Consider the following 130,640-nt stretch of genomic DNA (forward strand, 5'->3'; position numbering starts at 1 on the left):
CGTTTCTATCTCACCAAACAACAACAAAGTGGACCTTTTCCACTTATGTTCCTCAAAGAGCAGCCCCTGGGCTTTTGTCTTTTCTTATTTAAATCAGTAGTATTGATAGGGGTATAATTTGTTTGGTATCTTCTAGCACATGGATTTCTCTGAGAGCAGTTAGTTAAGGCCAACTAATTTGAGGTTTGGAGAATACCGTATCTTTGATTACGGGTCTGTCTCTCTCTCTGTACACCGATTGTTTCTTAATGTAATTAATGTCGCACTAGTCTCCGATTTACTACGTTATGCACGTTACGTATTACTATTTCAATAAGATCCGTCATGGCCAGGTGGGTTAAGGCGCTCGACTCATAATCTGAGAGTCGCTGGTTCGAATCCCCGTCCTATCAAACATGCTCGCCCTTTCAGCTGTGGGGACATTATAAAGTGAGGGTTATTCCCACTATTCTTTAGAAAAAAGTAGCCCATGAGTTGGCGGTGGGTGGTGATGACTAATTGCCTTTCCACTAATTTTATACTGTTAAATTAGGGACGGCTAGCGCAGATATCCCTCGCGTGGCTTTGCACGAAAATTTAAAAGAAACAAACAAACAGTAATAGAGAATGTATGATACACGTTGATCAACATATCACGTTATATAAATACGTGTAGAATATATACGTATATATAGCTACTACATTGTAATCCTATATTATGTCATTTTCTACAGCTTTAATATAGCTCTTTAAATGTGATTTTCTGTTTAGTGGGGGTTTTCATAAAAACATTTTTTTAAAGTTCGGTATATGTTGATTTTTCGTTGGTTGGAGTTTGTTATGAAAAAAAAATTCGCGAAGTCTTAACTTTCTAGAGAATTCATGAAAGTCAGAAAGAAGTTCGGGCTCATTAATATAGTTGTTATCCGGTTCATAAGTTGAGACCTTTAGACCTTTACTAAGGAGACCGAGTTCTGCTTCAGAAAAAGTTATGTCTAAAAGATTAACAATGTTAGAGATATGTCAAGAGTGTTAATTGTCATTTGTACATTTTATAAGGTCGCTGTTATTTTCAACAAATTTATTAGTTTGAGAAGGCTTATGCGTATTAGAGTACAAAGTCTTTTCAAACGACTTTTTAGGCTGTTCCTTGTGAGATATGGAGATTTTAATAGTTTCTGGTAGACTGCTTAATATTATGGTGTTCGAAGTGTGTTTGCTTTTTTTGAAGTGTTGTTGGGCCCGGCATGGCCAAGCGTGTTAAGGCCTGCGACTCGTAATCTGCGGGTCGCGGGTTCGCATCCCCGTCGCGCCAAACATGCTCGCCCTTTCAGCCGTGGGGGCGTTATAATAATACAATCAATTCCACTATTCGTTGGTAAAAGAGTAGCCCAAGAGGTGGCGGTGGGTGGTGATGACTAGTTGCCTTCCCTCTAGTCTTACACTACTAAATTAGGGACAGCTAGCCCTCTAGTAGCTTTGTGCAAAAATAAAACAAACAAAAACTTAAATTGGTGTTACTGCTAGAAATCTGATTTTTGCTATTCTTTTTAAAAAAGAATATATTAGTTTCATTTGTAATTTTTTTTGTAAGTTTTATTGTTCTTTTTTTCTTTCAGCGAATTGTTGTGCAAATGATAATAATGGAAAATTTCTTTATATAGAATATCGACAGAAGATTTCAGTGATATTCATGAGTTTTAAACATATATTTTCAAGGATCTGTTGCTATTTTTTGCAGAAGTTTTGATTCTGTGCTCTTATTGTTATCGGTGCTTTTAATGTGAGAGATTGAGGTATGTTTTGTTTTTTATGTTATGCACTAGCGACTTAGCATGTTAATAATGTTTTATGTGTTTCTCAGTGAGTTTTCTAAATTTTTCAAATAGTTGTTTTCTACTATAATTGAGTAATTTGCTGTTTGGCTCATGCTAAATGTTGACAGACACTGCTGTGAGAAGTCATTGCAAACGTGAGAATAGAAGATGGTTAAGTTTAAAGGAAGGAAGAAAGAAGTAATTATCTTCTTCAGAGGGTGGAGTGCATTGCTGGTCATTCTGATAGTATGCTAACAGATAAAAGACTTCTGTGTTCTGATGAAGGTAATTCTACAAAGACTGATCGACTGGTGAATTTTGTAGTAGGTAGCATGTGGCGTTTACAGTAGTAGTAATTTGGTGTGGTTTTGGAGAAAAGGGAGAGGAAGTGTTTGTGGGTAAACAAGAATGAACAACAGAAGCATAAGAAAGCCGAATGATGCTATTTGTGAATGTGATGTTTTGAAGGAAGTGTGATTTGTGTTTAGCCCTCTAGTAGAACTTGAAGGATTATTGTGAGATAATGAATGTATTTTTGATTGGGTAGATTTAGTGATAGAGGTATTATTGTGAGAGACATTGGTCGCTTCTGAGATAGGGAGAAATATACAAATTGGACAGGGAACAGTAGAAGAACTATTAGAAGTAGGAATAGGAGATGATTTAGAAGAAAAAATGAGTGGAAGGCTGTTACAGTAAATAAAGTACTTGAAGTTTAAGACCAGGATAAAAATACCAGAAAAGTTGAGGTGAAGTCCATCTTGTGCAAGAAAATTAGTGAGTTGTATTAAGTCTATGTGGTTAATGAAGACAAGTTGGGGTTAAGTCTACATAGGTGTTTGGTTAATTCATTAAAATGTTGAATTTTGTTTTCCAGTTAATTACTGTGTTGTAATCAGTGAAAGTGTGTCTGTTCACACGTATATACATTACACTAGAAATAACCAGTTTAATGTGTGGTCTAAGACTGAAGATATGTGCTAATGTATTATAACGTTTTGAGAAAGAGTCTTATCAGATTGTTTCAGGTCTTTGGTATGAAAGTGAATTATCAGAAATCTGACAAATTTAGGAAGACAACTGGTCATAGCAATGACATCGTTTATTTTAGCTTCAGTGATGGATTTTGACAAGATGGGGTGTCCATTAATAAAGGTTAAGTGTTTTTGTAGGTACTTAGGCGTTGAATAACCTAAAATACTTATATTAGGAAATAATAATATATGTATATGAATTGGGTTCATGTTCCTCCCAGTTTGTCCCTAAAGGTCCACCTTTGGAAAGCGCTAAGTTTCTAATTCATTTCTATCAAGACTTCTTGAACCTACGTGTTTTTCCAACATCATGAATAACCCTATAGTTACATGGAGGGTCCGAAAACACTGACCTGGTGGGATCAATGCACTAGACTAGAATGATGTTCAGCCAAGTTTTATACGTGTACACACATGCGAAGCATGTTGGCTAATGTTCATATCTAGTGCTGCAGCTGGCCAGACTTCCTTTTACAGTAACATTACCCATCTACAATGTCAAAACGTGTTTATTAACAATTGTCGAATGATTACATTAAAATTGCGATCACACAGTGTTGGGTATAATTCCACATTTATTTTCAGTCATCGTCGTGCTCACTTATCCAGTGCTCGAAATTGAGCTTGGTGTTATCTTTTAAACTATGACTTAAAGATGTCTATGGTAGGAGACAGCCTAAAAGTCTGTGTAACATGGACAATATCGATCACCCTGTGGTAAAAACGGTTATCCTATTAGCAGTGTTTTGTCCAAAAAGGAAAAGACTCTTTTACATAAACAGATGATAAGCAACACCAGAACAGTTATAATAATTAGTTAATAACACAAGCCCTCGATAGTTTTATCTTGAAATTGTTATATGTTCTACAGTAATTTCTGTATGTTGAATCTGTAAATCACATTAATTTTCCTCTATTATGTACATATTTTCACAAAATGTCATAAGTACTTTAGCATAAGTGAATCATTTTCATCGAAATGGGATAGCATTTCGTTATGCTTAAAATATTTACAACTACTGGCTATAGATTTCTCTAGACCAATTGCGACGTGAGTCTTATCGATCGTTCTAGAACCCACGAGAAACATACACAATAATTTACAAAATACTCATTGTGGTAAATAAAATAATTTTATCTAACTAACATTTTTTTTTTCTATATACGCAAAAAACATGTTAGAAAAAATATTATTTTTGAAATTTGCACAACTGAATTATGGAAAACCCGCTGTTAAAACCAATAAAACTTTTATGTACGTTAAATTCACAGTCCATGTTTTCACTGTGGTATACGTATCGTGTCTGCTATATAAATATTATATTAAATTACATTCAGAGCCTACACATATCTATATATATGCATTTATTAAAATATAAGGCTCCATGTAAACCACAGACTACATTAAAATGATTGAGTGTCAACGGCTGTACAGCTGCTGTTATTTGCTAGATAGCCAAATAAATTTATAACTACTTTATACAACGTGCGATGATACATTTAGTAATACTGCCAAGGATTTGTTACAATACTCAAAGCCATTTCTTTGCTGTAGAATAATAGAACGATAATAAATAAAGAACAAATGAGCGAACCTTATCATGGACCACTGTAGTGGTTCATGATATATATATGCATGCCAAGTTCAAATTTTAAAACTAACTTGTTTGAATTAAGTACAAAACTACCTGTGCTCCACCAACCAGAGATACCAACACCCAGTTTCTAGAGATGCTAGTCTACAGACATAGTGCTATGTCAATGGGGGTCTAAAACTGACTTATATCAAGTTTCATTTGCTTACTTGGCCTTTTTTAAATCGATTTTTAGTATGTGTTTCCTTCCATAGTAAGTTACTGACATATATTTTAATTTCAAGTGGATTTCTCGCCATCAAGAATTATTGGGCCCATAGCAAGTTACTGACACACTGTGTTAAAACAGGATATAACTACTAGTATCTGAGAAATGTTTACATGAGTTTGGTCCATAGCAAGTTACTGACATGCTGTGTGAAAACAGAATATAACTACTAGTATATGAGAAATGTTTACATATGAATTTGGACCACAGGTAGTTAAGGCAATTAATTGAATATATTTCCATCCAATTATACTATTTTATATGGGACAGGCCATTTTAATTCTTCAATGATGTCAATTCTGTAAGTGTTCAAGGATGATATGAAATGTACAGTTATCCATGAATGTTTAAAATATATAGAATTTATTCTACAGGTTTACTTACGAACTTTATGAACTGTAACATTCTTTCCTAGAATTTGACACACACAATGACAAATGATCGTATTGTCATCTATAATGATTTGTTTATAACAAATAAGGACCTGGTTCTCTTATAGAAAGTTACAGGTTTCTATGTAATTCATGTAAACTTGGTATAGTAAAGCTGTATGTTACCAAACAAGAAATATATATGATGTTTCTTGTTCTGCACAAAATTGTAGGATAACAAAGATTTCCCTTCAGTTCAAGAGTTTTCCAACACTTTTAGAGTACTACTTTTTACATCATATATAAGTGTAACAATATAGTAATATCACTAGTTACAAGGTAAAAACAGTGTTCCTAATTATTTCATACATTAATCAATGTATCCATAGTGAAAACGCTGTCTATATGCTTTTTCCATATCCAATGAATTTCTTCTAAGTCGTCGACCCACAGGTTCAAGATCATTGTAACATCGATTAAATACACGTTCAACTGCTGACTTTGCTTCTTGTTCGGACACGTTTCTTACAGCCAACACTGAAGCGACTGCTTTGTTCTTTACACAGTTCTATGTCAAAAGTAAATTTAAATAAATACATTCATTAACAGAATGAATAACTACAGAATTATAAAGTTGATAAAATAAAAACAGACCATCTTAAAAACTAAGGTTGATTTTTACTTTCTTGGTGACATTTAGAGCAAAATATTTTAGGTATTTTGAAAGAAACAATACACAAGAATAGAATGAAAAGCATGCCAAATCAAGTAGTTTGTTGTTAACAGATAGGAAAAGGATATTTGGTTGAAACATTACCAAGGAAACAGAAGGGAACCAGAGTTTTTTCATGGTGATTTACATCCAAAAGTTTAACTGCTTTATTCATTAAAAGGAAACAACAAATATTGTATGTTTAAAAACAATTACAGTCATGTTAACTGTTGAAAACTTGTCCAAAACATATTGATGATATAAATTAATTAATCTAAAATCATGAAATTATTACTGTTAGTGGCAATATTTTGACAAAAAGTAGGCAATTGCCAATGTTTTATCCATAACAAAAAAATTCATTAAAAATACAATATTTTTTATTTTTACTTCTTTATAAAGTTGTTATAAAAATAGCAGAGCACTTCAAAATGAATACCAAAATTTAATAGTAAAACCTTATTACCATGAGTAGAAAAGGGTGAAATTTCTAATTTATTTGGGAATTTAAAATATTTATATTTAAAAAGTAGTACCACTTTATGGAAAATAATTAGTTAAAGAACACTGGTTACTTTGATGGTTATGGTTAGTAGATGAAGAAAACAAAAGCAAAGGTCAAGTGTGTGAACTACGAAACATATACTGCTGGCCAAAATCTTAAGGCCAATGAACATAAAGAAAACATTTGTATTTTGCATTGTTAGACTCAACGTTGTGAGACTAATTGGGTAGAGCTTTGAAAGATAAAAATAAAAAAAAAAGAAAATAAAAAAAACATGTTTTTAGCATTTAATAGGGAAAATGTGAACACTATGAAAATAGCCTAAATACAAGCTGATCAAAAGTTTAAGACCATACTTAAACAAAGCATTAATCGGTAAACAGGTAACGAAATTTAGTCATTTGTGTTTCAAGCATTAGCGTCATCAACATCTCCCACTGACATCACCTGTGTTACATTGGGTAAAAACATGGCAAAGGCTAAAAAGTTGACAGAGTTTGAACGTGGCAGAATTGTCGAGCTGCAAAAGCAAGGTGTCTCTCAACGTGCCATTGCTGGTGAGATTGGGCGTAGTAAAACTGCTGTTGCAAATTTCTTAACAGACCCTGAGGGATACGGAACGAGAATTTCAAGTGGTCATACCAAGAAAATTTTGCAAGTGTTGAGCAAAAGGATTCGACTGGTTGTCCAGCAAGACACCAGTCGATCGTTGAACCAGATTAAGGCCCTTATGGATGCTGAATGCAGCTCAAGAACAATAAAACGGCATCTACTAGAGAAAGGCTTTAAAAACTGTAAACGTCTTCAAAGGCCACACCTCCTTCCACTTCATGAAACAGCTTGGTTAAACTTTGCTTACACGACCAAACATGGGACATAGAAAAGTGGAAGAAGGTTTTGTTCTCTGATGAGAAAAAAATCAACCTGGATGGTCCAGATGGCTTCCAACATTACTGACACGATAAGGATATCCCAACAGAGACATTTTCTACACTACACAGTGGAGGAGGTTCCATCATGATCTGGGGTGCTTTCTCGTTCCATGGAACAATAGAGCTTCAGGTTATACAGGGGCGTCAAATAATAGCTGGCTACATTGGCATGTTGGAGAGAGCATCCTTATTGACTGAAGGCCCTTGCTTGTTTAGAAATGACTGGATCTTTCAGCAGGACTTTTTCATGGCGAATAACGTAATTCTTTTGGACCATCCGGTGTGTTTGCTCGAACTGAACCCCATTGAAAATGTTTGGGGGTGGATGGCAAGGGAAGTCTATAGAAATGGACATCAATTCTAAACAGTGCATGATCTTCGTGAAGCCATCTTCACCACTTGGAATAACATTCCAGCCAGCCTTCTGCAAACCCTTATATCAACCATGCCAAAGCAAATGCTTGCAGTTATTTGCAATGACGGCTATGCAACTCACTACTGAGACCTCTTGTTGGGCATTTCCTACCCTGTTTAGGACTTCTTTTTGGTATGGCCTTAAACTTTTTACCAGCTAGTATTTAGGCTAATTTCATAGTGTTCACATTTTCCCTATTAAATGCTAAAAAGTTGTTTATTTTTATTTTCTTATTGTCATCTTTCAAAGCTCTACTCAAATAAGTGGTTGAGTCTAACAATGCAAAATGAATATTTTTTCTTTATGTTCATTGGCCTTAAGATTTTGGCCAGCAGTGTATGTATATGTACTAATACAACTTGACTGGCAGCAATGTCTTTACAGTTGCAAACTGATAAAAAATCTCCAAACTTTAGAAGTAGTAATCACTGAAAAAATAAATATAATTGTTTCATGTGGACTTTATGTTTGAATGGAAGGATAGGAAATGCTATAATCACATTTATAAGAATTTGCAGATTCATGTTAAATATCTGTCTGGTTCAAGGTGACCAAATTTACAATGTAAAACCTGGAACAGCTCAATCCTTGCCCCTAATTTCAAAATGGTCCTTGTGCTTTTTCCTGCCACCATGTCCTATTGAAATCACAGTTTTGGAAATAGTATGTTCAACATTTCATGCATTTCACTTGCCTTTCAAAAATAAATGTCTGCTTTTAGAAAAAAAAAAATCCTATTCAGCATCTTAATTCTATGATACATTAAACATTGTTCATAGTAAAAAATATCTTAGAGAGCAGTCCCTAACATTGAATTGACTAGTAGGTGAAAGTATAGAACATATTTTGGGACAGTGGAACAAATTAACCAAAAAATAAGAACCATCTCAGCAAAATTAGGATGTCTGGTTACTCTATTACAGGTGAAGTCAGAAACATCACAGTATCATTTGAACAGCCACTGTGGCATATAAGCATACAGTTTGTGTTAATATAAAAATATTTCTAAATTTATTATTTCAGTAGGTGTGCACACTTTCCACTTAACATGTTAATCAATAACATCATTAAATATTGTTGCTATGGCAACCTACTATTCTGTACATTCACCTAGAATAGTACCTTTTCTCTTTCCAGGGTAAAGGTAACTACAAGGTCACCTGCAGCATGTAAAATTAGACAGTTGTCTTTTCTACTAACTGTCAACCCATCTCTTGAGATTATGACCTTTCTTATGTTACATTGGGAATGACCAGTCATGTGGTTTGCATTAGTTGCTCTGCATAAATCTCATAGTTACGAGTTCAGCAAAGCAAAATTTATTCAACTTGGAACACAATCACAACAGAATTAATTGATCTATAGCATCATAAAATGATTTCAAACCTAACTCTACAGTAAAGGACTTAAAGTTCATGGTGATATGCAAAACACACATGAACTTTGTTTGTGCTTTAAAAAAGCATTACCAATTATCACTTTTGTTCAGACATTTTCCTTTCAAAATCAGTAGTTAGACAGCTCAGAATTATATCACAATAAAAAAAATTTCAGTATCTAATAATGCAGACCCATCTTGGCACTCTCATAGAAGAATCAGTGTTATATGAAGATTCCACCATGCTAAACTAGAAACAATTTGATAAAAAACAATGAACATAAATTTGTTTTTTTCCAAAACTTTTTCTCCTTTCTGTTAGGTAATACTACTCTAAAATGGTGTTGAATAAAATCATTGATAACTTTTAAAATGTAATTTCTTTTTTTTTTTATTTACAATAACAGAAAATCAAAACTGAAATACAGTTTTACAGAAAAATTCAATAAACTTCCTCTTCTCGAAGAAGAAAAAATCAGTTTAAGAACTAACTTACTGAATGTGCTTTTGCAATATGAAATGGTGAAGCAGTACCCTCAACCATAGCACTCAAGAATGAACAGTGCATTAGGTTGGCAGCTCGTACCTAGATAAAGAAACAGATACAACAGGACTGTAAACCAACATTTATAAAGTCCAGCCTACTTTGTGCAAGCCAAACAATCAACATTTATAGTCTAGCATACCTCTGTACAATTCAAATGATCAATATTTCTAAAGTCCAGTTACCTCTATTTAAACAAAACGACCAACATTTATACTCTGACTTACCTCTGTACAAGCCAAATGATCAATATTTCTAAAGTCCAGCTTTGCTCTGCAATAGTCAAACATGTGAACAAATTCATGAGCCAACACTCCCTGAACCATCCAGTCTGATCGAGCCACGTTTTGACAAACCACCACCTGGTTTAATTCTGGATCATATCCCCCACTAACTTTTTTGTCACAAACTTCACATGATATATGACGGCCAATGTCCACTTCACTGTAAAATCACAACAACTGTTAACATATACACACAAGTACATGTAAAAATTTACATTTTGCATACAATAAAAATCCTCAAAATTAATTACAACTATTCATGTACATAGCTAGATTCTTCCTAAAAGCACAAACAAATAAAGATTTCTTACATTAGGGTTTTAAACCAGTTATCACCAACTCTGTATAGCCACAATGGGGCTCACCTCTACAAACACTCTTTTCTATCTAAATACAACAAATACAGAAACTTCCAGGTTAGAGATAAAACCTAGTCTTTTCACAAGATTTTCAGATTTAAATGTGATAAAACAATCTAGACTGTACATTTTCTATATGTTCCAAACCTTCAGCCTATTCTACAGGAGAATAACTTATTACAAATATTTCCAACCCACCCCCCTCTCATCATGAGTTAAGGTCTTAAATTTTGAATAGACCTGCTTTATTAAGCCAAAAGCTTCTTCCATTTCTCAAATTAGTAAATGCGACAGTTTGCTACATCAAACAAACAAAAAAGAGCAAAATGTTAAAGTCCTTTAGCTGTTACAGTACCAAAAGTCAAAGTAAAAAGTTCTTTGCAAAAAGTAAAATATTAAAGAACTGCTAATCCAAAATTAAGAGGTTTTGTTTTTTTTCAAATGAATCTCAGATATAGAACAAGAGAAGTAAACAATTTTTGTAAGTTTAATTACTTCAGAACTGGTGATGCTGAGCCACATTTTTAAGTTTCCATTAATTAGATAACTATCATATGGGCAACCACATATATAACTCTAACAGGTTTTAAAATAATTTGGTTTCAAAACAAAGTATTAATTCAGTACATTTGAAAACAACATGAGTTGAATGGTAACTTTTGGATTACTTACCACCCTGAACTTTTTAAAGCACCCATCATCAGTTTAATTAAAGGACCTGTAAAAAATAAAAATGTTACAACAATAAAATAAAGTCACTGCATCAAAAGTTACTCCAATCCCAGAACTAATGTATGACCTTCAGAAAAGTATTACAAGTAGTTTAAAAATGTTATAGTTTTCAAATTAGCAAATCTGTGAAAGAGTGAAGTCACAGTTTATAGATACCCTTTACTCATGTATTTACATCAAGAGTGTGACTGGATGTGATAATTTCTTTAAACACTTTCTTTTGAGTTACAAAATTCTACATCAGTTACTTAACAAATTCTCCTTAGCAGGTATAAAGCAAAAACTCCCATCAGGTCAATTTATACAGTGAAAAATCTGTGCACTAAGAATATTTTATTTCATCTAAAGTAATATTTTGTGCAACGTACAAACACACACAAATACAAACCATGTCAAAATTATTAAACATGATGTAAAGATTCACAACAGAAACAAGAAATTCAAATTCCAACTTTCACAGTAAATAATTGACTTAAATGATATATCTTAACAAACATATTTTAATGTACGTATTGTACCTTATCAACAATCAAATGATCAATAATTTCTGATTCATTAGCTTAATCTTTTACTTAAGATAATTTATTTATACCTCAATTTCATATGACCACGTAGTGATGAAATTTAAGCACCCTAACAGTGACTTTGGTTTATTTGTTTTTGAATTTCACGCAAAACTACAATAGGGCTATCTGCACTAGCCATCCTTAATTTAGCAGTGTAAGAGTAGAGAGAAGGCAGCTAGTCATCGCTACCCACCACCAACTCTTGGGCTACTCTTTTACCAACAAATAGTGGGATTGACCATGGCTGAAAGAACAAGCATGTTTGGTGCAACTTTGGTTTGAAGTTTTTGTAATTTCATGATTTAAGACTCCACATAGGAAGAAATTCAAAAATTATAAATAAATGCCCACAGAAACAGCTTTTAAATGGACTGTTTTTCATTTATCTTATTTTACAACTTTTCAACCTCTCATGTTGCCATTATTAAATAAGTCTCTATTTTAATAGACAGTTACATAACATTTGGTTTTGTGTAAATGAAAACATTATTTTTTTTGTCTAGTATACAAAAAATACGAGTGGAGAAATACGTTTCAATGCATGAAATAATTATCTAAAGTCAAAATAATATATGATACTGTGTTAATAGTATAGTTCTAGTAGTAGACATATAAAAATTGTTAAATAAGAGTGTAGGATTATGACCATTAATCTTATAATTTAGTTCTTATGTGTTAGTGTTAGTACAACTAGGGGCACTACCACTCCTATTACTACTAGTGTACATTGTAATTTTTATAAATAAGAAAAATTCAATCAGCTATGCTTATTTTTATTTATCTTAATAGGAAGCTTGCTCTGATCATAAGCTAATAGTAATGAACTAGTGTTAGTACTAGTATTACTACTGTGTTTGTGTGTTTTTCTTATAGCAAAGCCACATCAGACTATTTGCTGAGCCCACCATGGGGAAGTATTACTACTGTTTATTATAATAGGAATTCACCTTACTGTAGCGTTGAATTTCTGTTTTGTTTTTTTAATACATTAAGTTTAACATGCAAGTACATATCTTACTCGGCGATTACTGGTTTTAGCCTTATTTAGTATAAGGCGGGTAATGTTTTCACTACTCCAGTTACCATGATTTGCGTGAATAGCATCTGAAAAGAAACAAAACAGAAACATAAAAAATTTACTACTTTTTTCATTATTTGTAACAACGAATATATATTTATATATATATAAGTATGCTTACTTTTCTCTAAGCATGAGTATACATTCCGTTCACATCTTGCCTTATCGATTTCTCGCCTAGATTCTCCAAGAACAGCAGTTTCGAACCAAGTATGAACATACTTATTCCCTCTTCTCTCGGGGTAAAGTTTAAAGGAATCTTCATTGTATGTGTCATTTTTACTATTTTCAGTACTGATCTTCTCTTTGGTATTTTTTTCTTCTTCACATACGTTATTAATTGATTTACCACTATTATTACACGACATCCCAACTTTGTTTATTTCCATACTTCTTGACCATCCATGCTGCTCATGATAAAGAGCCAAGAGCGACATCTTTTTAATTTATTGTCGAATATTTTTATTTTTTATTTTTTTAGCGTGAGAAGCCTTCAGACTTGTCGCTGAGCCACTGAAGAGGGTGCATTAATTGCAATGTACTTTACATTGTCATTTTTACTGAAAAATTAATTAGAAATAGAACACCCTAACAGCCTGTTTGTCAGCTTATGGTAGAGCATGTCTCCTGTGGCCTTTCTCTCTAGCAGTTGCTTTGATGTAAAATTAATAAAAAAGAGTGTTCGAAAATACACCAATCGTGAATAAGAGGTGATATGAGACTTATTGGTAAAGGTTTGTATTATAAGGAACTGAATTATAAATAATTTTAAAGTGCTAAAAGTTTGATAACATTAAATCACGGTTAGCGAAAAGAAGTAAAATATATATGTAAAAACGGCTCGTTTGGGTTGAGAAAATTTTTTACGCAGAGGAGTGAACAACGTTTCGACCTTCTTCCGTTATCGTTAGGTTCACAAAGGTTCGCTCCTCTACGTAAAAAATTTTCTCAGCCCAAACGAGCCGTTTTTACATATATAATTTTTCTCTACAAGTGGGTTTTCTCGACATCACCGAAAAGAAGTAAGTTAGCAGCAGAGTGTTGTGGATTAATTAATGCTTCGTAGAGTCTCTGAATCGAATCTTCAGATGTTAGTCAGGAACTTGCTGGAGTTCAGATGTTGCTTGCAGGTGGCGAAAGATGAGGAAGTGCTCATCTTGTAGGTCTAGTCGGCGGAGGTGTCAGATAACTAGGGCATTAGGCGACTTTGGCGAGGTGGTGTAAAGATAGATCTGTGCTAAGAGTAAAAAAGGGTTTAAGGTTATTGGTTTCTTGTGATGCTTTAATAATTTCGGGTCATACTGGCGACTGGATATGTGAACTTTTTCTCCTTCTCGTTATAGTCTTGTCTTGTTTTTCTATTTCCGATGTAGTCAGAGTTTCATGGTTGGTTTGTAGTGTAGGTTGTGGATTTCTTGTAAATGACAGGTGTTGGTCGGAAGTGGTGTGGCAGGGGTTTGAGAATATACTGGGTATTCGAGAGAGCAGCCATGAATAAGGGTAAATTCTGCTAATGGTTGAAATGTCATGAGAACTTTAATGAAGTGAGAAGGTAAACATATTTTTTTAATGTTATTCAGTGGATGATTGAGTTGCTGTAAATTTCGAAAGCTTGCTGGATTTCTGAAAGGACAGGTAAAAGTATTTTAAGAAACACTGTGTAAACTGACATTACTTTTAATGGTTTGGTAGGTGATGGGTGGGTTTGAAGACTAAAGAGGGCAAAGGTATTGGAGGTCTTCGGGTGTCCTGGACTGAAGGAGAATAACATTCTTACGAAGTCGACGGAAAGGCTCAGATAAGTTTTTACAGAAAAAAAAAAATCCTAGTAGATTGAAATTGTTAATGTCCTTTAGTAAGAAAGGAAGCAATATTTTGTTAACCATTTACAGCGAATGAGGCATTTTAATAGAAATTGTGCGAGTTGTTTTTCTGTATCCATTTTATATCATAGTTTTGTTACCAAGTAATCCACTTCATTATTTTATAAATGATTAACATAACGCCCCTGTTTTAATTTATTTTATAGTCATAGTTATGGAAACATGCTCAAAATTTTGTAAAAAACAATGTTCTTGGAATTAAAAATAGAAAAATATATTTTTGCCTTAAATGCTTCAGGCTTATTTTAAATGGCATTATTTGTTTGTTTTAAAATTACAGCCATTTTTGGTTTTAACTAAGTAATGAAAGCAAGTATCTTCCTGTATTTTATCTTATACGCGTGCGATTATATTAAATATCGGAATATGACCTTAGTAGTGAAACAGAATATATTTCACTCTGGAGAGACTTGTGTTTAAGGTGTAGAAAATAAAGAAAAGAATCAGCGCTGAAACCTATTACGATGTTGTTATTATTTTTTATCTATAATTGATGGAAATGTTGCAGTGCATTATATTTTATGATGTATATAAACATACTGAAATACGTTTTATTCATAACGAAATATATGAATAAGTTATTGAGAAAAACGCCCAAATTGCTTTCAGAAACGTCAGTGCTAGTAACACACTGAAGAGTTTTATAAAGATAGAAAACCTGGAGCTTGTAAGAGCTGTTATTATAGCAGTAAAGACGGCTGCTGCTTCCGAAAATCTATGATCCGTCGATCCTCTGACCTTCATGTCCTATTACAATACACTCTATTTGACTATACGTAACGCTAATCTGTTCAGACTATTTGTTCTCTTGACACAACAGAGTTCTTATATCAATATTCTTTTCAGAAAGTACGATTATATGTTTTTATTGTCTTGGGTCAGGTTGTAGTGAGTATATAGAACGCTTTTAGTAAGAAATAACATTGGGATACGACGAACTAATATGTGTACCAGAGGTCGCTTATCAACAAAGAATATGACCTCCTAGGAATAAAATATTTTGAACAATTTATTTTCTTGTGTACTATAAACGAAAATACAAGAAGGACAATTCACTCCTTATTTTTTTTTTCAGCACTACAAACAGAGGTAGTTGTGAATTTACAGTAGGCCAGATGGTTAAAGCGCTCGACTCCTAATATGAGGGTCGCGGATTCGAATCCCCGTGGCTCGCCCTTTCAGCCGTGGGGGCGTTAATGTGACGGTTAATCCAATTATTCGTTAGTAAAAAAGCAGCCCAAGAGTTAGCGGTAAGTGGTGATGACTAGTCGCCTTCCTTCTAGTCTTACGCTGCTAAATTAGGGGTGGCCAGTGAAGATAGCCCTTGTGTAGCTTTGCGCGACATAAAATCAAACAAAAATTTACAGTAATCAAAACATTCAGTATTACCTTGTTTCAAAAGTATGAATTCTCTCGGCCCTAGGAGGCCCGACATGGCCAAGCGTGTTAAGGCGTGCGACTCGTAATCTGAGGGGCGCGGGTTCGCATCCCCGTCGCATTAAACATACTCGCCCTTTCAGCCGTGGGGGCGTTATAATGTGACGGTCAATCCCACTATTCGTTGGTAAAAGAGTAGCCCAAGAGTTGGCGGTGGGTGGTGATGACTAGCTGCCTTCCCTCTAGTCTTACACTACTAAATTAGAGACGGCTAGCACAGATAACCCTTGAGTAACTTTGTGCGAAATTCAAAAAAACAATCGTCCCCTAGTAACAATAACACTGGGGAACACTTTTTCAGTAACTTTGAGTTGCATTGGATATTTTAACTGATTCTGAAGGAGTTTTAGGCACTGATTTCAAATCTGAAATTAGTTTTTCTCTACAAGCTCTAGTTTGTATGCAATTTGAGGTTAATGAAATTGTACAAATGTGAACTTGCGTAAACCATGTATAAGCATTTTCACGTCCATATATATAGATAGCTTCTAATATTTTGATCATTCTTCTTTTGTTTCAGACCAAACATGGCTTCCAAAAATAGATATCATTGCAGAAACAAGCCTGATGCCTTCTGCTACATATGTGGATGCTACACACTCAATCGTCAGAGACGTAACATATCCTCGTTCGTCAAGCGTGCCTACAAGGCATATTTTGAAGTTCATCTTGGTGATCAAGACAAGCAATGGGCTCCTCATGTTGTGTGCCACAATTGTGAGGAAATGCTTTGAGACTGGACCAAAGGAAAACGCAATGGTCTGCCTTTTGGTGTTCCAATGATTTGGCGCGAACCCACCAACCATGTAACTGACTGTTATTTCTGCATGGTAAACACAACGGGTGTTGGGAAGAAAAACCAACATAAGATTACGTATCCGAACATTCCCTCAGCTATTCGGCCTGCTCCGCACTCTGAAGAAGTTCCTGTTCCAGTTTTCAAAGGCTTGCCTTCATTGGACGATAAAGACATTGGACATGATACAAGCGAACAGTTGTGACAGTGAATTGTCAGAAAAGTGTACACAATCGGATAACTGTTCTTCAGACACTGAACCTTTCCCCGTCCCCAAGCCTCTTCCCCAGGCTGAACTGAATGATTTAGTGCAGGATTTAGGTCTTTCAAAGAAAGCAGCAGAGCTTTTGGCATCAAGATTACAAGGCAGAAATCTTTTTGATCACTGTTAAAGTATCATATTTCAGAAAGCGTGACCAGCTTTTAGTGACCTTTTTTTCAGAAGACAGACAGTTTGTTTACTGCCATGACATCCAAGGGCTTCTCAAAGAACTGGGTGTACCTTACTATAGTCCTGCTGAATGGAGACTCTTTTTAGACAGTTCAAAACGCAGTCTAAAATGTGTTCTTTTACATAATGGGAATGTTTATGGAGCAGTACCTGTCGGTCACTCAGTGCATTTGCGGGAAGACTATGATGATATGAGAATGGTCATGGACTTATTAAAATATCATGAGCACATTTGGATCATTTGTGTAGACATAAAGATGGTCAACTTTCTTCTTGGACAACAGAAAGGTTTCACCAAGTTTCCATGTTTCCTCTGTATGTGGGACAGCAGAGCACGAGACAGACATTGGGTCCAGAAGGACTGGCCTATTCGTGACACCCTTGAAGCAGGCATGCCAAATATCATACAAGACCCAATTGTAAGCAGAGATAAGATCATCTTTCCTCCTCTTCCCATCAAATTAGGTTTGATGAAGCAATTTGTCAAGGCACTGGAAACCGAAGGTGAATGTTTCCAACACATCATCACAGCTTTACCAGGGTTATCATTTGAGAAGATAAAAGTAGGCGTGTTTGATGGCCCACAGATTCGAACCCTAATTCATGATGATCAGTTTGTTGCTAAGATGACCGCTTTAGAAAAGGCAGCATGGTTATCCTTTGTGGCAGTCGTTCAGAACTTCCTTGGAAACAATAAGGCGGAGAACTACAGTGAACTTGTGAACAGAATGCTCCTTGCTTTTCGTGATCTCGGGTGCAACATGAGCATCAAGCTTCATTTTTTGAACAGCCACCTTGATAAGTTCCCTGACAACCTGGGGGCTGTGAGTAACGAACAAGGAGAACGATTCCACCAAGACCTAAAGGTCATGGAAGAACGCTACCAAGGGCGCTGGGACAAAAGTATGATGGCTGACTACTGCTGGAGCATTAAACGAGATTGTCCAGATGAAGTGTACAAACGCAAAAGTTACAAACGCAAATTCCTACCTGAATAAAATACACAAACAAATTGATAAGCTATTCCTATAAGTTCCTATAACAACGAAAAATTAAAAAATAAATAAAAATGTCAAATTGCATAAAATCTGTAGCTTGCAGACAAAAACCGCCTTCAGATTTGAAATCAACACACTCAAATTGACTATAGAAAGGTCTTTTTTTAAATGCAACAAAATGAGTGTTCCCCAGTGTAATAGAAGTAGTCTAATCGCTTTAATGAATGTTATTTTTCAAAATATTTATTATAATGAGGAGAAACGTCCTTGAATTAAAAATTGATTCTAAAGAGGGCTGGTATGGGTATTAATGGTTTAATTAAAATAAAGTACAGGCTAATCCGAAGATGACCTAAGAAGGACGAAACGTTGTTTTGAACTTAATTTTAATTCAATCTTTAATACCCATACTAGCCATCGTTAGAATACATTTTTAAAATATCTATTAATGAAACATTTTATTGAGAAAATATTATTTTATTTTTGGTTTTAATGCAGCTGTTAGTATTGATGAAAAAGCTATCAGCTTATTAAAAACTGCAAGAAAAAAAACTACAAAAGAAGGGTGTTTGTTTTGAATTTCTCGCAAAACTACTCGAGGACTATCTACGCTAGCCATCCCTAATTTAACAGTGTAAGATTAGAGGGAAGGCAGCTAATCATCATCACTCACCACTAACTTGTGGGCTACTCTTTTATCAACGAATAGTGGGATTGACTATCACATTATAAGACCCCACCGCTAAAAGTGCGAGCATGTTTGGTGTGACCAGGATTCGAACCCGCGCCCCTCGGATTACGAGTCGAACCCCTTAATACGCTTGGCCATGCCGGGCCATAAATGAAGTCCATCTACGTCACATTAAGTATTTCTCTTATATGATATAAAAACGAAAAGATTAATACATATTACACCACTAGATGGCAATATATACAAACGATCAGAATACATCTATACAACATTTAAATCAATGTTTTTCGTATCTAAATCAACCTTTAAGTTTGAAATTTTTCACAATAAAAGAGAAAATGCATTTCTTGCAGAAAACGTCACACTATTTTATTTCTGAAAATTCTGTATTACCATTAATATAATTACATCTCAGTTAACTTGCTTTGTGCATTAAACATTAAACATACCACTTTTTTTTTTTGTTCTAAAATCGCAATAGTAGTGGATCAACAGATATAACTTCTACTAAAACAGATGCTTCGTATGGCCAGGTGATTAGGGCGCTCGACTCGTAATCTGAGGGTCGCGGGTTCGAATCTCCATCACATCAAACATGCTCGCCCTTTTAGCCTTGGAGCGTTATAATGTGCAGTCAATTCCACTATTTGTTAGTAAAAGATTAGCCCAAGAGTTGGCGGTAGGTGGTGATGACTAGCTGCCTTCCCTCTAGTCTTACACTGCTAAATTAGGGACGGCTAGCGCAGTTAACCCTCGTGTAGCTTTGCGCCAAATTAAAAACAAACAAACAATTACAAGGTATTTTGTATAACTGAAATTACTTATCTTTATATTTTAGAAGAAATCTCATTGACAGACCGTGTTGTTTAGTTATACCTTTTCATACGATGCGTTCACTGAAAATTGTTGGAGTCCACCTATCTAACTAAGACTTTTTTCGATTTTTACCTCAAGATATATTTGTATTTGATTTTCAATACTTGGGACATTCGACTCTGTGTGTTATCGGCCATTTATTAACTTAGTATAGTGATGTAGAGGAAACCACATGTAGAAAACAAGACGGCTAGGTCAATACGTGACCGCGAGGCTAGAATTTTTTTGTAAACACCGAACGTTGACCGCGCCTTTAGCAACTACCTGGAAGGCGGTGCTCGCTAGCTTCAAGTTCATTGAGAGGGGGGAGAGTTAAAGGTTACAGATATCCTATAAAGAGCTTAGCGAACAGTAATTTCCGGAATACACAGATTCTCCCATTTACAAAATTACTGGTGAGAAATAAGCTTCTCCTTATTGTCTACACTACCTTTAGACAACTGAGGCCTGGTACGTTAGCATTAAATTAGAAAACTCATAATTGAGAAGTTTTTATGTTATAAGTATATTAGTAGCGCCTGTTATTAATGTTCTAAATATCTAAAAAGTTTTCCTGAAATTCATGATATTTAACTTCATTATTAAATGACAAAAATATGTACAATATTTTATATTGTTTTGTTTGTCATAGCTAGTTATAAAAGCCACGGAGTTCAAATATCAATGAATTTACCGCTAAGGGATATATTTTATCCTAAAAACATTCAAACACGTAGTTTCGTTAGTTAAAGACTTGCTTTATAAACTGAAAAATCGTGTCATGTTTTGTGTAAAACTTATAATTTTCAGAGATTTCACTTCGAAAACGATTATCTTTCATTCATTTTTGCGTGTTTTCTTATAGCAAAGCCACTTCAGACTGTCTTTCTTTCAGATCAACAACGACAACTGGTTTACTTTTGTAAACTTTTCCAAACTTGATGATGAAGTACGGAAGTCTTGTATTTCTTACCGTAACACTGATCCAAGCCCAAGCACAGGAAGGCCCCTCCAGTTTAGGTAACTTCAATATTATGAAGATATCTTAACCATAATATAATGTTCTTATATGTTAAAACTGTATCGCTATTGTCACAGATACTTTTCTAATCTTAAGCCTAAGTGTACTCGAACAGAAAGTAGTTTAGCCCCATATATTACATGAAAATCAGTAAATATGTATGAATCAGGTGTTATGTATTTTTATGATTATATTCTATAAAACAAACTTTCAACTAAAGTTCTTGGTTTATTTTAAACTAAAAATGTATGGACTCTTGAAATGTTTAGCCTTCTACATTTATTATAAATTCAGTCAGAGTATTTCACCTTAATATTAAATATCTTTATTATTGAATAGTTACTGTTAATTTATAACAAAGCTTTAAAATCTTACACAATGTGCCTCTGTAGACATGATTTGTGACTACGACTTTTAAAATTAGTCATGAAATGTGCAACGTTGTACACCAGTAACCTTAAGCGTAGCCATGAAATGGTTTAATATGAAGTATTATAATAGTTATAATATATTTTTAACATTATATAACAAGTCTTTTTTTTTAAATACCTGTAAGGTGTTTTATCTATGCTTTTGTATGGAAGACATTATGCTTCGGTAATAGCAGATAGACAAACGACGATTTGTAAACATAATAAACTTTGTTTATGCATATAAATTGTGGTGTATCAGTTTATTGTTATGATAATTTTTATAACAATTCTGTTTCGAAGCTCATAATAAACCTGTTTAGCTTAGAAAACTAACCCCTTTTCAAAGATATTATTTAAATGGTTTAATTTTGTAAAATGGATGAACTTCAAATTGAGGTAGCGTAAACTTGTTAAATAAAACTGAAGTAATTGGCATTAATATAATGTGTGCTATTTCTGCTTCTAATTATTTATTAAATGTTAATGTCAGTAAATATTATTTTTCGTAAATATTATTTTTCAAGTTATTAGATTTGACGAGCTGAAAGCTTCTCTTGTTTATTCAAAACATTGATGATTAAATAATTTTTGAGAAGTATCTAGAATTGGACATGAATCTTTGAAGAAGGCGTGTGGGTGTATTCTATTACAGCAAAGCTATAGTGGGATATCTGCTGAGTTCACTGAGAAGAATCAAACCCCTGCTTTTAGCATTGTAGATCTGAAGACTTACGGCTGTACCAGCGGGTGACTCAAAGAAGGTACAGCTTGAAACAAATACAAACAAACGCAAAATCAAAGAAGCTCTTCTTATAGAGCAACTTAAACCAAACTTAAACCAATGTAAAGGAACACCTTTATACCTGTACTAATTAATAACCTAACATGCAACTGCAACGTCCCCTATAATCCCGTACCCGTTCATACTCTCGTCCCTAAGACGTGTCCGGCAAATGTCAGTTGCAAACTCTCTTTGTTAACCTAAAAAGAACCTAGAAAGGTCAAAACGTTGTTCTCCGCCTATCAATAAAAGTGTTAATACCCCTACCAGCCGTTCTGAGATACAGGTGGAAACATTTCGCTGGTTTAAAATAAAGTGTGATGTGTTTTAATCTTGAATGTTCTATACATTTAAATAAAGTTTTATGTAATATTTCGGTGGGTAAAGAGTAGTGTAAGAGTAGGTGTTGGATGATGTTCATCGTCCATCTCTTCTAACTTAGGAACAGCTAAATTTGCCAGAAATTCTAGTAACTAATTAAGTAGGCCTGTCTTACGTTATAAAGTCCCCCGCTAATACAGCGGTAACTCTACGGATTTACAACGCTAAAATCAGGGTTCAATTCCTCTTGGTTGACTCAGCAGGTATCAAGATGTGGCTTTGCTCTAAGAAAACACACACAAAACATTTACGTTACAAGACACTTTCAGATAAGCTGTAACTCGTCACTGAAGCGACTACTCAAAAGTTGAGAAATCAATAAACTGTTTTCAGTTGTTATTTTATCTGGAATTTTTCTTTACTGTTTTCTAAATGTGCAACCTTTCTTTAGCCTTCTTATCTACCTGAATTGTAGTTCTGAAACATTCTTTAACTAAAGTTGCTAATCATATGCCAACCTTTCCTATGAACGACTTTGTTTATAAGCATGAAGGTAAGTTTGAACTACCTCATTTACAAACAGCATACATACCTCCAGAAGTAAACCATTTTATCACCTGAATGACGTTCCTGTAAGACATCTAGAAACAAACCATTTTGTCACCTGAAGGACGTTTCTGTCAGACATCTAGAAGTAAACCATTTTATCACCTGAAGGACGTTTCTGTTAGACCTCTAGAAGTACAATATTTTATTACCGGAAGGACGTTTCTGTTAGACTTCCAGAAGTAAAACATTTTATTACCGAAAGGACGTTTTTGTTAGACTTCCAGAAGTAAAACATTTTATCACCGGAAGGACTTTTCTGTCAGACCACCAGGCGAAAACCATTTTGTCACCTGAAGGACGTTTCTGTCAGACATCTAGAAGTAAACCATTTTATCACCTGAAGGACGTTTCTGTTAGACCTCCAGACGCAAACTATTTTATCACCTGAAGGACGTTTCTGTCAGATCTCTAGAAGTACAATATTTTATTACCGGAAGGACGTTTCTGTTAGACTTCCAGAAGTAAAACATTTTATTACCGAAAGGACGTTTTTGTTAGACTTCCAGAAGTAAAACATTTTATCACCGGAAGGACTTTTCTGTCAGACCACCAGGCGAAAACCATTTTATCACCTGAAAGACGTTCCTGTTAGACATCTAGAAGTGAACAATTTCATCACTAGAAGAACGTTTCTGTTAGACCTCCAGACGCAAACCATTTTATCACCTGAAGGACGTTTTTGTCAGACCTGAAAAAGAACGTAGTTGCCCGAATCTGTTTTATATTTCTGCAGTTAACGGTTATTGGTATTTTGTGTTTTTTCCGTCATTCATTCTAGAAATGAAATTTAAGTCTCCAAAGAAACCCTTCAGTTTACAGCTAAACAACTTATTTAAGGAACATTACAACTTGAAGTGTATATATGTGAATAATTTGTATTTATGTTTATGACTTTCAGCGGAATATATAAACATAGTTCGCTATCAGAACACAGAGTGTATAGGAACCAACAATTTGGAGGGCGTGTGCCTCTTTTCAAAAGACTGCAACAGTAAACGAGGCGCGAATATTGGAGGCTGTGCTAATGGATATGGTGTCTGTTGTCTAGGTGAGTGTATTTTCAGTTTAAACCTTCCAAATAAATATTGAAAAACAACTGAAGGAAATATTTTTATCACATCTTTATCACGTTACTTGTCAGTTTTTAGCCGTCCCTAATTTAGCAGTGTAAGACTAGAGGGAAGGCAACTAGTCGTCACCACCCACCGCCAAACCTTGGGCTACTCTTTTACCAACAAACAGTGGGATTGACCGTCACATTATGACACTCCCACGGCTAAAAGGGCGAGCATGTTTGGTGCGACGGGGATTCGACCCCGCGGCCTTCAGATTACTAGTCGAACGCCTTAACCTACCTGGCCATACCGGGCCAAGAGAGTGAAGTGAGAAATATCGTAAAGTATTGCGAAATGGTTCTTTTAAGATCAAGTTGTTATAAAGTTAACAGTAGCGCTTTCTTGCTTTCTCTGGAATCGGCCAGACATGGCCAGGTGGGTTAAGGCGTGCGACTCGTAATCTGAGGGCCACGGGTTCGCATCCCGATCGCACCAAACATGCTCGCCCTTGCAGCTGTGGGGGCGTTATTATGTCGCGGTCAATCTACTATTCGTTGGTAAAAGAGTAGCCCAAGAATTGGCGGTGGGTGGTGATGACTAGCTGCCTTCCCTCATGTATTACACTGCTAAATTAGGAACGGCTAGCGCAGATAGCCCTCGAGTAGTTTTGCGCGAAATTCTAAAGAAACAAACAAATAGTGTTCCATCATTAATTCATGCTAAATGCTATAGGATCAAAGATGAACAACCATATTGGAGATTGTATTAGATTGTTTTATTCTTCCTTCATCAAATAACTTAAAATAAATAAAGTTCAGTTTTCTTTATTGTACGAACCTTTTACCAAAGTTTAAAGCAAGAGCAACAACAGATTTTAACCGAGATTTGAAACACGTGATGTTTTATAGTTAGAAAGAGACAACTGTTTCTTTGTTTTTACATTTTTATATACGTCATGGTTTCAAGTAATTTAAATGTTTCTTTGTTTTCATCTCTGTATCATGGTTTCAACTCATCCAACTGTTTTTTTTTTTGTTGTTGTTGTCATGTAAGTTACGTCATGGTTTCAACTAATCCAACTGTTTGTTTGTTTCTGTGTTTTTTACGTCATGGTTTCAACTTTTATAGAAAAATTTACGTGTGGTGGGTCTACGTCTAAGAACGAGACTATATTTGTGAACCCAAACTACCCGTTTCATGGTGAAAACGGAACCAACACCTGTCAAGTGACCGTTGAAAAAAATAAAGACATTTGTCAACTACGATTAGATTTGATTGATTTCCACCTCGCCCAGCCAGACAAAAATGGTCAGTGTACAACAGACTCGTTCATGGTTAGATCCACAGTTGGAGAAAGAACTATGATATTATGTGGAGATAATAGTGGACAACACAGTAAGTACAGTGGAATCCCAATCCTGTTTTGTTCTTAGACGTTTCCATATATTTGTTGTGGATGATGTCATTTCAAGTGAAAGTTTTCATTCTTAGTACGTGTCAAACTGTATTCCACTAAACCAAATTCACTGCAGGCTAAATCCATTAGCCTCTACAAATTAAACTATTCTAGCCCAATTTTTCTGGTCTATAGATATATTTCTGCTCTATTCTAAGTTTCTTGGCTTTTCACACACAGAACTATTCTCTATCCAATATTCTTCCAGACACATTTATAATATATCCTACACTCATCAGCTTTCGACAGACAAATGTCTACCTTATCCTACATTTCTTAGCCTCTCTCAGATAAACGTTTACTATTTTATTCATCTCACTTGTTATACTGGGACATTCATGTTATATCTTGATAGAGAGTACATCTGTTCATTTCTCAGTACAACTCTAATTATAACATCTGGATTACCAACGTGGGCATGCTGTGTAACTACGGTTTTGCAGTCAGGCTTCAAGAGTATATTTTGGTAAGAGGAAGATTTAATTACATATGTGACTGTTGTTGTGCAGCAAATAATTTAACGTATTTTTATTTGTTTATAACTTTTTCAGTACTTATGAAATTAAATTTTTTCATCAAAATCAACATATACAAATCTTATAACGGTTAATGCAATGTACTCCAAACTTGCCAAATTAAAATCTTTTTATTCATAACTAATCCATTAATAAACTTGTTTCTCATGTGTATTTTATCCTAACTTTACCTCAGATTTCTTTGGTGCAAAACAGTTTCGTGTAACAAAATATCGATAGCCCTTAACCAAACGATTTCATTGAATAGCGAGAGAAAAAACGAACTAATGTAAGTATTGATACATGAAGTAATTGTATTCAGACTAATGTGGATTTTCTAAACAGTGTACATTGACATGGGAAGAGAATCGGGAAATCCAGTGGTTCTGAGTGTTGTTAGCAACGGTAATAAAATGACAAGAAGATGGAAGATAAAGATTAGCAAGATAAAATGCCAAAGTTTGGATATGGGTAAAAACAATAAGTAGTTTTATATTCTGTGATATTCAATCAATATAATAAACTGTGTATAATGGATTATTAGGTTTTAAAGAGACTAGTATTACTGATGTAGGGGCGACACTGGGGAAAGGGGGTATGACGGTTTCTTCAAGATATTTCTAGTCAGATGGACTCAACTTATGCCCTAGTGTAAGCCCCCAGATGAATTAGGAAGGACTATGCAATGTAAGTCTTCGTTGTGCCCTCTCTCTCCAACGCTCCTGCAGTGTATATATAAAACAACCTTGGTATAGGTGTATATAAAGCTGGCATGATGTTAACAGGTGTAAAAACAATCAACCTAGGAAGAGCCTCTTGGACCCAGGCAAGGGTTTTTGATTTGCTATCTGTAAACTTACCCGGATCTTGTTGGGATCTCTTGTCTCCCCAAACAATATCCAGTGTTGGAAAGTTAAACGTCCTGTATTTAACACTTCGTTTACAAAACTGGAAGAAATATCATTGGGTTAAAATTAAAATTCTTAGTTGAACTAAGGCTCGAACCTGCATATAGGTACATAGCATGTATTTAGATATATTTAAGCCTAGAAACAATAAAATAAATTTAGTTTCTCTACACTGATAGGAATATGGTTCGTTCTAGGTATAAAAATATTAGTATTCATAAATGAAAATCTATAGTAAATAAACATGATTAACATATATGGTTCATATCGATACATGAAATATATTTGTGTTAATGACTAAAAAATTGGAAGCAAATAATTATAGCGAGTATAAATATGGTTCACCTGAAACATATCTTAAAATACAGAGACAAGCAAGTGTGATTAATACGAATTTCATTATCTCTATGTAGAAACCTAAACCTTCATGTAAAACATGAATCAAATAAAATCTGTTATATTTACTTATGAGGCTACAGACGATTAAACTTATATGTGTAAATTAACTATGATAAAACAGTTAAGTTTAACCCTGATACAGTCACTTAAACGTATGATTAATACACTCAAACCAATGTTTGTAGAAACTTCAGTACTATACATTTATTCAAAACCACAAAGGGGAAAAATTTAATGAGCATAAATATTTCGAACAACAAATACCTGAAAACATTAGTACTACGGCCAATATATTGAAGGGTACCACGGAAAAAAATATCCTTTATTTACACATAGATATATTAAATAAGATTAACGTGTTTTGTTCTACTTACAGTTAATATAGATATACAAAAAAACACGATTTAAAAACTATGTTAATTTTTGTAAACCTAATTAGAAATGTATGTACTTCTAAATTAAAGTAATTAGGATAAGTAATTACTTGTAGTGCAATCTGTTATTCCCATCTCAAAATGAATATAACAGTACATTGCTAGATATAAGAGGAGATTATGGTTGGTTTACTTCCCACAGCACCTACCGGCTGTTTACAGTACTACCGCAGCCCTAGTGAACTAGTACGGAGTTTCAACTGGGGGTCGCCAACTAAAGGGAACGTGCGATACTTGAGCAACCTGCGATATTCCGTCTGTATTCGTGTAGAAGAAAACTTTTGCTCTATCAAGTGGGAGACATACCCGCCAGACAGCTTCTCATGGGGCAGCCCGTTTAATGGAGGTGCAGAAGGACAACAGTGTAATGACGACGATTTTATTGAGATCTCTCAAGGCTCGACCACTGGTCTCGTAGTTGGAGAAGACCGCTTTTGTGGCACAAGACTATTAAGCAAGAACACTATTATCTGTAAGGATACATTATAAATCATTTATGGAATGATTTTCAGAAGTCAAAATTGGGGATTCTGGGCTACACCGTTCCTTATCTAACAAACTATCCCCCTCCATTGCTGCACTTTTCAGTTATGAAATTTACATAAGGTGAATTTCCTGCGCATTTATTTAAGTGGTGTCAGTTTCGAAATGTTTGCGTTAATGCCACACCTTGTAAACTTGAAAGTTTTGGGGAAGTGTAAGTTGAAAGCAGGTGAGAATAGAGTTCTGAATAATCCGCCATTAAGCAGAATCACGGAGTTAAATCCATCTAACATATTAATTAACCATTAAATAAAAACAAAGAAACCTAGCTGAAGAATTAACCCTTAAACATAAATATAAACACGTAACAAAATAACCAACCCTTAAACAGAAATATAGAAAAGTAGCTGAAGAATGAATCTATAAACAGAAACACGTAACAAAATAATCAACCCGTAAATAGAAATATAGAAACGTACCTGAAGAATCAACCCTTAAATAAAAATCAAAACACGTAACAAAATAATCAACCCTTAAACAGAAGTCTAAAGACGTAACGAAATAATCAACCCTTTCACTTCGGAAAATTCTCATTTCCCAGGTGGTTATTCACTTTTGAAAAGGAAATGTTATATATATAAAAGTTGTTTGAAGTCGAGCACAAAGCTACAAAATGGGCTCTCTGTGCTCTGCCCATCACGGGTACCGAAACCTGGTTTCTATCGTCGGGAGTCTGCGGGCATGCCGCTGTGCCACTGGGGTTTAAAGTATTAGTACTTGAAGTTTTATGCTTTCAGAGTGTTATTACATTTGCCTCTAGGAGGCATAGTGGCTTATAGCAAGTTCAGATACCCCTGGTGGCCAGTGCACAATTAGCTTTGGCTTAACAATAAACAAAACAGTTTATTAAGTGTGAATGTTCTCATTGCCTAAATATGTTCATTAATTTTGTTTAAATTATAATTCCTTAGATATTGTCATTCTTAAATAATCCAACAACTAACAGTTCACTATTAAAAACTTAAATAACGAGTTGTTGAGATCTAGCCAGTTTATCAATAGATATATAGTTTACATTGTTTGTGCTTGTATTTCTGTCCATTAATTTGCGAAATTAACAAATTATTACGCAAACAGTTATTATTTTAAAAATGAAATATGTCCAGTTGATCGATAAATAGGTCTCATTATTTTATGGTTTGTGCTCATACACTCGTACATTATTATTTTATGATTTGTGCTCATACACTCGTACATTATTATTTTATGGTTTGTGTTCATACACTCGTACATTATTATGGTTTCTGTTCATACACTCATAAATTATTATTTTATGGTTTGTGCTCATACACTCGTACATTATTGTTTTATGGTTTGTGTTCATACACTCGTACATTATTATGGTTTCTGTTCATACACTCATAAATTATTATTTTATGGTTTGTGCTCATACACTCGTACATTATTATTTTATGATTTGTGCTCATACACTCGTACATTATTATTTTATGGTTTGTGTTCATACACTCGTACATTATTATGGTTTCTGTTCATACACTCATAAATTATTATTTTATGGTTTGTGCTCATACACTCGTACATTATTGTTTTATGGTTTGTGTTCATACACTCGTACATTATTATGGTTTCTGTTCATACACTCATAAATTATTATTTTATGGTTTGTGCTCATACACTCGTACATTATTATTTTATGGTTTGTGCTCATACACATTATTTTATGGTTTGTGGTCATACACATTATTTTATGGTTTATGCTCATACACTTGTACATTATTATTTTATGGTTTATGCTCATACACTCGTACATTATTAATTTATGGTTTGTGGTCATACACTCGTACATTATTATTTTATGGTTTATGCTCATACACTGGTACATTATTATTTTATGGTTTGTGGTCATACACTCGTACATTATTATTTTATGGTTTATGCTCATACACTCGTACATTATTATTTTATGGTTTGTGCTCATACACTCGTACATTATTATTTTATGGTTTGTGCTCATACACTCGTACATTATTATTTTATGGTTTATGCTCATACACTCGTACATTATTAATTTATGGTTTGTGGTCATACACTCGTACATTATTATTTTATGGTTTATGCTCATACACTCGTACATTATTATTTTATGGTTTATGCTCATACACTCGTACATTATTATTTTATGGTTTGTGCTCATACACTCGTACATTATTATTTTATGGTTTGTGTTCATACACTCGTACATTATTATTTTATGGTTTATGGTCATACACTTATACATTATTATTGTTTTCTCATTGATTAATTTTAGCTCCAGTTAAACCATTCATCCTACGAATAAAAAGCAATGGAAACGCAACACTGAATTCTAGGAACTCTCAAACCGGATTTTCCTTACGTTATACACAACTTCCGTGCATGTTTTGACGACACAATCTTTCATCTTTATTGTCTGAGATACAGGTAGGTTTTCGTTTATTTTTGTCTATCGAAACAAATTCCTATTTGTACAGTTTATAAATGTTCCCAGTGATTATTATGGAACCTTATTTATCTCAAAGTAGGATAGGAACTAAGAGAAGTTAACTAAATGTTTGTTATTGTTGTTTCTTTTATATTCAGGCCTGGCATGGCTTGGTGATTAAGGCACTCGACTCGTAATCTGAGTGTCGCGGGTTCGAATCCTCGTTACATCAAACATGCCCCCTCTTTCAGCCGTGGGGGCGTTATATTGTGACGATCAATCCCGCCATTCGTTGGTAAAAGAGTAGTCCTAAGAGTTGGCAGTGGGTGGTGATGACTAGCTGCCTTCCCTCTAGTCTTACCCTGCTAAATTAGGGAAGTTAGCGCAGATAGCCCTCGAAATTAAAAAACGAATATTTTTTTTTATATTCACTCATCAGTGAAAGATTTCTTGAAGCTATTTAATTTTTCACAACGAAATAATAAAGTTGCCTTTTAAAACTCCATTTCCGGAAGTTTTCCTTTAACTTGTTTATTGTTGTGATTAATTTATAAAATTAATAATTTTATTTATATTTCTTTAGAACACAGTAAAGCTAGACCGTTAGCTGAACAAACATAATAATTATAATCATGTTTCTTGTAAACACAAGTGAAGAAACTTAATAAGTAGCCGTAAAAGTTACTTTAGAATCACATTTTTCATAAGCAGAACCAGTGGATCAAACATTTATGTTTACTTTTGATTATTTCACATGTAATTAACTTCCCATTTAAACAACGCAATTCAAATTTCCATAAATTCTAACTAAACTTAGTGCTCGAATAAGCTTTTAATTTTTATCCAAAAGATTTAAACTACTTCTCCCGTCGATTTAATCCTTCTGCCTTCTGTGTACGATCTAATAACAAATCTGTCAAACAAAAGAAACTAAAACTAGCTGCAAATTGAGATCTTTAGTTTGTCTGTAAAAATTGTTGTTGTTGGAGTTTTTGTGGCAAAAAATTGCTTCTCTCTTGTGATAACACATCTGTGGTTGAAATAATCATTCCTACCTAATTATAACACATCTGTGGTTGAAATAATCATTCCTACCTAATTATAACACATCTGTGGTTGAAATTATCATTCCTACCTAATTATAACACATCTGTGGTCGAAATAATCATTCCTACCTAATTATAACACATCTGTGGTTGAAATAATCATTCCTACCTAATTATAACACATCTGTGGTTGAAATAATCATTCCTACCTAATTATAACACATCTGTGGTTGAAATAATCATTCCTACCTAATTATAACACATGTGGTTTGGAATAACCATTCCTACTTATTGATAATACATATGAGGTTTGGAATAACTCAGCAGTAAGCTCGATAGCTTATGATGATAAAACTCTAAGTTAAACCCCAGCATTTAGAACAACACAAATAGCCAATTGTACAACCTTGTGTTGAACTATTAATACACAAACATACAAATGCGACCCTGTGTTGAACTATAGGTACACAAACATACAAATGCGACCCTGTGTTGAACTATAGGTACACAAACATTTCACCTTATTCTATTCACGACAAAACTACCTTTTCAATTAAATTTAGAAAAACCAAGTGAAAGATCTTTTTGTCACCAAAACTGATGTGAAAAAAACAACAACAAACGTGCAGTCTTCCAAAAAGAAACATGAAAATAGTGTTGATAATTTGAGTTTATCGTTAATATCTGGATAGGTAAAATCGTTAAACTAATAAATTTAACATGTTGTCAGCGTGCTAAAGATAACATCAGCTCTTATAGTAGAATAAAAAACTTGTCTATACAACAGAAATGCAGTTGATGTATTTTTATTCTTTAGAAAGTATGTCTCTATCAATTTCTGATTGTCTCGCAGACTGGAACAGTTGTTTTCATCCTTTAGAACACTCACTGACTCATGGAGCTTCTCACGTATCTCTTTACCTGTTCACTTTTATACTATACTTTTTATACATTTCAAAGGTTCAAAACTACCAATTTATGGTAATTTTCTTTGGAGACTAAAAAGTTTTGAAAATGTTTAATGTTACTTATTTATTTATTATTAGTGTAAGTAAATAACTGATTTTTACTGATTACGTTACTTATTTATTTATTATTAGTGTAAGTAAATAACTGATTTTTACTGAAAGTTTGTCCATTTGTATTTTGAAATAAAAACTGTTGCTGTCGTTTTCGATTTATTAATCAAAACTTCATTCCATAAAACACGTCAGATTCTATATGAATTCTATCATTCATAAGCTTAAGTTTGTGTATTTATATTCAAAGGCCTTACATGAAATATCATAAACAATTTAAAATGTTTTGTTATTGTAGTAATTTAGTTAGGAGTTTGCTAATCATTATATTAAACAAAGCATTTGGATATTTTAGTCATGTGGAAAGGTGAGGACCTATTAGAAACTTGTTTGTTACTCACCAAAGTGACTCATAGTAATTTTAGTATAATATAGACAGCTGCTCACACATCTGGACACAGCAGACCATTATTACAAATACAAGTAGCTGCTCTGAGACTGAATTAGATGTACGCAGTCACATAAATGTACAGGTGACTAGAAACAAGCTTCGCGAGGCTCAATTTTGCACCATACACCCCAACGTGTGCGTTATTCTCACAACACAGTTCACTATGGTGACGAGTACGTTCAAAAGCAAATAACAGTCGGAGAGATATTCCTTTTAACAGATGAATCTCAATCAACCTACAGCATGTAACAAAATAGCTTGCCCACTGTGGAGAGCACATTCAGTAGTTGGAACAATATTACGTTTTTTTACACGATTTTAATTCAGTTTGCGGTAGATATTAGACGTAACTTTACTTATGGTACTAAGTTTTATACACGTGGTTTTAATTCAGTCTGTAGCAGGTGTTGGACGTAACCTTACTTTTAGTAAAAATGAAGACAGATTCAGCACGATATTCATACTCTGTTGAACCATTTAGCATATTTCTTTGATCAAGTGGTGTGCCTGACCAGACGTCAGTTCCGTCATGAAAGACAAGGTGTTCTTAGGAGCGTCATCTTATCCCAACAGCAACTCCAGATGCTCTGGAAACAACTCTACTGTATAAGTGTTTAGGGATGTATGTACCGTCATTCCATGATCATGTCAGGCTACCCTTGCTGTTCGTGGTGAGGGTAACCATGTACATTAATTAAGTAAAATGTGGTAAATTATAAATATATATACAACCTCTTCTATTCTCATTTAAACACCAGCCTAAATGAAGAACCGTTTGCATTTCAGATCGCTTGACAAGAGCTAATTTATCCATAAATAAGTAAATTAATAAACCTTGGGTTTTGCCTTGTCACGTCTTATAAATTCTATGTTTTTATGCAGTTTGAGTACTTTGTATTGAATTTAGTATAACATAAAAATCTTACTACTGAAAATATGAAACTAAAATAACACGCTTGGAGCAAAAATGAAAGTAACATAATAACATGAAACGTTTTAAGGATTTTGGATCAGACATATAAATATAATTGTATATAACAAATGAAACACTTGCGTGCCTTCTATATTTTAAATTATTTTCACACATGTAAGAGCATCAATAGAAAGGTATAGTTACAAATATACTGGTGTTTGCCTTGCTAGTTTTCAAGTGCAGTTCGTTCACCCGGGAAGTTGCTACTTAATTACTGTGACCTTGAACCCACGCACGCAAACAGGTTGCATGACAAAAATGTTTAAAAAGTTTTCATAATCCCGTGAGATGACTCATTCCGAATAAAGCTTGTTGTGCAGAAAGATATCTTCTTAAGGCTGACCTTGCAGACGCTACCTTTTGATCACACCCGGATGCGCCAAGAATCTTATACATCGAACTCTTAAAATAAATGATAAGAACTGGAACATATACATAATGTAAAGAATAGATGTGACACCTTGAGTTGTTCGAGGATATTTCTGGAAGTTAGTTTACTTTATGAACAAGGAGAGTTTCGTACCAGGATCGTATGGAACGCTACATCTGAACCTCTAAATAAATTACACACACGGACGAATCAAATAAAAAGTATTAAACTGTACAACTTACACTTAATACAAAGCTACATGGATAAAATACACATTTATATTAAGAACGAACAGAAACTGCATTATGAAAGTTGACTACTTAATACAAAAGCACACAGATAAAATACACGCTTAGATTAAGAACGAACACAAAATGTAAATTGTGGAAACTCAACCACTTAATACAACAGGACACAGAGCACATACACACTTAGATTAACAACGAAAAGAAATCGTAAGTTATGGAAATTCGCCCTCTAAATACAACAGGACAATGAGAAAATACACACTTAAATCAAGAACGAACAGAAAATGTAAATTATGGAAACTCGACCACTTAATAAAACAGGATACGGACAAAATATACAGATTAGGAAGGAAGAGAAACTGTAAATTATGATGGTCGACCATTTGATACAAGAGGATACGGAGAAAATATACACTTAAATTAAGAACGAACAGAAACAGTAAATAATGGAAACTCGACCACTTAATACAACAGGACACAGAGAAAATACTTAGATTAAGAACGAACAGGAGCTGTAAATTACGGAAACTCGCCCACTTAAGACAACAGGATACGGACAAAATATACAGATTAGGAAGGAAGTGAAACTGTAAATTATGATGGTCGACCATTTGATACAAGAGGATACGGAGAAAATACACACTTAAATTAAGAACGAACAGAAACAGTAAATAATGGAAACTCGACCACTTAATACAACACCACAGGGAAAAAATCCACACTTAGATTAAGAACGAAAAGTAAGTGTAAATTGTGAAAGTCGACAACTTAATACAACAGGATAGGGAAAAATACAAATTTAGATTAAGAACGAAAAGAAACTTGTAAATTATCTAAACTCGACCACTTAATACAATAGGATCCACAGAAAATACGCACTTAGATTAAGAACGTGTGTGTTTGTGTGTTTTTCTTATAGCAAAGCCACATAGGGCTATCTGCTCAGCCCACTAAGGGGAATCGAGCCCCTGATTTTAGCGTTGTAAATCCGGAGACAGATTAAGAACGAATAGAAAACATACACTCAGATTAAGGACTAACAAGAACTTTAAATTATGGAAATTCGACCATTAATAACACAGGACACAGAGAAAATACACACATAGATTAAGAACGAATAGAAACAGCAAATTATGGAAAATCGACCACTTAATACAACAGGACACAGAGAAAATAAACACTTAAATTAAGAAAGAATAAAACTATAAATTATGGAAACTCGACCACTTAATACAACAACACACCGAGAAAATACACACTTAGATTAGGAACGAACAGGAACTGTAAATTATGGACACTCCACCATGTAATACAACAGAACACCGATAAGATACACACTTAGATTAGGAACGAACAGAAACTGTAAATTAAGGAAAGTCGAGCACTTAATATAACAGGATACAGAGAAAATAAACACTTAAATTAAGAAGGAAAAGAAAATATAAATTATGGAAACTCGACCAATTAATACAACAGGACACAGAGAAAATACACTCTTAGGTTAAGAACGAAGGGAAATTGTAAATTATGGAAAGTCGAAAACTTAATACAACATTACACATTGAAAATAATCATTCAGATTAAGAACGAATAGAAACTGTAAATTATGGAAACTCTACTACTTAGTACAACACGACAAAGAGAAAATACACACTTAGATTAAGAACAAATAGGAACTGTAAATTATTGAAACTCTAACATTTAATACAATAGTACACAGAGAAAATACACATTTTGATTAAGAACGAACAAAAGTGTAAATTATGAAAAGTCGAACACTTAATTCAACAGGACACGCTTGAAAATAATTACTCAGATTAAGAACGAATAGAAACTGTAAATTATGGAAACTCGACTTTATACATTATGACACCGATAAAATACACAATTAGATGAATAACGAACAGAGACTGTAAATTTTGGAAACTAGACTTCTTAATACAATATAATATAGAGAAAACACGTTCGTAGATTAAGAACGAACAAAATTGTAAATTATAGAAACTGAACTAATTAATATGACAAGACATGGAGAAAATACACAAGTGTGTCATTATTAAGAAGAGATCAAAGTGCAACATTATTAATAAAAATCAAGAGATCAAAGTGTTTTGTTTTTGATAGAGATCAAAGTGTGTCGTTATTAACAGAAATCAAAGTGTGTCGTTATTAAGAGAGATCAAAGTGTATCGTTGTTAATATAAATTAAAGTTTATCGTTGTTAATAGATATGAAAGTGTATGATTATTAATAAAGGTCAAGGTGTGTCGTTATTAACAGAAATCAAAATGTGTCGTTATTAATAGATATCAAAGTGCATCGTTGTTACTAGATGTCAAAGTGTATCATTGTTAATAGAAATTAAAGTTTATCGTTATTAATAGATATGAAAGTGTATAGTTATTAATAAAGGTCAAAGTGTGTCGTTATTAACAGAAATCATAGTGTGTCGTTATTAATAGATATCAAAGTGCATCGTTGTTAATATAAATTAAAGTTTATTGTTATTAATAGATATCAAAGTGTATGGTTATTAATAAAGATTAAAGTGTGTCGTTATTAATAGATATTAAAGTGTATCGTTATTAATAAAGATCAGAGTGTATCGTTATTAATAGAGATCAAAGTGTGTCGTTGTCAATAGAGATTAACTGCGTTGTTTTAATGGAGATCAAAGCATGTAGTTATTAACAGATATCAAAGTGTATCGTTGTTAATAGAAATAAAAGTGTATTGTTTTAATGGAGATCAAAGCATGTAGTTATTAATAGATATAAAAGTGCATCGTTATTAGTAAAGATAAAAAATGTATCGTTGTTAATGCAAATCAAAGTGTGTCGTTATTAATAGAGATCAAAGTGTATCATTCTTAAATAACATATAAAGTTTATATTTCGAGTTTTCTCTATTTACACTACTCAGTATTAATTTGTTTATATGGGCAAACATACACTCAAATTTTATACATGTTATAATAACGATACACTCTGATCTTTATTAATAACGATACACTTTAATATCTATTAATAACGACACACTTTAATCTTTATTAATAACCATACACTTTGATATCTATTAATAACAATAAACTTTAATTTCTATTAACAACGATACACTTTGATCTCTATTAATAACGATACATTTTAATTTCTATTAACAACGATACACTTTGATATCTATTAATAACGACACACTTTGATTTCTGCTAATAACGACACACCTTGACCTTTATTAAGCAAAGGAGAAACAATATTGATGTTTTAAGTTTTGTCAAATTTTTAGAAACTCCAACTTATAGAAACTTCTAAAGACTGCAATACTAGTTCATTATGAACTATAAAACATCTATTTGATAACACGTGAACAATAAAACCTTTGTCTATAATTCTAACGATTGATATGTACATAAAATAGTGTTACGGGTCTGGCGAGATTAATGGACAATAAAATTTTGTTAAAGAAGATAAAAACTTGTACAGACTATAGTACCCAAAAGTTGTTCATTTGGTGTAAGGTTTAAGTAACTAAATATTGACAAGCCTGAAGTACATATAACTCAGAAAGTTACACTTAAACAACTTACATAGTGCCCTACAAAACGACAGCCATTGCTGTCAAGATGTTAACAAAACAAGTACTTTTCTTTTAACGAACGTTTTTATTTTCATTTTTTATAACGGATACAAGAGAGGCTTTTGTTTGTTACACTTGTGCTCTTACTTTCTTCTTTTATCATTCCCGCCCCGTTTACAAAATGCGTTCTTTGTTCTAGTTTCTGAAAGGCACAAACTATCAATAATCTATAAAAACGTGAGAATTAGACATGAGTCTAATATCAGTTTTGTAATAACACAAGTCTAATTCGTTTTCATTATTTCTTGCTTTGTAGGACTGTATTCTCGAAAGGTTTTCTAACAGTTGATTGATTACCTTACCTGGAATTAAATGTTTTATAAGAATTTAATTCGCTCTACAGTTTTGTCTGTTTATTAACTTATAACAAATATAGATATTGCATAAATCTTCTTAATGATTACTAACCATTTTATTAGTTTTCTTTTCTAAAGTTATGTTTACAGCGGGTGTATTAAAAATACTGGTTCTCTTTGACTGTGCTTTAAATTAAACTATGTTTATTTATCCTTAGACGACATGCCCTCCAGTGGCTCAGCAGTATGTCTGCGGACTTACAACGCTAAAAACCGGGTTTCGATACCCGTGGTGGGCAGAGCACAGATAGCCCATTGAGTAGCTTTGTGCTTAATTAAAAAACAACAACCCTTAAACAACAGTATATGATTCTACTCGTGTATTGATCTCAGTAATAACAGTAAAGCTGGTTCTTTTAAAAACAGTATAGGGTATCCCGTGTGCTGGTTCCTTTAACAACAGTATATGGTACTTTGTGCGTTGGTTTCTGTAACTACAGTATAGGGTACCTCGTGTGTTGGTCCCAGTAATGACTATAGGGTACCTCGTGCGTTGGTTTCTGTAGTAAATAACACACGGCAACTGGTGTATTCATAGAAGTATTCTACACCATTAAGCACAACATATTATACAGTTATCCATTATATTTTTAAACACATTAATTACCTTAATGAAGTTTACGCTTACCGATCAATGAATAATGCTATACAGTTCACATTCGTACGTAAATAAATGTTATTATAAAGACGTCTTATCGATTAACAGAGAAGTATTAATAATTACTTGTAAGGTTATAGTATTCACAGACAATATAGATATAGTTTTCATGGGTGTTTGGTTCTTTCAATACTAGTATAAGAATACAAACTGATTAAACTACGAATAATATGCGGGAGAGTAGCTTGTGAGTTATGTTTGACATATCATAAGATACATCAACGGTTTTGTTAAGTCAACAGAATGTATCGAACGAAAACTGTATAATATTCGCTCGTCTTTGTTCACGACAATATAGAGTATACATGCGCAATTTTCCTTACATTTATTCGTTACTTAAAGGCTTGTACTTCATGTAAACCAATAGAACTTAGGAGCCCTTATTATTTATGAAAACTGCTTAAACCAAACGTTGCAGCTTGAATACGAATAACTCCAACTATGGCGAACTGTTTCATCATAACTATTAGAAACATTTTTTGGACGCTTGTCTTCTTCGCTTGTCTTGTTGGGTTTATTTACCAAGGTTACACATTTGTTGACATTTATCTCGAATATCAAACATCTGTGGCGATCAACGTAAAGAGTCCATTTGACCTTTTTTTTTCCTTCACTTACCTTTTGCCCCAGCAACCGTAAGCACTTGATAAGTCTATTTCTACATAAGGAAAAAACACACTCAACATCTGCTGAGAAAATTAGCTGGTTCTACAGAGTGTTAAGCCTTCTTTTTGTTGTTAATGTTTTTTATTAAAATACCCAAACGTGAAAACACTGTTTTGGTGTATCTCAGCATTTCTTTCACCTAACATCTGTATGGAGTCTTTGGCTAGCTGCCCCATGTGTTGCTTTCCTAGCCTTACTTGACCCTTAAGAAACCTAATTCAGTGAAAAACTTCTTTACTCAAACTTAAAACATTAAATTTAAATGTTGATTTAAGCAACTGGAACTCTTCTTCTTAAGTACTGTTTGTTTATTAACTAACAAAATTGTTTGTAGTAAAGGTATTATTTATTTGTTTCTTTCAGCGTGAAGCTCTCGGCTTGGTGTAAAAAGGAACCAGACACTTGTCGACAGAGAACGGATTCTTTGGACTATGCAAGTTCTCTTTTTACGTTAATTAACCTAATCTTCTTTAACCCTGTGAAGTGTATTAATGTAGCATCTAAATTAAAATTAGCTGTTAAGGCTTCTTCGATGATAATGTAATGTACAATTTACAGACGTGAAAGGCTGTGTTATGTAGACATTTTGTAAAAAAAAAAAAATGAAATTAATGTCAGACTCGATGACTTATATATATAAACATTTCTCCAGCAAGACACTTCTACGGTTGAACTCCACCTCAACTCTGCCTCTCCGGATTTATAACGTTAAAATCAGGGGTTCGATTCCCCTCGGTGGACTCAGCAGATAGCCCAATGTGGCTTTGTTATAAAAAAGCTCGCACACCTCATCTCAAATTAACTTCGTAAGAGAAGTTACAACAGAAAGTTGTAAGTTACAGTTACAACAGAAAATGTTCGTACCCCTGCGTCATGAGTAGTTTTTCCTCATAACTTAAAAAGTATCACGATTAGGAAAATGAAAGTACAGTATATTATAAATATTATACTATCACACATCTACATAAATTTTTATGTAAATTGAATGACAAATAAACTGTTTATAAACAAATATCAAAACATGGGAGGGGCAGAAAGTGTTCGCGCGTCTACTTTAATGGTCAGTTGTGTAGCCTTTCAGGTGAATTACTTGGCGCAATCTCTCCTCATAGCCCTCCATGATCGTTTGACAGTACTCGACTGGTATTTTCTTCCATTCTTCTTTACAGAAGGCCTCCAACTCTTGCTGATGAACCCTGGTCTTCAACTCATGCCAAACGTTTTCAATTGGGTTGAGATCGGGTAATTGCGATGGCCACTCCAGAACGCTTATATGGTTCCTCTGCAACCAGGATTGCACATATTTCGATGTGTGCTTAGGGTCTTTGTCGTGCTGGAAGATCCAACAACGTCCAAGCCGCAAATTCCGAGCATCATTCTTGATATAAGTGCCTAACATATCAACGTACTCTTCTTTTTTCATGATTCCGTTGACACGATGAAGGCTGCCTACACCAGAAGAGCTGAAGGAACCCCATAGCATGATCGAGCCACCTCCGTGTTTAACTGTTGGGACGGTGTTCTTTGGAAGATTTCGTTCCCCCTTCTTATGGAAAATATTGCAAACATCATTGTGGCCGAAAAGCTCGATTTTAGTCTCGCCTGACCAAAGAATACTCTTCCAGTAGGTAAAGGGTCTATCTGCATGCTTTCTTGCATACCTCAATCGTGCTTCTAAATGAAATACTTTAAATATGGAGTTCTACGAGGACGGCATGCTTTGAGCCCAGAAGACTGTATGTAACATGTTCGTAACTGTAGAGGTGCTTACTTCAACCCCAGTTTCCCTTACCAGTTTCTGTATGTCATTACGTGTTAAACGAGAGTTCCTACTAACGTCTCTGAGAACCTTCCTCTTGGTTCTCTCTGGAATTTGGTGGGCGTCCGGAACGAGGGAGGTTAGCAGTTGGTCCTGTAAGCTTAAACTTGGCAATTATGCTTTGAACAGTAGATTTCGACACATTAAGTTGTATATCAATACCGGAAAGAGACACACGAGACTTGTATTTTACAATAATTCGTTTTTTTAAATCGCTGGACAGTTGTTTCCTGTTCGTCATGATTACCAAGCGGATAATGACGGAGACGGCGCTAAATTGCGCATTTTTTGCTGGCTAAATTCCAATAATTATGAACCCAGTGTCTCGTTCTGGAATGCTATAATGTAGTTTATTCACCAAACTATTATTTAAATTAATGATAGAGAATTATATGTTGCAAAATTGGGATCAAATTAACATAAAAATATTAACACTCTATAGGTCATATACGAAACTATGAATATTACAAAATTCTTATTAAAGTAAAGGGAATAGATACTGGGCGTTACTTCATTCTAACTGAATTAAGGACAGTTTAATTTTAAATTTCGCGCAAAGCTACACGAGGGCTATCTGCGCTAGCAGTGTATGACTAGAGGTAAGGCAGCTAGTCATCACCACCCACCGCCAACTGTTGAGCTACTCTTTTATCAACGAATAGTGAAATTGATCTTAACATTATAATGCCCCACGGCTGAAAGGGCGAGCATGTTTGGTGTGACGGGATTCGAACCCACTGATTACGAGTCGAGCGCCTTAACCACCTGGCCATGTCGGGCTTGAATTAAGGACAGAGATATATCACATTTTAAATAAATGACCCCTTGTACTAGCAGTGTTTGGTGAGACGACCTTCTAAAAATTCAGGGTATTTTTCTCGAAGGGTTTTATTTAGTTGGTTGGTTGGTTTTGGTTTTTGGAATTTCGCACAAAGCTACTCGAGGGCTATCTGTGCTAGCTGTCCCTAATTTAACAGTGTAAGACTAGAGGGAAGGCAGCTAGTCATCACCACCCACCGCCAACTCTTGGGCTACTCTTGTACCAACGAAAAGTGGGATTGACCGTACCATTATAACGCCCCCACGGCTGGGAGGGCGAGCATGTTTGGCGCGACGCGGGCGCGAACCTCCGACCCTCGGATTACGTGTCGCGCGCCTTACGCGCTTGGCCATGCCGGGCAAAGTTTTATTTAGTGTCCATGTTGTTGGTATTAACAGGAAATCTACAGAAGTCTGTACAGCTTCCGACAACAAGTGCAGAATTCGAGGAACTATACCGAAATGGTGGACAGTGGCTTTCAACTTCAAGATCTTATCGCATACTGTAGTTTATGGGGCACCAATAACTGCAGGTAGGTTGGGATATTTATTAGATAATTTAAGAGGAGGTTGTAAACTGATCTAAATATGTTGAATACACGAATTATGTAAATTAAATAGATAATAACATCTTCTGTTGAATAGTTATTCTGGAACCTGTAAAACCTATACAATTTCTAACAGATAAACTATAGTCATAATAATTTGTTTTAATTTCTTTCAACAATCTGCACAGCCCAAAACAAATCCAATCCAAAACGTGTTGGGTTTCGAAACAGCATATTAGTATAATTATGAAGCAGGGAAAACAAATTAAAATGAATACATAATATTAATTTGAATCAACGAAACGTTAAAAAAAATGGGAAATCTGGTATTGGATGATGTTGTTTATGTTATTAAAGACAACTGGGCAATTTAGTGTCGCGTGAAGTGTTTTTTTTATTGTGTAAAAAACTGTTTAATAATAACAACAATAAAATACTTTGTAAATTTGTCATTAAGTCCAGAATTTAAAAAAAGAGAAATGGGTGTTTTACAGCACATACAATGAATTTTGAGGTTTTTTTTTTAGGCCTTGGAACCATTTCTATGACAACATGTTTGGCAACTGCTACACGGTAAATGCTAAGTGGAGAAACCAAAGTACTGAGCCTCTTAAAGCTTTCTCAGAAGGAATGAGTGATATTCGAAGCCGTCGTAAGCTAACTGGTTATTTAATAAATTCGCTTTATTTACTTCTACATATTCTATCTCAAATCATAAGTAACTACGTCTGTTGTATTTGGAAACTGAACATTTCCACGTAAACATGTGTTTCATTTTATTGCTACCTTTAGGGATAATTACGTACTGAAGTTTTATGGTAATTTCGTTCAGGGGATAATTACATACAGAAATTTTACGATAGCGTAATTCAGGGTAAATTCCGAACTGAAGTTTAATGGTAGTTTCGTTCAGGGGTAATTGTATAGTGCTTCATTCAGGGGTACGTATGACTGTTGATGCATCAGTGTTTAGAGTGGTTTTAAAAGGTGCCAATATCTACGAATTACAGGAATAAAACAAACTCGAGCTATAATTCCAGAGATGCTAAGTTAAAGAGGTAAGGATATAAGCAAAACATTTTAATTATAAATAATTAATTTTAATTTTCACACATTGTTATATTGCCTTTTGCTTCTTGCTTGGTAGCATGTCACCCCAAAGTGTTCATCAAATCAAACAATTCATGTTACATGTAATAAGAAGAGTGCGTAACTTCTCTTGTTGTTGTTAGCTACGAAGCTGTTAAACGCTTTTCTTCCATCAATAACTCTCTTTAAGGCAGCTCTACCACACTTCAGCGATAAGTCTGAGGGCTTAGAATAATAAAAATCTGGTTTCGAGGCCCGATTTAGAATAATACAGATAATTTATCGTGTAGCATTGTATAGGATTTTGTAGACAAAACAAATTACTGTAAATGCAAAACAATAACACAGAATCATTTTGGCAACTATGATGATAAAGCCAATACTTGTAAAAATTAAAGTCTGATTCAAAATTATTCTGTAGAAAAAACTAATTACTGTATTTATATATTAAGGTATAGTACAAAATTATTCTGTAGGGAGAACAAATTACTGTAAATATACTAAAGTATAACACAATATTATTCTGTAGGGAAATTAATTACTGTATATATACTAAAATATGGCATAAAATTATTCAGTAGATAAAACTAATTACTGTATATATACAAAAGTATGACAAAATTTTTCTGTAGAGAAACAAATTACTGTGTATAAACTAAAGTATAATACAAAATAATTCAGTAGGGAAACTGAATTACTCTATACACTGCTGGCCAAAATTTTAAGTCCAATGAACATAAAGAAAAAATATGTATTTTGTGTTGTTAGACGCAACCACTTATTTGAGTAGAGCTTCGAAAGATGAAAATAAGAAAAGGGAAAATAAAAATAAACAACTTTTTAGCATTTAAAAGGGAAATTGTGAACACAATGAAATCAGCCTAAATACCAGCTGGTCAAAAGTTTAAGACCATACTGAAACAAAGCGTTAATCGGTAAACACGTAACGAAATTTAGTCATTTGTGTTTCAAGCATTAGCGTTGTCAACATCTCCAACTGACATCTCCTGGGTCACATTGGGTAAACAACATGGCAAAGGCTAAAACTTTGATAGAGTTTCAACGTAGCAGAATTGTCGAGCTACAAAAACAAGGTCTCTCTTAACGTGCCATCGCTGGTGAGATTGGGAGTAGGAAAACTACTGTTGCAAATTTCTTAAAAGACCCTGAGGGATACGTAACGAGAATTTCAAGTGGTCGGCCCAAGAAAATTTCGCCGACGTTGAGCAAGAGGATTCGACGGGTTGTCCGCAAGTCACAAGCCGATCGTCAAACTAGACTAAGGCCCTAATGGACGCAGTATGCAGATCAACAATAAGACGGCATCTACGAGAGAAAGGCTTTAAAACCGTAAACATCTTTAAAGGCCACGCCTCCTTGCACACCACGAAACAGCTCGGTTAAACTTTGCTGAGAAGCACCAAACATGGGACGTACAAAAGTGGACGAAGGTTTTGTGCTCTAATGAGAAAAACCTGGATGGTCCAGATGGCTTCCAACGATAATAAGCACGATAAGGATATCCCACCAGAGACATTGTCCACATGACATAGTGGTGGAGGTTCCATTATAATCTGGAGTGCTTTCCACTTCAATAAAACAATGGAGTTTCAGGTTATACAGGGGTGTCAAAAAGCAGCTGGCTACATTGGCATATTGGAGAGAGCATTCTTATTGACTGAAGGCCCTCGCTTGGGTGGAAATGAGTGGATCTTTCAGCAGGACAATGCTGCAATCCACAATGCTCGCATGACAAAGAACTTTTTCATGGCGAATAACTTGATTCTTTTGGACCATCCAGCGTGTTCGCCCGAACTGAAACCCATTGAGAATATTTGGGAGTGGATGTCAAAAGAAGTCTATAGAAATGTACGTCAATTCAAAACAGTGCATGATCTTCGTGAAGCCAGCTTAACCACTTCGAATAACATTCTAGCCAGTCTTTTGCAAACGCTTGTACCAAACATGCCAAAGCAAATGTTTGAAGTTATTCGCAATGACGGCCGTTAACTCACTCACTAGATATCTTGTTGGACATTTCCTACCCTGTTTAGGACTTCTTTTTGATGTGGTCTTAAATTTTTGACCAGCTAGTATCTGGTTAATGTTATAGTGTTCACATTTTCCCTATTAAATGCTAAAAACGTTTTTATTTTTATTTTCCCTTTACTGATTTTCATCTTTCGAAGCTCTACTCAAATAAGTGGTTGAGTCTAATAACGCAAAATGAATATGTTTTTTCTAAGTACAATGGCCTTAAGATTTTCACCAGCAGTGTATATAATAAAGTATAATACAATAATTCCCTTGAGAAACTAATTACTGTATATATATTAAAGTGTGATACAAAATTATTCTGTGGAGAAAATTAATTACTGTATATAAACTAAAGTATAACACAAAATTATTCTCTAGGGAAACTAATTACTGTACATATACTAAAGTGTTATGCAAAATTATTCTGTAGAGAAAACTAATTACTGTACATATACTAAAGTGTTATGCAAAATTATTCTGTAGAGAAAACTAATTACTGTACATATACTAAAGTGTTATGCAAAATTATTCTGTAGGTAAACTAATTACTGTACATATACTAAAGTGTTATGCAAAATTATTCTGTAGAGAAAACTAATTACTGTACATATACTAAAGTGTTATGCAAAATTATTCTGTAGGTAAACTAATTACTGTATATATATATATATACTAAAATATAGTACAAAATTATTTAGTACAGAAAGTAACTACTCTACATAAACTCAAGTGTAATACAATATCATTCTGTAGGTAAAACTAATTACTGTAAATATATATTAAAATATAACACAATTATTCTGTAGGAAATCTAATGACAGTATATAAACTAAAGTGTGATTCAAAATTATTCTGTAGAGAAACTAATTAATGTATATATGTATTAAAGAATAATACAAAATTATTCTGTAGGTAAAGTTATCACTGTACATAAACTAAAGTATAATACAAATTATTCTGTATGGAAATTAATCACTGTATATATACTACAGTATAACTCAAAATTATTCTGCAGGGAAAAGTCATTACTCTATATGTACTAAAGTACGAAAGAAAATTATTCTGCAGGTTAAATTAATTACTGTATATATTCTAAAGTATGACACAAAATTATTCTGTAGGTAAAACTAATTAGTGTATATATACTAAAGTATGATACAAAGTAATTGTATAGGGAAACTAATTACTCAATATATACTAAAGTGTAATACAAAATTTTTCTGTAGGGAAACTAATTACTCAATATATACTAAAGTGTAATACAAAATTTTTCTGTAGGGAAACTAATTACTCAATATATACTAAAGTGTAATACAAAATTTTTCTGCAGGAAACTAATTACTCAATATATACTAAAGTGTAATACAAAATTTTTCTGTAGGGAAACTAATTACTCAATATATACTAAAGTGTAATACAAAATTTTTCTGTAGGGAAACTAATTACTCAATATATACTAAAGTGTAATACAAAATTTTTCTGTAGGGAAACTAATTACTCAATATATACTAAAGTGTAATACAAAATTTTTCTGTAGGGAAACTAATTACTCAATATATACTAAAGTGTAATACAAAATTTTTCTGTAGGGAAACTAATTACTCAATATATACTAAAGTGTAATACAAAATTTTTCTGCAGGGAAACTAATTACTCAATATATACTAAAGTGTGATTCACAATTATTCTGTAGGGAAACTAATTAATGTATATATGTATTAAAGAATAATACAAAATTATTCTGTAGGTAAAGTTATCACTGTACATAAACTAAAGTATAATACAAATTATTCTGTATGGAAATTAATCACTGTATATATACTACAGTATAACTCAAAATTATTCTGCAGGGAAAAGTCATTACTCTATATGTACTAAAGTACGAAACAAAATTATTCTGTAGGTAAAACTAATTAGTGTATATATACTAAAGTATGATACAAAGTAATTGTATAGGGAAACTAATTACTCAATATATACTAAAGTGTAATACAAAATTTTTCTGTAGGGAAACTAATTACTCAATATATACTAAAGTGTAATACAAAATTTTTCTGCAGGGAAACTAATTACTCAATATATACTAAAGTGTAATACAAAATTTTTCTGTAGGGAAACTAATTACTCAATATATACTAAAGTGTAATACAAAATTTTTCTGTAGGGAAACTAATTACTCAATATATACTAAAGTGTAATACAAAATTTTTCTGCAGGGAAACTAATTACTCAATATATACTAAAGTGTGATTCAAAATTATTCTGTAGGGAAACTAATTAATGTATATATGTATTAAAGAATAATACAAAATTATTCTGTAGGTAAAGTTATCACTGTACATAAACTAAAGTATAATACAAATTATTCTGTATGGAAATTAATCACTGTATATATACTACAGTATAACTCAAAATTATTCTGCAGAGAAAAGTCATTACTCTATATGTACTAAAGTACGAAACAAAATTATTCTGCAGGTTAAATTAATTACTGTATATATTCTAAGGTATGACACAAAATTATTCTGTAGGTAAAACTAATTAGTGTATATATACTAAAGTATGATACAAAGTAATTGTATAGGGAAACTAATTACTCAATATATACTAAAGTGTAATACAAAATTTTTCTGTAGGGAAACTAATTACTCAATATATACTAAAGTGTAATACAAAATTTTTCTGTAGGGAAACTAATTACTCAATATATACTAAAGTGTAATACAAAATTTTTCTGCAGGGAAACTAATTACTCAATATATACTAAAGTGTAATACAAAATTTTTCTGTAGGGAAACTAATTACTCAATATATACTAAAGTGTAATACAAAATTTTTCTGTAGGGAAACTAATTACTCAATATATACTAAAGTGTAATACAAAATTTTTCTGTAGGGAAACTAATTACTCAATATATACTAAAGTGTAATACAAAATTTTTTCTGTAGGGAAACTAATTACTCAATATATACTAAAGTGTAATACAAAATTTTTCTGTAGGGAAACTAATTACTCAATATATACTAAAGTGTAATACAAAATTTTTCTGTAGGGAAACTAATTACTCAATATATACCAAAGTGTAATACAAAATTTTTCTGCAGGAAACTAATTACTCAATATATACTAAAGTGTAATACAAAATTTTTCTGTAGGGAAACTAATTACTCAATATATACTAAAGTGTAATACAAAATTTTTCTGTAGGGAAACTAATTACTGTATATACAAAAGTGCAGTACAAAATTATTCTGTAATTAAAAGTAATTCGTAACAATATAAATATTAAAGTATAATACAATTATTCTGTAGGGAAGCTAATTTCTGTGTATACTAAAGTGTGATACAAAATTATTCTGTAGTGAAACTAATCACTGTATATATATATATTCACTAAAATATAGTGCAAAAGTATTCTGTAGGGACACTAACTACTCTCCGTATACTAAAGTGTAATACAAAATTATTTTGTAGGTAAAACTAATTACTGCATATATATATATAAATATAACACAGTTATTCTATAGGAAATCTATTTACTGTATGTATACTAAAGTATGATACAAAATTATTCTGTAGGTAAAACTAATTACTGTATATATATTAAAATATAACACAAGTATTCTGTAGGAAATATAATTACTGTATATATACTAAAGTATGATACAAAATTATGTGTAGGGAACTATTTACTCCATATATACTAAAGTGTAATACAAAATTATTCTGTAGAGAAACTAATTACTGTATATATAGTAAAGTGTAATGCAAAATTATTCTGTAGGTAAAACTAATTGCTGTATATATATATATATATTAAAGTATAACGCAATTATTTTGGAGGGACACTAATTACTGCATATATACTAAAGTATTATACAAAATTATTTTGTAGGAAAACTAATTACTGTATACATATACTATAGTATAATACGAAGTTATTCTGTAGGTAAAAACTAATTACTTTATATTTACTAACATATAGTATAAAATTATTCTGTAGTGAAACTAATGACTGTATATATACTAAAGTGTAATACAAATTTTTTTCTGTAGGTAAAAATAATTACTATATATATATTAAATTATAATACAATTATTGTGTAGGGAAACTAATTACTGTATATATACTAAAGTATGATACAAAATTGTTCTCTAGGGAAGTAATTACTCCATATATACTAAAGTGTAATACAAAATTATTCTGTAGGGAAACTAATTACTGTATATATACTAATGTATAGTAGAAAATTATACTGTACGGGAACTAAGTATTGTATGGATACTAAAGTGTAGTACAAAATTATTCTGAAGGTAAAGCTACTTTCTGTCTATATACCAAAGTATAATTCAATTATTCTGCAGGTGAAACTAATTACTGTATGTTTACCAAAGTATATTACTTGATGCATAGCTTGATGGCAAACAATATAGGAAAATATACGAAAGTGTAACAGGAAATCAGCTCCTAGGGTTTGGTTTAGAGAAAAAGCCATATTGACCTGTTTGCTATTCCCACGTATGCTAGCGTTGAAAAACTGTAAATTTACCTCTTTCCTATCAGGGCAATTCTATTGGTTGATGACTATTATAAGTGCTTAATTATTCACGTCCTATTTATATTCAAAAAGGGAGGTTTACTCCATTTGATTTTGTAAATAATTATTTAATAATTTACATAATTTCCCTCTCGTAACTCCCTTCTTTACCATGCTTTTGAAATTGGTAAAATGTTGGTATTAAAGAGGAAAAAATAGTAACCAATTTTATATAACTTATTGATTAAAGTTAAGGCATCTATTTACCAAAATGTTTCCATTCTCTCACGCTAATGCTTTGGTATGTAATAAATGTATGATTGCAAGAAAGTTCTCATGAAACAATACCTTTCTCTTACGTTTGTAAAACAAAAATTAAAACATTCTAAAAAACAACACAAAATATATTTTATAAAGTGCTTTGTGCATTTTCAATGCATTTTCATTGTTGTTATTAATGAAGGTTTTTCTTCACTTCGTAATTATCCAGAACTAAACATCATCTTTTACCTTGATGACTCGGAGTTCGTTGATGGCAAAAATGCTATATTAACGATCCAACCACCAGAAACCTCACCAAATACCTGGCAAGAAAAGTATGTTATTCATGCTGGATCAAAAACGGAGTTCACTGTCACCATGGTGGGTAACTTCTAACACAAATAAAAGAAATTCACTAGAATACTAGATCAGCCAATTAGTGATATTAAAAGGAAGATCTCTATCAGAACTCACTAGAATAATGAATCACCCAACAAGTGATATTAAAAGAAATATACATGTCAGTACTTACTAGAATACTAGATCACTCAACCAGTCGTATTAACAGAAAGATCTGTATCACTACTTACTAGAATACTAGATCACCCAACCAGTCGTATTAACAGAAAGATCTGTATCAGGATTTACTAGAACACTAGATCCTCCAAACAGTGAATTTAACAGAAAGATCTCTATCACTACTTACTACAATAACAGATCACCTAATCAGGTATAATAGCAGGAAGATCACTTCCAGTACTTAAAAGAATAATGGATCACCCAACCAGTGATATTAAGAGAAAGATCTCTATCTACTTACTAGATGACATGATCACCCAACTAGTCCTATTAACAGAAAGATCTATATTCGTATTTACTAGAATACTACATCACCCGACCTGTGATATTAAGAGAAATATAGCTATCAGTACTTACTAGAATACTAGATCACTCAGTCGCATTAACATAATGATCTGTATCGTTATTTACTAGAATACTAGATCACTCAACATGTGACATTACTAGAAAGATCTGTATCAGTACTTACTAGAATATTATATCACCCAATTAGTGACAATAACAGAAAGAACTGTATCAGTACTTACTAGAATTCTTGATCACCCAACCAATAACATTAACAGAAAGATCTATATCAGTATTTACCAGAATACTAGATCATCCAACCAGTGATATTAACAGGAATATCAGTGTCAGTATTTATTGGAATACCAGATCACCCACCTAGTGACATTAACATAAAGATCTCCATCAGTACTTACTAAAATACTTTATCACTAAACCAGTCACATTAAAAGAAAGAACTGCATCACTATTTACTAAACAACAAGAACATTCAACTAGTGACATTAAAAGAAAAACCTGTATCAGTACTTACTAGAACACTAGATCACCCAACCAGTCACATGAGCAGAAAAATCTCTTTCAGTAATTACTAGAATAGGTGATCAACCAATCAGTCCTATTAACAGATCACCCAAGCAGAAATATTAACAGAAATATATCTGTCAGTACTTACTAGAATACTAGATCACACAACCAGTCGCATTAACAGAAAGATCTGTATCAGTAGTTACTAGAATACTAGATCACCCAACCAGTCATATCAACAGAAAGATCTGTATCGGGATTTACTAGAACACTAGATCCTCCAACTAGTGAATTTAACAGAAAGATTACTATTACTACTTACTACAATAATATATCACCTAATCAGGAATAATAGCAGGAAGATCACTTCCAGTACTTACAAGAATAATGGATCACCCAACCAGTGATATTAAGAGAAAGATCTCTATCAGTACTTACTAAATGACACGATCACCCAACCAGTCACATTAACAGAAAGATCTGTATCAGTAGTTACTAGAATACTAGATCACCCAGTGAGTCACATTAACAGAAATATCTGTACCCATATTTACCAGAACACTAGATCACCCAACTAATGTCATTAACATAAAGATCTCTATTAGTAGTTACGAGAATACTACATCTGCCACAAAGTGATATTAACAGAAAGATCTCTATCAGTACGTACTAGAATACTAAATCACCCAACTAGTCATATTAATAGAAAGATCTGTATCAGTACTTACTAGAATACTAGATCACCTAACAAGTCGTATTAACATCAGGATATTTATCAGTACTTACTACAATACTAGATCATCCAACCAGCCACATTAACAGAAAAATCTGTATCACTATTTACTAAAATACTAGATCACCCAATTATTCACATCAACATAATGATGCATATCAGTATTTATTAGAATGATAAATCACCAAACCAGTGACATTAACAGAAAGAACTGAATCAGTATTTACTAATATAATAGTTTAACTAATAAGTGAAATTAAGAATAAAACCTCTATCAATACTTAAAAATTATAATTATAATTATACTAAAATTATAGATGACCGAACAAGTCACATAAACAGAAAAATCTGAATTGTTACTTATTAGAATACTAGATCACCCAACAAGTGATATTAACAGAAAGATCTCTATCAGTACTTACTAGAATAATAGATCACGCAACCAGTCCTATTAAGAGAAAGATCTGTATCCGTATTTACCAGAATACTAGACTACCCAACCATTGATATTAAAAGAAATATATATATCAGTACTTACTAGAATACCAGATCACCCAACCAGTAACATTAATAGAAGGATCTGTATCAGCATTTACTAGAATACTGGATCATCCAACCAGTCACATTAACAGAAAGATCTCTATCAGTACTTACTAGAATAATAGATCACCCAACGAGTCGCATTAACAGAAAGATCTGTATCCGTATTTACTAGAACACTAGATCACCCAACCAATGATATTAACAAAAATATCTGTCAGTACTTACTAAAATACCAGATCACCCAACCAGTAACATTAAGAGAAAAATCTGTATCAGCATTTACTAGAATACTGGATCATCCAACAAGTCACATTAAGAAAAATATCTGTACCAGTACTTACTAGAATAGTAGATCACCCAATCTGAAACATTAATATAATGATCTGTATCAACCAATCAGTGACATTAATAGAAAGATCTCTATCAGTATTTACTAGTATACTAGATCACCCAACCAGTTGCATTAACAGAAAGGTCTCTATCAGCACTTACCACAATTCAAGATCACCCAACTAGTGACAATAACAGAAAGAACTGTATCAGTACTTAGTAGAACACAAGATCACTCAACCAATCATATTAACAGAAAGATCTCTATCAGTACTTAGCAGAATTCTAGATAAACCCACCAGTTACATTGATAGAAATATCTATATCAGTATTTACTATAGTACTAAAACACCCAATCAGTGATATTAACAGAAATATCTGTAACATTATTCATTTGAATACCAGATCGCCCACCCAGTCACATTAACAGAAAGACCTCTATCAGTACTTTCTAGAATACTACATCACCCAACAATTCGCATTAACAGAAAAATCTGTATCAGTATTTACTAGAATACTAAATAAACCCAACCAGTGACCTTAACAGAAAGATCTCTCTCAATATTTCCTAGAATACTAGATCACCCAACCAGTGACATCAGAATGATCTGTATTAGTATATACTAGAATAGTAGATCACCCCACCAGTGATATTAACATAAAGATCTGCATCAGTTTTTACTAAAAAATATTAGATCATTCAACTGGTGACATTAACAGAAAGCTCTGTATCAGTACTTACTACAATACTTGATCACTCACAAGTCACATTAAGAAAAATTTTTGTATCAATAATTACTGGAATGCTAGATCACCCAATCAGTCACATTAACACAAAGATCTGTATCAGTATTTACCAGAATACTTGATCACCTAACCAGTGGTATTAACATAAAGATCTCTATTAGTACTTACTAGAATACTACTACATCTCCCAATCAGTCACATTAAGAGTAAGATCTGTATCACTACTTATTGGAATACTAGATCACCCAATCAGTCACATTAACCTAAAGATCTTTATCGTTAATTACTAGAATACTTTATTACCAAACATGTGACATCAACAGAAAGATTTCGATCAGTATTTACTAGAATACTAGATCACCCAACCAATCTCATCAACAGAAAGATATGTATCAGTATTTACTAGAATACTAGATCACCCAACCAGTCACATCAACAGAAAGATATGTATCAGTATTTACTAGAATACTAGATTACCCAACCAGTCACATTAACAGAAAGATATGTATCAGTATTTACTAGAATACTAGATCACCCAACCAATCACATCAACAGAAAGTTCTCTATGAGTATTTACTAGAATACTAGATCACCCAACCAATCACATCAACAGAAAGTTCTCTATGAGTATTTACTAGAATACTAGATCACCCAACCAATCACATTAACAGAAAGGGAGACAAAAATGTCTTTCGTTTGTCTACACATAAAGTGTTGCATACTTTTCAAAACTGATCAATGACTTACCGAACATGTTCATTCAGAGACCCATAAATATGTAGACTAGAGCTGTTCATGCACCATTGGACCCTCTAGGGAGGGATAATAAAGTTCATGCATTATTAAGTCGTCTAATATCGTGCACTCTTAGATTATCTAGTGGTAGAATTAATACAGTTTAGAGTAAATCAGTTAATTCCTATTTGTAGAGAACATTGTTTTTAAAACGTTACATATGTTAGCTTTTAGTCAAACAAAATGTGTCCAGTTTTATTGTGTTTTTTAAATAATAGGTCGACTACGCTGTAATCACAAAGTACGTAATGGTTTGTTTGATATTTTATTGGAAGGTTTAGTTTAAATATTTTATGTTCATATATTATCAACGCCTTTGCTGTCTGAATCAGTGATACACACATTCCTACTTTCACTTGAGATTCTTGATTCTTCTTATAACAAGGATATTTGGTTATTGAAATACTTAGTAGTGAAACTGTTGGTTTAATCCACTGGAATTTTCCAGCAGCAGACGTTTTGCTACTTTAAATGTTTTTCTACAATGAAACAATTTAACGTGTATTAGTTTTCTATTATCAATAATATGCAACCACAACTCCTTCTCTTCTGATGCAAGATCTAAATTTAGACAAGTTTGTTCAAGTTGCTGTATTCCACATGTTGTAATTACACTCTAAGTCTGTTCTCTATCAAAAATTTCTTCTGAGAAAATAGTTTTCTTTTGTTGTTGTTGTTTATCCTACAGTCTTCGTATATTTGGTATTAAAGATAATAGTTCGGTACATTGAATAAAGATGGGGTAACAACCTGAAAGGCGATTTTGGAGGTGAAATATTCCTTGACATGTGATAATCGAAATAAATAATAAGTACGAAAAAAAGTGAAAATCTTTGTAGAAACTTATTTGTTACACCATATCTATGCATCCTAGATTACCTTAACTAATGAGTCTCATTCTGCCTGGAACTCAACTGTGAAAACATCAGCAGATTAACAACTGAAACACAAGATAAAAACGAGTTGACCCGGCATGGCCAAGCGCGTAAGGCGTGCGACTCATCATCCGAGGGTCGCGGGTTCGCGCCCGCGTTGCGCCAAACATGCTCGCCCTCCCAGCCGTGGGGGCGTTATAATGTTACGGTCAATCCCACTATTCGTTGGTAAAAGAGTAGCCCAAGAGTTGGCGGTGGGTGGTGATGACTAGCTGCCTTCCCTCTAGTCTTACACTGCTAAATTAGGGATGGCTAGCACAGATAGCTCTCGAGTAGTTTTGTGCGAAATTCCAAAACAAAAACAAAAACGAGTTACTAATTGGCATTTGGTTACAGATGAACAACTGGTAATTAAACTTGAGTGACCTTACATGCTACTAAGTAGGGAAAAAAGATTAATATCTGACATGAAAATAGTTAATAATTAGGCTTAAGTAATTGTATAGACTGCTAACCATAACAAAGATTCATATCCAACATCAAACTTTTTAGTAACTAATACTTACAGTCATGTGAAAAAGTTAGAACACCCAATGAAAGCCTGTGTATTTTTGGATATATAGATATATAATCTCAATTTTAATAATACTGAGAGATTAATGGAATATAACTAAACACTTAAAACTGTAGAAAAGACTTTTCAAGATCTTCTGTAAATGCAATTCTACAAAAATGCATATTCTAAATGAGGAAACAGTTAGGACACCCCACATTTATTCTCACTTAAAATGGCTCAACTCACACACAGGTGTATCACACCAGGTGCACATGATTAGAAGATCGTTACTCAGCAGTTTGAATGAGGCTTGCCCTATTTAAACCTCAGACATTTAGTTTGGTATGCTCCTGACTGTTGAAGTGAGAGTGAGCACCATGGTGAGAGCAAAAGAGCTGTCTGAGGCCTTCAGAAAAAAAATTGTAACAGCTTGTGAGTCTGGTAAGGGATTTAAAAAGATCCCAAAAGATTTTGAAATCAGCCATTCCACTGTTCAAAAAATAGTCAACAAGTGGAGGGTTTCAAAACAACTGCCAACATGCCCAGATCTGGTCGTCCAAGCAAGTTCACTCCGAGAGCAGACCGCAAGATGCTAAAAGAGGTCTCCAAACACCCTAACATGTCATCACGGGACCTACAGCAGGCTCTGGCTACTGTTGATGTGAAAGTGCATGTCTCTACAATCAGAAAGAGACCACACAAGTTTAACTGGCATGGGAGGTGTGAAAGGAAGAAACCTTTGCTCTCTAAGAGAAACATCAAGGCCAGACTGAAGTTTGCCAGAAATAATGTAGACAAAGACCAGGACTTCTGGAATAATGTTCTTTGGACAGATGAGTCCAAATTTGAATTATTTGGACACCAGAACAGAGGACATGTTTGGCGTAAACCAAATACAGCATTCCAGGAAAAGAACCTCATACCAACTGTGAAGCATGAAGGTGGAAGTGTCATGGTTTGGGGCTGCTTTGGACAGCTCACAATCATAGAATCCACCATGAATTTTACTGTGTATCATGTGAGAACATCTGTACGAAAATTAAAGCTGAAGCGGAACTGGACCCTGCAACACGACAATGAGCCAAAACATACAAGTAAATCCACCAAAGAAAGGCTGAAAACTAAGAAATGGAGAGTCCTGGAATGGCCGAGTCTAAGACCAGATCATAATCCCATTGAAATGCTGTGGGGTGACTTGAAACGAGCTGTACATGCAAGAAACCCCTCAAACATCTCACAGCTGAAAGAATTCTGCATTGAGGAGTAGGGCGAACTTTCTTCAGACCGATGTCAGAGACTAGTAGATGGCTACAAGAAACGTCTCACTGCAGTTATTTCAGCCAAAGGGGGTAACACTAGCTATGAGGGGGTAGGGTGTCCTTACTTTTTCCTCAGTTAGAATATGTATTTGTGTAGAATTACATTTACAGAAGATCTTGAAAAGTCTTTTCTTCAGTATTAATTGTTTAGTTATATTCCTATAATCTCTCAGTATTGTTGAAATTGAGATTAAATATCTATATATCCAAAAATGTTACACAAATACACAGACTTTCATAGGGTGTCCTAACTTTTTCACATGACTGTAAATATTAATATTAATTTTCCGTAACCTTACAAAAAGTGCTTGATGAGATAATTCAACCCCGGATTTTGTAAGAAAACTGGGGTGTTCAAAGCTTTGTTAAATTCCTGAGTTAAGCTAACATCACGGAGTATTGTTTTAAATTTAAGCTTTCTAAGAATTGTATTTTTACATTTACGGAGCAAAATGAGGTGGTTATTTCTTTTAAGTAATTTACGGTTAAGTTTTTAACATCTTGGGATGTTCAAAGCTGTGTTACCATGACTCAGGAATTTAATAAACCTTTAAACATCCTTACGATGTTAGGTTAACTGGGACCTAATAAAGCGATGTTGCAAGATTGGATCACATATCTCCATATAAATAAATATAAGGTACAGAATAGCATAACATGGCAAGGTAGGTTAAGGCGTTCGCTTCGTAATCTAAAGGTCGCGGGTTTAAATCCCCGTCATACCAAACATGCTTGCTCTTTCAGCTGTGGGGGAGTTATAAGTACGGTCAATTCCACTATTCGTTGGTAAAAAAGTAGCCCAAGAGTTGGCGGTGGGTGGTGATGACTAGCTGCCTTCCTTCTAGTCTTACACTGCTAAATTAGGGACGGCTAGCGCAGATAACCCTCGTGTAGCTTTGCGCGAAATTTAAAACAAACAGAATAGCATTATAGATTTATATTTGAAGGTAGTTAAAATAAAACCATAGCAACATAGGGCCTATCAAGATACACAGAGCTATTATAATGAATACACAGTAATGAAATTCAGGTAAAGAATCTAAATTCACTCATTAATTTTCAAAACAATAAATCTGGTAACGATATTGACCCGCCTGAACTGTTATAAATGTAACTAAACTATGATTAAAATAACCTGAAAAAAACTCACTGCAACACATAGCAAAGTTACGTCTAAAATATAACCACAAAAAACTAACAGCTTAGGAAAATAATTTAAAAAACTCAGCAGTCGAGAGGGACATGAAATGTAAACACTACTATAATACGATACTATAAACTATAAACACCACTGTAATACGATACTATAAACTATAAACATTGGCATGCACAAAGACGTCACTATTCTATAAGCAGATAAAGAGAGGCAAACTATGTTGTTTTATCTGTAAAAATCTCTATTCCGTGAAACGGAAATGAAGAATTAATGTGAAACTTTGAAATGTCAAATTAGCACATCTGAAAGAAACAATTCTATACGAAAAACAGACCTTTAGAGTAGAGATAGCTGTACTTTGATTACTCAGTTAACTCTTCGTAAACCTTTGGGTGTATGTGAGATTTAGTTCGTGTAATAGGTTATAAAAAGTACATGCTGGTACAGTGACACCCGTTTAGCAAGCTTGTCTCACCAAATTCTTTTACTGGTTTAAGACTGTCAATTTAAACGATATTTGTATTTCTTTTATGTATACACATACAAACAAACTGATGTTGAAATACAGTTTACATAAGAAATTTGGAACAATCTTGAACAAAAAACTTTGATATTACGAATAACAAATCTACTTTGTTAAAAAGTTTTTATGTGAACTAAAACTGTATTAAAATTCATTTTTTCAGTCGACTTCTCACTATTTAAAATCACCTTATCCAACAAACTGTACCGACTATATAGCTATGGGAGAAACGAGAGGACGACCGGGAATTCTGGGACTGGAGGTGAGACAAGATTGTGTTTTATTAGAGTTTCTAATAGGGTTTGGTATCTTTATGATTGAATGTGTAGTAATCTGTCATAATGTAAGTTTGCCTTATTATAAGTTTCCTGAAGTTCCTGTTTCCCATAAAGTAACATACTTAATTCACAAACTAAAATGATATAACTTACCTAAATATTAACAACTTAATATGATGCCATTTCCCTAAATATTCACAACATAATATGATGTAATTCACAACCTAACATAATGTACCTTTCCTGAAGATTCACAACTTAACATGATGTGCCTTTCCTAAACATTGACAACTTAACATGATGTGCCTTTCCTAAACATTGACAACTTAACATGATGTACCTTACCTAAACATTCACAACTTCCTCCCTAGCTTTAACAATAAATGAAAGTTTTTAGAACTGCTATTCGTTTAAGGAAAATCAAATACAGAAAGTTTTACAAACAGAAATCATGGTAAAGAATATAAAAACTAATGTTATAAAACATGTTGGATACTAGAATATAAAAGTAAAATAAATCATTATCTTAACAGACTTGCATGATGGAATGTGAAGCAAATCGGACATTCGAGAAGTGCGGATGTATGGTGGAGGCCCCCTATTCATTTGTTCTGGAACGAAGAATTCCCCTCTGCGCTTTCGGAAGCACAGTGTCTGGTATATATCCATTAAATTACTCAAATATTAGGATTAAGTAACTCTTTTTGTTGCTAAGTCTCTAGGATATGCACGTGAGTTGAATGATGAACAAAATAACCTATTACAGAGCCTGTCTTTTTCTTAATTTTATCAACTGAATTTTGTTTTCTAAAACCTCTAAGTTACAGTTTTCTGTGATGTATGTAAATACCTGAGAAATGTATATACCTAACTTTCTAGCCACACCTATCCTTCTAGTAAACAGTCTGTCTGTATACCTAACTTTCCAGCTATACCTATCCTTCTAGTGGTAAGTCTGCCTATATACCTAACACTACAGCTACATCTATCTTTCTGGTAGTCAGTTTGTCTGTATACCTAACTTTCCAGCTACATCTATCTTTCTTGTGATCAGTCTGTCTATATACCTAACTTTACAGCTATACCTTTCCTTCTAGTGGTTAGTTTGTCTTTCCATCTACACATATCCTTCTAGTGGTCAGTCTGTCTATACACCTAACTTTCAACCTACACCTATCCTTCTAGTGGCCAAATTTTCTCAGCATCAAGCAACCTGTTCGCCTAACCTTTAATATCCTGTATACATATCTAACTATTCACTTAAATGGTCAACTTGTCCAAATCATCTCCTTCATATCTAATTATCTACTTAGTAGTTGGTTGAAAAAAACCACGCCGCGAGAGATAAGGAAGAATTTATACGCAGCACGTATTGGAGATGACAGCTTATGTTTCTTTAATCTGTAAAGCCCGTATGTTCGGTTATATTGTTAATAAAATATTCAGCATTGCTACCGAAATGTTTGTGTGGTTGGACTAGAAATGGACTATGTAAAATCCATTACTACGTTGGATGAAATAGCTGAAAGTACTTTGATCCAGGTGATCGTTCATACTGTCCTTGACCTTATGAATGGAACATGTGTATCTCGCCTCTTTTTTGCACTTCATAACACTTCACTAAAGTTCTTAGTTGAAAATAAGATGTACTGAACTACAGGGTACTGCTTCTTATATTTAAAAGAACTGTTGCTGCTTTAATGTGATTGTAACTAATAATACTGATTTAATATACACACTATAGCAGTATCTGACTTTTACAAGTCAAATAAAATATCCATCTTAGAGCAGCTGTTTGGAACATGATGGAAGACAGTAGTACCAAGGTGGGTCGGAGTGAATACACAATGAAACATAAATATTTAAATATATTTATAATATAATGAACAGTGAAAATATATAGATTTCACTATTAAACTTATCAAACTATATTGTAGCAGTCCTTCCAGCTTTTCTGCAAATGAACATGGTTTCTTGAGAAACTTCTGAAACCCTTGTTTTATGTTTGATGTTCTAAACACTTTTCTATATAGATCACATTTTCTAAGCCTAACGCATTTATTTGTTCAATGGCATTGGTTATACGACTAGTTATTTGTTTTTTATTTGTAATTTTTGCCGAGCCTGTTTGTTTTCATTCATATTTTCAAGTTAAAACGAAGCTTGGATTTATTTCACCTGTGTAATTTGTAGTAAATTTCAAAACATTGTCTGACACTTCGTTTATTGCGCATTTAACAGAAAAAAATGTCAAATTAAAAAAAAAATGTTAAAAGCTTCAACATACACGGTTTAATAAGACTTGATATACCGCTCTTTTGTTGTTTTTTTTGTTAGATCCTTGTGTAAAGGAAACTATTGGAATAGGAACAAAAACCAACAAAATGTGTAGAGAAAAATGCCGCCTGCCATGTCTGTGAGTATATTCGCAACACATTATTTTATATTGATAGCAATAGGGCTTGTATTGAGCTTACTTCAATTAATTAGGTTGTTGTTTGTTTTGAATTTCGCGCAAAGCTACTCAAGGGCTATCCGCGCTAGCCTTCCCTAATTTAGCAGTGTAAGACTAGAGGGAAGGCAGCTAGTCATCACCACCCACTGCCAATTCTTGGGCTACTCTTTTACCAACGAATAGTGGGATTCACCGCAATATTATAACGCCCCCATGGCTGAAAGGAAGAGTGTGTTTGGTATGACTGGGATTCGAACCCTCGACCCTCGGACTACGAGTCAAACGCCTTAACACACTTGGCCATATAGGGCCAATTCGGTTTTGAGGGTTGTAAATCAGTAAACTTACCACTATTCTCTGGAGTAACTTATTTACGAGATAAAATTAAAATAACCGATGTAGGTTTAGTCTAAAGTCCTGCAAGGCCAGGTGGTTAAGGTACTAGACTCGTAATCTTAGGGTCGCGGGTTCGAATCCTCGTTCCACCAAACATGCTCGCCCTTTCAGCCGTGGGGGCGTTATAATGTTACGATCAATCCCACTATTTCGTTGGTAAAAGTGTAGTCCAAGAGTTGGCGGTGGGTGGTGATGACTAGCTGCTTTCCCTCTAGTCTTATATTGCTATATTTAGGGACAGCTAGCGCAGATAGCCCTCGCGCAGCTTTGCGCAAAATTCAAAACAAGCCAAACTATGGTCTAAAGCAAACAAACTGGTTTTATAATTAAAAGTTTTATTAACCAATAAACAGTAAAATGTATGATTATTAAAACTTTTAGAAAAAAATTATAAACTAAAGCTCAACAGTAAGCTTGAAAGTTTATATCGCTAAAGATTAGGATTTTATACCTATGGTGGACCAACGTGTATCTTTGATCTTAAAACAAACAACATCACTGGATCGTTATAATATCTCGAGTTACATTAATTTCTAGCGGTATCATTCTCAAAAACTAGAGAACAAGAGCTGGCGTATGGTGTTCATTAAATTGGAACAAATGTCTTTACAAACTGAAAAGATGCGTAACTTAGTGACCTATAAATTGACATAAAAATATATATATAGTTTGTTTGAATTTCGTGCAAAGTTACACGAGGGCTATCTGCGCTAACCGTCCCTAATTAAGCAGTATGAGACTAGAGGCAAGGCAGCTAGTCATCACCACCCACTTTTGGGATACTCTTTCACTAACAAATAGTGGGATTGACGGGCCATTATAATGTGCCCCCACGGCTGAAAGGGCGAGCATATTTGATGTGATGGAGATTCGAACCCTCGACCCTCGGATTACGAGTCGAGTGTCTTAACCACCTGGCCATGCCGGACCGTTTATACAATTCTAAATACTTTAATTAATCAGCTGGTGTGGGTAATAAAACTTTAATTAAATTACAGTACAGAACAACGTTTCGACCTTCTTAAGTCATCTTCAGGCTAACCTGAACTTTATTATAATTAAAGTTTTAATACCCATACCAGCCGTCTTGAGAATATATTTTTACTTCAAGTGGGTTCCTCGTCATCACGAGATCTAAAAACTTTTCCCATATTTTGCCAACGTACGTTTCGTACATTGTCACTCGATACATTTCATTGACTGTTCTACATTTTTATCCAGTGGATCATCGAATGATTACCTTCAAAAACGTTAATATTTTGGACAACCATCTAACAATGTTTCAAAGTTTGATATTATCATAAGTACACAAGCGTAATTACTCGAACAACTGTCGTCTTCACAGTTCTGACTTAATGTTTGTTTCATTAACAGGAGAGTTAACTATGATATAATCAAAGAAAAAACAGAATGGCCAAGAACACTGGACGTAAGTTGGATTTCAACTACTTGTTTATGAATCATCTTAAAAACGAATTATTATTGTACCCTCTTTGTTTGAGAGAACTAAACTTCACAAGAGTCAAAGTTTCATTCAAGAATGTTTGAGTGATTCAAAAACATATAACACTACTTACCTAAATTGCTTTTGTTGAAAATTATTTATTTATTTTTCTCTATTTTTAATGCAATATTTCTGGTATGAGCTTTTTTAAGGTACAATTGAACATTATTGAAAACAGGTGACGCTGAGAGTGTCTTAATTTAAAAAATAGGCTTAACTGAGAACCATGGAAAGACGAATGGTGTAGAGTAGTGGTTAAAGACAGATTACGAAATGTAAAGTAACACATGGTAGGAATTGTTTAGATCTTGTTCGGAGAGTGGTATAGTTCTGACAAAAAGTTTCTAAAAACGGAAGAAAACATTTTATCACATGATAAGATGACCTTGTTTCTTAGCCATGAAGTAAATTTAATGTTACATCAACTAGAAACATGTGTATGGTAAACCGCAAGGAAGGAGGCAAATTGAAGGGCGAGGATGTAACTTTAAAATGTTAATCACTAGAGAATGAGAGTCAAATTGGAGCGATGAGTTTGTTTATTTGTTTTGAATTTCGCACAAAGCTGCACGAGGGCTATCTGCTCTATCCGTCCCTAATTTAGTAATGTAAGACCAGAGGGAAGGCAGCTAGTCATCACCACCCAGCGCCAACTCTTGGGCTACTATTTTACCCACGAATAGTGGGATTGACCGTAACATTATAACGCCCCCACGGCTGAAAGGGCGAGTATGAGTGGTGTCAGGATGATTCGAATCCGCGACCCTCAGATTACGAGCCTTAACCACCTGGCCATGCTGGGCCTGGAGGGAAGAGAATGTTACTTAAAGAAGGTTCACAACCCCAAAGTTTTCAAGCTGTCAGCACTTCCCGAAATCATTTATTCATTTTATTAGAAAGATAGTCGAAAGAACAATTTCAGACCTCTCAGATTTCTCTGACGAAGGTCCAGTAGGTTCTTACATTGGACTCAAGAGTAATTCCTTTTTACAACATATCTACCACGTCCCTCAGTACTGGGCGATGTAAGTTAAGCAATGACGCATAATGATGACGATTAGGCCTAACACAATCAGTGAAGAAAGAAGTTCTCCGAAACACCGATTAATTCACCGCTTTTTGTATAGGTAGAAAAATAATAACAAAGTTGTGTGTTACTGAAACTAACCATGGATGTACTATCTATAACTGACATGAGAGGTTTGTTTGTTTTAAACTGGCATTACCTATAATGGTAATGTTTACATAGAGGTACTTCTATGACAATAGCTATGATGGTAATATTCAGATAGAGATCCTTTTATGGCAATACCTGTGATGGTAATATTTAGATAGAGGTACTTCTATTACAATATATGCGATGGTAATGTTTAGATAGAGGTACTTCTATTACAATACCTATGATGGTAATATTTGGATAGAGGTACTTCTCTGAAAACAACACTATCTAGATTGTAGAACAGATGATACGACTTATTTACACTAGCTAACTAGTCTTTCTTTGAATGGCTATAAAATACTCAACACCTATTAATAACAAAAAAAATCATTTGCATTTCGTAATTTTCTTTCCTATTTAATACCTTTAACCTTTTTTTTTTTTACATTTAGGAATGGCCTTTCAATTTTGTCCGAGATGTTTATGGCATAAAAAACGTTTCTGAAGCGCAGTAAGTTTGATTGCTTATTTCTGAACCACAATTCCATTTTCAGCTGACGTAAAAGTTTGTTTTATACACAGCATTTCTCTCGAAATTTACGACCATTTATTAGGGTTAGTCTTAGTTTTCTAAAGCTAATAATATCGATTGTTTGAAAATCTAGATAAAATATTGTAAATAAAATCTACATTGTTAAAATTAAGTTGTTGTTTACTTCAGCAAAATAAACGTCTTGAAAGTTGTCAAAACAGGCAGTTCATAACCTTAGAACTGTGAAAAAAAATTAAATAATGTCTTAAATTACCCAAATAAAACAATGCTCTTTCCAGACAAAAATTTGCTTTCGTGACCGTAACTGTTGGTAACAAGGAGCACGTGATCTACAGCCATCTACCAAAGTACCAGGTCAGTGCTTATTAAAACTGGTTATATTTGGTTCGGCGTATTAATTGGTATGCGAGTACTTTGAAAATAAAAACGAACCAGGTAATTAATTGCCTATTGCACGAATAGATTGATATTATTTACTGTAAGAAATAAATAATTAACTTAACGTAATAAATATTTATACCGAATTAGGTATCGAAAACTGTTTTTTAGCGTTATAAGTTTTCAAACTTATTGCGGAACCCCTGAGGGCTTATTAGTCAGATAACAGGCTAAGTTAAACCTTGTAAATTTTATTGTTGTTTTTATTAGCGACATTTTAACATATCCATATAACAGACAGTGGGTTAAATTCAACCATGTAAGCTTTATTGTTTCTTTGATTAACATTTTAATAAACCCATAAAATTGGTCCTCAGTTTTCGGAAAGTGTTCTGTATAGTTTATTTCCCCGGTTTTGGTTGTTGTTGTTTTTTTAACATGCAGGATATCGAGCTCTTCAGCTACATAGGAGGATACCTGGGTATGTGGTTAGGAATGTCTATTTTTCACATGTTCGATGTCGTCGTGACTTTCATTAGTTCTGTGAAGAGTTATGTATCACAAAAGCAAGAGGTGGCGCCACAAGCAGATCAAACCATGTCAAAACGAAAGACTGTCGAACACTCCGCGTATTCAATTGGAGTTCACAATTATCCATAACTGTTTATTTTGTTAAGCAGGTAGAAACTATATGGTAGTTATAAGCGCATTAAAATAATAACCATGTCATGAGGACTAAAATTTAGAACATAACGAAATTCAAAGCACAAATTGAACATTTAAGAGATATAGTATGACAAATATAATTTACTTTAAATAGAAATATTTGCACATTATTACAAAAAACAATGACCTTTATTTGTATTATTAATAAATAAACTTGTTCGAACTTACTTTTTGAGTTGTTTCTTGAAATTTATTGCAGACGCAACACGTTTCATTGTACAGAACGAGCCTTTTTCTATAATATATTAGATCCAACAGCATTATTGAGAGAATTTATCCGATATTGTAAATAAAGCTGGTTTATTTCTACAGTACGTTAATTAACTGGTAAGTAGAACTGACCACAGCAAAAACACGAAAACCTGTAACGTGACAGAGGTGATTTGAAATGAAAAATACATTAAAAAGTAATAAAAAATGTATAAATTAAGTATGACGTAGGAATGACGTCAAAAGGTACAGAAACAAGGTAGAGGGGAATAAACAAAGCCATTAAAAATCACTAGATAATAGGTCATATCTTTCCAAAAATAACTTTTATCTGCAACGAAATGAGGGATTCCTGTTAATTGCATGAATTCAGGTTTGAATAAAAGCATTTAAACTGGATACTGTGATACAGGTTTACATTGATTAATAACCATAAGCTTTTAAAGTTGACTCAGTATTTATTGGCTACTTATATAAGGAATTTTGTTGTGGTTTTGTGTATTACTCCCTAACTTACTTCTGTACTTTTTGTCATTGCCATTCCTACATAATAGTTAATTTCTGCCAATGATTTTATTACTTGTTCCCCTCCTTTTTTATAGCACATTCACTAAAGTGAAATGATAAGTGAATATTTCTATGACTTTAAATTCAATGGTAATACACATTTTTCATATCTGTTTCTCTAATTCTGGGTTACCCTGCGGGTCAATGAAGCTGGAAAGATTCCTCCAAAATGGTACATGTTCCCCAAAGCGATGGAACAACGTTAAGCAGATATATATAGAACCCACATCTTTCAACTTCACCCCTATTCACTGCATGTGCATTCAGTCGATTCCACCACATGTTAGTGTCATATCAGTTAATAGAGAGAACTTTGTACATGAAGTATAACACCACATACATACCACCAGACTCTTTTCACAGAAAATTTGAAGAACATCATCATCATTTGTCGTCATTTCGAAGGAGAAAATCTGAATTAAAATAGACCTCTATATAATGTATTGTTTTCATAATTAAGAAACTGGTTTTTAAACTCAGACATCAATAACATGTACACAGATATGTCAGTTGAATAATACCTGATCTCCTTGATACCGTGAATACTGATTTACATTATTCTTTCTTCATTTCTTTTAAATAAAATTGTTTTTACAGATATTATGTTTGTAAATTAAATGTCACAAACAGATATTATATAAAACCGTTTCTGCTGCCATCTAACAATCACATATAGAACTATTATTTATGAAATATGGAAATAAGATATGCTTGTAAACTGAACTCATTGCTAAGTAGCAGTTTTCTTTTTTTATTATTTCTTTCCAAAAATAAACATGGTAAAATAAAAGAATAATATTGCTGTTATACAAGCTGTGAAACACTCGATAATAGCAATTAGGTTCTCACATAATGCTATAACTCAACTTTAGCAGTTATTTATAAGCATCATAGGTTGAATGTGACAGCCATTATTTTCTGGCCCATCATTATATATCAAGCACTAATGTGCTTAGTGGTAACTTAACATACGAACAAAAAGAGATTATTTTGTCCTTTGAAACTGTATTTACATGCCTACTCTGAGAAAAGTAAAACTTTAAATACACTCTGTCTTTTCCAAATTCTAAATTAGTGTCTTCTTATTTTCAGAATATACATCTAAGAAGCAGGAGGTCTTTATCTTATCACTACTTAAGATAATCCATCAAATGTCAAAAACGTACACTTCTTTTCTTAAGAAAAAAGGTTAGGATATCTTAACATATCTTCAAGGGATAACTATTCTGTTTCCATATTAAGTGAGTTACCATTTATAAAAACTGTGTAATACAAATTATGATAACCCAAGTAGATAACTTTACACATAATATAATTAAATGTCAATTGTCATCAGTTGTTCAACTTATCATCTTCAATACAGCTAAAAGTATCCAAAAGTTGAGTGTCCCAAGCAATCTTTGTTTATTTAGTAATTATGCCCCTACTAATATCATTAATGTAAATAAAAGTACTTCACCAGTAACAAGAGTCCAGTTTGACTGGACTTTAGTAATAACAAGTTTATACTTGTTTCTCATTCAACTATCTGTATTCCAATTAACTAGTGTTTTCCCAACCCCCACCAATGTGATCTTAATTAATCTTCTATATGGCACTTATGGCACAACATCTGTTTGAAACCTAACTCAACCCAGACTGCAACCTTTCTTTCATTCAGATAAGAAAAAAACATCATTGAGAAAAATCAGTATATCTTGAGATGCTATGATTTTCTTTTAAAAAATATAGTTTGAAGGATTTCAGTCTTTAGAGAAAACAGGTTGAGAGATTTCTGTCGCACCTTGTATGACAACCCCTCCATTCCAAGCAACATTCTACTAACCCTTTTCTGAATCCTTTCCAACAATTAATTTTATTTCTAAGGTAAGAAATCCCAAACATAACACAGTACTAAAAATGTGGCCTAACCAGTGACCTATAAAATGAAATTATAACATCTTTAGACTTGTATTCAATATTTCTGTAGACACAACCTAAATTCCTATTTGCCCTCCAACTAGCAACAGTACATCGCTTGGATGGCTTGAGAAGCTTGAAAGAAACCCTTTCTTTCATAACATTGTCAAGATTATTACAATCTAAATTATACTATGATTCAAATTATTATAACCCACATACATTATCCTGTTTTTATTAAATTTAAAATTCATCTGTCATTTATTTGCTGAACTCAATAATCTAAGTTCTTTAGTAACTCAGCAGCATCCCCTTCACCCAAGACCTTGATATCATCTGCAAGTTTAAGAAATTTATTCTTTAATCGATTTCATTGATGTAAATCTAAAAGAGCAAAGATGCTAACATTAATCCAGTTTGACTGAGTTCCATTTCTAACAACTCTCTGATTTCTTATTTATAGCCACTCTTCTATCCAATCTGCTAACTTATCCCCCCAAATACAGAGATAAATTTTTACAAGCTTTTTATGTGGAACTTTTTCAAATGCTTTCTTAAGTAGTAATCTTTCCAATGAATATCAAAATATTTGTAAAATAAGATTTTCCCTTAGTGAAACCATATTGACTAGTTAATAAAATTATAAACTTTGTTAAATGACATTACAAAACATCCTTTAACAGATTTTCCAAACTTTTCTCACAACTGATGTAAGACTAAAGGGCTTATAATTATTGGAACTATTTTTATCACGTCTTGAAAAGAGCAGTTACATTAGCTAACTTCCAACCTGCCCACTGTTCAAGGATAGATAAAAAATAGTAGTAAGTGGATAACATATCCAATCTTTAACCTTTTTTAAAACATTGGGGGAAGTGCTATCTGGCCCAGAAACCTTATTGTTCTTCACACTTCTCCTTTTTTTTTATTAACTAGCTCAGAATTAATGCAGTCATCTTGTTCGATTTTTTTTTCCCCATCTAAAATTATGGGAAAGTTAATTCTGCAGATGTTTAAACTGAAACCTGTCACTGTTCACACAGTCCTGGAGTATGCCTGCCACACTTCTATATACTCTCTGACACAAGTCTATCCACCAAGTTTTGTAAAAGTGTCTGTGGTTTCATCAACATTCCGTGATTTCCTACAGTACATTTTGTCTTTGAGTACCCTCACAAGGAAAAGAACATATGTAACAGTATACGTACTTTTGGGCCACTCTGTATAATTCTTAGATCTTGTTATGCAATTTAATGCCATAAGATATCTTAGAAACTCTTACAAAATTGCTATCCTTTTCTAAACAAAGAAACTACTTAAATAATCTGGTATCGAATTCTAGGAGGACTGAGTATGACCTATTAGTGTTGGGCTGCAGAAAATATGACTCAATGTTTGAGAAATGACGTTTGCAGAAAATGCTTTGAACTTTCAGGTTGTTATAGTCCTGATAATAAATCTCACTCATGAATGATAGATTTTGGTGACTAGTTGCCCTCTAGTGTAATAAATATACGTTACTATATAAAGAAAATTTGAATCACGTTTACACAAGTGTTATAAGAAAATTGCCAGTGGAGAACATTTATAATTGTCCTGGCCTGGCATGGCCAAGCGCGTAAGGCGTGCGACTCGTGATCCGAGGGTCGCGCCCGCGTCGCGCTAAACATGCTCGCCCTCCCAGCCGTGGGGGTGTATAATGTGACGGTCAATCCCACTATTCGTTGGTAAAGAAGTAGCCCAAGAGTTGGCGGTGGGTGGTGATGACTAGCTGCCTTCCCTCTAGTCTTACACTGCTAAATTAGGGACGGCTAGCACAGATAGCCCTCGAGTAGATTTGTGCGAAATTCCAAAACAAACAAACAAACAATTGTCCTACATTTTTATATGAACCTAAAAATAAAACTACTGACTAGGTGATTTAGTATGATCAGTAAATTAAAAGACAATTTCGGCATGCTCAAATCTTATACCAAATAATTTCTGCATAATTAGACAGTTTAGTACGAAAATAATCATAGTTGGTTTTATGGCATTAAGTTAAAACGTTAGGTCTGTTCAGTATATCTCTACAGAACATAGATGTGTTCGAATAACCATATAGGTGTGTCATCATGTTTTTAAGGAAGTTTTTGAAGATAAATGCAGTAGCATCTGGAACCACAAAATTCTTCCACATTCCTAGGAAGTTATGATGTGTTGCCAACATGTGTTTAGGTTGATATCAGAAGCGTCTCCAGAAAATATTCAACCAAAAGAATTGTGGTTTATTTACTTAAAATATATACTTCTATTTGAGAAGTCATTTCAACTAGGAGATTGTAACGAACAAACAGACATATTGTATAATATTCCTTATAACGGACTAGTATAAACATATTTATATAAGAATAAAAATAGCTCTACATAGTCAATGAATGTTTATCTTATGTTATCGCTCACAGTTACGAGTCGTCTCTGTATAAACATTTGCACACAACATTTGCTTCATGTCAATGATTCTGTAATGTTTTTCTTGTCTGCTACTAAAACGTTGATGAAAACACACGAGAAAAAAAAACATAACGTTGGGGAATGTTGTTTAGTTTGCGATAAAACAGCTGGAACTTGTAATTTGAAAGTTTTAAGTGGTGTGTGAGAGCGCAAGATAATTAAAAATTTATCGTTTCATTCGTTAGGATTGTATAGGATATAAAATGTTTATTATCGGATATCCTGTTTACAGAATTTTTGTAGCAATATTCACTGTTTAATCGTCTGTATATGCTTTTCTTTTAATTTGTGATTTTATATCTAGATCAATCTGTCTATATATTCTGAATAGAAACGTTACATTTTGTGAAATGTTTAAAAGTGTCGACCTCATCAGCGCTTCTTATCATATCTCAGAATATAGTAAAATAGAGCTAAATAAACGTCATAATCATATTTTGTTTCTTTGTAATTAAATACAGAGATTTAGGAAGGGCTATCTGTGTTTTGACCGCCAGGGGTATCAAAATCCAGTTTCTACTGTTTTAAGTCCGCAGATATGCCTCTGTGCCACTGGTTGTTTGTAAGTTTTAGTGTTTTATGTGTAGGTCCAACACACATCTTATTAGTTTGTAATCACTTGTAAATCCACACTTACCACACAACAAGGCAAAATTAATATAAACTTACTTCTATTTAAAGTTTCATGTTATTTTCTTACTTCACTGACATCTCCGAAACGAACTATCATGTTACTGGCATTTTTATTTGTTGTTGTTTTTAAAGTTTAAGTTCGTGGAGAAAGCGCCTCAGGTTGGTCTTACGTGTAGACCTATTTCTCTGTGGCCTGGTTCCCTTATTAAAGACGTCCCAACGCTACTACGCTGGCGTGTCTGAAAATACGGTATTCGCTACATTTCACTTGTGCATGTTTTGGATTATAATTTCAGAGTTTCATTCTACAAGGTGTTGATTCAATGCAACTTAACTAATCTGACACAAAGTAAATTGACCTTTCCTTGTGAAACTTATACTTTCAACGACCTTATGATTTTTCAGCCTAACCACGAAAACCATTTCGGTTAGTTACAGAGATTTAGTGAGACTTAGCAATAAACAGGAGTGTAACTATTATATATTCGCATCAATAGCATTCTTTTGGAACAGAATAGTTGACTCTGCACGGCTAGCCAGAAAGTAAAAAAAAAACTATACTGTGAAGAAAATGTCCGAAACTGACCAAAATGTATTTAGAAGAAAGGTTGGTTTTTAAACTTTTGATTTTTTTATTCTTTATACTTTCAGGTATAATGTCATAGTAACATTCTGTTTCTAATGATATTGATAATTCACTTTAACTTTAAACGTACTCTCTTAGTGTTCTTTTTTGCTGTTTTGTTTTTAGTTTGTAGTTGATGTAATTTCGAAGCAGTCACTACACTTTCTACTAGTTTGTAATAACTGCATCAGATAGTCAACTGTGTGATGTCCTTAGTCACTGAACAAGATGGTCGGTCAACTGTTCAATATCTTGTATCTCTGCACCAGATAGTCATCTGTTTACTGTCTTCTATCTCTCCACCAGCTGATCAACTGTTTAGTATCTTGCATCTGTCCACCAGCTGGTCAACTGCTCAGTGTCTTGTATCTCTTCACCAGCTGGTCAACTGTTCAGTATCTTGTATCTCTTCACCAGCTGGTCAACTGTTTACTCTCTTGTATTTTTCTACCAGCTGGTCAACTGTTTAGCGTCTTGAATTATGTTCTGCACTAGTAGGCATACAGATGTTTGAAATCAACACTTGTATTAGTCTACATAAAAATAATGACCCAAAACAAATTATGTGCAGTAGATATATTGTATCTAGCAACATATTCCAACTGAAAAAACTGAATATAAGTCAAAGTGTGAGGTAGGAACATAGTTAACAACACTATAACAGAATTTCATATTCTTTTCAACTGTATGTGATTATCTTTAGAATTAAAAGTAGTATATTTCACACCATGTGTTTTAAGTAAATGAATGTAAATATTGTGACATTAATTAAGCTTTGATTTCAGGTATCTTCTAAAATCGACAGATTTTTATCTGTTGGTCGACTAAGCAGGATTTCTGATGACGAAGAGGACGACGATAAAAACCAACAGCAAATAAACATGTCACTAGCACGTAGAAGGAATGAAACAGGTGTGCTTCTTGGAGTATTAAAAGAACTTAGTTAGTATAACCATCAATGTCTTGTTCATTATGCCTACGTTCGTGTATTTTCCTCTCTTTACTTTTATTCACTATAATCGAAACTTTTTAAGACATATATATCTCAAAAATTTATACAAATCAAGGAAAGGTAGACTTACTGAGTACTAAAACTATTCCAAAATATGACAGTATCACCTTTCGCATACATTAACTTATTGCAAAAATTTAAACTACAAAAGCTCTATTTCATTTATCTACTACAATAGGGTCAGGAGATCATCTACAAGAACTAGAGAAACAGGAGAAAGTGTTAGATTCAAATATGTCGGTAAGTTATTCGTTTTTTTTATAAATACAGTAAGTGGTGACCAACACGAACTAGAGAAACAGGAGAAAATGTTAGCTTCAAATACATCGATAAGTTCTTCGTTGTGTTATAAATACAGTGAGTTGTGACCAAAAAGAACTAGAGAAACAGGAGAAAGTGTTAGTTTCAAATATGTCGATCAGTTATTGCTTGTGTTATAAATACAGTGAGTTGTCAACAAAAGAACTAGAGAAACAGCAGAAAGTTAGCTTCAAACATGTCGGTAAGTTCGTTTTGGTATAAATACAGTGAGATGTGACCAACAAGAATTAGAGAAACAGGAGAAAGTGTTAGCTTCAAACATGTCGGTAAGCTCTTCGTTTTGTTATAAATACAGTGAGTTGTCACCAAACAAACTAAAGAAACAGTAAAAAGTGTTAGCTTCAAATATGTCTGTAAGTTCGTTTTGTTATAAATACAGTGAGTTATCACCAACAAGAACTAGAGAAACAGGAGAAAGGGTTAACTTAAAATATGTCAGTAAGTTCTTCGTTTTGTTATAAATACAGTGAGTTGTGACCAAAAGAACTAAAGAAACAGCAGAAAGTGTTAGCTTCAAATATGCCGGTAAGTTCGTTTTGTTATAAAAACAGTGAGATGTGAAACAACAACTAGAGAAACAGTAAAAGGTGTTAGCTTCAAATATGTCTGTAAGTTCGTTATGTTATAAATACAGTGAGTTGTGACCAACAAGAACTAGAGAAACAGGAGAAAGGGTTAGCTTAAAATATGCCGGTAAGTTCTTCGTTTTGTTATAAATACAGTGAGTTGTGACCAAAAGAACTAAAGAAACAGCAGAAAGTGTTAGCTTCAAATATGTCTGTAAGTTCGTTTTGTAATAAATACAGTGAATTGTGACCAACAAGAACTAGAGAAACAGGAGAAAGTGTTAGCTTCAAATACGTCGATAAGTTCTTCGTTTTGTTATAAATACAGTGAGTTGTCACCAACAAGAACTAGAGAAACAGGAGAAAGTGTTAGCTTCAAATACGTCGGCAAGTTCGTTTTGTTGTAAATACAGTTAGTTGTCACCAAAAGACCTAAAGAAACAGCAGAAAGTGTTAGTTCAAATATGTCTGTAAGTTCGTTTTGTTATAAATACAGTGAGTTGTGACCAAAAGAACTAAAGAAACAGGAGAAAGTGTTAGTTCAAATATGTCTGTAAGTTCGTTTTGTTATAAATACAGTGAGTTGTGACCAAAAGAACTAAAGAAACAGGAGAAAGTGTTAGCTTCAAATACGTCGATAAGTTCGTTTTGTTATAAATACAGTGAGATGTGACCAACAAGAAGTAGAGAAACAGGAGAAAGTTCGTGTAGAATATTTCGGCCGTTTCTCCATTTTACTATAAATATAATATTATTGAGCAGGTTAAACGTTAATACTTTTGTATGGAACACCTACATGTTTGTACATCATGATGTCAATACATCTTTTTCACGGATTTCATAAATGGATGTGTTGTTAAACAATCGCAACGATGTTGCGAAACCCGCTGGTTGTTTATAGAAATGTTCCTGTACAAAACGCCTCCGCAAGGCTTGTCGTTTGTATATTTTTCTGCGGGTGTGTGTAAGTTCAAGATATGAGGAACTGTGGAGAAATGGCAGGCTGACAGCTAATCGTACATATCTGTTTAGTTTCGCTCATTGCAGAGAATTTGGCAAAAGATACAAAAACAGCTGTTTCTAAACTGGTTACGGATGCCTTTCCATTGTTGATTTTTCGTGATATTTCAAATTCTGAGACTGTCATTTGGATTTTATTCACTATCGTTAGTAAGTTGAAATTTTATTCAAAAAATTCTTTTGTGCTTTAGGACCACATCTGCAGTGAAATAGTAAGACTTAGAACACGTGTTCGACGACCATTTTAGACTTAGAACCGCGAAAACATCTACATGTTAAGACTTAAAATGGCTATTATCATGTATTGCTTGAATCTTACGAAGGAAATTAATATTTACAAGTATGTTCAGTTTGTTGTTTGGATATTGGACTTCGCGCGAAAGACCTGTAGAGTTTAAGTAATGTTACGTGAGCTGATATTATAGTAACATGGAAACTATTTATTTCAAGCTTACTTTTGTTTTGTATCAGTCTGAAACAAAATACGTCATACAAGGTGGTGAGGCTTAGAACCATGTATACAACAACACGGTAAGGCCTAGAACCGTTCTATCGTAGCCAGTATAAAAATATAGTTATTGGCGACACGTAGAAGAAAAAAATGTTTTAATGTCGCAAACAACAGTAAAGGAGATCACATGACTGTGAAATTGATTCCCCAAAAAGCACTTGAAGTTTTATAATGTACATAATTAGACATTTTCCAAAAGATACATTGTTCTTGTTGGTTGAAAACGGCTTTTGTGTCCTGTGTGTTTCTGACAACAACTGAGTGTTATTTATTAACATGAAAATGGATAACATACACTTCATACTTCACCAAGTCAACTGAAGTGTTGTGTCAGGTTTAAAGCTCCTTTAGGCCTAACTACTCGAGTATATGCCGTTTTCTCTTTCAGCTGGTCTGCTTAATTACAAGCCAATACATACAAGCGCTTCTTACAAAGGAAATATAACACGGTAGTTGTGCAGAACTATTTCTGGATTGGATTACCAATTACAAGTTAATATTATAACGAAGCATCGAACCAAACTTGACTAATTCTTGATGACGAGAAACCCACTTGAAGTAAAAATGTATCTCAGGGCTGCTGGTATGGGTATCAACACTTTTACTAATAAAGCAGGAAACAAAAAGTGTTAAACCCATACTAGCCGTCCTGAGATACAAGCTTGATTAATGTTAAATTTTATCATTTTGTTCTCTGTATGTTATATTTATCATAGACTTTCCTAAACAGTTGTTTATTAAATATTAAATTCCCATATATTATACCTTTGTTTTGATTTTTAATTTGCCAAATACTGTATTATGACACTTAAGTAAGATTTTACTTCACCGAATGTTAGACGTACTTCTATATTATATATATTTTATACTGTATTATAAACCTTCATAGATTTTTGTATTATTAAAAACTGAATTACTCCTGTTTTCCATTTATTTATTCATTTATTATTTAATTAGAGTTACTGGACGTTAGATTCAACATAAATTACACACTTACCCCAAATACTATGACAAGTCACTGTAAAATGGAATATCCTTTAATACAGATATATTTTTATCTATCTAGACGCTAGATTCCACATAAATTGTAGAATGGAATATCCTTTAATACAGATATATTTTTATCTAACTAGACGCTAGATTCCATATAAATTACACACATGCCCCAAACACTATGACAAGTCACTGTAGAATGGAATATTCTTTAATACAGAGAAATTTTTATCTAACTAGACGCTAGATTCCACATAAATTACACAATTGACCAAAACACTACGACAAGTCACTGTTGCATAGAATATCCTTTAATACAGAGATATTTTTATCTAACGAGACGCGTAAGGCGTGTGACTCGTAATCCGAGGGTCGCGGGTTCGCGCCCGCGTCGCGCTAAACATGCTCGCCCTCCCAGCCGTGGGGGTGTATAATGTAACGGTCAATCCCACTATTCGTTGGTAAAAGAGTAGCCCAAGAGTTGGCGGTGGGTGGTGATGACTAGCTGCCTTCCCTCTAGTCTTACACTGCTAAATTAGGGACGGCTAGCACAGATAGCCCTCGAGTAGCTTTGTGCGAAATTCCCAAACAAACGAGACGCTTGATTCCACTTAAATTACACAATTGACCAAAACACTACGACAAGTCACTGTAGAATGGAATATCCTTTAATACAGAGATATTTTTATCTAACTAGGCACTAAATTCCACGTATATTATATATTTGTCCAAAATATTATAGCAGTCTTTTGCACGGCTTAAATATGTTTTTGCATCTTTATATCTCGTGGATTATTTTTAAAGTCAAAAACTGAGTTTGTGTCATGATATATGGTGTAGTTACTTACGTCTTTTGTTAAGGTTCTTTATTGTGCAAATATTTACTGTAGCCTAGGGGAAACACGTCTTAATCACAAGAGATGATTACGTCTCTACATTTCTGAGGTTTTCCACTTCATCAAATAGTCCACTGACAAAAGATATAAATAGAGCAAAATAACTTAATCTTTGTTAAAAGATGGCTTTACATTTATTTTCAGAATAAATGGAAAATACAAGACAGGCTGGTAAAATCCAAGAGACTGATACCTGACCTAAAGGAAACGTCAGAGATACCGCAAACTAAAGGAAATACAAGTGGTTGTAGTATGGGTTGCGAAAATTTATATCCAAATGATCCAAACACGGTAATCCCATTAACGGACGACTGTAGCCCGATATTTCCTTGCATTCCCGATAGTTTTTTGAAACTCCTTGGACTCCATAAAGATGATCCCAACAGGTAAAAACTAGAATTATTTCAGATTATATGGTAAATATTTTTACAGCAAAAACCTAAAAATGTTTGTGATTAATCACAACTTTAAATATTTTATAAAACATGTAATGCTACGTAAGACCAACTCGAAATTTCAGTAACCCCCAGAAACTGAGTTATACAACGATAGTTGTTAGAAATATTGTTGTTGTTTTTTATGAGTGTTCTAATGTTTTTATTGACTTCTTAAATACTACAAGCACATAAACTTTTTCTTTAAAATTAATATATTTTTATATGTATTAACATTTCTATAAACTTGGAAAATATGTTAGAACATATATACATAGACTTCAGAAACAGGCTTTTTGTGTTTACTTGTGTTAATTTCTAATGCACTCGTCCTGTATTGGTGTATCGTGGTGAATACTGTAATAGTTTTTAGCGCACTTTGATAGTAAGTAGTTTCTTGAAATTTGTTTAACACTTTTCACTTTTGAATCACCTAACATTCGCTTGTTTCAAAATAAAAACCCAAGTTATTAATTTTCCTTAAAATATATATTTAATTGTTGTTTAAATAGCTGGTATCCCAAATAGTCAAAGTTTTTATATTTTTGCTATTATTTAGGTTTGTTAATTTTTTCTAATTTATATGAGTTATTTTGTATCATATGAAAATCTACTACCATCGAACTTTTAACAAACGCAAAAGAATTACGTATTAGCATAGAATCGCTTGTTTTCATTATTGTGACGGTTATTATGAGGTCATTTAAACTCTAATGTGGATAGAATTCACATTATTTGTTACTTTGCAAGTCCAAAGTATATTTTGGGTTTAATTTAAACGCAACAGTTAAGAGAATTCAGATAATATAAGTTCAATATGATTGGGTTCGATCGTAAAACGAACGTTTCGAGCCCAAATAGTCCTCTGAGTAATACAGATATTATAGCAACGGTTATTATTACGGAGAACTTAAATTCTGTGCTAGGGAATTAATAAAATCAGTTATTGGTTTATAAACTTTATATCAAGCTTTGAAGCAAAAGCACGTAGGCTAATATTTCTCCCTTTATCTTTTTTGTTGTGCTATACTTTTTACTAGTGTACTTCCTTGTGTGGTTTTAACACGATTTTTATGTATAATTATGCCATACTGTAATATTTCAGAAGTCGAGAGCAAAAAATAAGTAGGGGTCCCTGTTAAAGGTGAATTTTCAACAAATTTAATAATTGCCTTAGAAACTGTACTTTGGTTAGGTATAATTCCTGTGTGGTTGCCATATTTTTAAACACTTTAGTTTTTGAGTTAAAAATGAAACAAAATATGCGGGTCCTCGAACTCAAGCTCCTCTCGGTCGTTCGGCTGTTTCCGTGACGTTTTACAACTATGACGTAATAGTTGCCAAACACGCTTCTTTGCGCGCCGACCATTTTGTTCCTTTCAGTGCTGGTGTTTTATGTGAGACTACTTTTTGTCTTGATATTGATACTTTATGTTTGTTTTATGATAACATGGTTTACTGCGTTGCTTATGGTTATAAAAACGGTTCGGCATCGGGCAAAAGCTTCTTTTCGTTTCCGTGCAACGAGAAGGAACCGGCAAGGTGGCGACAGTGGGTGCGGATAGTCAGTAGGAAGAACTGTACTCCTTCACTCCATGCAAAGCTTTGTCAAGATCACTTTGAACGCTCATGTTTTGTATCGGATCCCATTGTTTTGGATTCCGTGGGTTTCAAGCCAGGCAGGTTGAGACCGAGAAAAACCATTGGCAGTAGAGAGGATCGTCCCCACCATCTTTCCTCGTGTAGAGCTGAGGACTGATCTCAGCCTGCAGTGTACAGGTTCCACCCCACTGAAGCCATCCCTTGCCATCACGAAATGAACAAACTTAAAGGTATGTGTGCAGTATGAAGCGATAAACAATAACTAGTATAATATAATAATTTAAAAAGTACAAGTTTTTGAAGAATGTAACAAGACATACACATTTTACATTAATGAGCGTGTTTTGCATTTGTGGCACCAGAAAGTCAGTGAAACCTTGATTTTGTAGTCTATACAGTGGACAAATCTACCCCAAATAGAGTATATCCCAAGTTTAAAAGCTGGTAGATCATTCTGTAGGTTCTGTTTTTTGTATCATTTTTAAATATGGAAACGTTTGAAGAATTCCATTTTTCAAATTTAACTTTTCAAGATAAATTGAGATAAGACTGTGTCTTTAATATGTTGAACTAATCAAGTACATGCTATGCATTTCTCAAAAAAAAATGTAGACTTGTAAAGAATTGAATATAAACTCCATATTTCCATAACTCATCATAATGAAATTAATCTTAACACAGTACTTTGACATTGTCATATTAAATGTACATCTCATAAACCTCATAAAGCATGTTGTTTTAATATATAATCTTATTTCTTCAGTTTTTAGAGGAAAGTGCTGCTGATGACACAGTGCCTACTTCTGTAGAGGAAGTTGTGATTCAGCCCACCCCTGATGATGACTGCCAAGACTCTAGAGCTGACAATGATTGTGGAAGGGCCGAGCATTAGTTACCATAGTCGGCAAAGTATAAATAAATAAAACCCAGTCTGTGATACCAATAATTTGTAAACACCAGACAGGTGTCGAGATGTTTAAAATTGCACGTGAAATAATACAGACCATATTTGTTGTCATGACTTACGCTTACCATTCTTCCACTGGAGGTATGACCGACTCGCAACCGGCCTGGGCGCTATTAGTATCACTTACAGTTCCGCTACTATTGCTCGTGGAACTGTCCTCATCACTAGAACTTGTCAGATCTGTGTCAAAAGTAACTGTTCTAGGTTCGTTCAGAGTAGGTTCGAATTGATATGGCGCTACTCGACACTGTTCAGAACACAAAGTCAAAACAGACTCCGCCTTTGTTTCTCCTTATGCACTGGCCATGCTTATTTACATTCAACGCGCTGGCGTTGGCGGTTTGTTTGGCAACTATTACGTCACAGTACTTTTTCTAGCGGCAAACGTGAAAACTTAAACGTTCGGATTGCCGCTCGGAAAGGGCTCTTTCTGCACCAGGTTCTATGTTTCATTTATTAGCCCATATTTTTTATAAAAAATGTGAACCTGCAAAGTTAATCAGTATGAGTAGTTCTTTTGACTGCAAAGTTTTCTTTTTTCTGTAAAATTCACTTTATGTATTATTTTTTTCATCTGTATTATTGATCTATTATTATAAAAGTAACGAAATGTAAATATTATAAACTTTTTTCAATAGATTTGGTAAGATAATGAATAAAAGATATATTAATTATTCACGAAGTAGGAGCCCGTGCATTACGTAATTGCTGTAATTAATATCATCTGTACGCCTATTATGTGACACTATAGGTAAAACACAAATCAGAATTAGAGGCAAATTAGATAGGTTAACGTATTTTTCTGATGGAAAATTATGCTTTTAATGCGTATGAAGGATGTTTATAAATCGGATAACTAGTTGTTATGTCATTGTATGCAAAAGCATTTGATAAACATCAAATAAAATCATAAAAACAGATGTAGGATATTTTAAAGATTTAACATTGTAATTAATTGGGTTTTTTTCCCAAACTATTCTTGCACACTCTGCCTGTCTTACATAATTATGTGACAGGGAACAGAAGGAAGTGACAGGATAGGTTTTTCTTCAGTGATGATTTAGTTTTCAATCTATACTTTAACGAACAAATATAGACAAAAATGTGAAAGAGTTAAAAACACATTAATTTTATTCGGAGTCTGACGAAAAAAAATATTATATAAGTAAGTGTATCATTATTTGAATCTTCTTGTTTTTATGCTTATTGAATGTACAATTTTTTCCAGCATTGCTTCTTTCACTGAGAAGGAAACTGAGGTAAGGCAATTTACATTAGATCAATTTCCGGGCCTTTTCTGTTACGAGCATCGCATTCAAATAATAAACATATATATATATGCATATTCATTAGAAACTATATTTCAGAAATATAAATTAAACTTTGAAGAAAAGAAAAGTGTGTTGTTTTTTCTTATAGCAAAGCCACATCGGGCTATCTGCGGTGTCCACCGAGTGGAATCGAACCCCAGATTTTAAGCGTTGTAAATTCGAAGACTTACGGTTGTCACAGCGGGAAAGATGAAAATACTTTTTTTTTATTTTGCTTACAATACAACGGAAGTACTTTTAACATTACATATTTATCTATGTATTTAGAAGAACTGCAAAACATCAAGAGAGTACAAAGCATCTGGTGAAAATTTAAAGGCCCAGCATAGCGAGTTGATGAGGGCGCTCCACTCGTAATCCGAGGATCGCGGGTCTGAATCCCCGGAGTACTAAACATGCTCGCCCTTTCAGCTGTGGGGGCGTTATAATTGACCTGTCAATCCCACTATTCGTAGGTAAAAGAGAAGCCCAAGAGTGTGGCTTGGGCTTCTCACCCAAGAGTTGGTGGTGATGACTAGCTGCCTTCCCTCTTGTCTTACAATGCTAAATTAGGAACGGCTTCTCAGATAGCCTTCGTGTAACTTTGCGCGAAATTCAAAAACAAACAGAACATTTGACAGATTCAATGTGAAAATTCATAAATATTCTTCAAGGGATAATCATCTTCATGCCTATGACGTCACATGAACTAGAAGAGATACGAGTCAATCACATGACGAGAGTTTCCATAATATCGTTTGTTACGTCTGTTAACCACATACCAAGTACTTTCAATTTGCTGCTGACTATGAGACATATAAATTAAAATTTGGAGAATTAATTTTTAATGGGTAAAAATTTGGAAAATATTTTCATTGTTGAAGAATTTTTCAATTAAATTATTTTTTAAATATAAATGATTTGTTTTTTGTTTGTTTTTTTGGAATTTCGCACAAAGCTACTCGAGGGCTATCTGTGCTAGCCGTCCCTAATTTAGCAGTGTAATACTAGAGGGAAGGCAGCTAGTCATCACCACCCACCGCCAACTCTTGGGCTACTCTTTTACCAAAGAATAGTGGGATTGACCGTCACATTATAACGCCCCCACGACTGGGAGGGCGAGCAAGTTTAGCGCGACGCGGGCGAGAACCCGCGACCCTCGGATTACGAGTCGCGCGCACTACGCGCTTGGCCATGCCGGGCCAAATATAAATGAACATCTAGTCATTTACTAATTAGTTCAACTTGACCTAACCTCATATAAACTGACCTAACCTGGCAAAGTAATAAAAAATCCAGAAAAACATATTCCTTTCATTACTCCAAATTTTTTAAATGTATTTCTGAAATCAGCCTAAAAGTACATTAAAATGTACATCTGTTTATATGAAGTTTGCGCATCAAACAGAAAAAAAAACCTAATTTGTGAATGATAATTTCTTTCAAAACGTTTTAATGCATTTCATAAATGGAAACATATAATTCATCTAAATAACTGCATGAACCACATAAGGAAAGATACGTCTGAACCTCAACTTTTAAACTTATGATTGTTTTCTAATACTATGAACTCACTTCGAAAACTTGTTGATTTTTGTTCAAGTACGAAATAAAGACGTTATGATCACATTATTGCATTACACTATTTACTGTTTTTCCATTTTGCACTCAAAATTACTCCAGTTTGACAGTTTCTCTTCATTACATCTGTAAGCCAGCTATTTAATGCTAAATTTATGTACAGTGTTTTGTTGTTGTTTTTTTTTTTGCCTTGAAATATATCTTAAACAATAAATATTTTTCTTTTTCAGAAAAAGTTTAATAGTTTGTCACTAGCATTTAAAACAGACAAGTTAACGTTGAATAAGAGACTAGAGTTACAGCAGCGACAGAGAGACACGGCAGAAGAAAATGTTGAAAGTGAAATTCAGGCTTTGAGAGAACTGTTAAATGTAAGTTGTTTTTTACTAGTATTCCAGATTCTGGCTACCAGTAAAAATGTTTATATACATTGGTAGGTTGATTAGTCAAAAGTAAATTAAGTTTCTGTTGCTTCTAGACGTCGATAAGGGTATATTAATAAAGTTTATAATTTTTAAACCTGAAGGTATGAATCTGTTGGTATTTCACATTGCAAAGATTAATCAGCTACATCTGTAAATAAATCCGATGGTTACTTCCTGTATTTAGGTATTCAGTAAGTACATGTGAATGAGAGGGGTTGAAATAAAGTGAAATGTAGAAAAGGTTTATTTTCATTTTTTAAATAAAATTGCGATTAAATTAATATTTGTATGTGATATAATCTAAATAAGGTGTGCAAATGATAGTACCAGTGGAATACTTTAAAATACCTTAGATACTTTTATTTCTCTATAATTACTTAGACTCTTAATCAACTAAGTACTTCTCATGAAATGAGAGAGCTGATCTCAGACATTCAACAACAAGTGGATGTTCTTGAACGATCTGTCTCCAGGGTGTCCAGCCGAGCTGAACTGTACGGTGCTGTCCAGCAGGTGCTCTTTGATCTTTCTTTTTAACACATTTACAGAAAGCTTCGCATTTAACTTTTAGTGTATATCAAGTAGAGTGTTGTGGAAAAATCTACTTGTAAGTAAGGAAATATTTTTAAAAAGTTAAACATTTTTTTTTATTCACTGAAAATCATTAATATTACAACCTCTGTCTTACTTTTACCATTGTAAACCATGGAATGGCTGTAAACACACAATATTTAGAACCTCACCAACAGTTGTAGAAGTTGTGTTTTTACTACTTCTACAACTGATGGTGGGGTTTACTAAACACTGCTTTTTACCACTAGCTCCCTTTCTTGATATGTTTGTAAACAGTGTGCTTTTCACTTTGATTCCTAGCTAGATGTAATATGTGACTTATTGTCTTTCTATAACTTCACATTTTCTTCACATTAGGAAGAGAAAATTAATCGTGCTTTTGAAATCGCGGTGATGTACGTGGAGAAATTAAAATTTGTATATGAGAAAGAACATCAGGAACTGGAAGAGATCCGACAGTTGTTGTTGAAAAGGCATCTTGTTGATGTGGAGTCAACTGAAGAAGATGCTAAAACACAACGAGCAACGCGCTCCTTGTCTGTTGCAGGTGCACCTAAACCTGTAAGTTATTTCATCTTTGTGCTTCGTGTATCAGTAATTGTACTGGCCACTCCATTCTATTATTATTTATGGATGACCAACTAAAACTCTAACTAAAGAGAAGTAATTTATATAATGTGTTAATATCAAAAGGATATTGTGCATAGAAAAACCTGTGAGTTAATTTAATGTATTTTACTTTATTTCTAAAATATGCTATTACAATAGTATTTTAGAGTAAAAATCTCAGTTGCTGAGACATTTTTTTACTAAATGTTAAAAACTACTTCTAGTAACTTTAATAATTTAATAAAGTTCCTTCACATTATGATATTTATGCAATATAACAAAGTCATGAAATTCACTGACTTCTACATTAATAATTAGCATAGCTGGCTTTTAACACAATGCTTGTTATAAAGTGAAGTTTTGGTTACTACAAAATACTAAGTTGCTTTTATTAACCACAACTTATTTTATGTTTAGCACTGTTAGATCTGCATTTACTTTCTGGGTGACTGACAGTTCTGTTGTTGATTGCTGTCCTTAAAATATGTCTGCCAATTTGAACTTATTTCAGACATATACTTGTTTCATTTGATGGTGTAAGGTACAGTCATTTGTTAACAGTTTTATAAAAAGGATTTAATTATTAATACATTTCTACAGAGAAATATTTGTTTAATTTATAATAATGTATTATATTTATGTATTATGTTTATGTTTAGGAAAGGATTTTGTAAATATTTCCATCTTTCAGCAAGATTTTAACAAAATTGTGTTACATAAGTAACAAATAATATTTAACAAAATGCTTGGATACTAATACAGTTGTAATATAACTAGTGTTTTTGCATTAATGAGGTAGTCATAACACTTGCTTCAGTTACTAACTTGTATGTGTGTTTTCATGGAATGTTCACTGACTACTCAGTTTACTTGCTTTCATACAATCACATTTTTCATTTTTCTGAGCTGTTTGATTTTTTCAACGTAAGCTGTCAAGCATGAACAAACATGTATGATACTTAGATGTTTGATATGAAATTCTAATTAGTTGCATGTATTAAGTTTAAAATATTTATTACAGGGATGGATGGTGTGTCTTCTATCTAATCAAGTTGATTGTTTGTTGTAGGTGCCTGGCTTCTTGTCTTATTCTGTCAACCTACCAGCATTTAAAGAGGTACACATAGACAATAGAGTTTTTTTTTTAAGTGTGAAACCAGAGACTTTATTCTACAATACAAATGCATTATTACTAAAACATGAGTGATATAGAGCTTAACTATGAAACCTGAGACATTTTTCATACATTATTACTAGAAAGTAGACAATGCTGAAGTATACTTTTTAACTGAGAAACATAACACACTGACATATATTATAAATAAAGGCATTCTTGTTGTTATTATATAACCATTTTTGTGAATCTGAGAACCTCACTGTAGTTTTTTTTTGTATGTTTGTGAAGAAACCTATTGTTTATAGTGGCTTAAATTGGTCATAGAAGCCAAGAGAAATTATGAGAATATAAAACTTATTGTTAACACAGATAAAATAACCACATTTCCTCTAATTGTTTTATTTCAAATTTTTTTGGATGTTGAGGTTTTATGTGCAGTTTTCTTCACCAGATAACTTGAATCTTATCCTGTTAATTAATTACCTGAATCTTATCTGTATTCCTTCATCTACAGTACTTTACTTTTAATATTTCAAGATATAATTCTACAACAGAATAAGCCAACAGGAGGTAATACATTTTCATAATTATCTACAAAACTCTTTTACAGTGTTAATTGAACAGATACTCTGGTAATTAGATAACCTGAAAATGATTTATAATAATGATTACTATAATATAAATATTTTAAAGGATACTCCTCTAATTAGATAATCTAATAAACAAAACATAATGATGGCTACTTACAACTGTATGTTTTAAGCATTCCAAAAGCTACATTGAAAATCTAACAAATAAAGTACAGCAATGGTTAATTTCAGCAGATGATGCAAAGCAGCAATGTGTAGCTAGAAATGTGATTCAAAACAACAGATGACTCAAAGCAGCAATGTGTAGCTAGAGATGTGATTCAAGACAACAGATGATTCAAAGCAGCAATGTGTAGCTAGAGATGTTACCCAAGACACTATGAGCAATATGTTTAATGCTGCTGATTATACAAAGTGCATTGTTACTATGGGTAGAAGTATGATAATAAAGACATTTTTAACAATCATCTTTAAGAAGGGTAGTTATCTGATTAGAGCATTAGATGATTCAAACCACAGAACATAACATATCAAATAAATATAAGAAGGGAGCCTTAAATATTTTCTACAGATGCAGAAAAACATGCAAAGCAATCAACTTTGAAACCAAGCCAATTCAAAGCAATACCTTCATTTACAAACTGAGGACTATAGTTATGAAAAGAACCTTCCAATCCAAAAACCAGTACTGTTAGTAAGATAATAAACAAGGAGTTGAAAGCTAACTGGGCAAATGTTCATAGCCTCCCAGCAATACCTTCAACTCAATATCTGTTTTCATGAGAAACTGGAATCATATTATTCTGTTTGATCGCATATCTGTGAGGCTCCCTGATGCTGCTTTAGTGGTTTTATGTATGTTTGGCCTACTTAAATGTGGCTGTGAACATAGGTGAGTGAAGTGTGTGTGGGGGGGCTATGTTTTTCCAAAACAAGTTTCCAATTTTCTATTTTTAAATTTATGAATAACCAATTTTTTGACTACACTTTGGGCTCATAATTTTCTGAGGGACATGTTCCCCTAGCAATAGCTTTGTATGTTGACACACACCCTAGATTAATCTTCTTGTTCTTAACAGAAGTTTGTATTGGAAATTGCTGTGTTAACCAATAACACTTTACAATGGTAACACGGGACTTGGAAAATCACTCTAATGAGTAACCCTCAGCACACCACATGCACATAAGAATGCTTTTGTGTGCAATATGCACAGGGTGTTCAGAAAGTCACTGTGCACTTATATATTTATTAACAGACATGTTTCAATATAGAATACAGGAGGTAAGTATGAATGACAATTATAAACAATGTTGAAAGTGACCCCTGTTGGCATCAATACAGGCCTGGATCTTTCTTATTTTGTTTCTAAACACTGCTATCAGTTGCTGACTTGAAATAGACTGAATAAAATATGATTACAAAACTGCACATTGACTTTCCAAGCACCCTGTATAATTGAAAGTAGTATGTGTAACCATCAGCACACCACGTGCACATAAGAATGCTTTTGTGTGCAACATGCATAATTGAAAGTGGATACATGTTCAACATACTTCATCAAGAAAGTTTATATTCACTATGTATATACATTTAAAGTGTTTAGTGTATTAACACTAAATTTAATTGAATTGAAGATTTCTTCAATGTTATTTGAAATAACAGTTAAAGTATTTTTATAACCTAACTTGTGTAATTGTAGTATTTTAAATTGGACTACACTTATGGCCCAGCGTGGCCAGGTGGTTCAGGTACTCAATTCATAATCCAAGGGTTGTGGGTTCGAATCCCCATCACACCAAACATGGTCACCCTTTCAGCCATGGGGGCATTATAATGTGACATTCAGTTCCACTATTCATTGGTAAAACAGTAGCCCAAGAGTTGATGGTGGGTGGTGATGACTAGCTGCCTTCCTTCTAGTATTACATTGCTAGTGCAGATAGCCCTCATGTAGCTTTGTGCAAAATTAAAAAACAAACAAACTATACTTAAAAATACAAAATGTTTACATTTATGTATAAATTTATTGGATAGAAGCATCTGAAATTTAACAACTGTAAGAATATTTTTCTAAGAGTTTTATTGTTCTCATCTTGTAATATAAAAAGACAGTGAACTTCATTATAGGTTAAATAGGTTCTAGTGTAATCAGCTTTAATACAGTTAAATATGTTTTTAGGTAAGTAGGAGACGAGCCAGTGTTGCAACTTTCCACAGACCAACATTCTTAGAGCGATCTGCAGTTGGTGATGGCACTAATGTTGTGGTAAGGATTTTGTTTTCTTATCTTAAAGTATTGGAACATAAATATGATAATGGTACTTACATTGTGGTAAGGAATTTTTACCTTTTAGTATTAGAAAGTAAATATGATAATGGCAGTTATGTTCTGAAAGGAATTTTTATCTTATAGTGTTAATGAACAAACATGTAATGTAAAAGCAGAGATGATGTGCTGTAGTCTAAGATTTTGTAGTAGTTGAGGTTTTAGTTTGTTGATATTTTTAATATTTGTATGGAGCAGTTATCTGAATCAGTGTATGTTAGGTTCATTGTTTTTGTTCCTTTGTGTTTTCTTGTAGTGTGGTTGTTGGTATGTGTGTGAAACTAAAGAGAGGTTACATTATTAGTTGTTGGTATGTTTCTGTGGTACAAAGGAGAGGTATGTTATTAGTATGTCTGTGTCAAGCTATGGAGAAATATTTTGATAAACATACAATCTTTCTTACAAAGTACTAATATTCCTGTACTTTGTTCTTCATACTCAACTGAAATGAAAATAAATGAAGAGAAAAATAAAGATACCATTGTAAACTATTATTATTGTCTCTTATAATAACCAAGGTTAAACAGCTATATATTGATAAAGTTTTGAGACGAACTGTATAATTGCTTTTTATTTTGTTACTTCCACAATCCTTTAATATGTTATTCAGAATGCTACTGTATTAATTTCATATTCATTTTTTCTTTAAGAGTATCAGAAAAATGTGGTTTGGTACAAACCCAGTAATATTCTACATTTAATATTGCTGAAATGTTTTCATCGTCTCATATTGATAGGATAACCATCCCTCTGGAGCACTTGTGTCTTCTAGTAGTAGCATTGGATCTGTAATCTCATCTGTTGCCAGTTCTCTTCCATCAGGTGTTTATTTAGGATCTGCAAAGTCACCTTCTGTACTTGATGAACAAAAAGATATCATTGAAGAAAATGGATCAGAAATTCAGGACAATGAGAGGTTTTTTTACTTTATTAGAACAGAAATATATCTGAATTGTTCACAGTATTTCAGTTAGCTTGGCCAGATGAGTTGAGATGTTCGACTCGTAATCTGAGGGTTGCTGGTTCGAATCCCTGTCGCAACAAACATGCTCGCCCTTTCAGCCATGGGGGTGTTATAATGTGACAGTCAATCCTGCTATTCATTAGTAAAAAAAGTAGCCCAAGAGTTGGCAGTGGGGACGAGCTGCCTTCCCTCTAGTCTTATACTACTAAATTAGGGACGGCTAGTGCAGATAGCGCTCGTGTAGCTTTGTGCGTAATTCAAAAAACAAACAAACAAATCAGTTAGCCTATCATTTATTGAATTAACAGATTACATTTGGATTATCAAATTTCCCTGGATTATATTTACATAGGAAACTTCTAAAGCTGTAATGTTTTTAAAACATAAATTCAATTTTAAGGTAGACATGATGTGAATGTAATGAGTGATTTTTGTAAAGTACTTTGATAACTGTTGGGCTACTGAGAGATACTAGTTGTCTTTTTTTGAACACGGTAGAAAATATATCTAACTCTTGCTAAGGGTTTCCAAAAAAAATGTTTCATACTGTGATTTGTATTGAGTGATTGATTGTGTTAATATATATTTTAACCTAACAAAACAAAGATTCACTAGTGAGACATTGATAAGACTGGATGTAACTTCTTATTATGAACAAAAATCAACAAAAAATTGAAAAATGTGAATGCTGTTAACCCTATGTGCACTAGTGGGGGTCAGACTTTGCATGTCCTGACATTGTACAGACTTACCTAGTTTTATGTTACTCTTTCTTGCAATAGTGTGTATTAGAGAAAGTACCAGATACAATAAATATAAATAGTGAAAGAAAAAAAAAGTTTTTGATGTGCACTGATGTACAGTGGACAAAGATATTTTTTATTCTTCATGTGAACATTAACTTACACTCCAAATTGTAAGATTGACTCTGAAATTTCACAGTCCAGGACTGACCCCATGTACATTGAGTTAGAACATTTTCCCAAGTGTTTGGGCATAATATGATCTGTTCCATTGATATGTGTTACATATACTATTGTGGAAGCTAAGCATGTTCTTGGACCTGCTTGTGGCATATCCTAAACACTCTGAATAAGGTTCTTGTTGGCCAATGAATCTCTCAGTTGTTTCTTGTTCGATAAGATGGACATTGTCATCAACGGAAATGAAGTTTGCTCTGAATGCACCACTATAAGGTTGAATCTCATTTCTGTACCCATTGCAGTGAGGGCACTGGTGTTTAACAAAATGTTCTTTGTGTATACTGATTCCATGATGGAACACCCTCCGAGTCTATTGTGTTCTGCAACATAATTTGATAAGAAACTTTCAACTTGTGATGTAACCCACCTGAAACATTGTAAGGTTGTTCAACAAACAACATTAACATGTGAAAATGATAATTAAATGTTGATGTTGGTTGTAAACAGAAGGATTTTAATAAAATGTTAGCAAAAGTTAGAGTGTAGTTTCAACTAACTAACACAACAAGGAAGTTTGATAAGTAAGTGTTTTTAAAAACCTGTTTCACATAGAAAAATTATACAAGTTCCAAATTATACATTCCAGTGCCAAAAATAGAGTGACAGATGACCCATGTGAGAAGAGCATGGATAAAAAAGAAATTCAAGGTACACAAGAAGAAAAAGAGGAGTCATCCTTAAAAAATAATAATGTAGCTGGAGTGGAGTTGAAAAATCTAGGGTAAGCTCTGTTATTTTTACAGCAAGACACTGTTTCTCAGTGTCATCAAAAGTTCCTTTTTTTTTTCAACCAATGATATATTACAATTAAATTAATACCAAGTACTGTTTCATGTCGGTAACTAAATTCTTATTATATAATTTTAATTGTAATGCAATACATCAATATTTGGAATAGATACTTTTAACTTTCAGCTCTCCAGGGCCAGGTGGTTAGGGTTCTTGGCTCATAATATGTGGGTTAGAATCCTTTTCATATCAAACGTGCTCACCCTTTCAGCTGCAAGGGCATTATAATGTCATGGTCAATCCCACTATTTCTTGGTAAAAAATTATTCCAAGAGTTGGTGATGACTAGTTGCTTTTCCTGTGGTCTTAAACTGCTAAGTTAGGGATGCCTAGTGCAGATAACCCTAATGTAGCTTTGTACGAAGTTCCAGAAACAAACAAACAAACTTTTAATATCTGAGAAAGAACAATAAGTTTCTAACATTTATTTTATTTTTGTAAATTAAGTTTCTTTCTCTGCAACTAGTAATACTTTCCTACTGTTAAGATTTAGAATTAGTGTTATATCCATACAAGTATTTGAATTTGAGGGTGGACCGGCAGAGGTACTGACGAGTAATAAAATTGAATCGGGCATATACGTGCTCCACACTTGATACTGGTGGCACACAAAAGTATAGCTAAAAAAAAAAGGTCTCGCAGATGACTTTACTCTAATCCTGCCTAAAAGAATTTCAATTGCTGCAGGTATTGAGGATTCCCTCTTGTTTTCAACAACAATAGCAACAAGGAAATGAAGGTAAACTTACTAACCACATTATTACAAATATAGTATTTTCATTATCACACAGCTGACACAGTGTTGTAATGGTTTCTATTGTTGGCTTGGTTTTTGTGGTCTAGATAATAAACAGAATAATGCAAAGTCCAGTCCACTTAACCATATAAAATAAAAAAAATATATATCTTCAAGTTGGATGGTCAGTTTTACTAGGATTCTCCAATAAGCCAAGTTATACAAATAAGGAATTTCATTTAATGTTTCTTTCATATTTTTTTTATTTTTTGAACCATAAACTCATTACTCCTAATACTGAACTCGAGAACTAGCTGAGAAAAGCAGGCTAAATCATGTAAAGATTATTTCATTAACCATGTAGCAAACTTGCTAACACAGTTAAGAGACCTACAAAATGACACTATTTTTGATTCTTAGTTATCTAAGTTTTTTAACTTTATGTAATGTTTCCACTTGTTTTGAAATAATATATTACAATGAATCAAATGTATATACAAATGTTCACTGTAAGTTTTACAGAGTATATAAATAAATTATACACGTTTTTGTGGCATACATATAAATGCATTTGTCTTGAGCATTAAATTATCTAATAAGATTTTTCTCTCAAACGAGGTGTTGAGAAGTTAAGATATAGAATATTATCAAATGAATATATTTCAGCTGTTATTATATAGGCTGTGTGAGCAATAGCTTGAGATTGTCTAAACCTAAATATATGTTTCCATATTTACATGTAAGGTGCTTGTTTTGTCATGGCTGGAATTGTGCTGGGCTAGCAGTAGCTGACATGAGATCTGATTCTTTTGAGTATCTTGCATTTTCAGTCTGTGTTGTTATAGACATGAATTGTTTAGCTTATGTTTCTAATGATTCCAATGTGTATTTTTATAGACCAGAACTATTTGTTTAACATCTGTTTCTAGTGATACCAGTGGGTATTGTTACAGACCCAAACTGTTTGATAGCTCATGTTTGTAGCATTTCTCAGGTATGTTATTCTCAGCTTGAGATGGTTAAATAATAATAGCCGACACTGTTACTCAGTGATCTTGGATAAATGAATGAAGATTGAGTTAGAAATTAAAATAACTACAATGAAGTGAACATGATTCATCTTTATAATATTTAGTATAAAACAATACTGTGCTTAATATTTTAAGTAAGGTTTAGATAAAACTGTCTATTGGAACTACAGTGGAATCCCTTTAAAGCAGCCACCTTCAGGACTGAGACAAACTGGCCTGATTAGAGGGGTTCCACTGTACATAATTAGAATTATGCAAACAAAAAAAGGGACTGTGATTGAATGGCCACTTTCAAGGGGTGACCAAATCTGAGGGGTGGCTGCTTAGAGGGGTTCTACTGTACAAACTTTGGCATAGCTGTGAGTTCAATAATACAAATAGGCTTTAAACTACAAATGCATGTTTGTCCGTATAACTAAAAGACTCCATCATGCTGTGTATTTTTTGTCAATGTGTGAAAGAAGGTGTTCATCACTCTGTCAACTGTGACTGTTGAGAAAAGCTTGGTATGAACATAAAACAAAAAAAATTTTTTTTTTGAAGTTGATTGGTTGTTACATTACCTGTTCAGTAATGAAGGTGTAAATATAGAGTTTATATTTATTTATAACATCTAATTATCATTCTCATAGTTTTAATAACAAATTATACAGTTGTGTTTCAAGTGTGAAAATTAAACTAATACGAGTAAAAATTATTTAAGGTCTTACAATAAACAGGACATAATTTATTTCCAGCCTTTCTAAAAATGATTTACCAGATGACTTAACATACCATTCCCATGAACAAGCCATGGGCCTTAACAAAAGTCTAAATGAAGATTCAGAAATTATTGATGATGGAATGTTGGATGAACACTTGACTCTCAAGAATATAAAGGTGTATGTACTTGTTTGATATAAAATATGTGTACTTTCAAATGCAATAGAGACCAGGATGCAAAGTATCCAATAGTGGATGGCTTGTCTTCTTTTTGAATTCAAAGAAACTTACCCAGTAGCCATAATGATTTCCTGTTTAGCAGTTCTACATATTGTCAGTAAACACAGAATTTTAAATCATTGAATGAATTAGTAATCCAGTAAGAATAATGTGTTAGTATTTGTTTTATTGGTTGAAAAAACTGTAATGAAAATAGGTTATTTGTGTTAATAGTAAATGTTTGCTAAGAAAACTCAAGATTTGAGCAAAACCCAAGTTAAAAATTGATGCAAATATCTTTAATAAAATTACCAAAATGTGATGGAACATTGCTTTTCACTAACCTGTATCTTAAGTAAACAGTTATTTGTTATTTACAACTATTTTCTCTAGACGTTAAAAATCCATTAACACAAAAACAAGACCTACAGTAACAACTCTGTGCTTTCATTATCAGTCACCATATCGCTTTTAGAAATTTCTCATATTGTTATTAGAGTTATTAATAAAATTAAAACTGTCAACAGACAAATACAGAACTACCCTTAAACACACAACCCGAACCTCTCATGTAAAATTTGGGTCTTTTTGGTTGTGTTCTGCTATCTTTTCCTTGTTTCTTTTTTTCCCTCATTGTACATGTTATAGGTTTATCTTGTATTAAACTTACAGTGTAATTGCTATCACATAAAACCACTAAAGATTCATAACCTGAAATGTGTTTAATCTATATTTATTTCTGTCACTTGTAATACACCAACATTTTAAGATCCAATGGTTATTCTTTTTTTCTTTTCCAAATTTAATGATTTCAAAAGAAAGATTACTTGCGTGTATAAATAACTTGTGAAAGCTGGACATACTGAAGGTAGCTTTCATGATATAAAGTAACTATGATTTTGATAACATAAATGTGACAATGTCTCTTGTAGAGGGGTCATTCCATATCAAATCATCTAGATTTTGGAAAATTTTCCAGGTGACCCCCTCAGAATGCCTTGAAAAAATTCACGTGCTCATCAATCCATATAATGAAAAATTGCCAAAGATTAGATCAATATCTCTAATAGTTTCTGTATTACAGCTCTGTAAAATTTAATTAATTTATTTTTGGCAAATTCATTTGTGGCTGCTTAAAAACTGCAAGAGTAATGGTGGTAGAAGGCTGAAATTTGCTACACTGACTGAATTAATCTCACAGGATTTAAAAATGGTCTCAAACTAAGTTTACCTCTTTTAGGATTTGCACAGTGAGGCAGTAAAATCACCTGAAAACTCAAAATCATAAAAAACAATGGCTTATGTAATAAGCCATAGCTCTAAGACTTAATATGATACAAAGCTGAATTTTGTTTTCAAATTTCCTATAACACATCAGTTGATAAATCAGCAATTGTTGTAATTAAAAGTCTATTAGATCTCCTGTAAAAAAATTTAGTTGCATGCAACTTTTTGTGATTTAGCTAAAAATAGCCCTACTTCAGGCCACAGTTTGACCATGTCATCAGTTATTCAGCCTTTTCAGATTTTTACCATATATTCTTACATCTCTGAATATGATCCACTAAAAAATCAGGATGGTGTTCTACTTACTTTTTGAGTTACAATTTTTTAAAGTATCCTCTGACCATACATTGTTTATTTGAAAAAAAACAACTTCAATTCAGGTGTGTTACTGTGTGCTAATATATCCATACAATTTTGAAATAATTTATGAAACCCATTGAAATATTCTAATCACCTTTACCATATATTCTTACATCTCTGAACATGATCTTCAAAAAAATCAAGTTTGTGTAAAATAATGAATTATCAAAGTTTGAGTGTCTCTGATATGTATCATTGGGCAAAGGACCACATTCAGGAGATTCAATTCTTTCTTGTCAATCAGGAATCACTCCTGCAGAATTGTGTAAAGTTTGATCTACTTGAGTGCTATGAAAAATGCAAAACTGTGGCAGGTATTAGGTCACATCATAGCTTTATTCTACCAACAAATTCTATGTGAGAAGGCTATCAGATGATGATGTGTACACAGTTGTAACTGTTGGTAGTAGCAGTGAAAGTGATGCTGCAGCAGCTCAAATAGGGTCTAATGATAGCAATGACAATTATCAGCCAGGGAAATATATGGCATGCATATATGATCATGGTAAGTGGGAAGCATAAAAGATAGATCAGACGAACATTCCAATGTGTTGGTGTCATTTATGAAGAAATCAAGAAACAAACTGTTCTCATGGCCTGCAAGATCACGTAAAGATGCAAGCTGGATTCCTTTTCAACATATTCTTTGTCTGATAAGTGCACCTACCGTGCAAGGCAGTAGTGCTCGCCCCTATGTTCTAAGTCAAAGTGATCTCAACATAATCAAACTTGAATTTCAGAAATTTATTCAAGCTGTCTGAACAAAGCAATATTTATTTGATGTTGTTAAGGCTAATTTATTGCCAAAGCAGTTTTTGAAACATTTCATTTTCATGATTATTGAAGTTTGGTGTGACTAAAATCTTTCTCAGTTATCCCCTGTTGTAGCACTATGCTTTTTGTGTCTGATTTATCTTTGTACTTATTATATTATGAATCTTAAACTCAGCCATATCTGCATAACTATAATGCATACACAATATATTTGCATTGCCATGTGATCTAACTAGTTATGCCAATAAACTTGTTCAGAAATAAATTAATTCATGTTTCTTACAACTTCATTATTTAACATTGTGAAATGCTGGTTAGAATATTTCAGTGGGATTCATAAAATTCTGACAGGTATTTTTGAAAATTGTATGGATATATTTGTACACAGTAACACAACTCAACTGAATTTGTTTTTAAATAAAAAATGTATGGTCAGAGGATACTTTAAAAATTATAACTCAAAAAGTAGGTTGAACACCATCCTGATTTTTTTAGTGGATCATATTCAGAGATGTAAGAATATATGGTAAAAATCTGAAAAGGCTGAATAACTGGTGACATGGTCAAACTGGCCTGAGGTAGGGCAATTTTTAGCTAAATCATAAAAAGTTGCATGCAGCAAAATTTTTTTTACAGATCTAACAGACTTTTAATTACAACAATTGCTAATTTATCAACTGATATGTTATAGGAAATTTGAAAAGAAAATTCAGCTTTGTATCACATTAAGTCTTAGAGTTATGGCTCATTACATAAACCATTGTTTTTTATTATTTTAAGTTTTCAGGTGATTTTACTGCTTCACTATGCAAATCCTCAGAGATAAACTTGGTTTGAGACCATTTTTGAATTCTGTGAGATTAATTCAGTCAGTGTAACAAATTTCAGCCTTCTACCACCATTACTCTTGCAACTTTAAGCAGCCAAAGTTGCCCAAAAATTAAAAAAATTAACTAAATTTTACAGAGCTGTAAATCAGAAACTATTAGAGATATTGATCTAATTTATGGCAATTTTTCATCATATGGGCAGATGAGCACATGTGAAATTTTTCAAGGCATTTTGTGGGGGTCACCTGCAGCCCCCTGGATGATTTGACATGGAATGACCCAGAGTTTATTTTGTATACATTAAATTATTCTAAGTGTATTTCATGAGTAACATTTTCTGTCATTTTTTTCAGAAAAGAGTCCACATCCTTTATGCAGAGATTAAGTAAAGAAATGGTAAACTTGGACAGTGTAACATTGCACCAGAGGTTTCGGTTAGGTTTGAGCGTGATTTTGGTTATTGCTGGATTATTAAGCCTACTTATCACATTACTAACAAGCCAGACTACAGCAAGTTATTCCAACACATATACTAAAGAAGTGATCAATCCTACATTATCTTCACATGAAGCTCCAAGAAGTTGAAACTATACATCTTAGCTGATTGTTTTTGTAGTAAAATAGACATTGTGTAAAGTTATATGCCAATCAAACATATTTATTACAAAAAATATACACAATAAAGCTCAGATCTTTTCCCCCTATTTGTAAGTAATTTATACACACGCAAAGATTTTTATTTATAAAAGTTATAATTGAAAGATCGATATACGACAAAATACAGTACTTCCTACCTATCATACGAGTACATCTGTAAATTAAATAAATTGTTAACTAAATATTCTAAAGCTTTCATAATATAATAAAGTTTCAAACTTGTACAGAACATTGTTTTTATAACTAATTCCTTCCATACTAGATATCAGTTACTGTCAGGATCACTGCTTTAAAATGTTCCACAGATAAATTGATCAGTATGTTCTTGCCCAATGAAGGCTTGGTAAGAAGGCCAAAAACTTGTAATGAAAGGTTTTAATTTAGATGATCCATTCACACATATCTTAACTATTCATTTGGTTTTTAAGGTGTTAAAATTATTGAGGGAAAAAAAAAATTAAATTCTGAATACATTCACTTCCCCAACTACTGTACACCCTACATGTTCAAGTCACATATTGATGAAATCTTCACATAAATATTTAGTTCCATCAAGTTAGTGTGTCTTTCCTCAGGTGCACTTGCACTATAAACTCTCTTCAGAGTTGTCAAGCAGGTGCAATATGTGTTGACTTTAAAATGTACATGCACTACCTTTGCACTGAATCCAATGCATATTGTACAACATACTATTGAATCTTTGGATGGAATTCTTGAAGGAGAGAATTATAAAGTTGGTATGCACAAAGCACATGTACATCATATTAAAACTAGTTTCTTACCAAGAATATCTTAACTAGTGACAACATGTATAGACTCTTAACATGAGGCTCAATTGTAACACACAATTCAGATTATCGGAAAAGTTCCCCATTTTAATATGAAGTTCTTGTAACCTTATAAACAGTTTCATATTTTCCTTTGTAGATGACTTAAGTTTTTTACAGAATTTAACATAAATTTGTTGGCCTCTTATGAGAATATTATGTTAAGATTTTCAAATTAAAAAAGGGTGAAATAGGTATCTTTAAAAAAATACAGAACCAAGACAGCTTAACATTGAAGTGCAATAACCAAAAGGAAAACTAACTAACTAAAGGTTTAAGACATAAAGAGTTTACACATCCTCAAGCCACAAATCTCTATTCCAATCCTAAATATTACATATTTCAGACATGGAATCAAAATTGGAATTTGTAGCTTGAGGAAATAATGTCACTACGTCTCAAGCCTTAAGCTCATTTATATGTTTTAGTAACTGCAATTTCAATTTAAACTAATCTGGTTTCTGTAGTTTTTGAAGATTCTTACTCTTCCATTTTTAAATTAATTTTATTTCTTTGATTTTCTATGCCCATAGATCAATACTGTACTATGTGAAACAGTTTAATGATATTCAGTGATGTCGAGAAAACCCACTTGTAGAGAAATATATATGCAAAAACGGCTCGTTTGGGTTGAGAAAATATTTTACGTAGAAGAGCGAACACCGTTTCGACCTTCTTCAGTCAGCGTCAGGTTCACAAAGAAAGAGGTAACTGACCGGAAGCTGACCACATGTTTGGAAGGGGTTGTGTAACCGAGTGTCTGAATGTAGAGGGCGGTGTTAGATGTTTGAATATACAATTTTATTTTATTATATTTAATATAGGTATAAAGGCATTCCTTTATATTGGTTTATTTTGGGTTTAAGTTGTTGTATAAGTAAGGCTTCTTTAATTTTGCATTTGTTTGTTTGTTTCTTTATTTAGTATTCGAGTGTTTTCTATGGTTATGTTGTGTTTATTTGACTTGCAGTGTTCGAAAACGTGTGAAGGTGACTTTTTATGTTCTTTGAATCTGGTTTCCATTTTTCTACTTGTTTCTCCAATATAGATGTTGTGGCAGTTATCACATTGTATTTTATAAATAATGTTGGTGTGGTGTTTGTCAGTGTAGTTTTTACATAGTATAGACCTTTAGTTTTGTGCCTGGTTTTTAAATAAATTTGGTATTAACTGGAATGTCATATTTTGTTACCAGTTTTTGCCAAATGTTGATTATTTGTCTGCTGATGTCAGGAATATATGGTATGCAGCAGTATATGGTTTCGCGATTTTTTGATTCGTAAGATATATTTACTTTTGTTGGTTGATTTTGCTTCCTGTCTAGGTGTGTGCATATAATGTTTTCTACGGTTTGTGGAGGAAACTTATTGATGTTGATGAAGTATTGTTTTATATTGTCTAATTCATCGTTACTTTTATCTGGTGAGCATAGTTTTATGGCTGTGTTTATTTGATTTCTTAGTATGTTGAGTTGTTGTTTTGTTTCATGTGCTGAGTCACAAGGAATGTATAGTCCAGTATGGGTGATTTTTCGGTGGATTTCTGTTTTGAATTGTGTGTTGGTTCTTGTGAACCTGACGATGACCGAAGAAGGTCGAAACGTTGTTCGCTCTTCTATGTAAAATATTTTCTCAACCCAAACAAGCCGTTTTTGCATATATATTTCTCTACAAGTGGGTTTTCTCGACATCACTGAGGATACTCAATTTTATTTCCCAACTAGTGTAAAAATCCATCACAAATGGCAGGAAAACATCGCTAAATGATTAATGAAAACTACAGAATTTGTTTGTAGCTCCAAAATTTCATGTTATGATTAAAAAAATCTTCCCAAAAATGTCAATATTTGTATAATCTCTATAACCTCCTAAATACATTTCAAATGTGTTTTCAGAAAGACTTTCTACTTTATTTTCTATATTGTAACTACGTAGGGGTCTGTCCCTTGACCAACCTCGTAAACAACATAAAAACCAAAAGGAAATAAATACGAGTTTTTTTCATGCTAGAATGACTACTTAACACAAATATATATATTATTACACTGGCCTTCCAGTCATGCCTAGTTAACATTACACAACTTGCACTGATGTGTGTGCACTCATGTTACATATCCAATAATATAAAACTGATCTTTAGTCTTCCCTGTGTTTTAGTGAACTAGTATTTTGTAATATACAGTCACACTTTAATTATTATATATGTATATAGATTATTACTATGTAGAAATAAATTAAAAACTTTTCTTAAAATACAGAAAATTAAATCAAGTAAATCAAACAATTCTCTTCTTAGAACTGTTGCTGCTGGACATAGGTTGCTAAGTCATAAAATTTTGCACACAAAGGGTATCAATTTTTCTAGATTTTATATATACAGTTGAATAACAAAAAAAAATCAAATAACTATACTGATACCATGGAATTCCACTAATTTATCAGGTTGTCCAAAAATAAATGTCAGAATTCTCATGATGACATTTAGAAGTTGAATATTGAGTAACGTACCATTGGTTGGTTGGTTTAATCCAATGTTTGTCGCTTACAAGGTGTCTTGTTTCTCTGCTGTTTCAACTCTACTTGGAATAAGTTTTGCAACCTCCAAGGCAGCATGGACAAGAAGAAATTTCATATGATTTCTTCCAAGATTTCAAACTTGGACAAAAAGCTACCAAAATTACAAGGAACAATGAGGCATTCAGCCATGGATCTGTTACTGAACATAAAGTTCAGTGTTGGTTCAAGGTTTTGACATGGAGATTAAAGTATTGAAGACCACAAAGGTCATGGAAGGAAGCCATCCTTAGATGAAAACATTAAGGGAAGCAGTTGAGACTGACCTTCGCAGAACAGTACGCGAGCTTGCAGAGAAATTAGCACAAGCAAATCAAGCATTGCCAACCACCCAAGTGCCATTGGAAAGACAAAGTTGGATAAGTGGGTTCTGTACAAACTGACTGAAGATAAACAAAATTGGCATTGCAAGACCTGTGAAGGATGACACTCCAAAAATTGAACTAATTGGAAATTAAGGTTCTGCTTCACCCACCTTATTCCTGAGACCTTCCAACTTGAATATTCAAAATATTAATAAATGTACTCGACCCAGTCTAGATTGGATGATCAATGAAAGACAAATTACCAAATCAGATAAATATAGTTCATGTGCAGTGCTGTTTAAGACAGCTTTCTACACTTACTTTTACTTTTACTGGATATTTTTTAGAGTTCACACCAAAATATCACTTCCATAATATAAGAAAGAGCAAGTTAAGTGAATATTTGTTTTCATACATTAGTGTTCTAATTTATTCTTTTTCCTTTGGAAAAATATAATTATTTTACTTTCCAAATTCAAGTAGCCCCAAAGTTTGTCACAAAAGATGTTTGTTGAATCATTTACTAGGAACTAAAGAAGTTAGAAAATGCACTTGATGAATTATTTTTCAACTACCAAGAAAGCTAGTTTTATTAAACAAAAAACAATTTACATATCAAGTCAACAGAAAAAAAAATCAAATACATGTAGTACTAAGACTTCTTATTCTGAAGTCCTTTAAAAATGTAATAAAAACAGTTGATATCTCATAAGCAAAACCTAATTGTAGATCCATTTATTCAAATTTAAATCAATAAAACAAATTTCTAAATGAAACACCAATTTTATTGCTACAAAAAACTTCAATTTGGAGCTTCTCATACATTTTAGTTAACACATCTTATAAAGGTGAGTTACATGTCATCACCATCTATGTATGCCTCACACATCTATTATACATACTTCATTATTTAAATCAGTGAATAAAAAAAGAAAATTACCCAGGTCACCATGGAAATTTACAAATACTACAAAACAACGTAATTAATAATGTATAGAAAATTTTATCTGTAAGTTATCAGAAATTCCTACACAACTTGATCCACTGAAACTATGTTCTTAGATCTTTTAAAATACAAACAGGATAAGCTAAGAGACACACATAGAACACTAAGTACTTTAAGTGTTAAATCATCAATATAAATGGTCAATATAAAACGTTTTATGATAAAATAGCCTGTGGTTATTGTTTGCAAAGTTCAATTACTTCTGTTTCCCAGATGGTTTGGTTTTATCCAATTGTTTTCTGGACACAGTCTTGTTCTTACCACTGTATTTCTTCTTGTCATCCCTAGATTAAAAAGTCACAAAACTCAAGTTATGCATTGTTAATAACTAAAAAACAAACTAAAACCCTGTCAGTCTAGAGAAATAAACAAAACTGAATCTGTTTTAATTAAGATAGCATTAGAATGGACTCTTACTATTTTAACTAGTTACAAAATACATTTATTTAACTATATAGTTAAATAGTTTTCTACAAAACTGATCTGATTAGTCTAATAATCAATGTAGAACTTAGAATCACTGTGCAAAGTAAAAAATCTACTACACTTCAGTTCTGGCTGTAATTATACACCTTGTATTCTGGTACACATACATTGATTCTCCAGGACAAAGTGAAACTACATAAAAATAGCTAGCAAGGCCAGTACAGGACATTCCAAATAAAAGTAAAAAGACTTGAGTTCACATTTGAATTTTCCATAGTAAGGTAAAACAAATTACGACATAGCTTTCCATGGCAAGTTGAATCACGAAGCATTCCGTAATAAAGTAAAACTTAAATCTAGCTATGGTTTTTCATGCAAAGCAGAACTGAGGTAAAATTATTTATACGCTTTTACTAGTGGAGGTGTTGTAAATTAACAAAATGGAAATTTCATCATGCATAACTTTTAACAAATTTTTCTGTCAGGGTCTAAATTACCTGAAGAAAATTTAAAAAGCAGTGTTTCCTTTCTGGACACCAAGTTAAAATACTGCACAAAAGTACTTACTGATCAATTTCAAAAAGCAAGTTTGAACCTATATATTCAGAAATCTCTTAACATAAACTACCTTATTTCATCTAATTTAATATACCTGCTCATATGGATTTTGTCTCTGCAACCTTTCCCTCCTTCCCAGTAAGCACTTCGTTTCTTTGTCATGTACAAGAAGCATCTCTTACATGGCTTATCACTAGTATAAGCCTACAGAATAAGAAATGACATTTGTTATTAAAAAACTAGCATTAGAAACAATGACAATAAATTTGTGAAATTTTTCATGGTACTCTTCTTGATTTTGCTGTTATAAAAAAAACAAAACATTCTGACACTCAGTTACACAACCCCTTCCAAACATGTGGTCAGCTTCCAGTCAGTTACCTCTTTCTTTCTTTGTGAACCTGACATGACCGAAGAAGGTCGAAACATTGTTCACTCTTCTACGTAAAATATTTTCTCAACCCAAATGAGCTGATTTTACATATATAGAACACACACAAGTTTATTTCAAAATCATCATTTATGTACTAGTGAAATATCTAGCAGATCAGTTACACTCAAAAATGAAATTAAACAAAACCAAAGGTTGAATATGAAACATTAACTTACTCTACCCTAAAACAATTCCATTAACACAAAAGCGTGTTTACCACAGCCACATAAACAACATTACTAATTCAAACAATTCTGGACACTTGCTAAAGTATGTTAACTACATATACAGGCTTGGTCAATTTGATACCCGTAAGGACAAACATGTAATCATGAACTATACACCAACTTTCTCCAAATTGTGTGTTGGAAAGTTGCTATGGACGTCAAAAAAACAAACAAACAACCAAATGAGTAATAATTAACATAAAACTACAACATACTGCACACAGCAGCACAAACCAAGGTTAGTGGGTTATGGTATCATCAGTAAAAGTTGCTTGGGAACCATTGACATACATATTCTTAAAATGTATTCAGTGTGTCTCCATGAAATAGAACAAGCTTTCAGTGTATTTTACTCAAAACATCAGGATGCTTTAAAGCAATGTTTCTACTTAAATATCTGTTTGTGAATTTACAAAACTTGTTGCAAGTCAGTTTTGAATGAAAAATTATTTTCATATTCAGAATAAAAATACTTTTATCTTACATTCTCTATCCTTATACAAATCTGGTGCATCATTAATGTAGAGTAAAAAGCTGAAAAATATCGTATAAAATCTAAAGTAACAAATTTCACATTTATCTACGCTAACAGTTCCAATTTTAAATAACCAGTTTCATTTAATTTATCGCTTTACTTTAAAACCTCTCACAGCAACTAATACATCTTCAATGTTAAGGGTAAACAAAGGGATCAGGTTACAATTACACTACCACATAACCAGCTTTGCTACTGAGTGATTATGTACCCTTCCTTTTTTAAAGTTGTGTTATTTAACCTAATACATTTCACATTCTATTAGTTTTGTCAAAGAATATATTAGAATGAAATATGCACACAAAACAAGAAATTTAGCCAAATTTCTTTTGCCTTTCTAACTGAACTACAAGTACATAAATTAATATTTGAATAAAATATTGGATTTAAGTATAAGAATGAAATATAGATCACAGACTGAGACACTGGAAAGTAGCAACACACATACAAGTAAGAAAAGTTACAAAACTAAAACAGAAACCTGTTCTTTTGCACAGAAACCACATATCATTCGAGTAGCTAGCTCCATATCATGGTCCATCTCCTTCTCATCATGACACAGGTCACATGGGTAAGCCTTGCCACAACAGGGAAATCTGAAAATATACATGGAAAGCTTTTGTTCACGTCCTTCACAAAATATTTAAAAATCTTGCAAGATTCTTCTCTGCTCACTTGATGAGAATAAATACACGAATTATCTCTTATTGATATGTCAGTCTCCATTTTTCCCAGATTCACTTAACAACATATTTCTAGTACACCTAATATCATATTAGAATATATGGGTTATTTATAATCTAATTATTGTACTTTGTGGATTTTCTGGATCAATTTTTCACCATGCGAAATTAAAAAAACCTGACATTTTCCTGTTTCTATATATATATATATATATATTTACATATGTGTAAACAAAATAACAAAAAAATAATAAAACATGGTTCTTGAAGAAATTTTTTCCTTTACTTAAATGTTCCTTTGAAACAGTTTTTCTTCTTAGCAATATACAAACATTCATCAGTTTAGTTTTTAAAACATTTATTCCTCTTTCCAAAATTATTAGATTTTTGTTTGATATTTATTTTCCTTGTACCTTTATTTTATTAATATCAATAACCTGTTAAACAAGTCTAAACTGTTTAAAACAAATTGCATGGATTTTGTTGATATAAAGGGTATCTATTAACAGGAAATACAAAACATTCAATACAACTGAGTACTAGCCAAGTATCTAAAATATTTTACATAGAAAATCAATGATTTCACCAATATTTCTGTTCACTATCGTAGATACAAAAACATTAATTCACTAAATTTAATACAATTTGCGTACCCTACAAAACAATGAAAGGTGTAAAAAAACACATCAATAATTTGAAAGTTTACACTTTAACTTATCTTCTGAATCATAAGTGTCAAGTTAATATATTATCTTACTACAGGCTTTCACTTGTTAAATATAAATGTCACACATGTGAGACACTAAGTTTCATTTAATATATAAATATTTTGTGTAGAATGATGGTACAGTTAGATTTTGTTAAAAACTTAATAACAAGTAGTCTCAGCTATGATTTTACAACAAAAATGTCTTCTACCTTAACCAACGAAAGCTTTTCTTGTAATGCTTGCAAGTTCCATTTTCAGGCAGAGGTTTTCCATCTTGAATGGCAGGGTCTTTTATCAGTTTGTCTTTTCGTTGTAATCGAATCAACTGAGTTTGACCTTTGTCTGTGAGAAGAAATAATGAATTTATCATAATAAAAACAACATTATTTTTAGGATACTTAAAGATTAATCACCATAATCTGACTATATTTTTAACTTGTGTTAAGCATATTAAAAAGCATTAATTAGAAACATCAGTAAAATATGTGGCTTACCAAGGTTTTCAGTCAATTGAAGTTGACTAAATTTCACTGTATCAGCAAAAATGGTAAGTTTAACATTACAAAAGTGGCACCAAGTGTTCCTACTTTGTCCATAATGTATTCCCTAAAAAAACAAAAAAATATTTAACTTACCACCCAAACTAATACTGTCAAAACTGCGTTGAACAGTTGCATAAGGAAACTGCATTTGTTCAACTAAGTGTTAAGAGTTTTGGATAATTTATTGCTAAAAATATCTTTACTACAAAGGAATTTTACATCATCAAAATAAAAGGACTTGATTTTTATTTGTGCACTCTCTTCCTAAACTATTAAAAGACACTAAACTTGACAAAGGAAAATATAATCATGTCAAAAATATTAATGCATCATAAGATTCCATAACAGTTTTTGATAAAGTTCCTATAGCAGGTACTGAATGAAATACATCACTAAAACAGCTTAGTTCTATACAGATGAAGCTTTTTTTAGTTAACTTGTCTGTCAGATAAAACTGACTAAACCTTTTCCACCTGCATTTTACATAACACAGTACAAACACCTAATGTCTGTATTCAATGACTCATGCACACGCAAATGAAACAAGCAAACATCAGTAAAAATCCATTAAATAAATGGCACTGAAAAAGACAACATGGTATAGGCGTACTTGTATCACATGTGCCACGTTATGCAGTGTTTATTATACAATCAAATTCTAGGGATGTGCATGATATGATTAGCTATTTGGTTCTTTGTCCCCACCATGTGCTGTTGCTTGCATCTATTTAGCACAGCACAACAAATTAGTTCATCTTTCATTTAGAAATGCAGAATATTTTCCAAGGTGTTAAAGAATGTGAAGATTTAATTTAATCTATAGAAATCTACCCGAGACAAATAAAATCCTATGTAAATATAAGATCATTTTGGTCTGGAGCATACAATGTTATGTATGTGATATAATGGATGGAATATTATATGGAAGTTTTTCAATTAGCCTATATTTCACAACTTATTCACAGATAAATAAACAGAAAACATGTTGAATGTTACACAATTATAAATCAATGTTCTTACTGTCATGGTCATCTGCTTGCTGCAGTTGAGACAACAGACAGTCAGTTCACACATCATCAGAGGAAGGTCAACAGCTTTGCAACCTACAAGGTCTAAGTAACCAAGAACTGGTGAAAAACAATGAAGTAATGATGCACGAAAAGCTATCTCCTGCATGTGATGACACTTTGTACATTGAATAACATTGTTACGTCGAGCTGGGGTAGAAATCTCGTGTTGCGTTTTACACCTAGAGCACTGGACAGTTATGTTGATTTTTTGACACACAAGTGTTGCCACGTTCTCTCCAAGCTGTAAACTTTGTAATTTCACCTCCGTAGCCCGTTTAGGTGTAGACAATACTTCATTATCAGTGTCAGTATTCTCTCTTCTGTCACTCTCAAGCACCTGGCTTTCAATATTCTCTACTGACTTTTCACTTTCTTTAGAACCATCAGTTTGGTTCAGCTCTGTGGTGGTGTCTTCATCTGCATGGTCACCATCAATATTTTGTTTTCCATGAAAAAGTTCTTCAAATGGTATACACTCAATTCCTGCAGCTCGGGCCTCTCTCTCACGTTTCACCTATATACAAAAGGATTCGTGTATCCATATCATTCACAGTGCAACTCGTTTAATTTGCTTGATATTATAATCTCCTCATATTTATATAACACAACGTGAGGTTTGGCCTCTAAAGGTTTTTTTTATTATTTCTTACAAGCTATTATTTAATACAATAAGAACATTTTCACTTACTATAATTACTCTATCATATTAGCTTAATTTTTGTTTTGGGAAGTTTCAGAGCTTTATCTTTTCATAAAAATTAAAAGATTTAAACATCACTACAAATTCACTGAATACATGTCTGTAACTCATGAATTAAACACGTCCATTTGTAGCCTGTCCTTTACAATACAATAACTTCTATTCAGTTTCGCATGATTGTAACTAACATAATTCAAGTGTACCTGTTTGTTGTTTTTTTTAATATATCACCAACTTTAAAACAAAAGACAATGTTTAAGTAACTACACACCATCCTCAGCCCTTCTATGAACATGTCTTCCAAGTTTTTATCCAACCAACGAAGAAATGGCCGAAAAGTTAATTCAACTTCCCCAACTTTCTGAATGTCTTCATTTCTCTGAACTAACCATTTCTGAATACTCTTGTTCAAGAACCTGAAGAAATAATTGTCAATTAATGCATACACAAAGTTTTCATCTATCATTGTGTGCACTGTCAAAAATAAAAAATAAATAAACCTTAAAAAGTACAAGTGAAAAACAACAACCAATTTTTTTAGATATTAACATCTAAAGTTACACTTCCTGATATTCATTCCTCTAGCTAAATACTCAATGAGAATTAGCCACACACACACCTTCCCAATTTGACATCAGTGCACTTTCCATCCCTTCATATGAATACCAGACAATGTATTCAAATGTTTATCTAAGTTCAAGTCACTCATGAAGAAATCTTTCTGTATAACTTTAGTTTACATCTCAACATAGTGTACTCACCTCAGTAGCAGTTCTGGCAGAGTGTCATTTTCATCCACAACTGTCACCATACATGACTGGTCATAAAACATTCAGAAAAAAACATGAGTGTAGATACTTTACACAATTCTTTTAAGTCAGACTAAAATTTTAAACCTATGAAAGGATAGATCACTCAAAAGGTAATCTTTCATCAAAACTTCACAGTAAGAATTACTTTTGTTTGATATCATTTGTAACCTTTATATGCTTGATGAAACTAAAAACATCCAGATTCAAACATTTTTTGTGTTCCAAGTTTCTATCCTACAAAACAAAATCTAGAGAATCAATAAAGACAGTGAACAACAACTTTACTCAATAAACTAATGTTTTTATTAATATAAGATCCTTTCAGACAAGTTGTATGTAACCTTAACTTTTGTTCATTTAAAAAATTAAAATTACAAAACAAATACATACCTTGCAAGGATAGTCCTTTTCAAATACCACCTTCAAATCAATATACTTCAAATCAAATGGCTGAATAAAAAAAATAATGCAAAGTCTGAAAATTTATACTAAGTACAGACATAACTACATTTATAGGAACACTGCAGCAAAGACAATAATTTACAAGATATTTATCAAAAATTAAGCATGTATTTACTTCAAAATTTAATATGATTGTTCTATTCCATAAACTTAGGAGTAAAACTGACAAGAGAGGGAAGGAAAATAACTGATGTTTAGACATAGAACAGTTCAATAAATACTTCACAGCATCATATAATGAAAGATAGTTTAAATGTATTCTCAAGATGGCTGGTATGGATATGTACCCAGCAATGGTCAGTTGCAAGCTCTCTTTGTTAACCTGAAATCGACCTAAGGTCAAAAAGTTGTTCTGTACTTTAATATTACTTCAAGAGTTTTTAATACCAATACCAGCCATTTTTAGAATACATTTTTATTTCAAGTGGGTTTCTCATCATTATGTAATGGACAGTTTACTAACCCAGTCAGGATCAGTGGGTGTAAACCTTACAAGAAATGTAGACTCACTACCACTGTTCACATCTAACAGTTGACAGTAGTTAGGAAATCTTTTCCTAAGCTGCATTATCTCCATCTCCCCTAGTAAATAAACAAATAACATGTACACCCATACAAGCATGAGCACACAGATTTCAAGACAACTTATGATCAACAAAGCAGGTACCTTACCAATCAAGTAAACCCTAACAGTAGTAGAAATCACATTTCACAACAAGAAATATTTTACTACATTCTAACTATGGAATATACTGTTAGCTAATTCTCATTTATCTATACAGCAGTTTAAGAAACACCAAATCAAATGATCAAACAGATTTTCCTGACTAAAGGAGCAATTAACTAATTGAACAACAAATAACTGATCCATCTATGTTGTTATTATCCAACACTAAAAAATCATTAATGTTAATAACTTAATTGTAAAAAATTCTAGGCAATATTTAGTTTATAACAAAATAAAAACAAAAATTACCTTAATTCCATAAGGTCATTTGGTGACAAACTGTCTAAGAGAAGTTTTTTTCCTTAAAAGAGGGACAGACCCTTGGCATCTTCCAGAAATTTCTTTTTTAACACTGGTAGTCGATTTTCCATCAGGCTTTTCCAGCTCAATGTGTTCTGAGCATTCCTTCTGTATTGAGATGTTACCTAATGATTCAGTTACTCCTGGTAGTTTGGACGAAGCATCAGACGTTTTAGCGTGAAGCCATAGAGAATTTGTCACCATTAATTTACTACCATTACAAATTTCATCATGTTTTACGGAGGCTTTCTCGGAATCGTGTACAGAATCTTTGGCTTGTAATACTTTGGAGTTTGAATGTCTGAAATAACATTTATCTTCATAATGACAATATCCATACCACTTGAAAAAATTGCAATTTCTTTTCCTTGGAATATTTTGTTTGTTTTCCACAACAGTATTGGTGTTAAACTGTAAATGTGGATCATTTTTATCGCCTCTATTAGCTTCCTCAAATTGTTTGTGTTTTTTTTCTAGTGAGGTTTTCTCCTCAACTAAACCTGGTGAATTTTTGCACGGGTGCGTAACATTTTCTGACAAAAATCCTTTATTTTTTTGGGTTGTTGGGCCTTTAAACCGATTAGGAATATGTCTGTATCTACAAAACTTGCCATATCTACAAAATCCATTTCGCCAATAATATCGACAGACACCCTGTGGAATAATAATTTGCTCCTCTGATTTTTCAAGAAGATACGGTTTTGAAACAATTGTTGATTTATAATCCCTGGCTTTGAAACGTTGCCCACTGTTAATGCTACAATATGGCGACCGTTTCTCTTCTGATAGGCCTGTATCTACGGTTTCCTTGGTTTTCAAACAAGCTCCATATTTGTTACTTCGACTGTCTTCTGTATTAAAAGGTTCCAAACCTTCTGTCAACGAATGCGATTTCACTATCGAACTACTTACTGCTTCATTTTGATTGGTTTCACTTTCTCCTGACAGACTGTATTGAAACGTTTTGTATTGAAACTTTGAAATTTTACCCTCTTCGTTTACACAGACATTTTCAGACACAAAAACTTCACTTTTATTGGTACTAGAGTTCATGTGACGAAAGCTACAAATTCAATTGATAAAAAGGCTTAACTTAAGGTTTAGTTAAGCGCTTTGCCGAAACTACAAAAACTTTAAAAGGTAAAATTAACACACAAACTTATTGAAGCAAATATTACATACACGAATAACTATTAGAAACTATCAAGTTTCTTATATCTCTATCTACCTCAGTTATACTTGTGTAACTTCCAAAGTACACTTTCTTTCGTTGTTGCACCACGTTGCAGCAACTAACGCTTATTGGCTACCTCCTTGTTGCTGCGTGGTAACTGCACTCAAGGGCAAACCATTGGCTGTAACTTTCAAAGGTTAATTTCGTAAAAAGATTGCAACATGCCGTGGTAACTGACGCTCGTTCTAAAATACAATACTTTCCCATAACATACAATGTTTTCATAGAATGCTATTAAATAAATATTTGAATTTACAGTATTTGGTTCTTCTTCACGAAGCTTTGACAAAAATCGTCTACAAAAATATCACGTTATTGCAGTTCTTTTCAATAAGCAAATATTTTTCGCCATCAAAAAAGGGGTGAGGATAATAATGAGAAGTTTAAAAGTCTATTTGTTTAGGCCTGGCATGGCCAAGCGCATAAGGCGTGCGACTCGTAATTCGCGGGTTCGCGCCCGCGTCGCGCTAAACATGCTCGCCCTCCTAGCCGTGGGGGCGTATAATGTGACGGTCAATCCCACTATTCGTTGGTAAAAGAGTAGCCCAAGAGTTGGCGGTGGGTGGTGATGACTAGCTGCCTTCCCTCTAGTCTTACACTGCTAAATTAGGGACGGCTAGCACAGATAGTCCTCGAGTAGCTTTGTGCGAAATTCCAAAAAACAAACAAACAAACTATTTGTATAATTATGGTTGTAAATAAGCTTTACTGTTTTGGAGATATTTACTGCTTAAAGTAGAATATAAAAATGCAAGCATATTTGAATAATGTTTTATTATCTATTGTTTCTGTGTTCGTACTTTAAAGTAAACAACTACTAAAATTAAGTGTATGCGTTTTATAAATGTTAAACCATTTGATTTACTATTTGTCCCACAGTGGCATGTCGGCGGACTTACAACCTTAGAAACCAGGTTTCGATACCGTGATGGGCAAAACACACGTAGCTCATTGCGTAGCTCTGTGCGTAATTACAAACAACGAAATTTACTATGTATCACTGATTTATACTGGTTATCTCGCTGTTGTAAACTATATTATCAATCTTACAATTAGACGTTCGCTCGATAAGTATGCTAATCTTGATATGTAATAACACCAGGTTTATAAAGTTCATAAAATTTACTTAATAATCTGACGGTGCTTGGAGTTTTGAAAAGACATATTATAAATACGATAAGCCAACGTGTGAAAATTAAGGAAAGTATTAAGAGTGATGCAGTTGGTTCAGTGTCATAAAAATTAATTAATGTTAAATATACAATGATAGTAACTTTTACAGTAGGGAAATATTTATTTTTTTAAATTAAATTCTCAGCTGACCTTTGCCCCGAAAGTCTAGATAATAATTGTTTCCTAATGTCTAGTTAGCTCTTGGTCGTTCATTTGATTTGGTTGGACTCATCCTTACGGTATTGTCTCCTTGGTATTTTGACCCGGCACGGCCAGGTGGTTAAGGCACTCAGCTCGTAATCTGAGGGGCGCGGGTTCAAATTCCTGTCACATCAAACATTCTCGCCCTTTCAGCCGTGAGACGGTCAGTTTAAAGTTACACTTAAAGCACTTATTTCTTTGTGGTTTATTCTCTACATTTCATCAAATTAGTTATGTAACCAATCTTTTTAGTTGTTCAAGCCAATTATCAGCACGAGTCAATATCTTAACATTACTCAATCCTATAATGTAGGAAGGGTGTCTTTAGTTTGTATATGTTACATTAATCAATTCTAATTCAATCAATAACTGCAGGGCTTCAGCTTAAAAGCTGGTGTTTGAAGAAATAATTTGGTTGTTGTCGTTTGTTATTAAGCACAAAGATACACAAAGAGCTATCTGTGCTTTCCCCACCACGGGTATTGAAACATACCACTGTGCCGCTGGGGCAAATAATTTGATTAATTTTTTTGTACCAGAACCCGAGAGGATAAAGAAATTGCTTGAATCAAATCCTTAGTATGTTAAAAAACAACAACAAAGGATAATTGGAGATTATATTTTATTTCTCGTATTACAAACCAATTATAAACTAATATCAAGTACCCATACAACTCATGATTATATAAGTAATAAATTTAATGCCGTATCATATGATCCTAAATGAGTATTTGCTAGAAGGGTTAATTTCTATTAAGGTCAACACAAAAGGCAAAAATGGTATGATACTGATTTTCTATTTTTATGTGAATGTTGAAAGTTAAGGCCCTGCAATATCCTTGACAAATCTATCAATGTTGAGAGTTAAGGTCCTGCAATATTCTTGACTAATCCTATCAGTGTTGAAAGTTGACAACTCTTAACACTGTTGAGAATTAAGGTCCTGAAATATTCTTAAAATTTCTTCAAAGGTAGATGGTACATTTCCAGAAAATCTTGTCACATGATGTAATGTTTCATCTCATCCTTGCCTACAGTTGTTCAATTAAGATTCTGAACGAGGTGTAATTTCCCTTTGTGATCCATCTTCATATTGTAGTTGTTAGATTAGGATACTGAAAGAAGGGTAATTCATTACACTTTCTTATACTAGTTGTGAGATTTGGATTTTCAAAGAGATGTAATTCCCTTTTATAATCAACTTTAGTACTGTGGTTGTTAGATTAGAATTTTAAAAGAGGTATAACACCTCTTTGTAATCCAAATTTGTATTGTAGTTGTTTAGATTAAGCTTTTGAAAGAGGTATAATTCCCTTTTGAAATTCGTCTTTGTACTGTAGTTGATAGACCAGGATTTTCAGAGAGGTATAACTCCCTTTTGTAATCCAATTTCAACTGTAATTGTTAGATTAGGATTTTGAAAAAGTTGTAGTTAACTTTTGTAATCCGTTTTTGTACTGTAGTTGTATGATGAGGATTTTGGAAGCGGTATAATTCCCTTTTGTAATCCACTTTCTTACTATTGTTGTACGATGAGAATTGTCGAAGAGGTATAATTCCCTTTTGTAACCGTTTTTTGTACTATAGGTGTTAGAATACAATCTTGAGAGAGGTACAACTCCCTTTTATAATCCACTTTCATACTTTAGTTGTTTAGATTAAGATTTTGTAAGAGATATAATTCACTTTTTTTCTGTAGTTGTTAGATTAGAATCTTTACAGAGGTACAACTCCCTTTTGTAATCCATTTTTTTACTGTAGTTGTTTGATTAGGATTTTGAGAGAGTTATAACTCCCTTTTGTAATCCACTTTTATACTCTAGTTCTTAGATTAGGATTTTGAAAAAGGTATAACTCCATTTTGTAATCCACTTTTGTACTGTAGTTGTATGATGGGAATTTTGAAAGCAGTATAATTCCCTTTTCTATTCCACTTTCATACTGTAGAGATGTATGATAAGAATTGTAAAGGAGGTACAATTCCCTTTTGTAATCATTTTTGTACTGTAGTTGTCAGATTAGGGTTTTCAGAGAGATACATCTCCTTTTTGTAAACCACTTTCAATTTGTAGTTGTTTACATTAAGCATTTGAAAGAGACATAATTCCCTTTCGTAATACACTTTTGTACTGTAATTGTATGATGAGGATTTTCAAAGAAGTATAATTCCCTTTATAATCCATTTTTGTACTGTAGTTAATAGATTAAGATTTTGAAAGAGGTATAATTCCCTTTTATAATCCACTTTTGTATTAAAGTTGTTTGATTAAGATTTTGAGAGAGGTGTAACTCCTTTTTGTAACCACTTTTTAGTGCAGTTGTTTGATAAGGATTTCAAAAGTAGTATAACTCCATTTTATAATCCACTTTTGCACTGTAGTTGTTAGAATAGGATTTTGAAAGAGGTATAATTCCCTTTTGTAATTCATTTTTGTACTGTAGTTGATGGATTAGGATTTTCAGAGAGGAATAACTCCCTTTTATAATACAATTTGAACTGTAGTTGTTAGATAAGGATTTTGAAAGAGGTATAACTCCTTCTTGTAATCCATTATCGTACTGCATTTGTTAGATTAGGATATTGAGAGAGATATAACTCTTTTTTGTAATACAATTTTGTATTGTAGTTGTTAAGATTAAGCTTTTGAAAGAGGTATAATTCCCTTTTGTAATCCAATTTTTTAGTGTAGTTGTTAAATAAGGATTTAAAAAGTGGTATAACTCCATTTGTAATCAACATTTGCACTGCAGTTGTTTATATTAGGATTTTAAAATGAGGTATAACTCCTTTTTGTAATCTAGTTTTGTACTGTAGTTGTTAGATTAGGATTTTGAGAGAGATATAATCCCCGTTTTTAATCCACTTTTGTGCTCTAGTTTTAAATTAGGATTTTGAGAGAGGTATAACGTCTTTTAGTAATCCACTTTTGTAATTTAGCTGTTTAGATTAAGCTAAGCCCGGCATGGCCAGGTGGGTTTAGGTGTTCCATTCATAATCCGAGGGTCTGGGTTCTAATTCCGGTCGCACCAAACATGCTCGCCCTCCCAGCCGTGGGGGTGTATAATGTGACGGTCAATCCCACTATTCGTTGGTAAAAGAGTAGCCCAAGAGTTGGTTGTGGGTGGTGATGACTAGCTGCCTTCCCTCTAGTCTTACACTGCTAAATTAGGGACGGCTAGCACAGATAGCCCTTAAGTAGCTTTGCATGAAATTCAAAATGACAAATAACAAGCTTTTGACAAAAGTATAACTTCCTTTTGTAATCCACTTTTGTACTGTAGTGTTGAATTAGGATTTTTAAATATGTTTAACTCCTTTTTGTAATTCCTTTTTTGTACTGTAGTTGTTAGATTAGGATATTGAGAGAGATATAACCCCCAATTTTAATCCACTTTTGTGCTGTAGTTTTTAGATTAGGATTTTGAGAGAGGTATAACGCCTTTTTATAATCCACTTTTGTAGTGTACGTGCTAGATTAGGACTTTTAAATATGTTTAACTCCTTTTGGTAATCCCTTTTGTACTGTAGTTGTTAGATTAGTATTTTGAAAGAGGTATAACTCCTTTTCCTAGTCCAGTTTTATACAATCGTTGTTTAGATTAAGCTTTTGAAAGAGGTACAATTCCCTTTTGTAATCCATTGTTATACTGCAGTTCTTAGTTTAAAATTTTAAAAGAAGTACAACTACCTTATATAATCCACTTTTGTACCATAGTGGTTAGATTAGGATTTTGAAAAAGGTATAACTTCTTTTTGTAATCCACTTTTGTACTGTAGTTGTATGATGAGAATTTTGAAAGAGGTATAATTCCCTTTATAATAGATTTTTGTACCCGAGTTGTTAGATAAAGATTTTGAAAGAGATATAACTTCTTTTGTAATCCATTTCTGTACTGCAGTTGTTAGATTAGGATTTTGAAAGAGGGATAATTCTTTTTTGTAATTCATTTATGTAGTGTAGTTGTATGATGAGGATAGTGAAAGATATATAATTCCCTTCTCAAACAGCCCCCCGCTAGTACAGCAGTATGTCTCCGGATTTATAAGGCTAAAATCAGGGGTTCGATTCCCCTCGGTGGGCTGAGCAGATAGCCCTATGTGGCTTTGCTATAAGAAAAACACAAACACACCCTTCTCTAATCCAATTTCGTACTTCAGTTGTATAATGAGGATAATGAAAGAGGTATAATTCCCTTCTGTAACCCTCTTTCGTACTACATTTATAAGACAAGGTTTTGAAATAAGTATAAATGCCTTTGGAATCCACTTTTATAATTTATTTCTTTAGATTAAGCTTTAGAATGTGGTATAATTCACCTTTGCAATACAATTTTGTACGGTAGTTGTAGATTAGGATTTTAAAAGAGGTTTAATTCCATTTTAATTCACTTTTTGTTGTAGTTGTATGATGAGGAGTTAGAATGTGGTATAATTCCCTTTTGTAGTCCAACTCTTGTAATTTAGTTGTATGATGAGAATTTTGAAAGAGGTATAATTCTGTTTTGTTATCCCTTTTTGTACTGTAGTTATATGATGAGGATTTTGAAAGAGGTATAATTCTATTTTGTAATCCACTTTTTAGTGTAGTTGTTAAATAAGGATTTAAAAAGTGGTATAAATTCTTTATGTAATCCAGTTTTGCACTGTAGTTGTTCATATTATGATTTTAAAAGAGGTATAACTCCTTTTTGTATTCACTTTATACTTTAGTTGTTTAAATTATGATTTTGAAAGATGGCTAATTCCCTTTTGTAATCCACTTTTGTACTGTAGTTGATAGATTTGAATTTTGAAAGAGGTATAACTCCTTTTTGTATACCACATTTTTAATGTAGCTGTTTAGATTAAGCTTTTGAAAGAGGCATAACTCCTTTTTGTAATCCAGTTTCATACAATCGTTGTTTAGATTAAGCTTTTGAAAGAGGCATAACTCCTTTTTGTAATCCAGTTTCATACAATCGTTGTTTAGATTAAGCTTTTGAAAGAGGTACAATTCTCTTTAGTAATCCATTGTTATACTGCAGTACTTACTTTAAAATTTTTAAAGAAATACTACTACCTTATGTAATCCACTTCTGTATCGTAGTGGTTAGATTAGGATTTTGAGAGAATTATAATTCTCTTTTGTAATCTATTTTTATAGTGCAGTTGTATGATGAGAACAGTGAAAGAGATATAATTTCCTTCTCTAATCCAGTTTCGTACTTCGGTTGTATAATTAGGATTTTAAAAGAGGTATAATTTTCTTTTATAAACCACTTAGATATTGTAGTTGTTTAGATTAGGATTTTAAAAGAGGTATAATTTTCTTTTATAAACCACTTTGATATTGTATTTGTTTAGATTAAGATTTTGAAATTTGTATAATATCCATTTGTAATACGCTTCTTTACTGCAGTTGTATGATGAGGATTTTGAAAGAGGTATAACTACCTTTTGTAAGATACTTTCATATTGTAGTAGTCTAGATCAAGCTCTTGAAAGACATATAATTTCCTTTTGTTATACACTTTCATAATGTAGTTGTGTGATGAGGATTTTGAAAATGGTAATTATACCATTTTATACTGTAGTTTTTGTAATCCACTTTCGTATTGTGGCTGTATAATAAGGATTTTGAAAGATGTATAACTCCCTTTTTGTAATAAAATTTTGTATTGCAGTTGTTGGAATGAGACTTTCAAACAGGTATAATTCCCTTCTGTAATCCACTTTCGAAATGTAGTTGTTAAATGAGGATTTTGAAGGAGGTATAATTTACTTTTGTAATCCACTTTTATACTGTTGTTGTATGATGAGAATTTTGGAAGTGGTATAATTATCTTTTGTAACCCTCTTTTACATTGTAGTTGCTTAGAATAAGCCTTTGAATGTGTTATAATTCAATTTTGAAATTCACTTTTGTACTGTAGTTGTATATTATGATTTTTAAAGAGGTTTAATTCCCTTTTGTAATTCACTTATTCACTGTGGTTGTATGATGGTGATTTTGAAAGTTGCATAATTCCCTTATGTAATTCACATTTGTATTCTAGTTGTTTGATAAGGATTTTGAAAGAGGTATAATTTCCTTTTATAATCCACTTTTGTTCTGTAATTGTATGATAAGCAATTTGAAAGATGTATAATTCACTTTTGTATTTCACTTTCATATTTTAATTGTATGATGAGGATTTTGAAAGTGATATAATTCCATTTTGTAATGCTCTTTCGTATTGTAGTTGTATGACGAGGATTTTTAGAGATATAACTCCCTTTTGTATTCCCCTTTTATACTCTAATTCTTAGATTATAATTTTGAAAGAGGTATAACTTTTTGTTATCAACTTTTGTACTGTATTTGTTTAGATTCAGCTCTCGAAAGAGATATGATTCCCTTTTGTAATCCATTTTCGTACTATATTTTTACGATGAGGATTTTAAGGAGGTGTAATACCCATTTCTAATCCAATTTTATATTCTATTTGTTTTGATTAAGCTTTGGAAAGTTGTATAAGTTCCTTTTGTAATCTTCTTTCATTTTGTAGTAGTATGATGAGGATTTTAAAAGAGGAGTAATTTCCTTTTGTAATCCACTGTTGCAATGTAGTCGCGTAATGAGGATTTTGAAAAAATATAATTCCCTTTTGTAATTAATTTTTGTACTGTAGTTGTATGATGAAGATAATCAAAGAGGTATAATTCTTTGTTGTAATCCACTTTTGTACTGCAGTTTAGATTAGGATTTTGAAAGACATATAACTCCCTTTTGTAATCCTCTTTCATATTGTAGTAGTATGATAAGAATTTTGAAAGAGGTATAATTCCCTTTTGTAATCCAATTTTTTACTGTAGTTGTTTGATGAGAATAGTGAAAGAGGTATAATTCCCTTCTGTAATCCACTTTGGTTTTGTAGCTGTATGATGAAGATTTTGAAATAAGTATAATTTTCTCTTTTAAACCACTTTCATATTTTAGTTGTTTAGATTAAGCTCTTGAAAGAGGTATACTTCTCTTTTGTAATCCACTTTCTTCTGTAGTTGTATGATGAGGATATTGAAAGTGGTATAATTTATTTTTGTAATCAAGTTTAGTACTGTTGTTGTTAGATTAGGGTTTCGAAACAGGTATAATTCCCATTTGTAATCCATTTTTTACTGAAGGTGTATGATGAGGATAGCGAAAGTGGTATAATTCCCTTTTGTAATCCACTTTCATATTGTAGTTGATTAGATTTTGAAAGAGGTATAGTTCTGTTTTGTATAATGAGCAATTTGAAAGAGGTATTATTCCCTTTTTTAGTCCTCTTTCGTACTGCAGTTGTATGATGAAGATTTTGAAAGAGGTATAATCCCCTTTTGTAATCCATTTTTGTACTGTAGTAGTATGATAAAAATAGTGAAAGAGGTACAATTCCCTTCTATAATCCACTTTAGTACTGTAGTTATAAGACAAGGTTTTGAAATAAGTATAAATTCATGTTATAATCCACTTTCATATTTTAGTTTATAGATTAAGCTTTAAAATGTGGTATAATTCGTCTTTGTAATATAATTTTGTACTGTAGTTGTAGATTAGGATTTTGAAAGAGGCTTAATTCCCTTTTGTAATCCTATTTCATATTGTAGTTATATGATGAGGAATTTCAAAGTTCTATAATTTCCTTTTGTAATCCACTTTAGTACTGTAGTTATAAGACAAGGTTTTGAAATAAGTATAAATTCATGTTATAATCCACTTTCATATTTTAGTTTTTAGATTAAGCTTTAAAATGTGGTATAATTCGTCTTTGTAATATAATTTTGTACTGTAGTTGTAGATTAGGATTTTGAAAGAGGCTTAATTCCCTTTTGTAATCCTATTTCATATTGTAGTTATATGATGAGGAATTTCAAAGTTCTATAATTTCCTTTTGTAATCCACTTTAGTACTGTAGTTATAAGACAAGGTTTTGAAATAAGTATAAATTCATGTTATAATCCACTTTCATATTTTAGTTTTTAGATTAAGCTTTAAAATGTGGTATAATTCGTCTTTGTAATATAATTTTGTACTGTAGTTGTAGATTAGGATTTTGAAAGAGGCTTAATTCCCTTTTGTAATCTATTTCATATTGTAGTTATATGATGAGGAATTTCAAAGTTCTATAATTTCCTTTTGTAATCCACTTTAGTACTGTAGTTATAAGACAAGGTTTTGAAATAAGTATAAATTTATGTTATAATCCACTTTCATATTTTAGATTAAGCTTTAAAATGTGGTATAATTCGTCTTTGTAATATAATTTTGTACTGTAGTTGTAGATTAGGATTTTGAAAGAGGCTTAATTCCCTTTTGTAATCCTATTTCATATTGTAGTTATATGATGAGGAATTTCAAAGTTGTATAATTTCCTTTTGTAATCCACTTTCATATTTTTGTTTAGATTACGCTTTTAAAAAAGGTAAAATTCGCTTTTGTAATCCATTTTTGTATTGTAGTTTTTTGTTAAGGATTTTGAAACAGGTATAATTCTGTTTTGTAGTCCACTTTTCTACTGTACTTGTATGTTGAGGATTTTAAAAGAGGTATAACTCCCTTTTGTAATCCACTTTCATATTTTTGTTTAGATTACGCTTTTAAAAAAAGGTAAAATTCGCTTTTGTAATCTTATTTCGTATTGTAGTTGTATGATGAGGATTTTAAAGAGGTATAATTGATTTTTGTAATCAACTTTCGTACTCTAGTTCTTAGATTATCATTTTGAGAGAGGTATAACTTTTTGTTATCCACTTTTGTACTGTTGTTTTTAGATTCAGCATTTGAAAGAGTTATGATTCCCTTTTGTAATCCCTTTTCGTACTGTAAGTGTACGATTATTATTTTAAAGAGGTATAATTCCCTTTTGTAATCCACTTTCATATTCTATTTTAGATTAAGGTTTGGAAAGTTGTATAATTCCCTTTTGTAATCCATTTCTGTGCTCTAATTTATGATGAGGATAGTGAAATATTTCCCTTCAGTAATACACTTTCGTACTGTTGTTGCATGATGAAGATTTAGAAAGTGGTATAATTCCCTTTTGTAATACACTTTCATATTGTATTTGTTTAGATTAAGCTCTTGAAAGAGATATAACTACCTCTTGTAATCCACTTTTGTTCTGTAGTTGTATGTTGAGGTTTCTGAATGTTGTATAATTCCCTTTCATATTGTAGTTGTATGATAAGGATTTTAAAAGAGGCATAACTCCCTTTTGTAAACTGCTTTTGTACTGTAGTTGTTAGATCAAGATTTTGAATGATGTGCAACTCCTTTTTGTATTCCACTTATGTACAGTAGTTGTTCAGATTAAGCTTCTGAAAGAGGTATAATTCCCTTTTGTTATCCATTTTGTACTGTACTTGTTTGATTAGGATTTTTAAGAGATATAACTCCCTTTTGTAATCCACTTGTATACTGTAGTTCTTAGATTATCATTTTGAAAGAGGTATAACTTTTGTAATCCACTTTTGTACTGTAGTTGTTTAGATTCAGCTTTTGGAAAGGTATGATTCCCTTTTGTGATCAACTTTCGTACTGTAGTTGTATGATTAGGATTTTTAAGAGATATAACTCCCTTTTGTAATCCACTTGTATACTGTAGTTCTTAGATTATCATTTTGAAAGAGGTATAACTTTTGTAATCCACTTTTGTACTGTAGTTGTTTAGATTCAGCTTTTGGAAAGGTATGATTCCCTTTTGTGATCAACTTTCGTACTGTAGTTGTATGATTAGTATTTTAAAGAGGTATAATTCTCGTTCGTAATCCACTTTCATATTGTATTTATTTAGATTAGGCTTTTGAAAGTTGTATAATTCCATTTTGTAATATGCTTCTGTTCTGCAGATGTATGATGAGAATAGTGAAATAGGTATATTTCCCTTCAGTAACCCATTTTCGTACTGTAGTTGTATGATGATTTTGAAAGAGGTATAATTTCCTTTTGTAATCCACTTTTGTTCTGTGAAGTTTAAATTAGGATTTTGAAAGAGGTATAACTCCCTTTTGTACTGTTGTTGTGTGATTTGGATTTGAAAGTTGCATAATTCCTTTTTACTGTAGTTGTTTGACAAGGATTATGAAAGTTGTATAATTCCCTTTTGTCATCAAATTCTCGTACTGTAGTTTTATTATGAGGATTTTGAAAGAGGTATAACTCCGTTTTGTAATCCACTTTCATACTGTAGTTGTTTAGACTAAACTTTTGAAAGAGGTATTATTCCCTTTTGTACTTACTTGTATGTTGAGGATTTTGTAAGAGGCATAACTCCCTTTTTTAATCCTCTTTCATACTCTAGTAGTATGATGTGGATTTTGAAAGAGGAGTAATTTCGTGTTGTAATCCATTCTCATAATGTAGTTTTATGATGAGGATTTTGAAGGAGATACAATTCTTTTTTGTAATCCACTTTCGTACTGTTGTTCTTTAGATTAAGCTTTTGAAAGAGGTATAATTCTGTTTCGTAACCAACTTTTGTACTGTAATTGTATGATGAGCAATTTGAAAGTATAATTCCCTTTTTAATCCTCATTCGTACTGTAGTTGTATGACAAAGATTTTGAAAGATGTATGATTCCCTTTTGTACTGTAGTTGTATGATGAGGATAATGAAAGAGGTATAATTCCCTTCTGTAATCCACTTTCGTACTGTAGTCATATGTGGTATTATTTGCTTTTGTAAAACAATTTTGTACTGTAGTTGTAGATTAGGATTTTGAAAGAGGTTAATTCCCTTTCATACTGTAGTTGTATGAGGAGGATTTAGAAAGTGGTATAACTTGCCTTTGAAATACAATTTTATACTGTAGTTGTGGATTAGGATTTTGAAAAAGGTATAATTCCCCTTTATAATCCATTTTTGTATTGTGGTTGAAAAATGAAGATGTTGAAAGTGATATAATTCCCTTTTGTAATCCACTTTTGTACTGTTATTCTTTAGATTAAGCTTTTGAAAGATGTGTAATTCTGTTTCATAAACAACTTTTGTACTGTAATTGTATGATGAGCAATTTGAAAGAGATATAATTCCCTTTTATGATCCATTTTGATATTGACCTGAAATATCAATGACTGTGATCATCCACTTCATACCATTCTACCCTTATTTAACCTCTGTTTTCTTGATTGGATTGAATGTGCTAGTACGTTTGCAGACCATACTCCATTTAATCTTTGTTATTCACTTCAAAGTGAGAAAGAGATATTATTTGGAATTATCACACTCTGAATGGCAAACCATTCAAAGTTTAGCTCCTACACCTGATCATCAGATGCTTGATTTGTTCATCAGAGTCAAGACATTATTGTTACCATTCTATAAAAGGAGCTTGCCTTCTCATAGGCATTATGAATTGTGAATATCTTTCATGATTTCATGCATTACAAAATTCAGTTGGATGATAGATGATTGGGGAGACCCTTTGGGTATGATTTGGTTCTCCATATTACAAACAAGAAAAATTAAAGATATGATAGTAGATGAAGATAAAACTGAATTCCTGTTACTATTTTATAGTCAGAACATTACATATTTTACTATCAATAGCCAAAGACATAACTTGAATGTTAATGTTTACTATATTTTTCAACAGAAGTGAATTATGATACACTTAGCATCTGCATAGTTTTGAAAATTTCAAATGTTTCTTCTTGGAAACAAAAAAGTTGAGTGGTAAATTATGGCACTCATTAGAAATTTCATGTACAATAGCAGCTGATTCAGAAGTCTAGTGAAAATTAAATACTCCAGGTTTGTTTGGAATTTCCTGCAAAGCTAGACAAAGGCTATCTGCACAAGCTGTCCTTAATTTTGCAGTGTAAGACTAGAGGGAAGACAGCTAGTCATCACCACACACTGCCTACTCTTAGGCTACTCTTTTACCAATGAATAGTGGGATTGACCATCACATAATAACACCCCCAGAACTGAAAGGGTGAGCATGTTTGGTATGACAGGAATTCAAACCTGTGACCCTCAGATTACAAGTCAAGTGCCTTAACTACCTGGTGATAGTAATATGAAGATTTGTGTTATTACTCTGACTATATCACTGAAGTTCATGCCCTTTGAATCTTTTATTGATATAAATCATATACCAAAATGTGAAATGTAAAGGCGTAGATAAAAACAAATGAAACATTTTAAACTACAAATTTAAAAAAATGTCAGCTAGGTCCTATACTATCAAATAAGATTTATTCAAGCTTCCAAATATTACAACAATTTTTTTAAAAAAAGCAAATACAAATTTAAGTCATCCTCCCAATCCTTCATTAAAAACAATGTAACTGAACTTACATTTTTTAAGACAGTGTCTCCCCTTCCTTTTGTCTTTGGTACTTGATGCTACCTACTCATCCAGATACACAAATATACATATACTGGTCTTAAAAAATCCAGTTTGCAACTGTCAATAAATATTAGAAATTGCAGTACATCACAAGTTCAAACAGACATACATGTAAAAATGCAGTACAGTAAATTTCAGGTGGGGTACTGCTTGTCTGTTAGTGAGAAGGATGCATCCATTTAATGGAGTGGATCAGTTTTATATGGGGCTTTATAAATGACTTACAGCACCAGGATTTTATTCAGTGTGACATACAACTCCATGTAGAAGTTCTGACACGACAAGATGCAACAGCAGTAATACTTACTTTACTCTATAAATGCACGTAAAGAATTATGTGGTAATTGTTTTATTCTTATAAACATTTTCCTGCTCTCTCTGTGGAGCAAACCACAATCTGAATTTATAGTACTCTTACAAAATAACAAATTAAAGAGGTTTTGAGTAACACTGAAAATCCTATGAAAAAAAAAATCAGGTGGAGATTTAGTTCATCCTTACAGTCCTTTATGTAATGAGGTAAAATATCTAAATAAAACTAAGAATTTAAGCCAATCACTAGTAAATTCTATCAAATGAGGATTTAACAAACTTGTCAACATTATAGGCAATAAAACAATCAATCAGTTTCAGGCTCCACTTAACAGTACATCACACATTGTACTTATTAGATACACAAATTACAATAATATGAGTTACAGACACAAAATGAGTTCACATGTTGGTTAAAGGGTGTTAGAAACAATAACTGCATTACCACAAGTAGATTTGACATTTTGTGTCTTTTGTGTCCATTCCTGTTTGAATTCTCCCAATGGAGGAAGACCAGCCTTCAAATTTTTGTAATAAGTTTGTAATTTAGTTTTCATTTCTTCAACCTGTTCTTGGAGTTTATCAAAGTTTTTTTTAAACAATGCTATTTCTACATCTAATGTTTCAACAGCTATTCACAATGATGAAAAACCCACTCAAAGTAAAAATGTATTCTCAAGGCAGCTAATATGGGAATTTTGTTAACCTGAAGGTGTCCTGAGAAGGTCAAAATGTTGTTGTTCTGTATTTTATTTTCATTAAAGTTTTAATACCAATACCAGCCACCTTGAGGAAACAGAAACAGCTGTATCTTTCTGTGTATTACTATCATCTTATATTCCAATTACCACTTTTCTTTACTGACTTTCTTTTGTGCTTGTGATGCTGGTTGTGTCTTGTATTCCAGCATCTGTCTCAAGCATTCAGTCAGCCCTGATACTTGGGCCAGGATCACTTCTTTTTCTACTAGTTCTGTTTCTTTCCAATAAAGTTGTTTCTCTATCTAGAGAAAAACTGAAGTAATTCAGTTTAAAAATTTCCCAGTGAAAGTCAAACTTTAGAAAATTCCAACAGATTTAGTCTACATCTACAGAATAACATATACATTATCCCTGCACATATATAGGTACATAAGTGACATACTGAAATGTTAATTACTGAAAAGCTTCAAACAGGATTAACTTAAGCAGCATATCAACATGCCATTTACCACATATTTAAGGAAAAAAACATACCAGAATCATAATGAGAAGGTAAACAACACCAAAGTAGACAAACCTTTTCTTTTATGTGAAGGAGTCCAAAAGGCAACATCCTGAACTCAAAATGATTGGAACCTGCATGCCACACTCAATCTGAGAAAACACAATTTATCCAGTCTGGAGTTAGGAACACTCATCCACAACCATGTGAGAGGTAAATTCCATTTACCAGTGGATGTGGAAGAAACTGTACTCAACCAAGAACCCAGGATAGGACCACTCTTCATTCAGAATTACAAGGAAATAATGGACCTTCTTCCAGGGACAACATACTGAACCAATACTGATCAAAAAGTGGAGCTACCCTCATTCCAAATGGAGAGCTGAGTGTCAAACCTGAACAGGTATTCCGAGTAGGCTATTATTTATATTGGTATATCTTCAACCAACATCTGAGAAAAAAATATTCAGGAACTGGGTAGGGCAGCCCTCAACTTTGGCCTCTTCTCTAAGAGTGGAGAAAATTCACTCTAAAACTCTGTATGGAAAGCCTCTGTCCACCACCCTAGTGACTGAAAACTTGGTGTGGTAAGATCTCCCTAGCTCCACTAGTAGAATATAGGGGGGTAATGTGCACTGGGGGTCCCTGAGAAAGTGTTTTGTCAGTCTTTTTCCATTTTTTATTGTCCTTGACTCTCTCTTGGGCTCTGTCCCAAAGTTTCTGCAGAGAAGAGTCTTTCTTCTAAGCTTTCTTCTGTTCCAATAAACCTAAATTTGATATGTTATTAGTCAGTACTTCTAAGAGCTTGAAGTCTTGCTTTATCTCTTTTCCTTAAGCTCTTGTGGTGATTGTAAATCCAACAGCAGTCTTCTTTATGTCTTGATCCTCCAAATTTATAACCACCTGGTTGTTTCCAATCACACCAAGTTGTATGTTGGAGTTTTGATAGACATGGCTTTAAGGTCTTCCACATAATATGGAGTATCCATCTTTATTTTTTGCAATGGGAAACTTTATCACTATCCATTCAATTAGCACACACATGCTTACTTTGCCTGTCATCTAGCTATCAGGTACCAGACTGGTTTTCACTGCTGCACTACTGTATCTATTATCTCATTCAACTTCACCTTCTTGTCTCCAACATATC

At 32.9% G+C, this 130,640-nt stretch overlaps 5 protein-coding genes across 15 annotated transcripts; 3 read left to right on the plus strand and 2 right to left on the minus strand.

Moving 5' to 3' along the window:
- Positions 1 to 5,319: 5,319 nt before the first annotated feature.
- Positions 5,320 to 13,021, minus strand: LOC143244056 (mitochondrial inner membrane protease ATP23 homolog). 2 transcript variants are annotated; one of them, XM_076488069.1, is made up of 5 exons: positions 12,691 to 13,021; positions 10,866 to 10,911; positions 9,778 to 9,994; positions 9,503 to 9,592; positions 5,320 to 5,632 (listed from the first exon to the last, which is right to left on the minus strand). In XM_076488069.1, exons 1-5 carry the CDS (start codon positions 13,004 to 13,006, stop codon positions 5,435 to 5,437), a joined length of 867 nt encoding a protein of 288 aa, XP_076344184.1. In that variant the 5' UTR covers positions 13,007 to 13,021; the 3' UTR covers positions 5,320 to 5,434. The 2 variants fall into 2 exon arrangements, with proteins under 2 accessions (XP_076344184.1, XP_076344185.1); XM_076488070.1 differs by lacking the exon at positions 9,503 to 9,592.
- Positions 13,022 to 20,023: 7,002 nt separating this feature from the next.
- On the plus strand, positions 20,024 to 32,772 carry LOC143235834 (uncharacterized). The gene is made up of 8 exons (XM_076474065.1): positions 20,024 to 20,151; positions 20,576 to 20,700; positions 23,724 to 23,873; positions 25,009 to 25,275; positions 26,197 to 26,322; positions 27,735 to 28,064; positions 30,405 to 30,556; positions 32,421 to 32,772. Exons 2-7 carry the CDS (start codon positions 20,622 to 20,624, stop codon positions 30,518 to 30,520), a joined length of 1,068 nt encoding a protein of 355 aa, XP_076330180.1. The 5' UTR covers positions 20,024 to 20,151; positions 20,576 to 20,621; the 3' UTR covers positions 30,521 to 30,556; positions 32,421 to 32,772.
- Positions 32,773 to 43,020: 10,248 nt separating this feature from the next.
- Positions 43,021 to 67,669, plus strand: LOC143235840 (epithelial sodium channel subunit gamma-like). The gene is made up of 10 exons (XM_076474077.1): positions 43,021 to 43,148; positions 43,691 to 43,815; positions 51,319 to 51,470; positions 60,219 to 60,317; positions 60,867 to 60,990; positions 62,671 to 62,749; positions 64,559 to 64,613; positions 66,300 to 66,358; positions 66,679 to 66,754; positions 67,223 to 67,669. Exons 1-10 carry the CDS (start codon positions 43,078 to 43,080, stop codon positions 67,436 to 67,438), a joined length of 1,056 nt encoding a protein of 351 aa, XP_076330192.1. The 5' UTR covers positions 43,021 to 43,077; the 3' UTR covers positions 67,439 to 67,669.
- A 5,408-nt stretch (positions 67,670 to 73,077) lies between these two features.
- LOC143244057 (uncharacterized) lies at positions 73,078 to 102,781 on the plus strand. 9 transcript variants are annotated; one of them, XM_076488072.1, is made up of 14 exons: positions 73,078 to 73,235; positions 74,717 to 74,843; positions 75,122 to 75,183; positions 79,395 to 79,636; positions 83,482 to 83,512; positions 85,375 to 85,515; positions 85,951 to 86,082; positions 86,500 to 86,703; positions 87,821 to 87,868; positions 90,639 to 90,725; positions 91,523 to 91,701; positions 93,319 to 93,453; positions 96,026 to 96,169; positions 99,814 to 102,781. In XM_076488072.1, the coding sequence occupies exons 1-14, from the start codon at positions 73,212 to 73,214 to the stop codon at positions 100,043 to 100,045; spliced, it is 1,788 nt and encodes a 595-aa protein (XP_076344187.1). In that variant the 5' UTR covers positions 73,078 to 73,211; the 3' UTR covers positions 100,046 to 102,781. The 9 variants fall into 9 exon arrangements, with proteins under 9 accessions (XP_076344187.1, XP_076344186.1, XP_076344188.1 ...); XM_076488071.1 differs by having other exon boundaries at positions 73,228 to 73,913; XM_076488073.1 differs by lacking the exon at positions 87,821 to 87,868 and having other exon boundaries at positions 73,228 to 73,913.
- A 1,601-nt stretch (positions 102,782 to 104,382) lies between these two features.
- Positions 104,383 to 113,101, minus strand: LOC143244060 (uncharacterized). Of its 2 annotated transcripts, XM_076488081.1 has the most exons (11): positions 112,961 to 113,101; positions 112,449 to 112,565; positions 111,914 to 111,973; positions 111,473 to 111,528; positions 110,983 to 111,127; positions 109,962 to 110,525; positions 108,894 to 109,005; positions 108,609 to 108,741; positions 107,489 to 107,603; positions 105,907 to 106,016; positions 104,383 to 105,112 (listed from the first exon to the last, which is right to left on the minus strand). In XM_076488081.1, exons 1-11 carry the CDS (start codon positions 112,970 to 112,972, stop codon positions 105,025 to 105,027), a joined length of 1,512 nt encoding a protein of 503 aa, XP_076344196.1. In that variant the 5' UTR covers positions 112,973 to 113,101; the 3' UTR covers positions 104,383 to 105,024. The 2 variants fall into 2 exon arrangements, with proteins under 2 accessions (XP_076344196.1, XP_076344195.1); XM_076488080.1 differs by lacking the exon at positions 112,961 to 113,101 and having other exon boundaries at positions 112,449 to 112,596.
- Between the last annotated feature and the right edge of the window lie 17,539 nt (positions 113,102 to 130,640).

This window comes from Tachypleus tridentatus, chromosome 2 (assembly GCF_004210375.1).
Source record: "Tachypleus tridentatus isolate NWPU-2018 chromosome 2, ASM421037v1, whole genome shotgun sequence".
Taxonomy (NCBI): Eukaryota; Metazoa; Arthropoda; class Merostomata; order Xiphosura; family Limulidae; genus Tachypleus; species Tachypleus tridentatus.

Excerpts from the sequence above, each read along its gene's own strand:
- LOC143244056 (XM_076488069.1), bottom strand. The coding sequence starts at position 13,006 with ATGTCGCTCTTGGCTCTTTATCATGAGCAGCATGGATGGTCAAGAAGT. Across the intron at positions 9,995-10,865 it reads GCTTTAAAAAGTTCAGGGTG|TGAAGTGGACATTGGCCGTC; the intron begins GTAAGTAATCCA and ends GTGATTTTACAG. Across the intron at positions 5,633-9,502 it reads ATATTGCAAAAGCACATTCA|AACTGTGTAAAGAACAAAGC; the intron begins GTAAGTTAGTTC and ends CTTTTGACATAG.
- LOC143235834 (XM_076474065.1), top strand. The coding sequence starts at position 20,622 with ATGATGAAGTACGGAAGTCTTGTATTTCTTACCGTAACACTGATCCAA. Across the intron at positions 26,323-27,734 it reads ATGCCAAAGTTTGGATATGG|CACCTACCGGCTGTTTACAG; the intron begins GTAAAAACAATA and ends TACTTCCCACAG. Across the intron at positions 28,065-30,404 it reads AAGCAAGAACACTATTATCT|CTCCAGTTAAACCATTCATC; the intron begins GTAAGGATACAT and ends GATTAATTTTAG.
- LOC143235840 (XM_076474077.1), top strand. The coding sequence starts at position 43,078 with ATGGTGGACAGTGGCTTTCAACTTCAAGATCTTATCGCATACTGTAGT. Across the intron at positions 60,991-62,670 it reads TTTCGGAAGCACAGTGTCTG|ATCCTTGTGTAAAGGAAACT; the intron begins GTATATATCCAT and ends TTTTTTTGTTAG. Across the intron at positions 62,750-64,558 it reads AAATGCCGCCTGCCATGTCT|GAGAGTTAACTATGATATAA; the intron begins GTGAGTATATTC and ends TTTCATTAACAG.
- LOC143244057 (XM_076488071.1), top strand. The coding sequence starts at position 73,878 with ATGTCCGAAACTGACCAAAATGTATTTAGAAGAAAG. Across the intron at positions 75,184-79,394 it reads TGTTAGATTCAAATATGTCG|AATAAATGGAAAATACAAGA; the intron begins GTAAGTTATTCG and ends ATTTATTTTCAG. Across the intron at positions 85,516-85,950 it reads CTTTGAGAGAACTGTTAAAT|ACTCTTAATCAACTAAGTAC; the intron begins GTAAGTTGTTTT and ends ATAATTACTTAG.
- LOC143244060 (XM_076488080.1), bottom strand. The coding sequence starts at position 112,589 with ATGTTATTTGTTTATTTACTAGGGGAGATGGAGATAATGCAGCTTAGG. Across the intron at positions 111,974-112,448 it reads CACCCACTGATCCTGACTGG|CCATTTGATTTGAAGTATAT; the intron begins GTTAGTAAACTG and ends TTTTTTATTCAG. Across the intron at positions 107,604-108,608 it reads AAAAGCTTTCGTTGGTTAAG|ATTTCCCTGTTGTGGCAAGG; the intron begins GTAGAAGACATT and ends GTATATTTTCAG.